At 38.1% G+C, this 124,354-nt stretch overlaps 10 protein-coding genes across 13 annotated transcripts in view; 3 read left to right on the plus strand and 7 right to left on the minus strand.

Moving 5' to 3' along the window:
• The window catches only part of LOC134818289 (uncharacterized), a 12,238-nt gene extending 8,203 nt beyond the window's left edge, over positions 1–4,035 (plus strand). The window contains exons 9-17 of one of the 2 annotated variants that reach the window (XM_063827779.1): positions 1–171; positions 842–866; positions 1,505–1,663; positions 1,850–1,969; positions 2,200–2,328; positions 2,511–2,687; positions 2,950–3,064; positions 3,230–3,335; positions 3,541–4,035. The exon at positions 1–171 is cut by the window's left edge and continues 137 nt beyond it. In XM_063827779.1, the coding sequence (XP_063683849.1) occupies positions 1–171; positions 842–866; positions 1,505–1,663; positions 1,850–1,865 (371 nt within the window). In that variant the 3' untranslated portion in view covers positions 1,866–1,969; positions 2,200–2,328; positions 2,511–2,687; ... (1 more) ...; positions 3,230–3,335; positions 3,541–4,035. Of the gene's footprint in view, positions 172–841; positions 1,260–1,504; positions 1,664–1,849; positions 1,970–2,199; positions 2,329–2,510; positions 2,688–2,949; positions 3,065–3,229; positions 3,336–3,540 lie in introns of those variants that run through there. The other variant, XM_063827780.1, reaches the window with a different exon arrangement.
• A 23,615-nt stretch (positions 4,036–27,650) lies between these two features.
• Positions 27,651–35,891, plus strand: LOC134818666 (propionyl-CoA carboxylase alpha chain, mitochondrial-like). Its single transcript, XM_063828306.1, has 15 exons — positions 27,651–27,735; positions 27,991–28,170; positions 28,409–28,549; positions 30,200–30,321; positions 30,568–30,611; positions 31,406–31,508; positions 31,721–31,829; positions 32,029–32,124; positions 32,293–32,400; positions 32,577–32,655; positions 32,970–33,083; positions 33,325–33,520; positions 34,737–34,887; positions 35,185–35,302; positions 35,806–35,891. Exons 1-15 carry the CDS (start codon positions 27,661–27,663, stop codon positions 35,889–35,891), a joined length of 1,722 nt encoding a protein of 573 aa, XP_063684376.1. The 5' UTR covers positions 27,651–27,660.
• Positions 35,892–35,911: 20 nt separating this feature from the next.
• Positions 35,912–47,624, minus strand: LOC134818667 (exosome complex component RRP4-like). Its single transcript, XM_063828307.1, has 7 exons — positions 47,532–47,624; positions 47,190–47,287; positions 37,388–37,492; positions 37,021–37,161; positions 36,811–36,900; positions 36,239–36,361; positions 35,912–35,950 (listed from the first exon to the last, which is right to left on the minus strand). The coding sequence occupies exons 1-7, from the start codon at positions 47,614–47,616 to the stop codon at positions 35,912–35,914; spliced, it is 681 nt and encodes a 226-aa protein (XP_063684377.1). The 5' UTR covers positions 47,617–47,624.
• Positions 47,625–48,475: 851 nt separating this feature from the next.
• On the minus strand, positions 48,476–60,842 carry LOC134818958 (exosome complex component RRP4-like). The gene is made up of 4 exons (XM_063828695.1): positions 60,750–60,842; positions 60,434–60,531; positions 49,605–49,684; positions 48,476–49,009 (listed from the first exon to the last, which is right to left on the minus strand). Exons 1-4 carry the CDS (start codon positions 60,832–60,834, stop codon positions 48,970–48,972), a joined length of 303 nt encoding a protein of 100 aa, XP_063684765.1. The 5' UTR covers positions 60,835–60,842; the 3' UTR covers positions 48,476–48,969.
• Positions 60,843–61,119: 277 nt separating this feature from the next.
• Positions 61,120–72,713, minus strand: LOC134818668 (DNA repair and recombination protein RAD54-like). The gene is made up of 8 exons (XM_063828308.1): positions 72,636–72,713; positions 71,961–72,093; positions 68,261–68,465; positions 66,504–66,643; positions 65,876–66,042; positions 65,458–65,573; positions 65,159–65,231; positions 61,120–61,656 (listed from the first exon to the last, which is right to left on the minus strand). The coding sequence occupies exons 1-8, from the start codon at positions 72,711–72,713 to the stop codon at positions 61,540–61,542; spliced, it is 1,029 nt and encodes a 342-aa protein (XP_063684378.1). The 3' UTR covers positions 61,120–61,539.
• A 15,104-nt stretch (positions 72,714–87,817) lies between these two features.
• On the minus strand, positions 87,818–89,368 carry LOC134818669 (uncharacterized). Its single transcript, XM_063828309.1, has one exon. It carries the CDS (start codon positions 89,366–89,368, stop codon positions 87,818–87,820), a length of 1,551 nt encoding a protein of 516 aa, XP_063684379.1.
• Positions 89,369–95,357: 5,989 nt separating this feature from the next.
• Positions 95,358–98,217, plus strand: LOC134817995 (uncharacterized). Of its 3 annotated transcripts, XM_063827399.1 has the most exons (6): positions 95,358–95,498; positions 95,700–95,815; positions 95,967–96,128; positions 96,999–97,175; positions 97,409–97,570; positions 97,822–98,217. In XM_063827399.1, the coding sequence occupies exons 3-5, from the start codon at positions 95,987–95,989 to the stop codon at positions 97,564–97,566; spliced, it is 477 nt and encodes a 158-aa protein (XP_063683469.1). In that variant the 5' UTR covers positions 95,358–95,498; positions 95,700–95,815; positions 95,967–95,986; the 3' UTR covers positions 97,567–97,570; positions 97,822–98,217. The 3 variants fall into 3 exon arrangements, with proteins under 3 accessions (XP_063683469.1, XP_063683467.1, XP_063683468.1); XM_063827397.1 differs by having other exon boundaries at positions 95,700–96,128; XM_063827398.1 differs by lacking the exon at positions 95,358–95,498 and having other exon boundaries at positions 95,606–96,128.
• A 3,967-nt stretch (positions 98,218–102,184) lies between these two features.
• LOC134818405 (uncharacterized) lies at positions 102,185–106,100 on the minus strand. Its single transcript, XM_063827927.1, has 2 exons — positions 106,013–106,100; positions 102,185–105,859 (listed from the first exon to the last, which is right to left on the minus strand). The coding sequence occupies exons 1-2, from the start codon at positions 106,098–106,100 to the stop codon at positions 104,880–104,882; spliced, it is 1,068 nt and encodes a 355-aa protein (XP_063683997.1). The 3' UTR covers positions 102,185–104,879.
• On the minus strand, positions 103,078–103,998 carry LOC134818403 (ribokinase-like). The gene has a single exon (XM_063827926.1). The coding sequence runs from the start codon at positions 103,996–103,998 to the stop codon at positions 103,078–103,080; it is 921 nt and encodes a 306-aa protein (XP_063683996.1).
• A 3,735-nt stretch (positions 106,101–109,835) lies between the features above and the next one.
• Positions 109,836–111,491, minus strand: LOC134818551 (uncharacterized). The gene is made up of 2 exons (XM_063828166.1): positions 111,414–111,491; positions 109,836–111,207 (listed from the first exon to the last, which is right to left on the minus strand). Exon 2 carries the CDS (start codon positions 111,038–111,040, stop codon positions 110,099–110,101), a length of 942 nt encoding a protein of 313 aa, XP_063684236.1. The 5' UTR covers positions 111,041–111,207; positions 111,414–111,491; the 3' UTR covers positions 109,836–110,098.
• Positions 111,492–124,354: the final 12,863 nt, after the last annotated feature.

Here is a 124,354-nt window from a genome sequence, read left to right on the forward strand (position 1 = left end):
GCAGAGAGGATGAGGAAAAGGAGATCAGACAGATCATGAAGCCGGCGAAGAGAAATTTTGAGTCGATGTTTCTTCCTCCCCGACCCTTCTCCCGGCCACTCTTGAAGGAGAAGGCTGAAGTTAACCGTTACCGACTTCACCTTTACTTCAACGCTGTTGATATAATTAAAAGTAAGTTAAGTTACACTCTACTAGGACCATCACATATTCAACATGAGTGTAAGATACATTGCGTTCTATGTAAAACTACATTACCTTGGCCTTCATCTACCATATAAACTGTCAGTTTCGAGCTTCGAGAGCTAGAGATAGAAAACTTTGATTAATGTGTGTGAGGCAGTATCTAGATAGCCCGACCACTGTCCGCAGACAACTGCCCACGGCTGGGGTAAAATTTGGCAAAAATAAGTAAATTAGTTGATTTTTGAACTACCCTTTTATACACGATATATATATAATAAAACGTCCTCCAATGATAATAATATACATATATATATTAAGATCTTTACTTAGTATATTCAAACTTCAAGAATGCCAAATCTTTTTCCCTACTATAATTGCCGAGGGAAAAAATATCGTAGGGAATAAGTAATCGGGTTTGGATATATGAAGTGGAAAAAGGGGGCTACGTTGACGACAAAAGTCTGCTTCTTCGCAATAGACCACTCCCCTTTAATTATTTGTTTAGGAAGCGTCAGCTATGCGTTAATTAATTACACCGAAGTTCCTCCTCATTGTACAGGGATGGTTTAACTACGGCCAAATTCTCGTTTTTATGCTCAATATTTCAACAACTTTATTAACTGGTTAAATCAACTATCTGAACCGATATTTTGTGCAGGAAAAAAGAAGAGAAGAAGCCGGAAGTAAGTAACTATAGAAAGTTGGTGGTTTCAATTTAGTAAGCCGGCTTCACTTAATCTCCAGTTTGGGCTGTGGAAAGAAATCAAGACATGTTAACCACATTCCTGACTGCCACAAACAATTTGACTATCGAGGTTATGATCTGGAAACACATGATTGAAGGAAACTGGACGAACGTTCCATCATATGGCTACCGTACTCTTTACTATAGTGTGGCAAATCCAGAGAACGATGTCATGTTTACAAGTCTTGTCGTCCAGCGTGTAAAAGAATCAGATGTAACACAGCACCGTGCAGTGATAGTCATTGATGATAAGCAGCAAACTTCCGACATGATACCAGTGACATTATCTCCAACTGATATTTTTAAATTATTCAGTTTAACTGTGATAAAAGCCTTTTCATTTTCAAACAAAAAAGAATATGAAACACTAATGCAAAGTTACTGAGTATAAATCAGCCGACAGGTGCTGAAAATTAAATATATAATGCCTACTGGTGAGACCAGCAGGCATAATGTCGATCTGAGGGGCTAACCCTCACCAGGTCGTGATTAACTCCAGAAAATCCGCGGCTCAATTCCCCAACTCCATAATTGCGCGGCTTTTATGTTACTTATATATGTAAATATACGTTTCAGCACTGTGTTACGAGGCAGTAGACCCCCCAGCGCATTTTCTGGAGTTGATTGTCGCGCGCATTTTCTGGAGTTGGGTTACATCTTGGTGACAGTACAAATACACTATCAATTCGAGGTTGCCTTCAGAAATTTCAATTACCGGAAAAATCTTTCTAATAGGTAATCAGTTGGTAACTTACTTTTCTGTATTATACATGAGTTTTAATTGCAAATGGGAAATTAATTATCAAACGGTTGTTGGGAGGGGGAGAATTGAACTTGCATGTTGATATGTTTTAACTTTGAGTTTAATAAATTAAAACTATCTATATCTTGGTATTAGCTTACTCGATCTTATCTCAACAGGACAGACATTTGTTGACATCTTACCAAAGTGGGCAATCTCCGGAGCAAGGCTCAAGCTCACTGCTTATTTCACAGCCTCCAGCACAACAAGTGTAACCGTGACCTGGCTGCAGCTAAAGGGTAAGATTAGAACTTTATTTCACGTTAACGTTTTAGCTCTGTTAAATAATTATTTTGTACTTTGCTTTATCACATCAATAATATAATATAATAAAATATTTACCGCAAACCCCGTTTTACCGCGGTTGTTTCCTTCCCCCAAACTCAGGGTTTTACTGCACAGGCACTTTGCTTTATCACATCGACTTCCCAAATGTTATCTATCATCATCAAAAATTCTACACATGTAGGCGTGAACAGCAACTGGAAAGATCTCGGAACAGGAGCCGGCTACCATAACGTCCTCTCAAAGTTAGACGATCGCAGCGTCATGTCTGCAACCCTGGTCATTGATAAGATAAAGAAATTCGATATAACAGGTGAATGATTAAGCACTGAGTAAAGTAACTAAACCTGTTATTTTTTATTTGTAATTTTACTAGCTATCTACTTTTCTAAGAATTATTCGGATCGCATCGTTAACATATATTCAACACGTCCGTCCTCAATAATTTGATATTAGTATTACAATTCACATTATGAATCACTTGTAAAATTTCAGCATACAAGGCTCGAATTAAAATGTCTGGTTTCGAAGTGACAACAGGTCTGATCACTTTGAAAGCTGTCTCAGCTAATGTGCCAGTGGTCGATTCTGACTTTGAGGGCAAATCTGCATTCTTTCATGTAGCGTTGATAATTGGACCCGAACCATTAAGTGTAATGTTAGTTCATGAACGTAAGTTAAGATAATTTAAGTATCTAGAAAAAAGATAAAATAGTTTTAATTCAACTACTTGTGAGAAAGTTCTATCCAAGAAATGGTCTAACTCGACTACATGTACAACTGCAATGTAATCAACACTTTTTTCTTCAATATTTTAGTTTTGGTAGTGGTAATATTTGATGCCAAGATTCGGTGGTTCAGGTCGAAGGAGTAATCCCTTAGCATTTCAAAGGATGAAATGTCCACATTGTATTCTAATAGTTTCAATCTTCAGAGAGTGGTAAAGAAGTGTCGGTGAATTTACCGAGTATGTCCTCACGTACTCCTCTTGAAGTGAACCATGAGATGAAAAAAGCATTTTCCTGTGATGATGGGTCTTACTACTTCAAGTAATAACAAAATTAAAGTTTCGTAAAATATGCCTTGCAAACTTAAAGCTGCTAAGGATCCAATGAAAGGATGTAATTAATTTGTTAGAAATTAGTTTTTATGTATGATTGATCAACTATATAATGAGCACGATTCTTTATGAAATTGAATAACTTTTCTTTTAGATTTACGTTCGAAAATGGCCAACAATACACAACAAGCAAAGTGAAACTTGCGATGAAGAGGAGGTGTAGACCCCTAACTAAGCCACCAAACACAGTACTTACAAAGGTGAATCATTCTACTTTCTAGAATTAATAACTTAATTTATAATTATTTTTTATCAGCAGCAAAGATGTCTTATCTTTCTGTTTTTCCGATCTTATTTATATGGACTGATGTAATAATCTGGGAGCGGAATACAAGAGAAATTAAGTTCGTGTAAATTCAATTAATTCCTTTCTGTCTTCTGTTTAAAATATTTGTTCAATTCTAGGAGAAAGTGGCCGGCTCAAGCGACTACAAGTTCAAAGTTACCTGTGCTGATGATGATCCGACCTATGTGATAATGAACGAGGATAGAACTGAGGCCAGGTGCGATACCACAACGGGAAGATGGGATCACACTGCTCTTACTCCCTGTTGCAGAACCATCGACCCGACGGATGACTAGATCGAAACAAATTGGAAAAAGATTATTCATTTATATTTTAATTATGAGCGATTGTTAAGGTTACAGTATTAAGACTAAAAATATGAATTGTATATCGAGGTTCCTAAAATCATGACTGCTGCTTTAACAATGTTGAAATGTTCTGATTTTTATTATGATAGTGCATTTTCTTTACTATTAATTTCATTTTTTCTGTTTTGTTAACTACTTACTTTGACTACAGTTTTTCTGTTTCCTGTCCATTCTGAATTCTGTTTTTTGTAGATTTAAGTTTCACTGTGTGAAGATGTAAAAATATTATAATTTGCGTAATAAATTTTGTTCTAAACGCAATATATTGTTTAAATTTTTCGTTTCCTATAGACTGCGGGCGGGGCGGGGTGGGGGGGGGGGTAAGGCAAAATTTATATTATTATGTTGGTTCAAGCAAAAACTAAAAATACAATATTATTTATTTTTTTGTTCAATGTAAAGAAAAAAACGCTTTTTTATAAAAAAGATGTTAATGAATGACAATAGATGACAATCTATCTAAAAATTGCACGTTTTATAATTCATTATACGTTCTCAGTTAAATATTTCATTCACGCCGAATCTTATAATCAAACTTTTATTTTGTTGTAGAACTGAAAGCTAATAAAATTGTATAGTTACCTCAATTATCTACGTTTCCAGTATCCAAACATCCTTCCTAGCTTTCCAAATTAAAAAATATTGGAAATAGCTTAAACGACAGCATCATCTTTAAATCCTTTGCCTCCGTAACAATTTCCATTTACTTTAAATTCATATTAAAAGTTAAATAAATTTGAGTTTATTTTACATTCAAATCAAATAATAACCGGGATCCTGCGAATAGTGAATTAATGTGAAATAAAAAGTGTGAACATACTTTAAATAGCTTTCCCCAGGTCCTGTCCATAAAACAGATTCAGTTTAATAATGCCAATGCTATCACTTGATTTTTTCCCTGAATCTCATGATTTGTGACATTTACATCCCAGCAATTTTTTTATTTTTCCTTTGTTACTGACAATCATACTCCTAATCATTCTGGCGCAGTGCCCAAATTTTTACTGCCAATGGACCGTGGGAGACTCTCCTTCAGATTGTTTGAACTCGTTTTCAAGATAGTGACAATGAGTTTGGAAATGTCTAACCTATTGTTGTGTCTTCAACCTGTCTCAATAACTGTAAAATATGTCTCATCTGGTTGGCCACAACAACTCCTTCTCCAGCTACCTGTATCAGTCTGTCTCGTCTATAATACAGGTATATCGGGACTGGTACAAACATGTCCTCCGGGCAGCCTCGTAACTAATACCTGAACACCAGCACGCACACTCAGCAAGGGTTTAGGTTTCATTTCTACAAAGAGGGGTGGTTACCTGGTTCACCCCATAAAGTGAGGGGTTCTCTTGACGCAAGCTTTGTGGTGAGCGGGAGGGGGGCTGTTGTTAATAAAATAGTAGTTATCAGATAACAAATCATCTTCACCACCATCATCCTATCAAGTTCAGCAAGCTGGTTAAACTGTGTCACTCTCCCTCACGAGTTGTGGGAGGCAGGGGGGGGTTGAGGTGCTGGTTTTAGAAACGGATACCCTGGCAGAGTAACTGTGCCGGTAGTTCGAGACAACACGTGAGTGTGGAGCAGCTGGAGGTTGTTATGGCCCCTGGTATTTACATGTCTCAGGGAGGGGGTCCCCTGAGAAACTGACCAGTGTACAGCCGGGGAGGAGAGCGAGGTGGTGGGGGACATACTTGGAGGAGCAGGGCTGCTGAATCTAGCATTAGTTACCCTGAAATAAACAACCAAAATAAAAAAATAAAAACTTTTAGCATCTTATGGATACCTTCAATACAGTGCACACAGAGCTACAAGCAAGAATACGAACCTGAATGAGTTTTTAAAAAGTAGTCAAGAGCCGTTATAGTTATTATAGTACTGGTCAGGTTTGTTTGTGAAGCCAACACCCACTAGCGGCAGCATAAATTGTCCTGCTATATTATATTATGGTTCCTATACTTATATATATTATAAATCACTGTAACACTAGATGACAGCTTAACTTGCTAATTATAACGGCCGCCACCAATACATATTTGGATGATCGAATTTGTTTAGTTTACCAATTAATCCATTCCCCCGACTTATCTATTATATTTAATAACTTGCACAGTTATATAAATCAGAATATGTATAAATCTTCACTTTTGACAATGGCTACGACTGTCATGTAATGATGATGAAATATTATTCGTCTAAATCTATAAGTTAGAATGCGATGTCAATATCATTAATGATAAAATTACCAGTATAATATAATTCGAATTAAACTATAGTATTTTAAAAAATCTGTCGATAAAAGTAAAAGTTGACAATGAAGCATAGCCTCTAACTCAGACTGTAAATCTTATCACAAATTTTACAAAATTTTTTATGGACATTTAATTATCGAATGTTCCCACTAACTGATAATTTTAAAGAAATAGTGTACTACTTAAAGAATCGAGTTTGTGATAATCGAAAGAAACGCCAAGCAAAGCAATTTAAGGAAGTAGATTAAAGAAATATGCGACAAGATGGGCTACAAGAGTAGTTGTGATACTCCAACAAATTAAATACAGGTCTCTCCACGATGAAGCAAGAAAATAAAAATCTAAGAGTGTGAATAGGTGAAACGTTGACGTGGTTACCATTACCAGGGGGACCAGTAAGGTTGACCACTGCTGTTTAAGCCTTATGTTACAGAGGGACTCATTCAAATTCAAACAAGTCATTGTTTAGCAGGATCAAGATTAAAAAGCCCGACTTGCCATTAACATATTATTACTTCAGCTCCCCAGTATATTAAACATCATTTACTGACGACAGACTGAAAATACAGTACTTGAGCATTCACTTTTGTATCGAATATAATGGGATGAATTCATCTAATTATGCTGTAGTGACAGGAACTGCAAAGCAGAGATATTGTATGTAAAAGTTAAAATTCTCTGGTGCAAATTATTGCAGGTAATACTTGAAAAGCATGAGACGAGATATTTCTGCACGCCATATGTGACAGTTTAACGTATTGTAACATTGTAACTGTTAAAGAAAAATAGGAATTCACCTATGATTAGTCTGACTCTAAGTTGCTCCCATTCCATCGCGTCTTAGATTAGTTTGTAGAGATATTTTAAATTAAACTGTTAGTGAGGTTTATTCGGACAAAGGCTCTAGAGCTCTGCACTTTCAAGCAATAATTTCTATGTAGGTGCTTCAAGCAATATTAAGCCCTCTCCCTTATATTGAATGACTAATCCTAAGTTCTAATTTTATCAGGTCAACAAAGTTTCAGTGTCAGAACAACAATTATCATCGTGCATGACTTTAGTGTTGGCCTCTTGATAGGGTTTGAATCGTGGGAATAAGTTTAAATAATGGTTTGCAACGATTACAAACCGTATTTAAAATATGTGATTACAATCCACATATTGTAGTTGATGATTGATCTCCTGAATAGTTGACGGAAGATTCACAGGTTCACGACGGATCCACGTCAAGTGTTCATGTCAAGTATCAACTGTAGGCGAGTGTAGCGTCAGTCGCTCCTCTAAATACACGGCACGATGGACTGATATTTGGTGACGTAGGACTAAATACTTTCAGGCAGAACTTGAGATAAAGAACAATAAGAATTATAGCGTTGTAGAAAGATTCTGCCAGGGAACAAAGAAATCCAACAATATCATTTACACAATTCTGCTTTCTTGAGGTGGAAGAAGGGCTTATGACTGACGTGCTGAGTGCTGGATGACGTTCGACAAGGGAGGAGGCGGCATGTCAGCTCTGCAAACATACCTCACTGAGTCTGCAATGTCAAGGGCATTTCTTACGCAATGTGCGTCGTGGACGTATGATTTATGTCGGGATACCTGAAGAATCTGAAAGCTTTAGAATACTACGACACTCTGGTGTAGCCCTATTGGCCGAAGTAGGGTCTCCTGAATACCATATTGGAAAAACTTTTCTTATTTACAATATCAGTATCACTATCAAACACATGTGTGTTATCAATTTGGGTCTGCGGATGGGTGTTCCGAAGTTAGGGCTCTCGAATAATTTGCCCTCTAAAAAACTGCACTATGGGCCCAAAAAAAAAAACGACCGGCAAACATCAAAGCTTAGATGCACACTCATGGATTCATGGGAAAATCATAAAAAACAATCACAACCGCCTGCTACACGTTGGCAAGCTCTTGGTTACAAACGTGTATCAAACAACCGACCAGCAGAAGTGTCCACCTCAAAAAAAAAGATTTTGCAAAAAATATGCATTTTTGCAGAATCAGAAAATGACCGTTTTTGGCATGTTGCCCGAAAATGTTTTGTGAGTGGCCCTAAAATACGATAATCGTTGAGAAATCCGACAAAACGTACAAGAGTAAACAAATTCATTAACTTAACTTTATGGTTCGAACATAAACTTCAAGAATGTGAGAGCAGGGTGGGAGGGTTATAGCTGACGTTAGTAGAGGGTGGAAGGGCTTGATTCGATTGTTGATGATGACCAGGTGGCAAATAAAATAGAAGCCGCAGGTGATCTTATCTGTTTAGAACGATTTCAAATACCAATAACGATACAGATGCGTTTTTGCGGCTCGACCCTAAACACGCGGAAAAATGAAGTCAAAATTAATAAAGTTGACGTCTTGCAATTCGTTTTAACGCAATAATTATGTTTATAGATTTGTTAATTCCAGTAAGATATTAATATCTCTTCATTTGCAAACAAAGGTCCAAGAGATCTGATTGTTCGATCGGATGATCGTGAGCTTTACAAGAAATTTTGGTGATACCATGAAACACATGATCATGTGGTGAAATTGAAACTGCAATTATGTGGCGACTATGCTCCAATCATAAACTATTTAGAGGGAACTAATATGACTACAAAATGTAGGAAAATGGGACAAAAATCCCATTATGCGACTTAAAATGAACAAAATTGACCGAATGACTGGGCTCAGTCAACCTCGGTCAGCCACAAAGCACAGCTGGTGTTTCGTTAGTTAACACTTTACTCACCCACAATCACTGACGTAACATAAGCCACTAAGGTAGCCCTTGAAACCGGACACGAGGGCCGGAGAACTCCGCAAGCAACCGAGGTTGCCATGATGTGAGGATTAAATTCCAGGATATTTATACCTGGCGTCCGGTAATATCCAACGTACTGTCATAATGGACCATGGTACGGTTGGTCCAGGCGTAATCAACTTACTGATTACGGACCTTCTCATATCCTTACTTTTACAGGTGGGGGCGTCATGAGTATTATACAGGTCTCTCCAGGTGCCAAACTGAAGTCAGTACGCGAGTTTTCACCTCCCTATCGATGTCAGTGCGATTATTCCAATCGCTCAGTGACGGATTACTCATAAAATCGGTGCATGACAAATTTAAAATCTTTTTAAATTTAGAGATCGCCATTAACTAGCGAAAAGGGGACCAAATTTATTAAATCCTTGCTCTATGCTCATAAACTCTTACATGTGTTGAGGTGAGAATTGGAAGCAGAGACGTTTATAGCAATTAATTCAGGCTTGTAAAATTCCCAATTTCTTCGGTAAATGGCGTATTCAATACTCACCTCCCCGTGATAAGATAACAACTAAATCACCCGTTCATTATTATAATCTATAAATTATCTGGAAATAAACTAGAGAATCCATATTATTCTTTAACAATCAACAGGAAACGTATAACAAGATACTTAAAAAAGCAAAACCACATATGATTAATATCTAGCACACTCTAACACGTAAAGGAACATAATCTATCAAAACACATTTAAATACCTAAATCTGGTTCCACAAAGAACTTGGTTAATTGGTAGCGGTATTTCAACATTTTTGGTAGCGTATTTCCAATTTTCTACCAAAATACAGCATATTTTTTAACACTATTTTCATGGCAGGAAACATAATATTATCTCGTACGAGAAATATTTGATGCTAAAAAGCTCAGTATTACACTAGAAATAGTCTAATAGTCGAGATTAGACGGCTCCGGGGCCGGCTCCTGTAAATTTTTAAATTTTGATGTTTTTTGGTTACCAATCGCAATGACAAAGTCTCACACTCAAAAACATGAAATACTACTAAAGATTAATAACTTAGCTACTATACTAATTATCATATCCTATGCACTCTACAATCGGTTCTCAGGTATGAAACAAGTCTAAAGACCGTAGGTACGGCGAGGGTAGATTACTTATATGGAAGTGTACCTTGGCAACAATACATATAAGGTAAAAGTACAATTATGCCTCAGTATCATAGAAACCAGAATCTTCTGATCCCCCTCTACAAACATCTCGACGCTAGCCAAATTCTTCTTAATCTTACCGCTTTTCGGAGCCTGCAAGATTAATAAATCAGCTCTATTCTATCCAATTCTAGGAACACGAATACAGTAAAACCGAGTTGTTATTGTCATTACTTTGGTGCCAGGTTTTGTGCCCAGCAAGTCAATGACTCCTAGTCACGTGACCTTTGAGAGAGATCTGCAGACATTTGTCTTAGTCCTCTTGCAGGAAACGAAATCGCCATGTAGTAAACATTTGGTGGGTTATCTGTGCCGAAAATAATTCGGAAACCAGTAAATAGTAATTACATGATAACCGACAACCGTAAGTTACTGTAATCAATACTGTAATAGTTAATAATTGTATACATACTGGACACGTACTGGAAAATACAGGCAAATAACAGATTCAGAATTGAACAATTCAGAGGATGAATAAATGGGGGTGGGGGGATTTGTAAGTTACTCTATCTAACAATGAGTTATTTAACCTGAGAGAGTTGTTCATTTTCATAGCCACACACTTACAGAACTACCTCAGTCCCACCAGTAACCTCATCACCCCTCCTCTACGCTAATGGAGGAGAGGAGGAGAGACTACCATGATAAAGGAGGTGTGGTTTCTCGAAATCACTATAAAGGTGGGATTATTGTTACGTGCTTCCAAAATCTCCCCACTCTTAGTATGGTACAAAACAGTAAGTGAGGGGAGGGTTTTTTCGCCGTTTATATTTTTAAACTTCTCACAATTTCTTGCATCTTCGTCATTCATCTACTTTGACAGGTTACGAAATAGATGACACATTGTGATTGACCCCCTATAATTGTTACAGAGTAAACAGTATCGACATGGTAACCCAAGGTTACTTACCAGGTTACATGGTTACCTTTCAGAGTATAAACTAGGTTACTTACCAGGTAACCCTGGTTACTTACCAGGTTACCCTGGATATAAAACCAGGGTTACCCTGGTTACTCTACCACGGATTACTCTGCGTTACCTTATCAGGTAACCATGGTTACTTACCAGAGTAACCTGGTTACTTACCAGGCTAACCATGGTTACGTACAGGGAACCCATGGTTAATTACCAGGTAACCTGGTTACTTACCAGTTACCCTGTTACTTACCCGGGTTACCCTGGTTACTTACAGGTTCCTGGTTACTTACCAGGTTACCCGGTCTACTTACCAGGTTACCCTGGTTACTTACCAGGATTACCCTGGTTATTACAAGGTTACCTGGTTTCTTACCTGGTTACCCTGGTTTCTTTCCTGGTAACCCTGGGTTACTTACCAGGTTAACATGGTTACTTACCAGGTAACCCTGGTTACTTACCAGGTTACCTGGTTTACTTTCCAGGTTACCCTGGTTACTTACCCCAGGCATGGGGAGATGCAGGAGGTTGGAAGTGTCCTCCTTTACATTGACAGGCATTGAATCATGAAGCGTTGTTGAGTAGGATGTATTACTGTGATCTGCGGCGCTTAAAACACCGGTATCTTAGTGTGTGTGCTTACTCCTCGTTGGATGTTGTGGTTATTTACGGGCAACATTTTATGATCTAAGAATATCTCAATAGGGCTGATCTAGGGTCTAAGAATGTCTAGATAGGTGATCTAAGGATGAGCATTATGGTAGGTGACCTCAGAATACCGTGAAGCGTCAGGAAGTAACGAGCGTGACTTGAAGGAACCCTAAATCGATGATTACTGACAGTTTAAATATGATTCAAACTCAACAATAATTCCTATAACGATTAACAAATTTATTCATATGGTTCAGCACTTCGGACGTTCCGATCTGTAACAAAAATACTTGGCGTGTCTGGAATTAAAACTATTATATGCGTTGGATGTTTATAATTGCAATGGAAAAACGGATTCAAGGCTCAAAAGCATCAAAACTGGCGGAATTACAGCATAAAAGTAAAAGCAATGTTCAAATCGTTACCAGAAAGTTTATCTTATCAGCAAAGCGGCCAGATAAGGATTTAACGAATATTGTTAAAAAATATTGTTACAAACCGTCATATTGAAGATGTGCAGGGCAACAGTGTTGGCAGAGTTCAGCTTGAATTCTCTGTATAGTGCACCAAATACTCCGCCTAAACGAGGGTTTACGTGATTAGAATCATCAAGATCGGTATTTCCCCCAATCAAACAAACGAATGAGTTTCAAAAATTAAACGACGAGTCTTTATAACATTGTAGAATTATTTAGGAAACTCCGGATTCTAATTATTCAGCTTATCTACACTTTATCGATAAGTTTCTTAATTAGGCTCGGCCTCGCTTGTTACACGGAGAACAATGCTTATGGGTAACCTTGTGTGTATTTTACAAGATGCCCGGGTTCTAGAAGCAACAGAGAAAAGGTTTGTTGGTGGAAATAAGACATCGTTACAAATAATTTGCGTGCTTACTTTTAGTTAATCTGGGAGATTGATTGGTGGATGCAAAATCTGCTGAAATGACTGATTTAGTCAAGTAGTTAACTTGCTAGTTATTTCATAGTGAAGACATAAATAGATTTCCACTGAAAAAGCGATATTCTGAGGATGTAGTGACGATTGAATATCCCCTCACTATGATATGATTGTTGGTAACACTAAAGGAGGGCTAACAGTGGGACGGTTGTGTCATAAAAGGTAACCAGTGTAATCTCCCTTTCTGCTAAATTAACAGGAACAGAAACTGTATCTTCTGTCTACATCTTATTTTTTATGTACTCAAAACCTACCTGATAAAAAGAGAGTGACAGTCAAGAGTTACAACTGGTTAATGAGTTTAATACAAGGTCGATTTTCTCGGTTATTTTTATAGCTTTCCGTCAGGAAAATAATTCCGGGACCTTCAATGGGGGTAAACAAGAAGGATGTGCAAATACCTCTTTCCTCTGCTGGAGCGGGTACTTACCCTATAAAAGTAAAACAAATGTGAATAACCTCTTTCTTTGCTGAGGGGGGTATTACCCCTTAAAGTAAAACAATGTACCTCACCTGCCCACGAGAATCCCCATATTATATTATCTTTCAAAAAAAAGCTCACATTCAGTGACAGCGCGGTTCATCTTCATGTGGTGTAGGACAGAAAGAGAGGGAATCAGTTCACTTCTTTTGCCTCAGTAGTGAGGTCCCTCCACTGTAGGCCCTGGGGGTACTCCTCGTCAGAAAACATGTGGAGGTTGTTGCCTGATTTGAACATTGCGGTAGATGGTATAAGTTTGATACAGTTCTGCGGTGGATAAAGAGATTGTAGTTGGCAATGATATTTAGAAAAGAAAAACGTTAGACTTTTGTTTAAAATTCACTAAAAGAACTTTTAGCTAAGCTGTAGTAAGAAATGGGGAGGTCGGACAGATGGACTGTCTCCGCATTGTTGAAATAGAATTGTGTGGTTCATACACTTTATTGTCATCTAAAATGTAACTAGGGTTAGTAGAAAATAGTGTGTATTTGGGAAAAAAATAGGTATATTATTATCAAGACACAAGGGTAATTATCTTGTGTTAGAACTAAATGCTCCATGAAATGAAAAAGTCTAGGAACTTCCTACAACTAACATCTCATTTCCAGTATCTCCGTTAAAAGTGGAGGTGTTATGATTGTGATGCCGTCACTAAACATACTAAACTTAACCTCTCATTCCCCAGCTCAGTTATCTCCCGTAATTATAAGTGGAATGTTATGAGTGATGCCGTCAATAACAAACTAAACTTAACTCTCTCATTTCCCAGTATCTCCCGTAAAAGTGGATGTAGTATTATGAGTGATGACGTCAATAACAAACTAAATAACCTCATCATTCCAGTATCTCCCGTAAAGTGGAGTATTATGAGTGATGCCGTCAATAAACAAACTAAACTAACCTCTCAATTCCAGTATCTCCCGTTTAAAAAAAGTGGAGTATTATGAGGGAGCCGTCAATAACAAACTAAAAACTAACCCTTCTCATTTTCCCCAGTCTCTCCCGTAAAAGAGGAGTGTTATGAGTGATGCCGTCAATAACAACTAAACCTATTCATCTCATTTCCCAGTATCTCCCGTTTTAAATGTGGAGTGTTATGAGTGATGGCAGGTCAATACACAAACTAACTAACCTCTCATTTCAGTATCTCCCGTAAAGAGGAGGGTTATGAGTGATGCCGTCAATAACAAAACTAAACTAACTCTCATTTCCCAGTATCTACCGAAAAGTGGAGTGTTATGAGTGATGCCGTCAATAACAAACTAAACTAACCTCTCATTTCCCTGTATCTCCCGTAAAAGTGGAGTATATGAGTGTTGCCGTCAATAACAAAAACTTAACTAATCCTCTGATTTCCCTGTATTATCTCCCGTAAAAGTGGAGTGTTATGAGTGATGCCGTCAATAAACAAACTAAACTAACTCTCATTTCCCCAGTATCTCCCGTAAAGTGGAGTGATTATGAGTGATGCGCTCAATAACAAACTAAACTTACCTCTCATTCCCTGTATCTCCGTAAAAGTGGAGTGTTATGACGTGATGCCGTCAATAACATTACTCATCCAGAGCTTTCTCCATGTGATCTATGCCTCCCTAGCCTCTGTTGGAGGCGTATGTTACTAGTTTAGATATCATGGGATGTAGTGGATACTAATGTGCACCTCTACGTATACCAATATCACAATCCGTACTCCTGGAGAATTTAGGGACATCAGGGATTCAATATATCTTTAATTCTTAACAATCATCATCTCTTCGATGTAAAACTAAAACTTGTAGTTGTTGAACAACTGCTAAATTCGCGGAGAACTAGATCTGGAATACACCTAACTAGGTTGGGAGAAACTAGTAACAGTAATACATAAACCTATTAACCTAGTAACCTAGTAACCTGTAATCACTAACCTAGTATCTAGTATCCCAGTTAATACACTAACCTAGGTCTGCAGTGTTGTGTGAGAGACGCCCTGGTTATGGGTATTTGGTTGAGTAGACCTACACTGGGCAGATATCTGGACTGGTCCTCTGAGTACACTCTACACTCCATAGCCCATCCTGAAATTAGCAGTTAGCAGAATACTCTCAAATGCTACTTTAGTAACCAAGTAAACCCTAGTAACCTAGGTATGCTAGTAATCTAGTAAGCTTAGTAACCAGTAATACACTCTACAAGTCATGGCCCCATCCTGAAATTAACAGTTATTCAGGAATACTGTGCAGTTCTTGGGAGCAGGGTCTCCGAGCAGGTCTCGGGGTATTCTTCACGTTTATGGGACGGATTTGGACCGTTTCAGGACTATTTTCGGGGCTTCAGTAGTAAGCTGTTAATGACTGATTTGGAGGCCTAACACAGCAGGGGTGAAAGTCTAAGGAACCGTACCTTTGATTCCAGAATCAGATTGGGTATAGCTGACGAGGGTAGCCGGGCCCGCTACGCGTAACATCTCATCCACTAATCCACCTGAAATAAGATTGTGGTTTGTATCAAGTATTTAGCATATCCCACGATATTCACGTTCCCCTCTGCACACTTTAGGTCTAGAATAAGACAAGGAATGGAGCATGCAATGGCACTAGGTTACTCTAGGTACAGGTTTACTAGGTTTGTAACTTAGTAACCACGTGCTGAAAATCGGTACTTTCACAGATCATACACTCCGTGATCAGGTGCTCAACGGCCGTCTCGTGTTCATCTCCAGGGAAGAAGAAGTTATGTGGGTGTCCACTAGGAACTCTACCGTGCCCGCACACTCTGTATTAAACAGAGTTTAAAAGGAAACACTGAAGAAGAAATTCCAAAATGTGTCCATAAACACGTGGAACAAACATTGAAATCTATCAAAGGTGTATCCTGGAATATACAAATTTGCTGACTGCAGTGGGTCAGGTGTAAACAATTATAAAAGCTTTTGGTTTACTATAATAAAAATAAATGATAATTTTACAGCTTGAGACACACAGCACGCTTGTTCTCCCTAGCCATTCTACTTCAGGAGTGATTGAAGGGACTTGTCGCTTCCTCAACTACCTGAAATAAGATGGTCAGTGAGATACCCGTCTGAGGTCATACACTGCTAAGAGCAGTCGATAAATGTTTGATTGATATATGAATATAATTGTATCTAAGGAACTTAGTAACTATAGTTACTTAATAACTATAGAACTCTAGTAACTATAGTAAACTTATAATAACTATTTAGTAACTATGTTAACCTTCTAAGGAAACAGATAATAAACTTCTATTCCTCATCGGAATATACATTCCCTTTCATTCAAGTTAAATTCAGCTTTCCCTGGCTATCTGCCAAGATTTGTTATCTCTACGTGACGAGGGTTATCGATAAACATGTCGGTAAATAAATTAACAAACTTCAATGAACTTATAAACCTGATACAGTTTTTTTATCAGATGAAAAATATGAAATTTCTGAAAAATCTTTCGGAAAAATTGTTTAAGTTGTAAGAAACTCTTTACCCAGGTTTTAAATAGAAGCCCTGCAAAAGTAAGATAATACATCATTATATTATTTAGTTATATTATTAAGTTATCATAAAATAATGAACACACACCGTCAATGAGAAGTATATCATCTTCCAAAACTAGATGCGGCCCTCCTCTCGAGCTCAGTTTAAATCCCTCCCTCACTTCAGCGTCATTCCACGCTACTCTCATACCTGGTGGTTGAGAAATGTAACTGTTATTTACTGTTGGGGTGTCCAGCATAAAAACCCATTTTAAATTGGAAAATTTCAGGTAAAGTTGGGTTTTTTTGGGGCCTGTATAGGTCAGTGAACTTTACTTGATTAGAAAACATTGAAAAGAATACAGGGGTTTTGTTTCAATGTAGTCGTGAATTAGACAAAAAGTACCAAAAAAAAAAGAAAAAATCCAAAAAAACCCATTTCCAAATGGATAAATTTTAAGGTCTAAAAATGGGTTTTTTGGGGTTGGGACCAACGCCCCCACTCTTACTTGGTAGCCATGAGTGAAATAGTGAAAGGGTTTCGAGTGTAAAGTGTAAATGGACCCGTCTATCATTTTGGTTAATTAGTTCGTACATGAATTGTATAATTTATCAATTTTATGCAGAGTTACTTTAAATTATTATCCACGAAAAAGTAGTAGTGACGGGCCGGTGTCCGACACTAAGGGGCTCGGGACTGTTATAGCAGCTGATTGGGACCGCCCTATGGATCGCCTAATCTTATACGATAATATAGATTATATTTTTTTATTCGGAAATAATTATATAACAGCCCGGAAGCCCCCCAGGGTGGGACGCTCGCGCACTACTTGACTCGCCCACTCTCGTGGGGTGACTCGTGGACTTGCACCGCGAGACTGCGTGAACTGGGTAAAGAGGTTACATTTCCGCCTAAAACCGTTCTTTAAATCGAAAACGGTTTTAAGACTAAAAGTAAGTTTATATACTTCTGAGGGTTTTTTCGGGATATATATACGCTGGTAAACTGTGCTTTACCTTTTCACCACCTCCGGCGATGCCTTATCATTACAGGATATCTGTAATGGTTTATGGTTTTACCTAGGGCATGTCCGAGATATTATCGTGGAATCAAAAGTAGTTCAAAATATGTATTACCATAGATTGTTTTCTGCCAGCATGAGTTTACATACTGCTAGTACTACTACAGTAGTCAGCGCAGTCCAGATAAAAAGAAACTATGGTCAACCACCAGCCGCCAGATAAATGTGAATTAACCAGGTAACTATGGAAACAGCCTCCTCCAATACCAGGAAACTGTAAAAAAAAAATAACCGACTTGATAGCATAGTGACAGCAGAACTTCGGTCCTCACAACACCATCATAACCAGGTATACAGTCACACCTGCAGCCCGCGCTATTATATGGAATCTATCTTATAACCCATAGCCTGACAGAGTGTTTTATCAGAGTAACTCATGGGAGGGGGGGGGCAGGGGGCATTATTCAGGTATATACGCTATCTAACTGCGTATAATGCGCATTACACTTTTTAATTGCACGATGGCGCAGCCGAGTGGAAATTGATACAATAATCGCACGAGGCGAAGCCGAGGTTCGATTTCTTGCAGTTATTTCACGAGGGCAGCCGGTGCAATAACTGGTGTAATCGTATTATACATGCAGTTCGATTCGCGTTTAACTCCACGCCCTCTGAAGTTTAACCAGAGTAATTTGTTTATAATCGCACCTACTTTGTTGATATACAGGGTGGGCTCAAAAGTCTAACCATTTTTATCTCTTAAAATGTAAAGCTCGCTGAGATCTCACTAATTATTTTATTTCAGAATGGATAAAGCGCCATAACTTACGTTCCTGTATTAATATTTTTGATTATAATTTTTTAGAGTTTGTCACATCATAATAGGGACACAACTTTGTGTAAGTTTCTGTGTGCGTCTGAGTTGTCTGACAAAGGTTAGCCTCCTGAGAGTGCTAGCTTTAATTTCCTCACCCAGAACTGTTTACATTGGTTAATAGAAACCACCCAAAAAAAATCATGGGTAAAAAATAAAAAACCAACGATTTATGTATGTTTTACCAATTCTATTCACCATTGATACAGAGCACATTCCATGTAAGAAGAACGATATAAACAAGCAGGAAGGTCTTCTGTGATAGTCTTATCAGTTAAAATATAGAGGAGAATGGAATGTGCGTGGATCCTTGTGAATAGAATTGGTTTAAAACGTGAATAAAATCGCTGGTGTTTGAAAATTTTTGTTACCCGGATTTTTTTGGTGGTTTTATTATCCAATGTAATCAGTTCTGGGTGAGAATTCAAGCTAGCTCGCTAGGGGTAAATTGGTCAAATAAGCTCGTGCCGCTCGCAATCACACAAATCTTGCCACAAGGTTTAGATACTTTGTTTTAAACATTTCTGTGAAATTTAGAGAAGCAAAAATATTAATCAGAACATAAGTTATGCCACTTTTTGTTTTACAAATAACCGTGAGGTAATCTGCCCTGCCTCATTACTGTGTTGTGTTAATGGCAATGTATGGATTGACTTATTCCAAACCACATGGAAAGATGTTGTCCTAACTATAAATTTAAAATTTGTGCACATATATTTATGTCGTCGCGACCATTACACCTAACGGTCGGCAAACTACCTCAGGTCGTTGATTTAGTCAATACTTGAATCAGCACCTCAACAGTAGTTAAATTACTCGGTTTTATTTAGGTCCTATTTTACGGAGGTGCTCCTCTCTAACTCTAAATCATCGCTTGAGCCATGATATTACAGGACATCTTAGGGAATCAGTGTGCAATTAGTTCTAGTAATCGTACCCTAAGAGATTTTCGGTCACTCTCAAAAAACAGTGCTATTAAGTTTGTAATAGCACCACCTGGAACATAAAACGGTTGCAATTATGGGATTAATAAATGGCCGCCACATAGTTCAAAAGTGGAGTTATCATAACAATTTGAGTAGTAGCTATTGTTAGTTAATTATAACAAATTAGAGTAGTACTAGCGTCATTGTTTCTGTTAGGTTATCAGTTAACAAGTAATTTTTCTTTCAATATTAAAACTATTTAGTTAAATGAAAGTATCATAAACTACTTCTTGTACCTGTATTGCCTTTTCTTTAGACCCTATGATGGCGATACCCTCTCCTCAAGGAGTTGAGCGAAACTTACAGTTCTCCTGTGGAACGTACCTGGGTGTTATCGCTTGAGATCCTGATACTTATACTGCCGCGTTAACTATCGCCTGATAGTATACTGTTTGTGTTTAGATAACAGTCGAAACGTCTGTGATATTACGTTCTATAGGGGGAGGGTGGATCATGCGATTCCCCCTTATTTGGTTAGTTAAAATGATATACTAAACGATAAGTTTTGGGAAACTTTATTTTAACGTGATCTTCTTCTGCAAAATAATGGAATTTAAATGACTTTGTTGCAGCTAAATTGATCCCGTTATAATAAATTATGTAGAGCCCTCATCTTACCTCCATGTCCAGGTAAACTTGGTTGATAGGAGCCGCCGTCCACACAGACTAGACTCATCAGCCCATCGCACGTGCAGCGCCGCGGTCGTCCACGTCACTGTGTTAACCGCGACTGTCTTGTTGCCGAGCGTGCGGGCACGGCTTCATTACACGGCATGCTATCTCCCCTCTGTTCGCTAACCAGGTACTGCCAGGAGGACCACTTGTGTTTTAATTTCTTGGTCCAGGGATTAGGTAGGGGGTGATGCTTTATTTGGTTTGAATCGTGGTACTGACGTTATGGAGTTGGGTGGTCCCTGCTGGAAACTGATACTGTGATTATGGTTGTTTCCTTCAGAAAGCTAACCTCCCCCCAGTATCTTTGTCTGGATGAAATACGTCTTCGAGATGTGCTCATTTTCAGTATCTTTTAATACTGGAGCAAGGAATAGAGTTTTAAAATACCTTTCTCACTTTATCAAAAGGTTGGGTGACGGTGGCAGTTTGAAGGTTCTTTTAAACTGTGCGACGGAGGAGACGGAGCGTGACATGGCTGGACTAAAGAGCTAGAGATAGAAGTTTAGTTATTTACTAACGAATTTTGTTAAGTTATTAAGCTGTTTTCTACGATTTGTTTAAACAAAAAGTTCATTTTTAATTTAATTTAATTCTTGTATTAATTCTTGTAACCCTGTTTTGTTAGTGGATTTGTAATTAGTTAGTTCGTGCAATCAATAAATGTACTTCTAACGGCTTAACCCAGGATTTAGTAATGTGTAAGGTAAGCTATTAGCTATGGGCTATATCAGGCTGAAATTAGAGTTCTGAACTCTAGGAAATGAAATTAATTAACTTCTCGATCAAGTAAAATATTTGGACAAATATTAGAAAATTACAAAACTTTATCATTTTATGGGTTGTTGGACAAAGGGGTTTCTGGCAAACTAAAGAACATTAGCAGATTTTATAACATGAATATTAATTTAAAATCTAAAATATAATTAGGTCCTCGCAGTAATTTGAAAATAAAAGTCAAACACACAATATCCAGGCACGGGTAAAATACAACAATCTTCCACCTTTAAACAATCAAATTAACTTAACTATTATAGGAAACAGTAGGGACGGTTCATACATGAACAGGCTCCTACTAATTTAAATAAGTTAATAAGGCAGTTAGTTTTATCTCTTGTTAGCAATACCTTTTTACTTTCAGTATTCCACCTCTGTCTCTCGGCCCCCACATTACTTCAGTATTCTGTCCGGAGAAGTCCTCGTTGGAACAACTGGTATAACTTCTCTCGTAGGGAGGGTTCATGCCTACAACTAAAGGTTTTAAACTAATTACAACACTACAAATCTATTACATGAATTGTGCTACTGTAAGAAAGTAATTGTAAGTCTCGTCCATGACAAGGCATGAAGCCAAAACGTCGACAAACCATTTGTTTTGAAACACGAATGGAGACTCTCACTTTGTCCCAACAACAGCAATTAAAACTAAAGGTTGATAAAAAATTGGTGAAAAATATGGGCGTTGGCTGGAGAGAAGTTCCGGTCTTCAGTTGAAGCTTTAAAATTTGTTATTTAGTGGTTATTTTCTCCTGCCCTCAAGGGGATCCAACCAAAACTACAGTGCTTGTTTGGATTATAAGTTTCACCATTACTTAGGAAAATGTGGTTATAGATTGTGTGATCTCTGGCGGGGGTGGTGATAATTGTTTGTTTACATTACATAGTGTGCACATGTTCAGCAGGATGAGGAGGTGATAATTGTTTGTTTTACTTTTTAGGTCGAGGCACATGTTAAGCAGGCTGAGACGAGGTGTACATTTTTTGTATCTTATAGAAGGTTTGTAAACACTTGGTTACGCTTCTCGTTACCCCCCTCTTTGAGGGACCCCGAATTAATTTCTGAACGAAAGCTCAAAAAATAACCGATGAAATCGACCTTCTTATTAACTCATTTTGATGACTGTTTCGGACCTAAAATTGCACGAAAAATCGATTTAGCTAGGTTTCAGGTACTATTTTAAAACAATTCCTTATCCCTCAAATTGATGTATTTTATTTGTTAATAAGACCACAAGACATTTATTTTGAGGCCTTCGTCTCTACTCATGACCTAGGTCAGTTTTAAGCTGAACCCCGACAGATTGAAGGCAATCCCTAACCTTAAACTGTTCAAAACTGGTACTCTTACCATAACACCAATTTTCAGATATAAATTGTTCTTTGCGATACGTTTATTGCAGCTTTGCAACCTTGAAGTGAAGACCATGAGAGTACGAAAAACAACCAGCCAGGTAAGCAACTCACTTTTGGTGAACTGTTCTCACGAAACATTTGATCCTGTAATCAATGAACAGGGCGATGTTCTCTCTTTAACAAATCCGAACAGGTACTATCAAAATTTCCAGAGCTCTGCATGATAACAAAGTCAAAAGAACACAATGAGGTCGGTTACCAACTCCACAATTAACAATCATACTCGGCAAAACATGAATTAATGTATTCAGGACGACGGGCAGCCCCTGTGTGATCCGTGGTCCTCAACGAGCGACCCACTTGTAATAGAGGTGTTCTTGGTATGTGACACCGATCCGTCACTCACATAAAGGAAAGTGAGCAGACGATTATCGTGTGTTTACTTCCTAATCTTTATTGGACCTCAGTTCACATAGTGATCTCTACCCACTATCTTGACTTCGGCAAGGTCCCGCGTGCAATATTCTGCACCGAGGTAACCTCACCATGATTACGTTCAATGAACTTGAAATAGTGTGATTGTGTACACTTATATAACCGATGCCCATCGCCACGTACAGTTCCACACTGTTGGGGGGGGGGGGGGGGGTCGCGGGACGGCCAATATTTAGTTCTTAAGACTTTTTTAAAGCTCACGGACATAGTAATCTTGTAGCTGGATACAAACCGACAAACAAAGGAGGAGGAGACCTGAGGGAAGGGGGGAGGAGGGGGGGAGGAGGGACTGAGGAGGACTGCGGAGGCGAGGATGAGGAGGAGGAGGACTGAGGTGGGAAAAAACGGAGGGGGGGGAGAGGAGGATGAGGACCCCTCCTGAACAGGAAAAAACGGACTCGAATGTTGTACAGGTACCAGCTAAAATATCTACCACGCTTATTTCAGTAACAGTATATTTCGAATCAGCATCTTAATAGCGTACAGCAAAGTTAACCTATTGATCCGAAATATAAAATGCAGCTGGTAACGACCAAAAGAGGGGTTCACTGAACATTTCAACAGCGCTACTTCTTACCCGTTAATCGATTTTATCAATTACTCTGGAACCTTCCGTTTGTTATCTCACTCAAAATAAACACCCGCACACAAAATGATGCCATTGACTTGAGGGCAAGTTGGCAGCATTTAAAGTTACACAAACTCTTATTACAATTTGAGACGGATCCAAGTTTACATATTTAAAGAACGGCAATGATAAATTTAAAGCACAAATTGAAAATTTTTAGGGTCTAACCTGGCAACAATGAACCTGCCACCCTGTTGATCTATGGGAAGCAAAGGAATAATGCATATATCCCATGAGTGCTCCTTTGCTTAACTTAGACCTTTAGACAGTAAGTGTTTGGAAACAGAATCTAGGACACGACTTCACTGACAAGAACTGTAGGTTCACGTACTCTAGTGCGACATGTACCCTAGTGCGAAACCTCCGAGAACGACACTGTCGCAGTAGAGTACGCTACCTGGATCGTAGTGCGACACGTACCCTAGTGCGACAGAGAATTTTCAAGGCCGACACTGTCGCACTACAGTGCGCTACCTGGACTGTAGTGCGACACGAACTAAAGTGCGACAAAACACTTTACACATTCAATGAAAATTTGCCTTTCCATTTTTAAGTTTTAATGACAAGAGTGTAGTCGTGTATAAGTATTGGGGTTAAATATAAAATCAAAGATTACAATCACAATATTCAATTCAAAATCATTGTTCCAACACACTTCAAATAATCCATTCTGTCATAATCATCGTAGCTATCAATCACAGCGTTCAAGCGTCCGGCCATGACAGCATCCCGTTGATTCCAGATCCAGTGGGTGTAGAGGGGAGGTTTGTGTTCCGACCCAGGTACGTTCGTAGTAGTCAACAATAGTAATCCATCTACGGGGAAGAGTTTCTTTCAGCTGCGTCCAGGTATCCAGTACGTCTCCAAGGTCCACGAAGGCAATAGCACCGATCATCTGAAAGTACTTCCGTACTGCTGAGTTCTCTGCGTTGTATTCCGGGACAAGGTCATGTTGCTGCATGACCTAGTCCCAAGCATATGAACTTGTTATCCCAATCGGAGATATATCTTCATACGATGCGTGTGATAGGAATGAGGATATTATGCTGCTTACGAGTTACTCAGTGGATCACATACGTGGCTTGAACTGACCCTAAAGAATTATGATCAGTGGATCACTTTAAAATACATGATGTGAACCGACGAATCGTGTTCGCAAGATCACTTTGAAATAAGTGACGTGAACCGACCCGACGAATCACTTAATGGTCCATAAGAAGGATAGGATGTGACCTGAACTTGGAAATAAGTCAGGATATTTAGTAGCAGTAGAGTACGCTACCTGGATCGTAGTGCGACACGTACCCTAGTGCGACAGAGGGTGTTTTTGTCGGACTTAGCACTAGAGTACGTGTCGCACTAGAGTACGTGTCGCGCTACAGTACGATTACCAGAACTGTATGTTCCAGGAGGAGGCAGTATACTGGAGGACAAGCATGGTTATACCTGGCAGAGTTGAAGTACTAGTTCAACATGGTGCAGTTCATTTTTGCCAGGTTAGACACTAAAAATTTCAATTTGTGCTTTGTAATTAGTCATTGCCGTTTTAAATATGTAAACTTGGAGTCCTTCTCACAATTGTAATAAGAGTTTGTGTAACTTTAAAATGCTGCACTTGCCCTCAAGTCAATGGCATTCATTTTGTGTGCGGGGTGTTTATTTTAGATGAGATAACACGGAAGTTCAAGTATTGATAAAATCGATAACGGGTAATAGGTGCGCTGTTGAAATGGTTCAGTGAACCCCTCTTTAGTTCGTTTACCAGCTGCATTTTATTTCGGATCATGGGTTAGAACTTTGCTGTACGCTATTAAAATTGCTATTCGAAATATACTTGTACTGAATGTAACTGGTAGATATTTTAGCTGGTACCGTACACATTCGTGTCGTTTTTTCCTGTTCAGTCCTCATCCTCCTCTCCCCCCCCTCCTTTTTTTCTCCACCTCAGTCCTCCTCCTCCTCAGTCCTCCTCCTCCGCAGTCCTCCTCAGTCCTCCTCCCCCTCCTCCTCCCCCTCTCCCTCAGTCCTCCTCCTCCTTTGTTTGTCTGTTTGTATCCATGCTACCATGATTACTATGTCCGTGCTTAAAAAAGTCTTAGAATCTAAATATGCCGTCCCCGACCCCCCCCCCCCCCCCCCCAACAGTTTGTAATGTACGTGGGCGATGGGCACGGTTATATAAGTGTACAACAATCACACTATTTCAAGTTCATGACGTAATCATGGAGTGTTTACCGCGGTGCAGATATTGCACGCGGACCTTGCCGAGTCAAGATGTGGTAGAGATAACAATGTGAACAGAGGGTCAAATAAAGATAAGGAAAGTAAACACACGATATCGATCTGCTCACTTTTCCTGTTTGTGATTGGACGGATCGGTGTCACATGACATAACACCTCTATTACAAGTGGTCGCTCGTTGAGGACCACGGAGCACATCAGGGCTGCCCGTCGTCAGAATACATTTAATTCAGTTGTCAGTATGATTGTTATATTGTGGTGTTGGTAACCTACCTTCATTGTGTTTCTTTTGACTTTGTTATCATGCTGTGCTCTGGAAATTGTGATAGTACCTGTTCGATTTGTTAAGGAGACGATCTCCCTGTTCATATGTTACAGGATCAGAATGTTCGTGAGGAACAGTCACCAAAAGTGAGTTGCTTACCTGCTGTGTGTTTTCGTACTCTCATGGTCTTCACTCAAGTTGCAAAGCTGCAATAAACGTATCGCAAAGAACATTTATATCTGAAAATTGTGTTAGTACCAGTTTGATCAGTTAAGGTGAGGATTGCCTCAATCTGTCGGGTTCAGCTTAACTGTCTAGGTCATGAGTAGAACCGAAGGATCAAAATATATGTTGCTTGTTGGTCGTATTAACTATAAAACATCAATTTTGAGGGATAAGGAAGTGTTTATAGGTTCTGAAACCTAGCTAAATCGATTTTTCGTGCAATTTTAGGTCAGAAACAGTCATCAAAATGAGTTAATAAGAAGGTCGATTTCTCGGTTATTTTTGAGCTTTCGTTCAGAAAATAATTCGGGGTCCTCAAAGGGGGGTAACAAGAAGGCGTTACAAGTGTTACGAACCTTCTATAATACAAAATATGTATCACCTCCTCAGCCTGCTTAACATGTGCTCGACCTAAAATGTAAACAAACAATTATCACCTCCTCAGCCTGCTTAACATGTGCTCACTATTAATGTAAACAAACAATTATCACCTCCCCGCCAGTATCCACATCTATAACCTACATTTTCTAAGTAATGGTAAACTTATAAGGCCAAACAAGCACTGAGTTTTGGTTTGGATCCCCTTGAGGAGCTGGAGAAAATACCACTAAATAACAAATTTTAAAGCTTCAACTGAAACCGGAAACATTCTCTCCAGCCACGCCCATATTTTTCACCAATTTTTATCAACCTTTAGTTTTAATTGCTGTTTTGGGACAAAGTGAGAGTCTCCATTCAGTTTTTCAAACAAATGGTTGTCGACGTTTTGGCTCATGCCCTTGTCATGGACGAGACGTTACAATTACTTCTTACATAGCTCAATTAATGTAATAGATTTGTAGTGTTGTAATTAGTTTAAACCTTTAGTTGTACCATGAACCTCCCTACAGAGAGAAGTTATACCAGTGTTCCTACGAGGACTTCTCCGGACAGAAGACTGAAGTAATGTGGGCCGAGAGACAGAGGTGGAGATACTGGAAAGTAAGAAAGGGTATTGCTAACAAGAGATAAAACTGCAGTATTAACTTAGTTTAATTAGTAGTACCTGTTCATGTATGAACCTCCCTACTGTTCCTATAATATTAAGTTAATTTGATTGTTTAAAGGTGAAGATTGTGTGTATTTTACCCGTGGCCTGGATATTGTGTGTTGACTTTTATTGCAAATTACTGCGAGAGGGACCTATTTATTTTAGATTTAAATTATTATTCATGTTATAAAATCTGCTAATGTTCTTTAGTTTGCCAAGAAACCCCTTTTCCAACAACCCATAAAATGATAAAGTTTTGTAATTTTCTAATATTTTCCAAATATTTTACTTGATCGAGAAGTTAATTTCATTTCCTAGAGTCTGAACTCTAATTTCAGCCTGATATAGCCCATAGCTACCTTTACAAATTACTAAAATCCTGGGTTAACCGTTAGAGTGACATATTATTATTGCAACAACTAACTATTGACAAATCCACTAACTAAACTGGGTTACAAGAATTTAATACAAGAATTTAAATTAAATTAAAAAGACTTTTGTTTAAACAAATCGTAGACAGCTTAATAACTTAACAAATTCGTTAGTAAATAACTAAACTTCTTCTCTAGCTCTTTAGTCAGCCATGTCACGCGCCGGTCTCCTCGCACAGTTTAAAAGAACTCTTCAAACTGCCACCGTCACCAAACCTTTTGATAAAGTGAGATAGTATTTTAAAACTCTATTCCTTGCTCCATTTATTAAAAGAATACTGAAAATAGCACATTCTTCGAAACGTATTTCTCCAGACAAAGATACTGGGGGAGGTGAGCTTTCTGAAGGGAAACAACCATTAATCAGTCAGTTTCCAGCAGGGACCACCCAACTCCATACATCAGTACCACGTGTCAAACCAAATAAAGCTCACCCCAACCAGTATCCTGGTCTACAATTAACACAAGTGGTCTCCTGGCAGGTACTGATAGCGAACAGAGGGGAGATAGCATGCCGTGTAATGAAGACGTGCCGCTCGCTCGGCATCAAGACAGTCGCGGTACACAGTGACGTGGACGACCGCGCGCTGCACGTGCGGATGGCTGATGAGGCTATCTGTGTGGGACCGGCTCCTAGCAACCAGAGTTACCTGGACATGGAGGTAAGATGAGGGCTCAACATAATTTATTTTATCGGGATCTTTTAGCTGCAACAAAGTCATTATAATTCATTATTTTGCAGAAGATAGATCACTTAAAATAAAGTTCTCCAAAACTTATCGTTTAGTATATTCATTTTACTTAACCATATTAAGGGGGAATCATGATCCACCCCTCCCCCTATAACGTATATCACTGAAGTGGCGACTGTTATCTAAACACTAAACAGTATACTATCAGGCGATAGTGAACGCGGCAGTAAGTACAGGATCTCAAGCAGTACACCCAGGGTACGGGTTCCTCAGTGAGAACTGTAAGTTCGCTCAACTCCTTGAGGAGAGGGGTATAGCCTTCATTGGGCCTAAAGAAAAGGCTATACAGGTACAGTAGTTTAGGAGACTTTCATTAACTAAAATAGTTGAATATTGATAGAATATTTAACTGTTAACTGATAACTAACAAGTAACAATGACCTAGTACTACTCAATTTGTTATATTAACTAACAAGAGCTACTACTCAATTTGTTATATAACTCCACTTTTGACCTATTTGGCGGCCATTTATTAATTCCATAATTGCACCGGTTTTTGTTCCAGGGGGTGCGATTACAAAACTAATTGCACTGTTTTGAGAGTGACCGAAATCTTATTAGGTACGATTACTAAACTAATTCCCTGAAAGATGCTGTAAATCATGGCTCAGGCAGATAATTAGAGTTAGAGAGAGCACCTCGTAAAATGAGGACCTAATTAAAACCGAGTATTTTACTACTGTGAGGTGCTGATTCAAGTATTGACTTAAATCAACTACCTGAGGTAGTTTGGCGACCGTTAGTGTAATGGTCGCACGAAATAAATATATGGGCACAAATTTAAATTTATAGTTTAGGACAACATCTTTCCTTGTGTTTGGAATAAGTCAATCCTTACATTGCATTAACACAACACAGTATGAGGCAGGGCAGATTTCTCACGGTTTATTTGTAAAACAAAAAGTGGCATAACTTATGTTCTGATTAATATTTTTGCTTCTAAATTTCACAGAATGTTAATAACAAGTAGCTAAACCTTTGTGGCAAGTTTTGTGTGATTGCGAGCTTCACTGAGCTTATTTGACCAATTTAGCCCCTGAGCGAGCTAGCTTGAATTTCTCACCCAGAACTGTTTACATTGGTTAATAGAAACCACCAAAAAAAATCCTGGGTAACAAAATTAAAAAAACCAGCGATTTATTCACGTTTTACCAATTCTATTCACATGGATCCATCGCACATTCCATTCTCTCTATATTTTAACTGATAAGGACTATCACAGATGATCCTTCCTGCTTGTTTATATCGTTCTTCTCACATGGAATGTGCGATGTATCATGGTGAATAGAATTGGTAAAACATAAATAAATCGGTGGTTTTTTAATTTTTTTACCCAGGATTTTTTTTGGTGGTTTCTATTAACCAATCTAAACAGTTCTGGGTGAGAAATTAAAGCTAGCACACTCAGGAGCTAACTTTGTCAGACAAGCTCAGACTCACACAAAACTTAGCACGAAGTTGTGTCTAATTAAGATTGACATTCTCTAAAAATTTGAATCAAAAATATTAATCAGAACGTAAGTTATGGCGCTTTTCCATTCTGAAATAAAATAATTAGTGAGATCTCAGCGAGCTGTTACAATTTTAAGAGATAAAAATGGGTAGACTTTTGAGGCCCACCCTGTATAACAACAAAGTAGGTGCGATTATAAACTAATTACACTGGTTATAACATCAGAGGCGTGGAGTTATACGCGAATCTAACTGCATGTATAATACGATTACACCAGTTATTGCACTCGGCTGCGCCTCGTGAAATAACTGCAATAATCGAACTCGGCTTCGCCTCGTGCGATTATTGTATCAATTTCCACTCGGCTGCGCCTCGTGCAATTAATAGTGTAATCGCATTATACGCAGTTAGATTAGCGTATATTACCTAATAATGCCCCCCCCCCCCCCCCTCCCATGAGTTACTCTGATAAAACTACTCTGTCAGGCTATGGGTGATAAGATAGAGTCCAAGATAATAGCGCGGGCTGCAGGTGTGAACTGTATACCTGGTTATGATGGTGTTGTGGAGGACGATGTGGCTGCTGTCACTATTGCTAATCAAGTCGGGTTAGTTAGTTTACAGTTTCCTGTTATTGGAGGAGCTAGTTACCATAGTTACCTGTTAATTCACAATTATCTGGCGCTGTGGTTGACCATAGTTTCTTTTTATCTGGACTGCGCTGACTACTGTAGTAGTACTAGCAGTATGTAAACTCTGCTGGGCAGAAAACAATCTAAGGTAATACAGTATTTGAACTACTTTGATCCACGATAATATCACGACATGCCCTAGGTAATACCATAACATTTCAGATATCCTGTAATGATAAAGGCATCGGCCGGAGGTGGTGGAAAAGGTAAGCACAGTTTACAGCGTAATTTATATCCCCAAAAAACCCTCAGAAGTATATAACTTACTTTTAGTCTTATACCGTTTCGATTTAAAGAACGGTTTTAGGCGGGAAAGGGAACCCCTTTACCCAGTTCACGCAGTCTCGCGGGCAAGTCCACGTGTCACCCCACGAGAGTGGGCGAGTCAAGTAGTGCCGGCAGGCGTCCGACCCTGGGGGGCTTCCGGGCTGTTATATAATTATTTCTCGAATAAAACAATATAATCTTATATTATCGGAATAAGATAAGGCGATCCATAGGGCGGTCCCAATCAGCTGCTATAACAGTCCGGGAGCCCCTTAGGGTCGGACACCTGCCGGCACTACTTTACTTTTTCGGGGATATAAATTTAAATATATCTGCATAAATTTGATAAATTATACTATTCATGTACGACTAATTAACCAAATATAGACGGGTCCATTTACACTTTACACTCGACCCTTTCACTATTTCACTCCTTGGCTACCAAGAAAGAGTGGGCGGTGTCCCACCCCAAAAAACCCATTTTACCTTAAATTTCCATTTTGGAAATGGGTTTTTTTGGATTTTTTCCTTTTTTTGTAACTTTTTGTCTAATTCGACTACATTGAAAACAAAACCCCTAGGTATTCTTTTCAATGTTTTCTAATCAAGTAAGAGTTCACTGACCTATACTGGCCCAAAAAAACCCAACTTTACCTGAAATTTCCATTTTGAAAATGGGTTTTTTATGGCTGGACACCCCAACAGTAAATAACAGTTACATTCTCACCACCAGGTATGAGAGTAGCGTGGAATGACGCTGAAGTGAGGGAGGGATTTAAACTGAGCTCAGAGGAGGCCGCAGCTAGTTTTGGAGATGATAGACTTCTCATTGAACGGTGTGTGTTCATTAATTTTATGATAACTTAATAATATAACTTAATAATATAATGATGTATTATCTTACTTGCAGGGCTTCAGATTTAAAACTGGGAATAGTTCTTACAACTTAACAATTTTCAGAAATTTTCAGAAATTTAATAATTTTCATCTGATAAATATACTGTATCAGTTTTATAAGTTCTTAAGTTTGTTAATTGATGACGTACAGGTTTATCGATAACCCTCGTCACGTAGAGATACAAATCTTGGCAGATAGCCAGGGAAACTGTATTTACTTGAATGAAAGGGAGTGTAGTATTCAGAGGAGGAATCAGAAGGTTAGTACGTTCCTTAGAAGTTACTATAGTTACTATAGTTATTATAGTTACTATAGTTACTATAGTTACTATAGTTACTATAGTTACTATAGTTACTATAGTTCCTTAGTTACTATTATATTCATATCAATCAATCAGTTTATCGACTGCTCTTGCAGTTATGACCTCAGTCCGGTATCTCACTGACCATCTTATCCAGGTAGTTGAGGAAGCGCCAAGTCCCTTCATCACTCCTGAAGTGAGAAAGGCTATGGGAGAACAAGCGGTGCTGTTGTCTCAAGCTGTAAATTATCAGGTTAGTTTAGTATTTTAACCAAACTTTTATAATTGTTTACCCTGACCCACTGCAGTCAGCAAATTTGTATATTCAGGATACTCTTTGATAGATTTCAATGTTGTTCACGGTGTTTATGACACATTTTGGGAATTTCTTCATGTTCCTTTAAACACTGTTTATTACCAGAGTGCGGGCACGGTAGAGTTCCTAGTGGACACCCAAATGAACTTCTTCTTCCTGGAGATGAACACGAGACTGCAAGTTGAGCACCCTATCACGGAGTGTATAACTGGGGTAAGTACCTTCAGCACTGGTTACTAATGGTTACTAACCTAGTAACCTGTAACCTAGTAACCTAGTGCCATTGCTTGCTCCATTCCTTTGTCTTAGTTCTAGTCTAATGTGTGCAGTAGGGGAACGTGATAGCGTGGGATATGCTAAATACTTGATACTAACACATCTTATTTCAGGTGGATATAGTGGATGAGATGTTACGCGTAGCGGCCGGCTACCCTCTCAGCTATACCCAATCTGATATCGGAATCAAAGGTACGTGTCTTAGACTTATCACCCCTGCTGTGTTTGGCTCAAATCAGTCATTATCAGCTTACTACTGAAGCCCGAAAATTGTCCTGAAACGTCCAAATCGTCCAATAAACGTGAAAATACGCCGAAGACCTGCTCGAGACCTGCTCCCAAGTACTGCACAGTATGCCTGATAACTGTTAATTTCAGGATGGGCCATGAAGTGTAGAGTGTATTACTGGTTACTAGGCTACTAGCTTACTAGCATACTAGGTTACTAGGGTTACTTGGTTACTAAGTAGCTATTTGAGAGTATTCCTGCTAACTGCTAATTTCAGGATGGGCTATGGAGTGTAGAGTGTACGCAGAGGACCCAGTCAGATATCTGCCCAGTGTAGGTCTACTCACCAAATACACAGAACCAGGCGTCTCTCACAACACTGCAGACCTAGGTTAGTGTATTACTGGTTACTAGATTACTAGGTTAGTGTATTACTGGTTACTAGGTTACTAGGTTACTAGGTTAGTGTATTACTGGTTACTAGGTTACTCCCAACTAGGTTAGTGTATTCCAGATCTAGTTCTCCGCGAATTTAGCAGTTGTTCAACAACTACAAGTGTTAGTTTTACATCGAAGATGATGATGATTGTTAGATTAAAGATAATTGATTCCTGATTCCCTATATTCTCCAGGAGTACGATGTGATAGTGGTATAGTAGAGGGTAGCAGCATTAGTATCCACTACGATCCCATGATATCTAAACTAGTAACATACGCTCCAACAAGGCAGGAGGCTATAGATCACATGGAGAAAGCTCTGGATGAGTATGTTATTGACGGCATCACTCATAACACTCCACTTTTACGGGAGATACTGGGAAATGAGAGGTTAGTTTAGTTTGTTATTGACGGCATCACTCATAACACTCCACTTTTACGGGAGATACTGGGAAATGAGAGGTTAGTTTAGTTTGTTATTGACGGCATCACTCATAACACTCCACTTTTACGGGAGATACTGGGAAATGAGAGGTTAGTTTAGTTTGTTATTGACGGCATCACTCATAATACTCCACTTTTACGGGAGATACTGGGAAATGAGAGGTTAGTTTAGTTTGTTATTGACGGCATCACTCATAACACTCCACTTTTACGGGAGATACTGGGAAATGAGAGGTTAGTTTAGTTTGTTATTGACGGCATCACTCATAACACTCCTCTTTTACGGGAGATACTGGGAAATGAGAGGTTAGTTTAGTTTGTTATTGACGGCATCACTCATAACACTCCACTTTTACGGGAGATACTGGGAAATGAGAGGTTAGTTTAGTTTGTTATTGACGGCATCACTCATAACACTCCTCTTTTACGGGAGATACTGGGAAATGAGAGGTTAGTTTAGTTTGTTATTGACGGCATCACTCATAATACTCCACTTTTACGGGAGATACTGGGAAATGAGAGGTTAGTTTAGTTTGTTATTGACGGCATCACTCATAATACTCCACTTTTACGGGAGATACTGGGAAATGAGAGGTTAGTTTAGTTTGTTATTGACGGCATCACTCATAATACTCCACTTTTACGGGAGATACTGGGAAATGAGAGGTTAGTTTAGTTTGTTATTGACGGCATCACTCATAACACTCCACTTTTACGGGAGATACTGGGAAATGAGAGGTTAGTTTAGTATGTTATTGACGGCATCACTCATAACACTCCACTTTTACGGGAGATACTGGGAAATGAGAGGTTAGTTTAGGAAGTTCTAGACTTTTTCATTTCATGTGCATTTAGTGTCATACACAAGAAAATTCCTTGTGTCTTATAATAATATACCTATGTTTTCCAAATACACTAGGTTCTACTATACCTAGTTACATTTTAATGACAATAATGTGTATGTACCACACAAGATTCTATTTCAACAGGTCGGAGACAGTCCATTCTGTCCGACCTCCACCATTTCTTACTACAGCTTACTAAAAGTTCTTTTAGTGAATTTAAACAAAAGTCTACGTTTTTCTGTTTCTAAATATCTTTGCCAACTACAATCTCTTTATCCCACCGCAGACTGTATCTAACTTATACCATCTACCGCAAGGTTCAAATCAGGCAACATCTCCACCAAGTTTCTGGACGAGGAGTACCCCCAGGGCTACAGTGGAGGGGACCTCACTCCTGAGCAAAAGAGTGAACTGATTCCCTCTCTTTCTGTCCTACACCACATGAAGATGAACCGCGCTGTCACTGATGTGAGTTTATTTTGAAAGATTATATAATATGTGGATTCTCGTGGGCAGGTGAGGTACATTTGTTTACTTTTAAGGGTAAGTACCCGCTCAGCAAAGGAAAGAGGTGATGCACATTTGTTTACTTTTAAGGGTAAGTACCCGCTCAGCAGAGGAAAGAGGTGATGCAATCCTTCTTGTTACCCCCTTTGAAGGTCCCGAATTATTTTCTGAACGAAAGCTTAAAAATAACCGAGAAATCGACCTTGTTATTAACTCATGGTAACCATTGTAACTCTTGACTCACTCTCTTTTTATCAGGGTAGGTTTGAGTACATAATAAGTTGTGACGAAGATAAAGTTTCTGTTACTGTTAATGTACAGAAAGGAGATTACACTGTTACCTTTGAGGACACAACCGTCACTGTTAGCCCCTCCGGTTAGTGTTACCAACAATAATATTCATAGTGAGGGGATATTCAGATCGGCACTACATCCTCAAAATCGGCTTTTCAGTGAAATCTATTTAAGTTCCTTCACTATGAAATAACTAGCAAGTAACTACTTGACTAAATCAGTCATTTCAGCAGTTTTGCTATCCACCAATCAATCTCCCCGATTACTTAAGTAAGACACGCACAATTATTGTACGTGTCTTATTTCCACAAACTAACCTTTTCTCTGTTGCTTCTAGAACCCGGGCAATCTTGTAAAATTACACACAAGGTTACCCAGTAAGCAGTGTTCTCGTGTAACAAGCGAGGCGAGCACTAAATAAGAAACTTATCGAAAAGTGTATAATAAGCTGAATAATTAGAATCCGGAGGTTCTAAATAATTCTACCAATGTTATAAAGACCTCGTTGGAATTTTTGAAACTCATTCGTTGTTTGATTGGGGGAAATACCGATCTTGATGATTCTAATTACTAAACCCTCGTTAGGCGGAGTATTTGGTGCTCTACAAGAATTCAAGCTGAACTCTGCCAACACTGTTGCCCTGCAACATCTTCAATTTGACGGTTTGTAACAATATTTAACAATAATCGTTTAATCCTTATCTGCCGCTTTGCTGATAAGATGAACTTTCTGGTAACGATTTGAACATTGCTTTTACTTTTATGCTGTAATCCGCCATTTGAGGCTTTTTGAGCTTGATTCCGTTTCCATTGCAATTATAAACATCCAACGCATATAATAGTTAATTCAGACACGCCAAGTATTTTTGTTACAGATCGGAACGTCCGGAAGTGCTGAACCATATTAATATATTTGTTAACCCATTTTTTAAACGATAAAAAACAACGCCCTTGCTTGAACTCCCTAATCTGATCGATGAAAAAAAGTGAAAGTGAAAGCGAAAGTAAATTTATTTACCGGCTGATCGGGTGAGAAATGTGGTCCAACCCACACGAACCCATTGTTCCCAAGTATCACAGTAGCGTTACAGGGTAATCTGTGAAAATGGAGCTTGCTTCTTTTTATTAGCACGCTGGGGACCTGGGATTTTGTTAATACAAGAGTTACTTTGTGCAAAAATATCACATAAACGTGTACGTGGAATTTGTTAATTTACCATTTCTGCATCGTGGAAGACATTGGTCGTATATCATTACTGTATACGATGTATATTATATACCGGTAAGAAGATATTATCAAAGAAAGCTTTGATTAACGGAAAATCATCAGAATATAAAAAGATATTTTGAAGATTTTTGAAGGGGAGCTTTTCTGCCGTGCCCTTGACCGAAATTTCGCGGTTTTGACTGAATTTTTTACCAGTGACCAATCAGTGAGGTCGGTGAGAGTGACACAAGTTGCAATCAAGGTACTGGAAGTAGTATATCCGGAGAAAACTTTGATGCAATGAAAATTTTGAATATGTTCTCATACGAATACGAATAAGTCTTAATACGATTAATTTAAAATAGTTTATTCATTTATTTTACCTTGATGAGAACCCCCTCAGGTAGTTTCCCGTACTTGTTGGACCTCATGTGTAACTTTAACATACCGTCTATATTCCCTACATCTGATACCTGTGTGTTACTATGGTTACTAGCAGTCACTATGGTTACTATCGTAGGTAACTATATTATCTACATCACACTAACAGTTACTACGGTTACTACTGTAAGTAACTCTAACATCACACTTACCTCAGCACAGACGAGGTCCCCCTCAGTGAAATACTCCCTCATCATCAGCTCATCATTAAGGGTCTTCCTCCGCAGAACGTTTCCAGGTAAGTACACTGAACTCAGCTGTAGTTGGCAGTCTAATCTGGAACCACAGTCCACCTGAACAAAAATAGGTCACAAAAATACTTGGTCAGAACAAAACTAGGTCAGAACAAAGCTGAGTCACAAGATCAGAAGATAGATGGGTCAAAATAGGTTTGGACTCGTTATTGCAGATCAAAAAAACAAACGCATGGGCCAAAGTCTAAATAAAAATGTAAAAAATGATAATATAACGTGTCCCATATCCATTTCATTTCAAAACGGTAAAATCTATTATAAAAACCTTCCACTTTTTCTGCTGAACTTCAGTTATCCTCCCCACCACCACATCTCCTATCTCTCCTCTGTATCTGTTGTTTACTCCTTTCACACTAACCAACTTATCTACCTGAAGGGTGTTGCTGTGGTTACTAGCAGTTACTATAGTAACTAGCAGTTACTATGGTTACTAGCATTTACTATGGTTACTAGCAGTTACTATGGTTACTAGGCGTTTATAGGATGGATGGGTTTATGAACAGACTGGGTAACACACAGGTTACCATAGTAACTGCTAGTAACCACAGCAACACACAGGTTTCTGTGGGGACTTGTGCGAGAACTGCAGTTTATAGGAACCTTCCTTCAAACAATTGTGAGATTCTAAGAACTTACCCCAACTTATACTCCTAAAATATAAACATGTCGAGCATTCAGCTTTTTCAGGTCAGCTGTCCATCTGGAACTAGATAAATACGTAAACAGCACGACTACTCCCCCCCCCCCCCCGCCCCCAAATTTGTAACTAGATAAATACGTGAACAGAAAGACTACCCGCCCCCGCCCCCACATCTGGAACTAGATAAATACGTGAACAGAAAGACTACCCGCCCCCGCCCCCACATCTGGAACTAGATAAATACGTGAACAGAAAGACTACCCGCCCCCGCCCCCACATCTGGAACTAGATAAATACGTAAACAGCACGACTACTCCCCCCCCCCGCCCCCACATCTGGAACTAGATAAATACGTGAACAGAAAGACTACCCGCCCCCGCCCCCACATCTGGAACTAGATAAATACGTGAACAGAAAGACTACCCGCCCCCGCCCCCACATCTGGAACTAGATAAATACGTGAACAGAAAGACTACCCGCCCCCCGCCCCCACATCTGGAACTAGATAAATACGTAAACAGCACGACTACTCCCCCCCCCCGCCCCCACATCTGGAACTAGATAAATACGTGAACAGAAAGACTACCCGCCCCCGCCCCCACATCTGGAACTAGATAAATACGTGAACAGAAAGACTACCCGCCCCCGCCCCCACATCTGGAACTAGATAAATACGTGAACAGAAAGACTACCCGCCCCCGCCCCCACATCTGGAACTAGATAAATACGTGAACAGAAAGACAACCCGCCCCCGCTACCACTTGAGTCTGAACTATAGTTAATATTTAATAGCACTATGTTTACAGTATGCATTGAAGGGGTATCCTAGGAATTTTCTTGAACTTTTAACAGGTACCCCTCCTCATTTAACCCTCAATTAAGTTTCCTATCATTCGGCTGAGTCGACCGAGGAGATCGCATAGATCCAATGGATCCTTAGCTACTCCCTAGACTAGGTGACACTGGGATTCGAACCCTGAACCTTCTGCGCAGAGGGCGGATGCTCTAACCACTAGGCCACCTAACCCCGTCGACAGACCTATATTGTCGACAGGAAATAATTTGAGGTACTATGGTAACTATGGTAACTATGGCAACAAGGCAGGTAACTATGGTAACTATGGTAACTATGGTAACTATGGTAACTATGGCAACAAGGCAGGTAACTATGGCAACAAGGCAGTACAGACTTACACCTTCAACTGTAAGGGAAGTAGAGGGGACAGTGTGTTGATTAAGGATCTGGATAGAGGGATAGGGGCTGGACTGGGCACTCTATATCAGAGATCAAGATCTTCGGAGAACCTTACTCTAGTGAGTTAGCTGGTAAACAGTAAAGATCACCATAAATTATCAGCTTCTCATAAATTGTAACTCCATTCTGTGCGCGCCACGCAGTTTATATTTTGAACCTATTTTAACGTAGATATTAATGTTTTTTTTCACATAATGTGTGGACTGTAGACTTTAATAGTGGTAAATATTATACTTCTTCTTGGGTATCATCCAACTCCCATGATTTAGTGAAAAGTTACAAAAACTCTCTTAAATTTTATAGACATTGCAGTTCTAAATTATGCTTAATAACCTCGCAGCTGTAATTACGGTCAGCACCACGTCATGCTCAACAACTTAATATTCTTAAGGGGGCATACACCAAATCTGTCCAACCCAAATGACCTCATAGGCAGTTCAGTGACCATCTAGCGCACCGTTTCCACATCAAACAAAATTATTTTGAGAATACCCATTTTTGTAATCGAGCATTTCCTGGTTAGAGTGGAATTTTCGGAAAAACACAATTTGTTTCGTGGAGAGGCTATAAGTTAATCATTTCTTGCGGTATCGAGTTGAAATTTTGCTCGCCGTCTATTCACATCTATTTCAAGGTGTGTGTAAAATCTTGATATCGTATCTAAAAAGGCTGGTGTGTTATAAATTTTCAAAGTTTAAAAAAGTCAAAAAGTTGAAATTGTCCTATTCAGACTTATTTTAACCAAAAAGTCAGTCAGGGAAGATCGGATTGATTTGATGGTTGACAAGAACTTGTTCTCTGAATTCTGGCGCAGTTTTTGATGCCCTCAAAAATGTTTTTACTAATTTATCTTCAGATCTATTGGACTTCAAAGCCAAACAACAAATTTAGGCACATTTTTCGTTTTTCATATTTACCGATTTTTCTAAAATTTTGATAGGCATGTGCTAGTGACTTTTTGAAGAGCGCAAAATAACCGCAACTAGCACATTTATATATTAGTTATGAACAACAAAACACCCTAAAATGCTTCCCTTTGAAGTTATGGGAGAAAATGTGATTTCTTGGCTTTGCAGATAAAAATTAAAAACTCACATTTTCTCCCATAACTTCAAAGGGAAGCATTTTAGGGTGTTTTGTTGTTCATAACTCTTATATAAATGTGCTAGTTGCGGTTATTTTGCGCTCTTCAAAAAGTCACTAGCACATTCCTATCAAAATTTTAGAAAAATCAGTAAATATGAAAAACGAAAAATATGCCCAAGGGGACATCTACTTAAGGACGTCTGCCAAAATCGCAAATGTTCAGACCACCCCCCTCCCGCTGTCCACAGTCCAGGTGAGTCCGAATTTTCAAAACCACCCCCTCCCCCTGTCCGGATTTGTCCGAAATTCCAAAACCACCCCCTCCCTATTTGCCGGACGTCCTAAGTATATGGCACCTAATATGAAGCATCGTCCCATATTTATTAAAGTATTAAACACCTACGGCTGCATATTTTCAAACTTGTTTAACCATTTTTTTAAACGATAAAAACCAACGACCTTGAACTCCTAAATCTCTGTTAAAACGGCAAATTGTTCTATAATGCAGAAAATTCAGAAATATAACGACTTAAATGCGGGAAAGTTATATATTTCATTAGTCGTAAAAGTCACGGTAACTACTGCTACTATACAAATTATACTATGTTAAAAATACAGAATATTGTGTAATACTGTAATAACAGCCTCAAAAAAACTTCTGTTAAAAGCATTGGGCTAATGCTGTGGTCTTAATTCGAAATTACTTTTAAACGGTAGAGAATTGTTCTAAGAAACTGTTTTTTGCTAGCTCAACTATTCAGCAAATTATTTACCCTTGGTGTGCATTTCGATTAAATTATACTGTTTGCAATAAGCGCGCTTTCCAGATCATCTGCTTATCCAAGGTTGGGTTGTAGCCCATTTAAGAGAAGCACCAGAAACAAACGGCCATTCACTCGCATTTCTGGTTTTTTATTTCATTTTTATTATGTAAATACTAATAGCTGTCAACTTGATTGATAATGGCCCAATGCCCATCAGTTTAATTTCGTTAATTCTGCCAAAATTTCCGGACGTCCGGATTTTCAGAAACCACCCCCCCCCCCCCCCCCCCCCCCCTCAGGGACAAAAGGATTTCGCGATTATTTTGGCCAAAAATCGCGATACCGCGATTTTTAACAGACTATACATTAAACTATAACTATACATAAAATTTGTCGCAAATAATGGGAAATTTACGATTCCGTACATGCCGCGATTTCCTTTTGTCCCTGCCCCCCCTCCCCCTGTTCGGATTTGTCCGAAATTCCAAAACCACCTGCACCCTGCCCCCTCCCTATTTGCCGGACGTCCTAAGTAGATGGCCCCTAAATTCGTTGTTTGACTTTGAGGTCCAAAAGATTAACTTTCCAGTTGAATAAACACATTTTTGAGGGCATCAAAAACTGCGCCAGACCTCAGAGAACAATTTCATGTCAAGCATCAAAACAATCCGATGTTCCTTGACGGATATTTTGGTACAACAAGCCTGAAAAGAAAAATTGCCGCTTTTTGACTTTCAAAATTTATAAAAACGCAGCTTTTACCGATACGATATCAAGATTTTACACACATCTTGAACAAGATATGAATAAACTTCGTGCAACATTTCAGCTCGATATCACAAGAAATGATTGACTTATAGCCTCTCAACAAAACAAATTGTGCTTTTCCGAAAAATGCACGTTAACCAGGAAATGTTTGATTACAGAAATTTGGATTTGTTCGCTTTAAACTGTAACCTTAATGCCGAAACTTATTCTACATGTATACTGAATAGGCTATAGCTTATCAACTTAACATTTATTTTTTATTTTTAGCTCACAATAATGGAATAAAACATTTAATTTGTATATTTATATTTTAGAAAAACACAGAAATGTTAGCTTTCCCGATGATGTTAACCCTGGTTTTAGCATTACTTCTCCATTATGGTAAGTTGAACTTAAAGTCTAATGTTACAGTTCAAATATTTACAAATTCTGACCCAAAAATTCTGACCCAAAAGTCCAATATAGGTTATTGCAAACTTTGTATCAAAATTATCCGTAATTATTTATTGTGGACTTGCCTCAGGACCTCTGGCAGTGAGAGCAGAAAACACGCAGATTGATATAAAGAGTTCAGAAGCTAAGAGCCACAATGACATCAGACCGCCCTCTAACGCACATGATGAGGACTACAGTACGTTCTACAGCGTGAAAAATGATGCTGCAGGGATTACAGGGAACTTCCTGAAACTCTATCTGGACGGTCTATACACCATCTCAACAGTGAATGTAACGAATAGACATGATTATGGACCTAGCATTAATAGATTCATAAATACGGTGGTTATGGTTATAACAACAGATGCTGCAAGGTTAGGGGCTGATAACACGAAGACGGACTGCGGCACTGTGACAGGTAGTTTATAAAACTGAGATTTGAGCTGATTAATAGATTTCTGTACTTCATAAACGGTTAACGTGGCGTATGTTTACTGACTAAAAAATAAAATGATCTTTTTACACCCAAAATCTATAACTCCATGTATCCACAGCAAATGATGTGCGGACTGTCATCAGCCAAGAGGAGCAGACTTACCCGTTCGACTGTAAAGGTGGTAAAGGCGACACTATCATGATTACGGATACGGACCCAGGGACAACTGGGCACCAAATTTCAGAAGTGAAGGTTTACGGAACATCTTTTCCGAGTAAGTCAATAATATTAATTCAATTTAACAACATTAACGTAGGAGATAACACGCGCACAGGCCACAGCTCGACCACTTTTATCAAAGCAAAGAGCACCACCTGCTCAGCAGACAGCAGGAATATGTTTACTCTATTCTTAACCAAGATATCTAATGAGAAAGGGGTGAGGATGGGAGAGGGGTGACTATTTTTAAAATTTTATTGAAATCTTTTAAATCAATTATCAAATACATACAAATTATACAATGGAATATGCTACAAAATATACCTTGAGAGAAAGTGTGGATTTGCAAGCTAGTTTACTATGCAAAATACTTAAAATGTATGTTATCAAATGACTTTTGGGTTCCAAAACCACCCTGCCCCCCTCCCTATCTGCCGGACGTCCTAAGTAGATGGCCCCTAAATTCGTTGTTTGATTTTGAGGTCCAAAAGATTAACTTTCCAGTTGAATAAACACATTTTTGAGGGCATCAAAAACTGCGCCAGACCTCAGAGAACAATTTCATGTCAAGCATCAAAACAATCCGATGTTCCTTGACGGATGTTTTGGTCAAAACAAGCCTGAAAAAGGCCGACACAAACCCCAGTTTTGGTGTATACCCCCTTAAGAGAGGGACATGATTAGTTTATATTATAACGGTATGGCTCCCTCATTACCAGTCATTAAACCTCTTAATGGGGCCCTGCGAACCCTCCTTAACATAATATGACCACGTGAAGATCAAATATTAGCAAGTTAAAATATTATACCAGCACGTTAATGTTAGATCACAAGCTCTGTTGTAATTATATTGGTTGCTGTCCACGTTGCAGTGGGAAGATAACAGCTTTTGGACTACATAATCACATAATTGGCAAACGACTCAACGAGCAGGCGCGCCACGTGCGCGTGGGATGGTTCAGGACCCCGCCTATTAGAAATTTGTTAGTACTAGTTTTCAAGACTATGCCATTTATTGCCGTTGAAATTTGGATTTGTTTGCTTTAAACTGTAACCTTTATGCCGAAACTTATTCTACGTGTATACTGTATACAGTATAGGATATAGCTTATCAACTTAACATTTATTTTTTATTTTTAGCTCACAATAATGGAATAAAACATTTAATTTGTATATTTATATTTTAGAAAAACACAGAAATGTCAGCTTTCCCGATGATTTTAACCCTGGTTTTAGCATTACTTCTCCATTATGGTAAGTTGAAATTAAAGTCTAATGTTACAGCTCAAATATTTTAAAAATTCTGACCCAAAAGTCCAATATAGGTTATTGCAAACCTTGTATCAAAATTATTCGTAATTGTGGACTTGCCTCAGGACCTCCGGCAGTAAGAGCAGAAAACACGCAGATTGATATAAAGAGTTCAGAAGCTAAGAGTCACTATAACGGTATGCCACCATCTTACGCACATGACGGGAACTACGTTACCTTCTACAGCGTGCAAGATGGCGATACAGCCGGGAACTTTCTGAAACTCTATCTGGACGGTCTATACACCATCTCATTAGTGAAAGTAACCAATAGACTTGATGGGCATACTAATAGATTCGGAAATACGATGGTTATGGTTATAACAACAGATGCTGCAAGGTTAGATGCTTCGGGAGGGGTGACGGACTGTGGAACTGTGACAGGTAATCATTATTTATCAAACTGAGATTTGGGCTGATTAATAGATTTCTGTACTTCATCAACGGTTAACGTGGCGTATGTTAACTGACTAAAAATATACAATGATCTTTCTACATCCAAAATCTATAACTCCATGTATCCACAGCAAATGATGTGCGGACTGTCATCAGCCAAGAGGAGCAGACTTACCCGTTCGACTGTAAAGGTGGTAAAGGCGACACCATCTGGATTACGGATACGGACACAGGGAGAACTGGGCACGGAATTTCAGAAGTGAAGGTCTACGGAACATCTTTTCCGAGTAAGTCAACAATAATAATTCAATTTAACAACATTTATGTAGGAGTTAACTCTAAATAGATTACGCGCGAACAGAGCAACCACCTCCAATAGGCAAAGAGCACCACCTTCTCAGCAAACTGTACTACAGTAGGAACTCTAATCTTAACCAAGATATCTAATGGGGGAGTGAGATGACTATAGGTACTAAGCAAAGAGCACCACCTTCTCAGCAGACAGTAGGTACTCTAATCTTAACCAAGATATCTAATGGGGGAGTGAGATGAATATAGGTACTAAGCAAAGAGCACCACCTTCTCAGCAGACAGTAGGTACTCTAATCTTAACCAAGATATCTAATGGGGGAGTGAGATGACTATAGGTACTAGGCAAAGAGCACCACCTTCTCAGCAGACAGTAGGAACTCTAATCTTAACCAAGATATCTAATGGGGGAGTGAGATGACTATAGGTAATTCTCGTGTCTGTAAAATTGGACCCTTCTTCCCTAGCACTTAATTAAAAGGGTTAGCTTACTAGCACTAGTGAGTTAACTGGTAAACAGTAAAGATCACCATAAATTATCAGCTTCTCATAAATTGTAACTCCATTCTGTGCGCGCTACGCAGTTTATATTTTGAACCTATTTTAACGTTGATATCAATGTGCTTTTTCACATATTATTATGTAGGTGCAGCATCGGAATGTCCATCCCTAAAAGGTGTGCGACGTTTCTAATCTTAAACAGTATCCGATAAATATCAAATTGTGGAAAAAGTTTATATTTCTTCTTGTAAGGTATCATCCAGCTCCCATGATTTAGTGAAAAGTTACAAAAACTCTCATCTTTTATAGACATTACATTTCTAAATTAGGCTTAATAACCTCGCAGCTGTAATCACGATCAGCACTATCCACATGCTCAACAACTTAATAGCCTCATTATCAGTCATTAAACCTCTTAACGGGGCCCTGCGAACCCTTTCAATAATAATATGACCCCGTGAAGATCGAATATTAGCAATTTAAAATATTATATTATATTTATTATATTATATTATACCAGCACGTTAATGTCAGATCACAAGCTCTGTTGTAATTATATTGGTTGCTGGCCACGTTGCAGTGGGAAGATAACAACCTTTGGACTACATAATGGGCAAAGGACTAAAGTTCAACGGTTCGTGCGCGTGAGATGGCTCAGGACCCCGCCTATCAGAAACATTTTATAAGTATAACTAACAGCCGTTGTTGCTCATTATGTTTTATATTCGGGCTTCTATAAGTATTAGTTTTGCCAACTAAGATATTTACTGTTACCTTATTGTCGAAAATTATTCTACATGTATGGCTATACCTTATCAACTTAACATTTATTTTTGATTTTCACCTCACAATAATGAAATAAAACATTCAATTCGTATACTTCTATTTTAGGAAGACACAGAAATGTCAGCATTTCCAATGATGTTAACCCTGGCTTTAACAGCACTTCTCCATTATGGTAAGTTGAAATTAAAGTCTTATGTTACATCCAAATAATAAAAAGACCCAAAAGTCCATTAAAGGTTATTGCAAACCTTGTATCAAGATTATTCATAAATTGTAGAAACCTGTCTCTCCCTCAGGACCTTTGGCAGTGAGAGCAGAAAACACACTCATTGATATAAAGAGTTCAGAAGCTAAGAGTCACAATCCAATCAGACCGCCCTCTAACGCACATGATGGGGACTACAGTACGTTCTACAGCGTGAAAAATGATGCTGCAGGGATTTCAGGGAACTTTCTGAAACTCTATCTGGACGGTCTATACACCATCTCAACAGTGAATGTAACGAATAGACATGATTATGGACCTAGCATTAATAGATTCATAAATACGATTGTTATGGTTATAACAACAGATGCTGCAAGGTTAGGGGCTGATAACACAGAGACGGACTGCGGCACTGTGACAGGTAGTTTATCAAACTAAGATTTGGGCTGATTAATAGATTTCTGTACTTCATAAACGGTTAACGTGGCGTATGTTAACTGACTAAAAAATAAAATGATCTTTCTATACCCAAAATCTATAACTTTTTACAGAGATACAGAGCAGCAGCAGCCAAGAGAAGCAGACTTACCCGTTCGACTGTAAAGGTGGTAAAGGCGACACCATCTGGATTACGGACACAGACTCCGGGAAAAATGGGCACCAAATTTCAGAAGTGAGGGTTTACGGAACATCTTTTCCGAGTAAGTCAATAATATTAATTCAATTTAACATCATTAACGTAGGAGATAACACGCGCACAGGCCACAGCGCGACCACTTTTATCAAAGCAAAGAGCACCACCTGCTCAGCAGACAGCAGGAATATGTTTACTCCTTAACCAAGATATCTAATGGGAGAGGGGTGACTATGGGAACTTCTTGTGTCACGAAAACTGGACCCTCCTACTCAAGCAATAAATTAAAAGGGTTAGCTTCAGGTAAAAGTAGTTGAACTTACCTTGTATACAGCACCAGCAACTGTAGCACAGATGTGATCGTGACTCAAAGCAGTTCCGTGAGACTTCATAAAATCCAGATTCTGTGTTATGACGTCACCTGGAGGAAGACCAAATTTAAAATCAATAGAAAAAAAAAACGGACGTCTTGAAAAATTTATCTTGAAACGCACAATGCCCATATAAGGACCTAACCAGGAATAACACGTGATGCCCATATAAGGACCCAACCAGGAATTGAATAACACGTGATGCCCATATAAGGACCTAACCAGGAGTTAAACGTGATGCCCATATAAGGACCTAACCAGAAATAACACATGATGCCCATATAAGGACCTAACCAGGAGTAACGATGTGTTGCTCCAACTCTTCTCCCTGTGAAGCTATCACTCTAGTCCTCTTGTAAGGAGCTCGTATTATCTCCATGTTTACTTAAATCTAATGAGGTAGAGGGGATTATACAAGAAACCTTTAGAAGAACAAGCGTTTTATTAAACTAATTTAAGTGTAAATAATTTAGTCAAAGGCAATACTTGTAATGCTACTTGGGGGTAGTAAGCTTGGTTTCAATTTTGATCCTTCTTTGTCTTACAACTTATAATCTCAGTTGACAACATGGCTGATGTTTGACTACAATAAACACGTGATGCCCATATGGATGAGCTTGTGTTTGACTACCGGAGAATCAAACGAGTGAACGTTTTAACAAGAATTGCGCCCGTTGTTTCGTTTTGGCGGACGCTAGATTTCCATTTCACATTTACTATAAATTTAAGTATAAGCTCCAATCAGCTCACTTCAGTCTTCATGATAATAATATTGATAAATTATGCATTAAGTACAGGAAACACTTGAAATTCAGTTCAATTGCCAAAGAACTTAACTTGTAAAGCAAAGAACTTAAATTGTAAGCAAAGGTAACTATACTCGTGTACACATGACACATCAATACACTACGCGTGCCACGTACAAATTGGGCTTATAACCTAATATTATACATTACATCGTATACATTAAAACACAGTTGCGCCGCGCATTCATAGATCACAGGCTATCTATACATCACATCTCCGCAAGCAATCCTTGCGCGCGCAACTTTTTCGTTGCATGGTTACTAACGGAAGTAAGGAAGGACTGACGACATATTTAGACCCACCTACAACCTACGTTACTGCAATTTCCAAAATCCACGTTTTTCTGAAAAAACGTCCATTCGTAACCTTTCACTATTGCCTTTTTTCAAAAGGGTGAAAAGGAAAAAATATGTTCCGTTTTTAATGTTACAAAATACATGATATTACTTCAAATAATTGCCAGGTTATTCAACGAAATTGCATCTGAAATTCAGTCTTCTGAGTTCTGAGGTCAATATTTACAATTAAATAATATCAAATATTTTGGTTTAGAACTCATTAATGATGTCACTCCGGAATAAGTTCATCAAACAATTTGATGCCAACAAAGACATTTAACATTGGTTGATTGGTTCTATTAAGTCAGCGATAATAATTAATATCTTTAGTCAGCAGTATGATCTATGAATTTAATAATTGTTAAAAACAACTTGATAAAATATTTCAAGTCATACTAATAACGTCATACTAATAATAAGTCATACTAATAACGAGGCAAACAACTGAAGGCTCAACAAAATACAATTAATTATCAACAACAATTATAAATTAACGTATAAAATAAAACATCAGTTTTTCTCGTGAGATCGCTGATAAAAGACGAAGGAGACGGCTGTATCCCAGGCTGAGTGTAAAGCAAAGTCCTTTATTTTGTGTTTACTTGTAGTGTGATTCCACTGTGCCACCTGAAATGTACCGTTATTTGTAAGTTAAGTTAAAGCCAATATACCCTGATTATTGGCTTTAATCTGACTGGATAATATGGTATTAACTATTATCCATTCACACAAGCCAGATTATTATTAATTCCCATAATTCTTTTTTTTTTCTGAAGTAAGTGAATAATAATTTAAACAAGAGTAGTACTACAATAAACACGTGATGCCCATATAAGGGTATATAACTAACCGAGCAGTACTACAATAAACACGTGATGCCTATATAAAGGTATATGACTAACCAAGCAGTACTATAATAAATACGTGATGCCCATATAAGGGTATATGGCTAACCGAGCAGTACTATAATAAACACGTGATGCCCATATAAAGATATAAGGGTATATGACTAACCGAGCAGTACTATAATAAACACGCGATGCCCATATAAGGGTATGTGACTAACCGAGCAGTACTACAATAAACACGCGATGCCCATATAAGGGTATATGACTAACCGAGCAGTACTATAATAAACACGTGATGCCCATATAAGGGTATATAACTAACCGAGCAGTACTACAATAAACACGCGATGCCCATATAAGGGTGTGAGACTAACCGAGCAGGTGGTGTCAGCTTCCTCAGGAGGTGCTTTAGTCTGAATATTGTTAATACACCTCTTACATTGCACTTTGCAGTTTGGAGGGAATGGTATTAGAAACATAGAGTGAGTGATATAAAGAGGAATTATTGATACAAATTAAGATGGAAAAGATGGAACACATAGCTAGCAACTGCATAGTGCATACCATTACTGTGTGGCAATGATAAGTGGAAACGAACAGGACACACAGGAAACGATGTAACAGAGTCGATATATTTTAATGTTGCCATGGGGTGGCAAGTCCCCATTCACCAGTCTGTTAGCTCCTGTTAAAATCAGATTTATTTTATTTGTTGTTATTATATAACTGTAGATTAGGCAGTAGTAGGGTTTACTACTTACAGAATTAAATTCTGGCTTGTTTAGTCCTTCACAGCGAAGGTGGTGCCTTACTCTTGATCCCCTATCAAGATTCTAAAAAAAGTGCGATGAGATTGGATTTTGACACTAGAAGTGCGATTTTCACGTGTCACGTGCAGTGGCGAAATGTACTCCCCCCCCCCCCCCCCCCCCTCCAGCCTGCAAGATTTCTTGCCCCACAAATTATTTTCTATTTAAAAAGATTTCGCGAGTTCCTTTGTAAGCGAAAAGTATGTCACTGTTATTGGATCCATAAATAACGAAAAATTTACGTGCGTATTTTTATGAATTATATTATGTTACATATTGTAATTATGGTAAGCCTCACGTAGCCCGATAGTTTAGGGCGCGCTCGTCAAGCAGTCGACTCGGGTTCGAGTCTCGTCAACGGTCATCCTTTTGGCAATTATTAATTATTTTACTAAAATTATCATCAGAGCACCTTGTAATATACGTTATCCGATAGATTATACTGTTCATACTTCATCTAGAGAACTAAGAGAAGACTGGCATTTAAGGATTTGTCCGGGGAAGGCCTCGTTCACACTGGAACATGTCAAATTATTGTAAACGGAGTTATCTGGTAATGTTTGTTTTGTTTATGGCTAGAATTTAGAATGGAACCAATGTGATGAGGATCCAGAGTTAATTACCTGCTAGGATTAATAAGTCAGTTCTCCAGTTGAAGAGACCCTTTCTCAAACTTTTAATGAAGAAATATTCACTATGCCTATGGCAGTATCAAGTATATTCTGTGAAAGATGGAGTAAACTGTAGCCAGGAATAGTACCTCCTTTAATGGTAACCATGGTAACTATAGTAACCACTGTGAATCTTGATCTTATAACAACTAGTATCCTTTAAGACTTAGACAGTACAGTGAATAAACACGCTGAAAAGCGATGAAAATGCAAGCGCGCGACCGAATATGTAGTGCTGAAAGAGGGTGCCGAAATCTCGCGGAGAATCTCGCGATATCGTGAGCCTAGCTATTATTATTATATGAGATTTAAACGAAACTCGCAAAAATCTGGCAAAAATCTCGCGCGCGTTACGTCGAAGTTTTCACGCTATAAACAAGTGATAAAATACACGTTAAGACTTAAGAGTATAAAATACATGTTAATTTCCTAATTCCCTCAACTTTTAAGTTAAACTTTTTCTGTTTCCTCATTTATTTACAAATTTTGTGCGATGAGTCCGGCTCGCAATCTCGCATAAATCTTGAGCTGGGCTCTTGATCAGATTGAGTGACGAGATCAATGATTGAGTGCAGAGATCACTGATTGAGTGCAGAGATCACGTATCCGATGGATTTTGAAATGGTCATATTGTCATAACTCACCAAAATTTAGAACACTTTTCTTATTCCTGTCATCTTTGAAATTGAATTAGAATGTTTTAAACTTAAAGGACCAGTTAACTGAAAAATTTGTAGTCTCCAATTTGGCTAAGATTTAAATCAGCTGTGACAAACTGGTAAAGAATCGTATCGCCGAAAGAACCAACTCTCTATCGTACGTGTAACGCGTGTTATTGCAATAATAAGCTGTGGCCTCGTGACGTCATAAAGTCCCTCAGTGCGCGCTTGCATAGCGTAATTTACATTACAAATGTTTATCATCGTCAATAAAACACATGTAACTCACTCAAATTTTAGAATTATGACTACTACCCTAGTTCTCCAAAATCCTTATAGTTTTGGCTATCATTCTAACTAAAGGAATAGCTGATTGGATGTACAGTGCTCACGTCATGATTTTAAACAGTGATGTAGGTTCTTGAACAGTGGCGGGTGAATGTACGGTTAGAAAGTTTCTGCTATTACAACTTATGTTATATGTGATAATTTTGGATTGCTTTCATTGCTTAATTACACAAGCAGCTAGGGAGACTGTACCGATTATTTTTGTCCATGAAACTCTAACGAATTTAGAAAGGATCTAGATAAGTAGGAGTTTGTTCAATTCCGAGAGCAATTATATTTATAGCATATAGCGAAATTTAAAACTTTAATCCGCATGTGTCAGCCAGAACAGGAGACAAGAAGTCTGGCTACTTTACGGCCGTTCCTCTGGGACCATTAGTAGAAGTAGCTTCTATCAGAACAGTGCCGTGGGAACAGAATTCCCGCCAAAATACCCGGTCTCGGGTCTACCAAACAGTAATACTGTTCGGAGTGTACGGTGTGCAGTGTGTTTTGAATTAGACTTACGGCTTACCTAGTTGTTATCCTAATTGCATTATCATCGGTACATAACATAAATAAACTACTGGTAAGTTTAAATACCAAGTGCAAACGTGTTCAGTCAATCGACCCACTGAACAATTATAGAATTTCCAAGACCCTATTATTCTCTGGCCATATATTACGGCACGATCGATTGTTAGATGGCTAAACGACCAACGTTATAATCTATACAATTCTAAAACTATGAGCTAGCACTTTAATCTAAAAATACACTTTTAATATTACTCCTGATTTTTACATTTCACGTAAAACATTGTCGCCACAGGTTGATCATGGACACTAACAGCTTAATTTGAGATAAATGACTTATGAGTTTCTCTAAAGTTAACTCTTAAGTTGTGTACTCCAGTCATTTATGGACATTTATGGAAATGAACCTGCAAATGTTCAAATACTCACGAAACTTTGCACAGACCTTCCTGAAGGTATGAATAAACGATTTTCGTTTGGAGACATTTTTTTGACCGTGGAGAAAACCCAGGAGGGCCACGCCCCTATTGACCCAATAACGTAACCGACCCCTTGCTTCTGAAGGTCGTAGAGGCTTCAAAATAGGCTTAAACGAAGCCGCATATGCATGTTTATATAGGAGTTATTGAGCAACACATGGCCTAAAATCCTTACTTTTCGAGAAATTCGCCAAAAACCATTTTGGGCGTGGTGCTGAGCCCATTTTCGATAGGATCGTGATAGAGTCTTTAGACAGGGTGCAAAAGAACCGCAATTAGCATATTAATATATGACTTACGAACAAACATATGCCTTAAAGTGCTTACTTTTTCAGTTATTGGCGAAAAACTGATTTTCGGTTCCAGAAATCATACAAAACTATGGGTATCTGGCAACTTGGGCTATGAAGGCCCTAAAGGTTTTTGAATGTGTGCAAATTGTGCAGAATGGCCATGTTTATATACAACTTATGAAGCAACATGTACCCTAAATTACTTACTTTTCGAGTTATCTGGGGGAAAAGATTGTATTATGTCCATTTTCTACCTGTAAAATACAGTCTCACGAGCTCTTCTGCGCGCGGGAGGGACTTTATGACGTCATCGCCAAAATAATACAAACGTTATTTACACGCGTTAGAGAGCAGTTAGAGATTTAGGAATTTCGACTCGTTGCTTAGTTTGCTATTTGTCACAATCTGTCAAAATATGAGGATAACTTTTTTTTCAGTTAACTGGTCCTTTAACATGAGACTCCATGTTGACAGTTTAGTCTTAGAGCTTATGTATTAAGCAACGTAATACCGTGAATTATTGAAGTGGTAGAATTGTTGGTTGCAGCCTGCTCGACGCAGATTACTGAACTAAACCCTTGACTGGAGGATAATGATGTTCTTTAAAACTAAAAACTGTGCCGAGAATTACAGGTCAATATAATACACTTTATGGTGACAATAGTGGAAAAGAGTTGTATCACGTCGTGACCCCCACGGTCGTTTCACTATGGTGAAACTCTACCCCTGTAGAGTTTCTACGATACAGGGGGAGCCGGGCACTCGTGCGCGGCGGGTCATACAACGTATGACAAGAAAAGAGGGATGGGCGTGCAACACCCACTGTAATTAATTAAATTTGCCGAAACTTTCAGGAAATCTAAGTTTGACCCATATCTATAATCTCTGAAATTTCTGTGCAATTCTAAGAAGAATTACGTGAGTTATTAAAGGGTTGCGTGTGGGTAGTAACTTTTGGGCCACCCTGTATAACTATAACACACATAACGCAGACACGCACAAGAATTACATTTTTATTTCCCGCGACGAGTGCGAAGCACGAGGGATTGTTTATATGAAAATAACGCTGACTTGCTTTAGCACGAGGGGTTATTTCAATATAACTTTAAGCGTGCAGGCGTTTTGTGTCATAAACTCCTCCGGGATGTTGCTAAGTGCTTGGGCTAATTCGTTTTAACATTTACCTTACATTCTAGCTAAATAAGATCAGTATGGAAAGTAAAAAATGGAATTGAAACGTATATTACAGTGCTGGCAAGCACGATCGTAGCCCTTATACTCACATTACTATTTACCCTCTATACAGATACTATTATACCCCTTTTACTGTTTTCAGGCATTAAGACTCACCGAAAGTAGTTCAGCAGGCATATCTTAAAGGACCAGTTAACTGAAAAAAAAGTTATCCTCATATTTTGACAGATTGTGACAAATAGCAAACTAAGCAACGAGTCGAAATTCCTAAATCTCTAACTGCTCTCTAACGCGTGTAAATAACGTTTGTATTATTTTGGCGATGACGTCATAAAGTCCCTCCCGCGCGCAGAAGAGCTCGTGAGACTGTATTTTACAGGTAGAAAATGGACATAATACAATCTTTTCCCCCAGATAACTCGAAAAGTAAGTAATTTAGGGTACATGTTGCTTCATAAGTTGTATATAAACATGGCCATTCTGCACAATTTGCACACATTCAAAAACCTTTAGGGCCTTCATAGCCCAAGTTGCCAGATACCCATAGTTTTGTATGATTTCTGGAACCGAAAATCAGTTTTTCGCCAATAACTGAAAAAGTAAGCACTTTAAGGCATATGTTTGTTCGTAAGTCATATATTAATATGCTAATTGCGGTTCTTTTGCACCCTGTCTAAAGACTCTATCACGATCCTATCGAAAATGGGCTCAGCACCACGCCCAAAATGGTTTTTGGCGAATTTCTCGAAAAGTAAGGATTTTAGGCCATGTGTTGCTCAATAACTCCTATATAAACATGCATATGCGGCTTCGTTTAAGCCTATTTTGAAGCCTCTACGACCTTCAGAAGCAAGGGGTCGGTTACGTTATTGGGTCAATAGGGGCGTGGCCCTCCTGGGTTTTCTCCACGGTCAAAAAAATGTCTCCAAACGAAAATCGTTTATTCATACCTTCAGGAAGGTCTGTGCAAAGTTTCGTGAGTATTTGAACATTTGCAGGTTCATTTCCATAAATGTCCATAAATGACTGGAGTACACAACTTAAGAGTTAACTTTAGAGAAACTCATAAGTCATTTATCTCAAATTAAGCTGTTAGTGTCCATGATCAACCTGTGGCGACAATGTTTTACGTGAAATGTAAAAATCAGGAGTAATATTAAAAGTGTATTTTTAGATTAAAGTGCTAGCTCATAGTTTTAGAATTGTATAGATTATAACGTTGGTCGTTTAGCCATCTAACAATCGATCGTGCCGTAATATATGGCCAGAGAATAATAGGGTCTTGGAAATTCTATAATTGTTCAGTGGGTCGATTGACTGAACACGTTTGCACTTGGTATTTAAACTTACCAGTAGTTTATTTATGTTATGTACCGATGATAATGCAATTAGGATAACAACTAGGTAAGCCGTAAGTCTAATTCAAAACACACTGCACACCGTACACTCCGAACAGTATTACTGTTTGGTAGACCCGAGACCGGGTATTTTGGCGGGAATTCTGTTCCCACGGCACTGTTCTGATAGAAGCTACTTCTACTAATGGTCCCAGAGGAACGGCCGTAAAGTAGCCAGACTTCTTGTCTCCTGTTCTGGCTGACACATGCGGATTAAAGTTTTAAATTTCGCTATATGCTATAAATATAATTGCTCTCGGAATTGAACAAACTCCTACTTATCTAGATCCTTTCTAAATTCGTTAGAGTTTCATGGACAAAAATAATCGGTACAGTCTCCCTAGCTGCTTGTGTAATTAAGCAATGAAAGCAATCCAAAATTATCACATATAACATAAGTTGTAATAGCAGAAACTTTCTAACCGTACATTCACCCGCCACTGTTCAAGAACCTACATCACTGTTTAAAATCATGACGTGAGCACTGTACATCCAATCAGCTATTCCTTTAGTTAGAATGATAGCCAAAACTATAAGGATTTTGGAGAACTAGGGTAATAGTCATAATTCTAAAATTTGAGTGAGTTACATGTGTTTTATTGACGATGATAAACATTTGTAATGTAAATTACGCTATGCAAGCGCGCACTGAGGGACTTTATGACGTCACGAGGCCACAGCTTATTATTGCAATAACACGCGTTACACGTACGATAGAGAGTTGGTTCTTTCGGCGATACGATTCTTTACCAGTTTGTCACAGCTGATTTAAATCTTAGCCAAATTGGAGACTACAAATTTTTCAGTTAACTGGTCCTTTAATAAACAGAGTTTATCCTGATTTAATTGGCAGTACTTACCATTACATTCATTTTAGCATATACAGATTTTCTCATGACGTCTCTCAACTTATGTTATGCCAGGACCCAGAACTAACCGGAGTTATTTTAGATTTGTGCCTCACCTTTGGCTTTAACTCCTGATTTCTGAAAATCTAGATTTACTGCGGACGTTTTTCCCGTTTAAAATTGCTAAAAACTTATTTTTGGTCTAATAATTGTGTTTTCGAGCCACACGCAAAAATTCTCTGCTACTCTCTGTAATTACATAAGTCTTCATAAATCTTAAAGTTAAACATTAGCATTGGGCAACAAGGAAATGACACTATCTGTAATTACATAAGTCTTCATAAATCTTAAAGTTAAACATTAGCATTGGGCTACAAGGAAATGACACTATCTGTAATTACATAAGTCTTAATAAATCTTAAAGTTAAACAGTAGCATTGCGCTAAAAGGAAATGACACTATCTGTAATTACATAATTCTTCATAAACTTAAAGTTAAAGTTAAACATTCGCATTGGGCTACAAGGAAATGACACAAAATGAGTACCTATAAGTATAATAACATATAATAATTCGACGAATCTTGCAAGCTTGCCTCTCCCATTGCACACCTTTCCTATCTTTACTAACTGGCTCGTTTATATAATCTTAATGTTCAGATTATTTTCTTTTACTTTAAAAGAGAAATTAAGATTTTGTGACAATAAGCACGTAGAATTGTAGGTATATTATCATTTTTTCATTATCTTTTCTTACGATAATAAGATCAAGAAAAGATAATGAATAAATAATATTAGGTGTGTAGGATTTCAGAAATTTCACAACTCAGATAATCATTGTGCATTAAATTTCTATTCCGTTAACATTGGTTAGCACTTTTTGGCCAGTCCCAATCAACAATCAAAATAACCTTCATAACTGCCAACTGGACCATAGTTAGATAAATACCGTTTGGACTGTGGTCTCTGCATATCATAGAGTGACCTGCAATTCTACATGATCACCCGAACTCTTAAAGGACACAATTATCTTCCATATCAAGGATTTAGTACAATAAGCTGCGTCTTGTAGACTGGGTCGGCAATTCCACCACTTCAATAATTCAAGGTAACAAGTTTCTTAGTAAAGCAGCTCTTAAAGTTAACCGTCCGTCAGCCAAGGAGTCTTATGTGGATGAGCATAGTTTATCCTAATTTAATGGGTGCTTACCATTAGTTTAGCATATTAGGATTTGTCCCGCTCTGCTCTCCCAATGCCTTGTATCACGTCGTGACCCCCAATGTCGTTTCACTATAGATCCTGTACTTGTAGAGTTTCTACGATACAGGGGGAGCCGCGCACTCAAAATTCAGGGCGAGCTGCGCACTCGTGCGCGGCGGGTCATACAACGTATGACAACCAATGCCCCAGCCCGAAACCAACCACTTTCGGAAAAATCTCCAAGTTGGCAATGCAAATCAGCTCTAAACGGTCAACGTTTGGACAAGGAATCCCATGTGGATGAGCATCAGGGACAAAAGGATTTCGCGATTATTTTTGCCAAAAATCGCGGTACCGCGAAATTTAACAGGCTATACATTAAACTATACATAAAATTTGTCGCGGAGAATGGGAAATTTCGCGATTTCGTACATGCCGCGAAATCCTTTTGTCCCTGATGAGCATAGTTTATCCTATTTTAATGGGTGCTTACCATTAGTTTAGCATATTAAAATTTGTCCCTCTCCCAATGTCCGGACACAAACCTGGCCAGAGTTCTCTTGGAGAGTTAGAGTTGTGCCTGACGTTTGGTTTTAACTCCCGCTCTCTGGAAATCTAAATTTATCGCGGACGTTTTCTCTCGGGTAAAATCGATAACAGCTGATTTTGGTAACGAACACTGCAAAGACGCAGCGAGCAGGATGATGCCATTAGGCCCACTGGTCGGCGCCCCTCCTAAAATTGAACAAATTAGGTGATTTTAGAGGATACGCCGGTAGAAAATTTCTAAAAAGTGTGTTTCTAGAGCAAAACGCGCAGTTTTGCTAGTACTTCAGTTAAGTTTTTCAAAATTATCCCACATTCAAACGACAATTTGGCCAAGGATGTTAAGTACGTAGCGTTTCTTATAAACGTACGGCATACGAGCGTATTCGGACAAAATTTAACATCAAACTTTTTTTCTAAAGTTCTAAAGCTGCAAAATGTGCCGTATTTCACGTATGTCTTAGAATTTAGACAAACAGCGTATTTTCGACTGGTTTTTCGGCGTACTTAACATCAATGATTTTTGAGCCCCCCTAAGATGCAAGATGAAATTTGTGATAGAGCCGAACCATTTTTTCTTTTGAATGCACCTTTTTGTTGCCTCTATATCTTACTTATAATTCAGAGAATTATCTTTGTTTGTCGTTTGTACGACCGCCCACGTGAAAATCAGACGAGAAATAGGTAGTTGCGTAGTTACCATGGTAACGAGGATTATTGATCAGTTTTATTGATATTACGCTGTGTTTAGTACGAGAAACATTTTAATTGGCTGTATCTTCAGTTCATGTGTAGGCTATTTTTTGACGCCACTTAAACTTACCAACAAAGAATACTATTAGCTTCATCCCTGTGACCACGGGTTTTCTAGTCATATAATCCATCACAGTGCTGGCAAGCACGACCGTTGCCTTTATTCTTAAGTATAAGTATAACTAACAGCCGTTGTTGCTCATATGTTCTATATTCGGGTTTCTATAAGTATAACTACCAGCCGTTGTTGCTCATTATATTTTATATTCGGGTTTCTGTAAGTATTAATTTTTCTAACTAAGATATTTACTGTTACCTTAATGTTGAAACTTATTCTTCATGTATGGCTATACCTTATCAACTTAGCATTTATTTTTGATTTTCACCTCACAATAATGAAATAAAACATTCAATTTGTATACTTCTATTTTAGGAAGACACAGATATGTCAGCATTTCCAATGATGCTAACCCTGGCTTTAGCATCACTTCTCCACTATAGTAAGTTGAAATTAAAGTCTTATGTTACATTTCAAATAATAAAAAGACCCAAACGTCCAACATAGGTAATTGCAAACCTTGTATCAAGATTATTCGTAAATTGTAGACATAAAACCTGTCTCTCCCTCAGGACCTCTGGCAGTGGGAGCAGAAAACACGCAGATCGATATAAAGAGTTCAGAAGCTAAGAGCCACAATAACAACAGACCGCCCTCTAACGCACATGATGGGAACTACAGTACGTTCTACAGCGTGAAAAATGGTGATACAGCCGGGAACTTTCTGAAACTCTATCTGGACGGTCTATACACCATCTCAACAGTGAACGTAACGACTAGACATACTAATAGATTCATAAATACGATTGTTATGGTTATAACAACAGATGCTGCAAGGTTAGGGGCTGATAACACGAAGACGGACTGCGGCACTGTGACAGGTAGTTTATCAAACTGAGATTTGGGCTATTAATAGATTTCTGTACTTCATAAACGCTTAACGTGGCGACTGGCGTATGTTAACTGACTAAAAATATACAATGATCTTTCTACATCCAAAATCTATAACTCCATGTATCCACAGCAAATGATTTGCGGACTGGCAACAGCCAAGAGGAGCAGACTTACCCGTTCGACTGTAAAGGTGGTAAAGGCGACACTATCATGATTACGGACACGGACTCCGGGACAACTGGGCACGGAATTTCAGAAGTGAAGGTCTACGGAACATCTTTTCCGAGTAAGTTAATAATATTAATACAATTTAACAACATTAACGTAGGAGATAACACGCGCACAGGCCACAGCGCGACCACTTTTATCAAAGTAAAGAGCACCACGTGCTCAGCAGACAGTAGGAATATGTTTACTCCTTAACCAAGATATCTAATGGGAGAGGGGTGACTATGGGAACTTCTTGTGTCACGAATACTGGACCCTCCTACTCAAGCACTAAATTAAAAGGGTTAGCTTCAGGTAAAAGTAGTTGAACTTACCTTGTATACAGCACCAGCAACTGTAGCACAGATGTGATCGTGACTCGGAGCAGTTCCGTGAGACTTCATAAAATCCAGATTCTGTGTTATGACGTCACCTGGAGGAAACAAATATTAAAGACCAAATTTTAAATCAATAGAAAAAAAAAAACGGACGTCTTGAAACATTTATCTTGAAACGCACAATGCCCATATAAGGACCTAACCAGGAATAATACGTGATGCCCATAAATAAGGACCTAACCAGGAATAACACGTGATGCCCATATAAGGACGTAACCAGAAATAACACGTGATGCCCATATAAGGACCTAACCAGGAGTAACGATGTGTTGCTCCAACTCTTCTCCCTGTGAAGCTATCACTCTAGTCCTCTTGTAAGGAGCTCGTATTATCTCCATGTTTACTTAAATCTAGTGAAGTAGTGGGGATTATACAAGAAAACTTTAGAAGAATAAGCGTTTTATTAAACTAATTTAAGTGTAAATAATTTAGTCAAAGGCAATACTTGTAATGCTACTTGGGGGTAGTAAGCTCGGTTTCAATTTTGGTCCTTCTTTGTCTTACAACTTATAATCTCAGTTGACAACATGGCTGATGTTTGACTACAATAAACACGTGATGCCCATGGCCATATGGATGAGCTTGTGTTTGACTACCGGAGAATCAAACGAGTGAACGTTTTAAAAATATGTTCCGTTTTTAATGTTACAAAATACATGATTTTACTTCAAATAATTGCCAGGTTATTCAACGAAATTTCATCTGAAATTCAGTCTTCTGAGTTCTGAGGTCAATATTTACAATTAAATAATATCAAATGTTTTGGTTTAGAACTCATTAATGGTGTAACTCCGGAATAAGTTCATCAAACAATTTGATGCCAACAAATAAAAGACATTTAACATTGGTTGATTGGTTCTATTAAGTCAGTGATAATAATTAATATCTTTAGTCAGCAGTATGAACTATGAATTTAATAATTGTTAAAAACAACTTGATAAAATATTTTAAGTCATACTAATAACGAGGCAAACAACTGAAGGCTCAACAAAATACAATTAATTATCAACAACAATTTATAAATTAACGTATAAAATAAAACATCAGTTTTTCTCGTGAGATCGCTGGTAGAAGACGAAGGAGACGGCTGTATCCCAGGCTGAGTGTAAAGCAAAGTCCTTTATTTTGTGTTTACTTGTAGTGTGATTCCACTGTGCCACCTGAAATGTACCGTTATTTGTAAGTTAAGTTAAAGCCAATATACCCTGAATATTGGCTTTAATCTGACTGGATAATATGGTATAATCCATTCACACAAGCCATGTTGTTGTAAAGACCCGTATAGAGCCACCTCTAAGGGCTTTGAGACAGTTTATTAAATATAATATAATAATCAATAATATCGAAAGTCGTTTCAAAATATTTTCAAACTCAAAGTTGAAATCACACTCACACTAAAAAGATCAATTATTTTGTCAAATAGTAAAAATTAAAAAAAAAAAAAAAAAAAACTCTCGACACATTACAGTACGTGAGCATGATTAGCATCAGCATGCCTTTCATTTTATTTGTACCACTTAAGTCCCAGAACCTTTTATCTTTTAATTCTGCTTGCTATAGTTTGTTATAATATACGGCTATTCTAATTTCTAGAAATTTTCAAGCGTGACGATGAAAATTTTATCGCGAGAATTATCTTTAAGATTTTGTGCATTAAAAAGCCGCGCGGAGTGGGGTAAGGCTTGCTGTTATCAGCGCTTTGGCAGTGAAAAATATGCTGAAATATGTCAGTCCATTAACTTTAAGCGAACGTTGTTTATTACTGCTCGTTTATTGTGTGTTTGCTGTCGTCCTATGTTATGTTATGTTATGATATGATGTCATGATTTAGCGATTATTGGTCGCTGTATTACTCAATCATCCCTCATCTATTGGACTTCCTCAAACCAGGTACGTTGTGTAGCAGAAATGCTGGCCAGCTGTCCTCTGAGTTAGCTAGTGTTGACTGTTGCTCAAGAAGCACGCGTTTTGCGTTCGATTTGTAAATATTTATTGAAAATAAGCTAGGTAGGGACGTGATGTTCTTGTTGGTGTCTGTTAGAGCTAGTAAAGGTCCTTTAAAAAAGATGGATGCTTTGAAACATCGGTTATTGTACGTATCTAGCCATTCGCTACTGTTCTCATGATTTGAACCATGCGTGGGTATGTTATCTGGAAACAAATTTCTAATTGATACAGGTACTGTGTTAGGAAAGTGCTTCATGCGGTGCATTAATGTAAGCGCATTCTTTACGATGATGCCGTGTATTGTCAAAATCTCAAATTTGCAGAATGTTTCTCTGGTGTGAGCTGGCAATTTGCCGTCTTTGTAAAAGTAATTTACATATCCTGGCATAACCATCCGCATTCCTTGCTTTTGTTTACGGAATAATTTCTCAATGTGACATTTTGCCGCGAATCCCCAGGCTAACGAGCAGTAGTTAACATGTGCCTCAATAAAACTATGGTAGAGTTGTAGTCGCACTTTTAGGGGCAGATATCGTTTTAATTTGAACATGATGCCTATGTACCTACTCATTTTTAATCTTACCGCTGTGATATGTTTACACCATGTTAGTTTCTCATCAATTATAACACCCAGAAACCGTGCCTCAGTAACCCGTTCAATGTTTGTTCCAGATATGTTGAGACTTATTTTGGAATAATCTACTTTACGGTTACTGAAGACCATATAGTGGGTCTTCTTCAGGTTTAAAGAAAGCCCGTTGCTACTTACCCAATTCACTAGAAGTGTTGCAATCATAGAGAGCTTACTTTGAATTTCTTCCTCGTTATGGCCCGTGACTATAATATTTGCATCATCGGCGTAAAGTATGAACTTGGCCAGGTCTGAGATTCCGGGGAGGTCGTTTATATAGATGACGAAGAGTAGGGGGCCCAGAATAGAGCCTTGAGGAATACCATAATTGATCGTCTTGGGACTGGAATCAACCCCGTTGACTGTGACGAACTGATGACGATCGTGAAGATAGGAGTCGAACCAGCTTAGTGCTATACCTCTAATTCCGTAGTGTTCCAGTTTTTTAAGCAAAATTTTATGTTCAAGTAGGTCGAAAGCTTTGGAGTAGTCTAACAGTAGGAGCACCGCAATTTGTTTCCTGCCAAGGTAATGAAGGATAGAGTTCTGTGCATTAAGAAGAGCATGCTCGCATGACATCCCCGGTCTAAAGCCGTATTGGCTTTCGAACAGAGAGCCGTTTTTATCAAGAAATTCAAGGACTCTAGTGTGCATTAACTTTTCGTAAATTTTTGAGAATGAGCTAAGAAGAGATATGGGTCTATAGTTAGTGACATCTGTCTTACTACCTCCCTTGTGGATAGGGATTACGCGTGCAGTTTTAAGAGCAGTTGGAAATATGCCCTGTGTAAATGATGAGTTTATGATAGTAGAAATCACACCGGTGAACTTGCTATCATGGTTTGCGACTTTCATCGGCCCAATTTTGGTATCCAGTGTTGACTTATTCTTAAATTTTAGAATCACCTCACTCACCTCAGTTGGTGTTACCGGCCTAAGATACATCGAATTCGATGTTGGGTTCCTAAGATATCTACTAAAACCCCCAGGATCAAAAGTTTGTCTAGCACTGATCTGTGCTTTAATGTTTGAGGCTATATTTGAGAAGTAGTTGTTAAATTTTGCTGCAACATCGGTGCCATTGCTGATAATAGATCCGTCGTCGCCTTTCAGTTTTATAGAATTTTTTTCTTTCAACTTCCTGTTCAACAGCGTGTTAATCATTTGCCATTGCTTTTTAGAGTTCTCACAATGCTCGTCAAAAAATTTCTTATAATATTTTGCTTTAGCTAAGTCAATGTGCTTGTTGCAGAATTTATCAATTTTTTCATACGCTTCATCATTGGCCTTGGTTGAAGTTGTGATTTTTAGGTGGTGGAGCTTATGCCTTCGCGCACACGCATCCTCTAGCCAGGGAAGAATCCAAGGTTTTGGATCTCTTCGTTCATTTTTACGCCGCGGCCTGGATTTGTTCAAGGGGTATGCCTCATCATAATGTTTGGTGTAAATTTCACAAAATTTTTCGTACTGTACTTCACAATTTTCGTGTAAACTCACTTCACTCCAGTCCTCACTTTCGATCAAGCTTTGAAATTTAGCATTGTTAGCTTCGCCAAATCTCCGTGCCTGTTTGATACTTGGTTTTTTACTTGTAACCCTCCCGCATGGCCCCTCTCTGTCCCCAAGTAGAAGCGTAGTAAGGGTGGCTAGGTGGTCTGATACGTGTAGAGTAAGCACCTGACAACTTGCCAGATTATTGCTAATTCCCATAATTCTTTATTTTCTGACGTAAGTGAATAATAATTTAAACAAGAGCAGTACTACAATAAACACGTGATGCCTATATAAGGGTATATGACTAACCGAGCAGGACTACAATAAACACGTGATGCCCATATAAACTATAAAGGCGGGGTGCAACACCTAACCACGCCAATCCCGCCAATCCCGCGTAATCCCGCCAAATCCCGCGTAATCCCGCGTAATTCCGCGTTATCCCGCGTAATCCCGCCTAATTCCGCAAGTGCGGGGTTAGACGGAAATTGGCGGGGTTATGTGCTGCACCCCGCCTATATAAGGGAATATGAATAACCGAGCAGTAGTACAATAAACACGTGATGCCCATATAAGGGTATATGACTAACCGAGCAGGTGGTGTCAGCTTCCTCAGGAGGTGCTTTAGTCTGGATATTGTTAATACACCTCTTACATTGCAGTCTGGAGGGAATGGTATTAGAAACATAGAGAGAGAGTGATATAAAGATGAATTGATACAAATTAAGACGGAAAAGAACACATAGCCAGTAACAGTGTAGTAGCTGCATACCATTACTGTGTAGCAATGATGAGTGAATAATCAATTGTGTTTTAACATTAACAATTTAGATAAAGGATGTTATCATTGATTCTACTGTTGAACTTTTGCGGAGATATAACAACTAACTTATCGTGAGTATCGCTGAGAGTATCTGTCTTGAGGTTGAACAGTTCCCTAAGTTCCGAGAGAGAAAAGTGTCGCTCCACATTCTCTTCACAGTCCACCACCGCACTGCTCAAACTCTGTAACACAAGGTCAGCATTCAGCAGCGTGAATTTTCCCCGTTTTTATTTTGTAGTTGACAATTAACATTTATATTATTTGGTATTTTATTCAATTGTTCACATGTATGATGTGGTGTTCACGTAAAAAGTGTCGTAATTGAGTTTTGAGGTCGAAGTCAGATGCCAATCAAAAGAATCCAAAATACAATCGAAAAGCTGAGATTGCCCTTCAGTTGCGCTGTAAATCCAGGAACAATACTGATCGTTAAGTAACGATTAAAGTAACCATAGTAATTAGTAACCATAGTAACGACCCTAACCTTCTTATGAGTCTGTCTCTGAAATATCTTCTCCTCAATAGTTCCAGTAGTCAGCAGTCTGTATATAAATACAGGTTTCTTCTGTCCGTCCCTCCAGACCCGTGCCATAGCCTGCTCATCATTGGCTGGGTTCCAGTCAGGGTCAAACATCACCAGTCTGTTAGCTCCTGTTAGTTATATAATTAGTCAAACATCACCAGTCTGTTAGCTCCTGAGTTTTGGTTAAAATTAGATTTATTTTATTTGTTGTTATCATATAACTGTAGATTAGCCCCCCCCCCCCCCCCCCCCCCCCCCCAGATTAGGCAGTAGTAGGGTTTACTTCTTACAGAATTAAATTCTGGCTTGTTTAGTCCTTCACAGCGAAGGTGGTTCAATCAATTATTTGTTAGGTTTCAATTGTGTTTTGCCACAATATGTAGAATTCTATTCTATACCTATCAGGTTCAACCCACACGTAACCTAGTAACCTAGTAACCTAGTAACCTAGTAACCTAGTAACCTAGTTACCTGGTAACATAGTAACCTAGTAACCTAGAAACCTAGTAACCTAGTAACCTAGTAACCTAGTAACCTAGTAAACCAGTAACCTAGTAGCCTAGTAACCATAGTAACTTAGTAACCATACCTATCAGGTTGAGACCACACCCTCCTGCTTTGCTGCTCAACATGAACAGGAAGTCCTTACTGTCAGGGTCATTGAACTTGTCTACTATCTTCATACGCTTCTTAGCTGTCATTGAACCGTCCAGACGTACAAACTGGTACCTGTAGGAGTGTGTGGATGATAGGGATGTTATTGCAGATCTCAAAATATTAGACTACTACTATGTCGGAGCTAAGTCCGATCTACGCCAGAAAACCCCCTCCATATATCCCTGTCCCGCATCAGGGTTCGCAGTTCCTCTTTAGAGTTTGTCCCAACTTCCTTCAGTAGCATAGACAAGTAGCTTTGTCTTGGTCGGCCTTGCTGTGCTCTACCGTGCGTAGGTTCCCATAAGACTAAATCACTGGCAAGTAGCTCAGGATGTCGGATGCAGTGTCCCGCCATTTTTAATCTCCTGCTTCGTAACTTGTTTGACAGCCTTGGGAGGCTACCATACAAAGTTATATTGCTGACCTTGTCCTTCCATGAGATACCCAGCACCATACGCAACATCTTTGTGTATGTCCCGTCCAAACTTTTCTCTTGAGCCTTTGTCAGTGTCCAGGTTTCTGATCCGTAGAGCAGTACTGATTCACAAGCCGCTATGAACAATCTAATCTTTAGGCTCTTTGAGAGTTTGGATTTCCAGATATCCTTCAGTCTATGTAGGGCACCCCACGCTTTTCCCTTTCTAACCCTTATCTCCCTATCTGTGCTCTCAATCCAGGAGCCTAAGTAGATGAAATCATCTACATTTCCTATGGCTTCCCCGGATCGACTTTGTAGGTCGCTAGATCGATCCTCCATATTCAGTGTCATGACCTTGGTCTTGCCTTCGTTTATGTGTAGTCCCACGCTTGCTGCCGCCGATTCTACTCTGAGCAGGAACTCGTTAGCCTTGTCCATGTCCTCAGATATAAGTGCTATATCATCTGCAAAGTCCACATCGGTGATGATCTTGGGCCCCACTCTTCTGCTTTTTCTACGTTCGAGGGTGAGTCCAAGTCGCTCCGCATCATCGCCTATGGCTTGCCTCATACAGTAGTCGATGACTATTGCAAAGAGGTAAGGTGCTAAGGTATCACCCTGTAACACACCTGCAAGTATCTCGAACAATTCAGTTTCTCCGTCTGGAGTTAGGACTTTGGCCATTGTCTTCTCGTACATGAGCCGTATAAGCTGCACGATTTTGACTGGAATGCCGTAAGCTTCTAGAATCTTTAGCATTTTCCCACGATGTACACTGTCGAAAGCCTTCTTAAAGTCTATAAATGTCAGAACAGCTGGCAGTTTCCGACTCTTGACACCCTCTATAAGACGTCTCAGTACCAATATCTGTTGAGTTGTTGACCTTCCTGGTCTGAATCCATTCTGGTTTCTACGCAGAATTGTCTCGATTTCTGGCTTCAACCGGTTTAGAACCATCTTGTTTAGAGACTTGGCAACTAGGGATGACAAGCTTATTCCCCGATAGTTCATTGGTTCGCTAAGGTCGCCCTTCTTTGGAATTGGTATGATGTTGGCAGTTGACCATTGGTCTGGTTTCTCACCTTTCAAAATATTAGAGATATATCAATAAAGTGTTATATAGCGTTGGAACAGAGTCAATATATTTAATGTTGCCATAGGATGAAAAGTCCCCATTCATCGCAGCCCGCTAGTTTCACTGCCTTCTAATACTAAAGAGCCATAATATTAAACGTGTAGTGAGAGATAACTTAGTAAACATAGTAACGTACCCTCGGAGTCTTGCCAGATGTTCGAACACGTCTAGAGTTTGGGTATAGTTGGATACCAGGACAAACCTATCATCAGTCCGGGACTTGGTGGACGCTAAAATACAGTCTAGCACTGCCAGCTTACCTGAAATAAGGACGTTAAAATAGAGTCCAGCACAGTTTTGAGTTGCTCCCGTTGTTTTACTCACCGTACAGTCGCTCAATCCTCCAAAGACCAAGAGCCGCGGTAGTGATATTATAAAACAGTATAAACAATATAAACAACATGTCATGTTCACATCTCAGTAATACTGAACAAAAACTTAATGTCATTTGTTGCATAGTGGTGTGAGGTGGGGGGGTACCAATGGCATAAAATGGCATAAATGGCATACGTTTTATGGCATAAATGGAAATTTTTATTGGCCAATTCTCCATTTATGCCATGAATTTAGGTTCATATTTGACTATAAAATTGGCAAATTATTATTAGATACTTGAATAAGAGACATTGTTTTCATGCTTTATAACGCTTGGAATGATCGTTAAAGAGTCATATGACAAAATAAAGAAAATAGAAATGTATTAATCAAAAAATGGCATAAATGGCATACGCGTTTTATGGCATAATGGAAATTTTTGTTGGGCCAATTGTCTCCATTATTGCCATTTATTCCATTGCGGTACCCCCCCTTTGAGGTTCAATCTCTTAATACAAATAAGAAACTAAAACGCAGATAATTGGATGATCTAGAAATAACTCATCGGTCTATTCACCTTCTCTAAATATTTAAAATGATAAAATATTAAAGTTCTGTTCAACTCTTCAAAGGAGTGTTCTCTATCACTGGAGACAGCAACAGTGACTCCTACAACAGGTGCCCCGTTAACTGTTACTTCAAAGACATGACAGAGGAACACAATGGGAAGCTAGTCCAGAAACTGGGGTCACGTTGAAGAATGACAGAGCTAGTAAATAGAAACCAGCTGCTTAGTGCTTACAAACAATCCACCCCATACGATAAAGTAAGACGTCTCTAAGTAACACTCCACTGTAACCTCTATTTATCTATATTACTGCGATCAGAAACCTCTCATTTCGTGATATAAGTTGCATTCAGTAACCTTTCATTTCTATATACTGCATTAATGGTTGCTGCTCAGTGTGCTGTCGTTACTAATACCCAATTGTGTAAGGGATTCCAGATCTACCAGTGTGGCCTAAACAGTTCAGATGGTCTACTCTGGTTGTCCCTGCTGGTTACAGTTGTGTTAAGATAACAGACCTCCGATCCGGATATGGTGAGGACAATTACTTAGCTGGGAGAAAACACTGTGCCAAACCCATGTAGAGTCCAAGGAACCTAGTAAACCTAGTACCTAAGTCACCTAGTAACCTAGTTACATAGTTAACCTAGTAAACAACTACTTCTGCTGGGAGATAACCACTGTGCTAACCCAGGTAGAGTACAAGTAAACCTTGTAACCTAGTAACCTAGTAAACCTAGTAAATAGTAACCTAAGTAACCTAGTAACCTGTACTAGTAACCAACTACTTCTTGCTGGGAGAACACTGTGCCCAAACCGGGGAAGAGTCCAAATACTGATTAAACTACGGAGTTTAGGAGAGAAAGGAAACAGCTGTATTACCAAAATATTCACTTATGATTTCTGTCTTTCATCTTTATCTACCTTACCCTTGGAAGTTATTTTTGCCTGCTTTAGTTTCTGTAATACTCAAATAAACCTCCATTTTTGAAATGAATATTTCTCTCACTTTATCTGCCTTACCTTGTATTGGAGTTTCATGTATTGGAAGTTCCAGTCAATTTCCTTAATTTGAACCCTTAATTTTTACACCAGGTTTCCAGGGAGGTACGCCGGGAGATTAAGTGGAATGCGCTGACCAAAATAGTGAACCTCAGATCCCCACGCGTGGGCGGAACAAAATACCTGTGTGTACCTAGCAACACTAACTATCACTTCACTGGCTCACAGTGGGGGTATGATGCAGAGTGGGAGCAGTTGTGTGCGTGGTGGAACTAGTGAAAAGCATACTTGGCAGGACTAACTACCTGTGTGGTAATACAGGGGCTGGACCGAGTTATGATGATCATAATTCGAGTAATGACGGGCTACTTAGTAACCATAGTTAAAACGACCCTAATTACTGTCCTACTTAGTTACTTATTAGACTTGCTTAGTTAACAAATTAGGATTTTTGCTGGAAATGGTTCATTCTTTCACTTGGTTTCTATGATCGATATTACGGTAATCTCATACGTTCATTGGACAATAACGCAGTAACACTTTTTGATTTTTAAGAAAATAATATCGAAATCTAATGAAAATGCCAAAACTACATAAGTCTTTATCGTCGATTACGACCAACCCCGTACAGAATGTGATCGTGAAGTAGGTCTAGTGGTCTGAAAATGATAACGAGAGGAAATGAACGATGAAAAATAAATACCTCAACAAACAAACAAACATACAAAAAGGGACAAAACCAGAATAGTATAGGCTGGAGTTTTCTGATTGGTGCGTTTCCAGGTGATCGAGAGCAATCTTCCACCCGGGGAAGCCCGTTCTTCGGCCTTCTCTCTGATAGCGCTGGGTCTGGGGTTATTATAGAAGTAGAGTAAGAGTCAAACTATGTGAAATTATTCATTGCAGTTAGTCGAATAAAATCGGTTAGTAGGCTAATCTATAACGAACTGAACTGACTTGGTAAGAATGGTACACTTTTCAAACTTTAGATGTGAAAAGTTTTTAACATCTACATTCTCATACCAATGGACCAACAAAACTATAGTACAAGTGCTAACTCACAGTGTACGTGCTAAGTGCTAAGTGTAAAGTGCTAAAGTACTAAGTGCTAAGTGCTAAGTGCTAAGTGCTAAAGTGATAAGTGCTAAGTACTAAGTGCTATGTGATCTAAGTGCTAATGTAAGTACTAAGAACTAAGTCTAAGTGCAAAGTGCTAGTAATAAAGTATAAGTACTAAGTGCTAAAGTGCTAAGTACTACGTGCTAAGTACTTAGTACTAAGTACTAAGTGCTAACTACTAAGTGCTAAGTGCTAAGTGCTAAGTGCTAAGTGCTAAGTGCTAACTCCCACTGTGGCTAAACTGCAAGTGCTAAGTGCTTAAGTGCTAAGTGCTAAGTGCTAAGTTGCAAGTTTTTTTTTCTTAAGTGCTAAGTTCTTAAAGTGCTAAGTGCTAACTCACAGTTACAAAGCTTCTAAGATTAGTGTTAGAAGAGAGAGCCCCAACTGCGCATTCTTTTATCAGCCGAGCTAATCGAGTAGTTTTAGAGTTAACAAAGGGAAAAGATGTGTGATGCAGATTGTAGGATGAGAGGGCCGACCAGCATTACTACTTGTTCTATTTTTTTTGGGAGGTACTTGATAGGATAGCTGTGTTCTTCTGATGATACACCTGTGTGGATATATGATATTGTGATATTATCGGTAAATTAACATGAATCTCTTCTCTATTATTTCTGTGAAATTAGGGTCCCATTCATTTTTTTCTGACTTAATTTTTCCTGACTAAAAATAACGAAGTTGAAGACGTTTTCGTTTAAAAAAGACGATCATAATATCTCAGAATAATAACCTGTTTACTAGAGCGAGCAGCTCTTTCAGCATCGCCTCCCCCCTAACTTTTCCTGTCAGACGGCAAACGAGTCACGTGGACTTTAAGATGGGGTTCACGAACTTCCTCTGAAGTCTGCTATCGACCCCAACATCCTCGTTTTGACAAAGTGATAGACTGAAGTATCAAGCAGGTCGTTCTGTATAGGGGTGCCGGAGAGGAAGGCTCTACGTTTGCAGTTCAGCTTGTTCAGGAGCTACGTAGGTTTGGGAGTCACAGTTCTTTAGACGGTGCATTCGTCACATGATTATCTGACCGATTGACTGGAAGTTGGAGAAAGTAAATAATTAAGTTGGTTCGGACAACTTAAAATACATGTATGGTCTAGGAAGTTGTACAATTTACAGTACGTAAAAAAAGTGCGTTTACCTTGAGAGGCAAGTGATGTGAAGTCTAGAGAGTCTATAGACAGGGATCAGAATCGGATACACAACTCTCCGAGGAGGTGACAAAGTTAGACCAAGTAATATCTATCTTCTGTTTGGAAACCGGAGTCAATGGCGAGGGGGGGTGATGCGCCTTTCAGCCATTTGTAGTACTCGTTATTACCAATTCTGTAATTATATCAGATATTAACAACTCAAATGTAAGTATTGGAAGTTTGAACTTAAAATTCGTGGAAGGTATGCTATGATTGATATGCTATGATATTATTAACAATTGATTTTACAACGAATAACGTCATTTTACAAGAGAGAAGGACACACAAGTAACAACCCTATCAATAAACTGGTTTACATTCCGGTCCTGTTTCAAGAGAGGTCCACGAGGGGCGACACACTTCAGTGTCTTAACCAGTCCCATATCATCAGCCATATACAACCGTAATTATAGGTGCTGTAATACGGTCCACACAGCGGTTACATACACCGTACTCCTGGGTTAAACGTTTCATGGACTAAAAGCCTACCCGGTGAGCAAGTCTGAAAAATATCTATCTGAGAAACAAAATTAAAAATAAGCCAGAGTGGTTTATAACCTACCTCCCGTTGATTGAATGGTCTCAGATGTCTCCAAATCGGATCTACAACAACAATGGACCTCGTCTTTCGCATCTTCTGGAGGTTTGTAGAGGGCTAGAGCATTTGGGCATCAGGGTCGATGCAAAGAGCCTTCACGCAGCCTGACGGAGCACTAGAGAATTTGCGGTACCCGCCTAAAAAAGCAAGCATGTGAATTAATGTTCAAAATCTTCAAATGAAGGTATAAAATGGTTGGCGCGCTTTTGACATTGACTAGCGTCATGCAACTTTGTCTTGAGCGTTACAAAAACAACAAATATCATGGGCAAAACTTTCACGTGTCGCACACGTTACACAAAATAAGCAAGTCTTGTTCTCGACTTACTAGCAACGTAGTTTGGTATTGGATTTGAAATGGCTTGCAAAGCCGAATCTTGATAAGGTCCTCCGAAGATGTTTAAAAGTAGGAGGTTATCGTTCAGGGATATTGAGAACACTTAACTATACAATCAAGACGGCAAGCGGCAGTGTTAATTCAGTAACGCAACAGAATAATATGTGAATACAAAATATGTGATTATAGAATACACAACTTACCTGAGCAGAGTAAGATTCATTTTCTCTTTGTCCTCAGAAACTTCCTTTAACACCTCTGGAGACAATAATGGAGTTGAAATTGTGAAACCTCCAGCTACAATTATTAGGATAATCTGTAACTAATTATTAGGATACTGGAATGACTTACCACGCGGAGGCTACTAAGTAAAGAAAGTATTTAATTCCTAGTTGTAAAACTTGTTAGACTTGAGATGAACATATTGTGTTCGCTGATTATTCCTCTTTACGATTGGCTCGGCGCCAGAATCGCGCGCTAGTGAAAAGTAACATGTTAACAAACTCAAATACAAAACAAGATTCCAGAGCAAAGACTGCAAGTGTTTCTATTGAAATTAAAAGATTCCCAAATCTCATGTTTAACAAACTTAACTAACCCAAAAAACGATTAAAGTGAGTAGATAATTTCCTCTATATTAATTAAAATACGGGATCTAAATATCTGAAGGAATAGGAAGAAGAAGTTAGAAAAGACCACGTAAACAAACTTACCATAGGGGGGGAGCCAAGTGGATATTTGTAGATATTTGTAGATTAATGTTAGAATGGATAATCCACGGAAAAAAGTGGATGACATTCTACAAATTTATTAACATTTATCTCCAAAAATTCAGTAAGAATTTCTGGGCACATATTTGAGGATTTCATTTTTTTGTAGATAAATGTAGTTATTCGTGTTATTGTCAATTATGGATAATTTACGAAAATTCTACAAATTCTACAAATTTATACATTTATTTCAAAAATTCAGTAGAATTTCTGGGCACATATTTGAGATATACATTTTTTGTTAGATAAAGTAGATATTTGTAGTTATTGTCAATGGATAATTCTCGAAAAAAGTGCGATGACATTATCCAATATCTACAAATATCCAGCTTGGCTCCCCCCTACATAGCTTAAAGAAGATAAAGCTGGTATACATGGACTGGATCTCTTTCAGCTCCACTTCAGTTATATTAGACTTGTTAGATTTACATCTGTTCATGGGGTCTATTCTGTGGAGGATAACTTTGTTAATCTGAACACTGAGTAGGGGAAATCATGGAGGACATAATAATACTTGAAACCGTGATTGTTTGAATTGAATATAATAGGGTTTTGTGTTCTAAGTAATAACAGAGTTTCGACATAAGGTAATTTCTGCTTCTTTACAGTCTGAACGGAGAAATCAAACAAGTCGGATTTAAAAATTCAATTGTCAATCTATAAAACATTCTCAAATAAGTATAAACTGAAATCAAGGACCATAAAAACATTAATAAGTTATCTATTTGCGTTTTAAATTCATAATCATAAAGATATATGTAATTCATTTTATAATGAAGCTTTGAAAAATCAAACCCTCTGAACAAAGTAGCCATTTACAAAACCCAATCACTTACTAACGTCAAGACATTAAGCACAATCTCCACTCTAAAAACATAGGTCACTATCTCGGAGGTATCTAACGATACACTCAATCAAGATCCATAATTTTAACTTACCGTCATCATCCCATGAACAACATTCACAGGCTAGGACCCAGGGGAGGAACCCGTCCACAACTCAGTGAAAGTGTCGGTCAGATGTATGGGGGCAGTTACATAAACACTACCGCTACTGCTACATATTCTGGGGTTCCTCCTAGCGTCCTTGTGGTACCTGCAGAGTGGGTATAGTTACCAGGCACGTTACCATGGCAACAGGGGGGTTTGCATGGGCAACACGGGGGTTACGATGTAACAAATACGGGGGTTACCATGGCAACACGGGGGTTTACAATGGTAACCGGGGTTAGCATGGTAAAGGGGGGTTAGCATGGTAATCGGGGGGTTTAGCATGGGTACAGGGGGGTTAGGCATGGTATACAGGGGGGTTAGCATGGTAACAGGGGGGTTAGCATAGGTCACAGGGGGTAAGCATGGTAACAGGGGGGTTACATGGTAACACGGGGGTTAGCGGATCATTGAATCATTGTCTCACGTGACATGTCACACATTTTGAATGTAAGATAATTTGTTATCTGATAAGAAACAGCCAGATGTTACAATTTTCTATTATTTCACCTGGTTTCTAGCCTCTTTAAACATCTTGGGACCGAAAGGACGTAGTATGAACTGCGGTATCAGAGTATTAACCCCGGGTATCACAATATTTACAACTGATCCCATATCGCCTGATTGAAATGGTGGGAAGAGTTTTTAAGTTGAGGAGGAACCAGAAATAAGAAATTTTACCGTTCAGGGAAAGAAAACGATGAAAATATCACACGAAGACAGATCATCAGTTGAAACAGAAATTTCTAAATCTCCAACCGCCTGAACTAGCGACTACTACACCCCAACAAACCCCCATTCAACAGCAAGTGTTTTAGCTAGAGCCTCTAACTCCAGATCTTGAGAAAACACTATGAGCAAACCCCGGCCAGCCCCCGTGTAGTCCATCAGGATGTTAACAATAGATCATCCGTTCTCTTTCATACACTGTTTATATACGGACTGAGTGAGGAAGAAAGGTACCCGGAGTTCGTGTTTACAACTGAAATTAAAATGAGTTAGCTCCAAAATAATAACAACCCTAGTAACACCCTAGTAACACCCTAGTACACCCTAGGAACACCATAGTAACACCCTAGTAACACCTAGAAATACGGATGAGAGAGGAAGAAGGTACCCCGGTGGTTCGTGTTTACAATGAAATTAAGAGGAGTTTGCTCAACATAATAAACACCCTAGTAACACCCTAGTAACACCATAGTAACACCCTGCAACACCATAGTAACACCCTAGTAAACACCCTAGTAATACGGACTGGGGTGAGGAAGAAGGGACCCCGGAGGTTCGTGTTTACAACTGAAATTAGAAGGAGTTAAGTCACTATCACAATAGAGTTGTCTTTACAGATGAACAATGGAAGGTAAACAACAAACATTAAATCAGGCAAGGTATCTAAAACCCTATCGCGAGGAATACAACCAATCACAATATAAAAAACTGGATTCACACTAAGACAATAACGCTGTTTTCAGTTAAACCGAACACCATTCCCTCTCACCTGCATCCCGCCGTTAAGGAGTGGATCATCTCGCAGGTTTACAAACTGTCCTCCTCCGTTATTAACCAGGTAGTCCCCATTACCGTGAAGAAGTGATAAAGGAGTTTACAATTGCTCTATCTGCTCATTCTTCCTAATTCACATTGGTATGGGATCACTCTTCCTTCACTCTCCTGTTGTGAGTGATAAAATGAGTTTTCTATGCTGATATACAGAAATGTCTGAGGGTACACTATTTTTGACTTTATAATCACATAATCACCAAATGATCAGTTAAATCGTTTAATTAACTTTAAACAATTGAACATATAAATTCTAAAGTCAGGGTATTTAAACCTTCTTACTTGTACTTTTCGTTATAAATTCCTGTGCAGTGTTCTACTTTTTTGAAGTGACCGGGAGGCTATAGCAACTTCTACAGGCCTTTCTGTATAACAGTTCCTTGATACCTTTACAATACCTTTAACAGAAAATATAATACGGCTGCTTAAGAAAATAAATATGTTCACTAAAACCGACGTCATTCATACTGAATAGTAGAAATAAAGAACTCTTAGTGTCAACCATAACTGACACCGCACTCCAAAATTGACTTAATTCCTGTACACCTTCAGTTACATAGCAGTTTTTACCAACTAATGAAGAGTACACGCGTATCATGTATACTCCTCTCGCTTCACGCAATACTCGTTTCACCTTCACTTAAAATGTCTAGCTGCACAGAACAGGAGTTCTATTAGCATTTGGCACGTCATGTTATTATGATATTAAGAGTTAAGTATTCGTTATCATGATGTGTGTTTATGTTATGAACTGGTGAGTAAAGTGATAGTAATTATAGTAAAGATTTGGAGTCAATAGTTTTTGATAATTTTTAGACATATTTAGTTTTGTGATGTTATAATTTTTCAAAAGTACGCACTGAAAATCGACGATTGTAAATCTGAGCATAATTTAGTAAACCAAAAACTCAAATAGTAAAAAACTGCATAATCAATTAAATTAAACTCATATGTCCGGACTAGAACGTTAGGGAAAGTCTCAACTAGAGAACTAGACCTCTAACTCAGGCCTGTGAGACGGGGCCCCCATTAGAGACAGTAACTCGTTATCAAGTACACAGCTGCTGGCTACATCGGCACTTGTCTGGCTTGTCATTGTGTGTCCCACTCTACCTCGGCCCATCTGACAGGAGATATAATTGTGTGAGGAGGAGAGAGGGTGAGAGGGGCTGATTGTTTTGTGATTGATAAACTGATGAATATGAAGGTTTAAATCAGTGATGAAAAGTTGAAGAGATTGTAAAAGTGAACCAACTTAAGATGTTAAATAATCCACTTCAAAAAAAACAGTGAAATATAACTCACGATCCATCTGATAATCGCTCTCCAGATATGACAAGCACATAGGCTCCTCTGCACCATGAGTCCCGTCCAACATAGCCATAGAAAAGGACCAGGCTCTTAGAGGAAGTAGTAGAGTGGTTGTAAGCAGGCAGGGTCCAGGGGGCGGGTGTGTTTTAAGGAAGGTGGGGAGCGGATAGTGGAGATAGTCTGTCAGGTTGTGGGGTCAGATGATATCTGTTGTTAGCGCTAGGTTGCACGTGGTAGTGCTCTGAGAACCGTCTGTTAGAGGGTTCCATCTGGGGCAAATAGTGTGTTAGGGTTTTGTATCTGGGCAAATAGTTTATTAGGTGGGTTCATCTGGGGTAAATAGTTTTGTTAGGGGGTTCCATCCTGGGGTAAAATAGTTGTTAGGGGGTTCCATCTGGTGTTAAAATAGTCGTGTTAGGGGGTTCCATCTGGGTAAAGGTTTACTTTAAGAGGCAATTGAACATTGAACGACAGAGAATCATTGCACTAGTTAGGATTGCACAGTTAATAGAGCTCTTTTTAGTAATAGAATTCATTTTTAATGATTACAGAAAAATACTATACAGTTTCCCGATATATAGGAGACGAGATAATATAAGGTTGTTTCAAGAGTACCGTAATAGTACGCTATAATATATAAGGTTCGTCTCTAACATAGTACGTATATATAAGTTGTATCTGATTAAGTACCTGCTTTTCTCCAGACTGTGAAGGTTGCCGTCCTCCTTAGGTCCAGCCCTGTAACACATGTATCAGTTCTCAGGAACTCTGAATGTGCTTCACTAAAGCCGCTCCTTTCATGGGGGCGTATCTGTTGCTTTCAACATAGTGTTGTCAGGGGCATCAGGACTAAGATAAGTTGCTATCTCTCTGCAAGTCCCATTCAACTGCTTACAGCGGTAGCTAGTGGTCTCCGTGGGGAGGATAACAGGTTCCAGAGATGCGTTTAAACGTTGGACTGTTGTCTAGGGTACTGGTAACCTGCATTCTGTTTGTTATGACAATCCACTTCTTTGTAGAATTTGTTGTGTCTTTGGAGAAGGTGGAAGGGAAGCGGAAGGAGGGGAGAGCAGTTGCGGATTATCTTGATAGTAGCATTCTGCTTAACAAATTCTAAGTCATACTCTGATGGGATTTTAGTTAAGACTACAATATACTCGTATTCTCACATTGTTTGAAATATTCATGGATTTGTTCTATTATTTACATTGAATTATGAGTCAACACACTTTCGTGACTTCATAAGTTTTTACGGTAAGGTGCACTTGGCTATTCGAGAAACAGTGAAATACATTTTAAAAATACAAATCATACAATATAATCTTCTTAATACAAAATTATGTCGAAAATAATAAATTCCAGAAATATAACATCGCATAATTATACAAGTATACAATTTTAAAGCAAACAAAAGTGAAATTAATTATCAATGAATAAAAATTCAGTTAAAAATATACTTAAGTCAAAATTTAAAGGGTGCATACAATCACAACCAAAGGTGGCAAAAAGCCAGAATTTTCGGAACTTCAGAAGAAATATACAGCATTCCTCCAGTTTTTTAGCAAGATGTAAAAGTACATTTTGCATTCTTTGTTTAAGTTTGTTTGATAACGTTTCCGTTTTTAGATGTTTCCATGTATATACCAATTACAGCTACCACACATAGGGCCAGGAAGGAGAATATCATGATTTTATCAATTTTATCTATTAGGTAAAACAAGCTTCTAAAAAATCCCTTGATAAGCAAAACTAAGTTCCTGAAAAATCTCTTAATAGCATCTTCACCAAGGGTTTCAAAGTTTCGTCTTTGAGCCTCTTTTGTAGCTTCACTTCCAGAACATTTTAGTTTTTGGTGCACCAAAGCTGTCTCACGTGGCCCAGTAATAATAGTGTCCGGTGGAACAGGGGAGGTGGAGAGAGGTTTGTTTGAAGTCTCAATCTTCCTGCGACGAGAACGTCCGTAGTAGTCAGTTAAGATGGACTGCTGTGCTGGAATGATATGTTCAGCCAACATGTCAAGGCATGTTTGCCTAGTCTCCTTTTGATGGTAGGGTTTTTCAATAACCGATCTCCAAGTTACGTCACTTGAACTTTCAGAGAGACCATCAAGATTGTAATCCGAGTCTCTCAAACTACGGTGTCTTTCTTCATCTAATCCAAGAAAAACATCTAGCGAGGCAGCTCCATCTGCTGCAGCGTAAGTCTTCATTTCCTGGGAGAGCTGAAATATCTCCCAATCAACTTGTAATTCAGATTGCTTAACCAGGCGCCGATGCAGAATATCTTCAACCAGCTGTTGAAGGCTTAACTTTGGCATAAACCCACTGCGTTTAACTTTTAACTCAGGGTCAGAGAGAGCCGCTTCCTCCAAACAATACTCAAAGTATTGTAGTTGTTGGATTAGTAATGGGGAGAAGGATTCTTTGCCAACAGCAAGGCACCTCAGATCCAACCAGCTTTTAACAGATATTTGAAACTGACGACGTATTCTCACTATCACCTCCTCAATATCAACACCAACCTTTACAACACCTTCATTCAGGAGAATGGAAGACAACTGATCAGGAAGCCAATATTCAGTTTCAAATCTGCGCACTTGGAACAGGATGACATGTTCTGCTGTTGCTATTTGGATTACGGCTACATCGTAGACACCTTTGGTCTCCCATTTACAATCTAGTCCTATCACAGAGTGCTCTCCATCGATGACGTACCATTGTAGGGCGAGATTAGCCTCTTTGTCGTTTCTGGGGATTATTATAGTCCGAGTCTCTTCAACGTGGTACTCCTCTAATGTCATTCCTGGAAAGAGGAGATTTGTTCATCGTATTTTATTTACTGAATTTAATATTATATATACATTGAACATAATATTATAATAGCTATTGGTTCCCGTGGTTAGACTGGCACTAGAAAGTGACCAATTAGTGACCAATTAGTGACCAATTAGTGACCAATTAGCTTGAGCTACAACCAATTACATAAATCTCTATTTTTTCTGACAAAGAGTAATTTGAAATTTTACCACAATTTTGTACTTGAAAATCTATTCTAGATACTTTAAAATTTTAAAGCACGAAAATATAATTAATATCATTTTATCAACTCAGCTGATGGCAAATTTAAAACAGAACCGTAGCTTAATAAATCAATCATACTATCATGAGTAATTACAAAATCAAATTAATAATCGACTGAAACTATTTAAAACATAAAATTAAAAAAAGATTAATTATCAAAATTGATTAGAAATTCATCAACGAATAAAAAAATTTGAATTATAATTCGCATTCAGTCCTAGTCATTCACTAATCACTATACAATATGTTTGAAATAAAAATCGGTATAAAAATCATTGGTATACAAAATTTATGATCATTATTTACGATAAAACCCATCATCTAAACAATCATTATTCAAGGGAAATTTAACATTATTCCAAAAATCAAAGGCTTCTGCAGCTAATATGCAAACATCCCAGAATAATCATTGATATGCATTATTCTTATTGCTTTATTGGTTGTTTCATAATTGTTAAAAAACGCCCTATTTCTTCTTCAGATCCAAGCACATACCAATCACAGTAATAACTAGAATTGCCAGAAACGTAAACAAAAAGATATTCTTGATAAGGTTGAACAGGCTTCTGAAAAACCCCTTTATAGCTTCAACGAAAGATTCGTCCTCTCTTCTTTGACCAGCGTATCTTCTCTCACCGGGCTGCTTTGCGTCTCTTGGTCCAGTAGATTGTTGCCTTAAGTTTAGCAAAGCACTCTCACGTACAGAGCTGTAGCTGGTAACATCTGGCAAATCGTCTTTTGGTTGTTGCTGTCGGTTTGCGGAAGGACTCTTGTGTACGGAGATGCAGTTGCGAGATTCGTTGGAATGTACAACCTGATGACCTCGGCGTCCATAGTAGTCGGTCAATAACCACTTGTGCTGAGGATCTATATTTTCAGCTATCATATCAAGGCATGAAAGCCTAATCTCTTTTGGAATATATGACTTTTCGATAACTAATCTCCAAGTGAACATATTTGAAGTAATTTTGAGCCATTCAAGATTGTAATCCGAATTTCTCAAATTACAATGTCTTGCTTCATCTAGTCCAAGAAAAACATCTAATGAGGCAGCAGCATCTGCTGCAGCGTAAATCTGCAATTTCCGGGGCAGATACAATTCTTCCCATTCACCGAATATTTGTAAGTGCTTAGCCTCTTTATCTGATGACTTTTGCAGGCTTCGATTCAGAATATGTTCGACCAACTTTTCGAGACTTAACTTTGGCATGAAACCACTGCGCTTAACTTTTAAATCTGCATCAGAGAGGGAAGACCAGTCGGATTCGCATTTTTTCAGTTGTTGGATCAGGTATCAAGTGAAAAAATCGTTGCTGACAGCAAGGCATCGCAAATCCAACCAGCCTCTAACAGATATTTGAAACTGAAGAAGAATTCTTCTGACATCTTCCTCGATACCAACTCCAGCCTTAACAATTCTTTCATTCAGAAGAATTGAAGATAATAGTTTGGGAAGCTGATGTTTGTTTTGGAATGTGCATACTTGAAACAATATTACGTAATCTTCTGTTGCAACTTGGATCAGTGCTACGTGATAATCAGCACGCTTCCGATTAGAGCTAGGGTGGTCAGTCTTCCATTCACAATCTAGCCCTATAACATTGGTATCTTCATCAATGATGTACTTTTGTACCGCTAAGTTAGCTCTCTTGTCGTTTCTAGGTATTATTATCGTTCGAGTTTCCTCAACGTCATACAGCTTTAACTTCATTCCTAGAAAGAGAAATGTTACATTGATTATTTTATCATACGGGTCCATGATTATAATTATCTTAATTTTAGCTACATTTATGCTTGTTTCAGTTTTTAATTGTCTTACTGCATGTTTCTGTTCATTGCCACCTCAGACAAAAAACTTGTAATACATCCAGAGAGTTTACAATTTCTTCGCAGTTCAATAACCTGGGGCTTTTTTTTGAGACACCCTACCCTGTACATGGCCATTAAAAACGTTAAGGTTCTCTGGTGGTTCGTAGCTGTGAACAATTCGTTTTATTTGATTATTAAAGATACAAACACCAAAAAGCATATTATATATATATAAGCATACTATATTATATAGTATAAAACAATCTCAGCAAAGACTATAATATTATAATGTTGCATACTATTATGGTTTAATCTTTCATGAAAAGTTATTATCAAAGGAAGTAATATCAAATGTTCGGTTCAATGTCCAATGACCATAAGTGGTTTCAAAGTCGACTGTGAAACACTTCAAGCTTTTGTTCTAAATGTCTTAACAATACTTCTAATTTATCTATATGGAGATTGAAAGTGAAATCTTCATTATACATTATTCTTTTAAGAAACTCTTCTAATGTTTTAACAGAACGATGAAGAATGAAATCTTTGTCCGTTATCGCTCTCAGAAATAATACGAGTTTTTCTATACAAAAACCAAAAGTGAAATCTTTATGCTTTATAATAGCAATAAAATTGTATAGTCCTATCCCTAAAAGACCAAATACGAAAATACCCATCAAGGTTTCATAGATAACTAGACATATGTTTTGCCCAATTTTTTCTGGGGGTGCAGGAGGTCTGACATTGTTCACATCCTTTGAACATTCGGTCGTGACTTGAACCTTTTTTGTACATTTACACGTAGTTTGAACGTTTTCCACAACCTTACTGTGATTAGAGTTTCCATAGTAGTCAGGTAGGATTTGCCACATCTCAGGGGCCAACTTAGCAACACGATCGAGGCAATCTAACCTAATCTGTCTGTGATAATAATATCTTTCAGTTAATAAAATGTCCCAACAAGCCCTCAAATTTTGCTGTATTTCATTTTCAATTATTTTCAAAATAACATCAAGAGAGGCAGCAGCGTCTGCAGCAGCATAAAGTGTCTGTTCACGGGATAAGTTAGATGCTTCCCAATCACCCCAAACTTGCAAAGATTTTGATTTTGGAAGAGTCAACTGAAGAAAATGTTCAACTAGCGCTTCTAGACCAAGTTTTGGCATGAAACTGCGACGCTTTACCGCTACATCGGGGGCATTACTGGCATTAACAAGTTTAAGTCCGGCTTCGAAGTCCTTAAATTGCCGCAGAATAAGTCCAGTTAGAGGACTGTTGGAAATCTGCATATCAGCAAGGCAGCGCAAATCTAACCAGTAATTCACAGTTACCCGAAATTGTCGATAAATTCGTCTGACGTCTTCTTCAATATTGACACCAACTTTAGTTTGCTTTCGAGACCTTAGAATGCAAGCCAACACTCTAGGGAGAACGTTCTCGCTTTCAAACCTGCAGGTCTGGAACAAGATAACGTGTCCTTTTGTAGCAATCTGGATAACTGCTACACTATAATCGGCCGATCTATTTGAGACCCATTCACAATCAAGCCCTAGATATTGCTCATCTTCAGATTTATCGATTATGTAATGTTGCGCAGCAAAGTTTGCTTCTGAGCTATTCCTCGGAATAATTATCTGCCGTCCATCCTCGACATCATACAAACCCATACCTGAAAGAATAAGTTATACATAATACAATATACATATTTACATAGTGAATAGTCATGAACAAAAAAATAAAAGTCAAAAATAGGATGCAGAATTCATAAATATTTCTTGTTCTTAGATTATATTATATAATTTTAACACTTCTAAAGCTTGGCGACATGTACACTCACCATGCGAGGTGGTGTTTAGACAGGATTTAGGCAAAGTATTCATATTATAAAAACGTTGATGCATTTCATGATTCAAAATTCGTACAAATTATAATTTTGATACTTATGTCTGTTTTAACTTAAGTACATCGAAGTAACACGCTACTTAGTTTGCATGTGCATGAATAATCAATATTCAATAAAACATAAACAGAAATAAGTTTGATTAAACCCTGAAACAAATAAACCGAACTTAAACAGAATTAACCCAAATAGGCACTCAATTATAGCCTAATTAAAAGTGTAAAACATTCCCACCATAATAAGCCAGCATTATGAAATTTACATTCGTAAAATTAGAATTAAATATAAAAATAATGGTAGGCACAATTGATAAGTAAACAAAAAAGTTTAAAAAGCAGTTAAAAGTAAATTATCAACAAATTGAAATTTTAAAAAAGTGACTGCAGTATCAACAACATAAATAACAAAAGAAAACTTTAAAATTACAACTGAAAAACAACTTTAAAACTATCATCTTATTTCTCGCAGTTTCTTACATGATCAAAACATTAATTTGAGAGTAATTGTACCGATAACAATCAGAATAAAAATATAAGCAAGCACCATGATATGACAGGTTCTAATAACGAATTCAAACAATTCAATCAATTGTCTGATTATACATAACAACATTCCCTCCTCAACAAAAGTGTCATCGTCTCCACTAGTTGCACTTGATACTTCAACAACAAGATTTTCTTCTTGCTTTAGAGTGCATTTCAAGGCGATATTAGATCTTTTGCTGTATGAACGTCCATAGTAGTCAGGTAAAATAGGTTGAATCCAACTTGGAGCTATCTCATGTATCATGTCAAGGCAACATAATCTGATTTGTTTATGATTATAGGGCTTTTCAAGAACTGATAACCAAGACTTAGAGTCCTTTGTAGTTTTAGGAGTGTGACCTATCTTGACATCTAGTGCATAAAATATGTCTAGTGACGACGCAGCATCTGCTGCAGCATACAACTTTAGTTCTTGAGTTAGTTCACAGGCCTCCCATTCGCCCAACACTTGTGAAGCGAAGGATTTTGGCAGGGCTTTACCCAAACAACTTCCAACTAGTGTTTCAAGCCCTAGTTTTGGCATGAAATTTACACGCTTGGCCTTGACATCAACAGAAGATGTAAGGTTTTTAGTCTGTTTTAATTCGTATTCCTCCAGTTGCAGAAGCAGATTTTCACTTAGCAGCATATTTTCAATTGCAAAACATCTCAAATCTACCCAGCTTAGGACAGACTCTCCAAATTTGAGACGGATCCGTCTGATATCTTCTTGAATGTTCACTCCAACTTTCACAATACTTTTGTCTCGCAGTATTTTAGCCAATTGTAGAGGAAGGACACGTTCGTTTTCAAACCTACATACTTGAAACAAAAGTACGTGTTTTTCAGTCGCAATTTGGATCAATGCTACAAGACACCTAGCACGCCCGGTCTTCCATTCACAATCCAGTCCTAACACGTTGCTATCTTTATCAATGATGTATCTTTGCACAGCAGCATTTGCTTCGTCGTTATTTCTGGGGATTATAATAGATCGACTATCTTCAACATCATACAGATTCATTCCTGAAAAGTATGCAATAGATTAAAAAACCAAATGTTTCGGCACCCTGAATATTACAGCTGACAGAGGGCGAAAGAACTCTTTTAGCTAATTTGTTAGCTGTCGAAATGATCTAAATCAAAATAGGGATTGAAATTGGTACGTATTGGATACAATTTTCAGTGAAGCATGCAAGAAGTTTTTACAAGAACTTGAATAAATAGACTCGGATGGTCACAAACCGTAACAATATAATTTTGTAATGCTATGTACAATTTCAAAACAATAATTAAAATCTTTTTATACCAGAGTAAGTCCCTCAAGTAACGTCAGATAATAGGACCTTTGACCTTTTGACTGAAAAACAAAACTAGAAATGACAGAAAATCATAAAAATCATACATCAGAAATCAAAAAACGAATGGTAATAGTGCATCACTGCGAATAAATAAAATTTTGCAAACTATGTTTATATACACTATACATTATACATTATACATTATACATTATACCTTATCTATATTATATTTTAAACTTGACGAAATTTCCCCGGCAACGGGGACATAGAAGAAAAAACACCGAAAATCGACCTCAAAATGACCCTCTGGTGATGCCAAACCCAGCTCGCAAATGGAGTTGAAACCTCGCCATTTTTAGCAGGGTTGTAGAAAAAGGATAGGAATAGGCTATAGCATTCTTAGAATTTTGATTTAGGCTTTAGATTTTTTATAATTAACGTCGGAAGTGAGGTTAAATAATCGTTAGAATAATGGCGTTATTTAAGCAAAGGTTTACTGCGCTGTTGCGTAGCAACGATAAAAATGCACGTGCGCGAGCAACCACAGATTAACAACGCGCGTTGTTATGCTGTATGATATATACGTCATAATTTCAAAACTAGCTCACATTTACGCTCACGCTATGACTTCTTATAACTTTGTTTGTGATTGCAATATTTTGATGCAGTAAAAAGTATCGATACTTTTTTTTCGATACTAAATTCGCTAGAGCTACACACAATGCTGACATGACACTGCGCACACACAATCAACAAAAATATTGTTGTTTTCTAATTACGCAAATAACTTTGCGCAGTTAAACATTTTAATTGCCTGGCAATAATTCAATTGACTGTCATTCTCGATTGAAACATCAGAATTTCACAACTAGCTCACATTTACCCTCATGACGCTATATACCTATATATATTTATAACTTTGGTTGTGATTGAAATTTTTTGATGCAGTAAAAAATATCGTTTTGGGGCTATATGATGAAGAGAAATTAAAACATAACTGATGCTTAAAATTTCCTCGAACAAAGCTTTCGACTAGCGGCGGGTTTCTAGTACATTATACATTATACAGTACATACAGTTAAAAAACAAAGTTCTATCATAAATTTGACACAGAATGAAATGACCAAAAATCCCTTTTACCCGGTGACAGAAAACGAAAGTAATGATTGGTCCTCAGAATGAGATAAAATTGAGACGAACTTAGAGTTGTAGAATTTCGGTGAGAACAATCAATGTGAGGATTCCTTGGTATTTTCTTCCTGAACCATAGAAAGTATACCCAATCTGGTGCACTTTCCTGCACCTGGTCCATGAACTAGTGTTTTAAGTGTATGAATGAGGAGTGAAGGTAATCTCTGGCGGCATCTGAACTAGAAATCGAGGTTGAGGGAGTCCTGGCAATCCGAACTGGGGATGGAACATGACATTGTCTCGGTGGTATTGGCTCATAGGAATGCCTGGTGGTGGAGGTGGTAGTCCAAATGTAGGGTACGGTTGCTGGTAACTGTGGGGAACAAAGCTTACATCTTGGTATAAATTTGGCTGCATAATCTCGACTGGCCCTCTCAATTGTAAGTGAGGGTCTGACGAACCAGGGTGAGAACCATTAGCTTCCTTGTGAAGGTGTGCATCATGTGAATCGATATAAATCGTTCTAGTCAGAGCAACGTTACGTGATCGGGCTGTGCTAAGTTTGTGAGACATTTTAACCTTTTTGTGACAAGGAGGTCTGTAGTTTAGGTTAATTATAACACTTGATGGTGGCGGTTGTAAATATCTGGGGGAATCTTGCTGGTAGTTGTGGGGAACAAAGCTAACGTCTTGGAGGAACCCTGGCTGCATGGTCTTTGCGAGCTGTAAATGATGGTCTGGTGGACCTGAGTGAGTACTATAATTAGCTTCCTTGTGAAGTTGTGAATCTTGTGAATAATTTGGAATTTGGTTATTCAAAGCTTTTTCAAGGGGACTAGGTGAAATGCGGTCGTGAGATTTGTTGGACCTTTTAACCTTCTTACTAGGAGAACGTCTGTAATGATCAGTTAAAATTGGTCTCCACTGAGGCAGAACATTCTGGGAGATAATGTCAAGACATGATTGCCGGACATCTCCGTCAATATAAGGCATTTCAATAACCAATCTCCAAGTAAGGTCGTTTGAAGGAACTGAAAGCCATCTGAGATTGTAATTGGTATGCACCAAAGTACAATGTCTGGCTTCATCTAGCCCAAGGAATATGTCTAATGAAGCAGCAGCATCTGCTGCAGCATAAATCTTCATATCCTGGGATAGTTCAAATGCTTCCCAATTACCTAACACTTGTATGTTAAATAGCTTAGGCAGGCTTCGATGCAAAATATCTGCAACCAACTTTTCAAGGCCTAACTTCGGCATGAAACTGCTTCGTCTACCCTTAACAATTGAGTCGGTAAGAGGAGCATCCTGTGACAATTTTAATTCGAAGTTTTGAAATTGTTGAACCAAAAATAACGAGAAGAAGTCTTTTCGAACAGCAAGGCATCTCAAATCTAACCAGCCCCTAACAGTAATTTGAAACTGAAGTAGAATTCTTCTAACATCTTCCTTAATACCAACTCCAACCTTAGCAATTCTTTCATCCAGAAGGATTGAAGATAACAGTTTGGGGAGCCTATGTTTGCTTTCAAACCTACATATTTGAAACAAGATTGATTGTTCTTCCGTAGCAATTTGGATCAATGCTACAGGACAACTAGCAAATCTGCTCTTCCATTCACAATCTAGTCCTATTACAGGTGCTTCTTTGTCAATGATGTACTTTTTTACAGCGGAATTGGCTTCTGTTACGTCTCTGGGAATTATTATGGCTCGACTTTCTTCAACGTCATATAGATTCATCACTGAAAAATTTTTGATGCAGCAAAAGACATAATATCATTAAATCATATATTATTATATAATTTATATATATGGCAGATACCGTGACGACATATACATCACCTGGACTGAGTCACTGGAGAAGCTAGACCAGTTCCTACTTTGGCTCAATCAATACCATCCAAACCTCAAGTTTACAATGTCGACACCTTCTACAGAGGGGACTGAATTTCTAGACCTGTTTATTTACTCGAAAAATTGCAAGCTAGAAACTAGGACGTACTGCAAACCTAGTGATGCCCATAGCTATTTACTCCCACAATCCTGCCACCCTACACACATAGCAGAGAATATTCCATATGGAGTAGCACATCGAGTGTTCAAAAACTGTTCAGAGGAAGAAGAGTATTTGAAATGTAAAATTGAATTTAGTGAATATCTAGAAGATAGGAATTACAATAAAGATCTTATCCATAAATCCTTTGAGAAAGTTGAGTTACTTAAACGGGATGATCTGATTTCAAAAAACCTTACAAGCTCTAATAGTAAGAAGAGTGAAAGATGTTTTCCTTTAGTTTGTGATTTTGACCCTAACTTACCTCCAATTGGTAAAATAGTTAACAAGAATAAATTTATCCTTGGCCTAGACCCCCTTTTAAAGTCTGTGATCCAGCCTAGTAAAGTATTTGTTTCATATCGTGGTAATAAAACTATCAAAGAAACTTTAGTTCCGAGTAAACTTTCAGAAGATCGTAAGTATCATGAAGATAGTAATGTTATAGCTTTAAACTCTAACACTGAAAATGTGGCTCTGCCTACTAGTATAGAAGAGGGGGGATGTTATCATTGTAACTCCAGATGTAAAGCCTGTAGAATGTATATTTGTGAATCAAAAACAGCTCAGAGCTACCACTCGGGGTACACTGTTAACATCATTGGACAACTAGACTGCAACACAGTAGGGGTGTGCTATCTAGTAAGGGATAAAGTCTGCAGACGTGCTTCAGTAGGAAGCACAGTTAACAATTTTAAGACCAGATGGCAGAACCACAAATCACATATTAGGAAAGCGGTTAGGAGTTGTGAAATTTCTTGTCATTTTAACGATAACCAGTTCCATAATCTTACCAAAGAGCCCTTAAAAACGTTTGACAATGAGTTATCCGATCAGATAGAGGTTATTATTTTTGATTACCCATATCCAAAAAAATTTCAATTTCCTACATTCTCAATTTTTTCGTTTTCTGTGGCCCGCTCGCTTCGCTCGCATGCAGCCCCCCCCTAGCCCCCCTGGCTACGTGCCTGATGGCGTAACGTTATCATTTGGCGCCCAGCTGAAGCTCCCACAATAATTCTTCAATTTTCTTGGCGCCCCTAAAAAATTGAAGCATTTTTCACCTTAAATATTTGTTTGTACCCCGATTTAACAAACAAAGTACAGCGAGCGAAGCGCGCAAGCTGTGGCAGGGGTCTGGGGGCGCAGCCCCCAGCGGGGTCCAGAGGCGGAGCCCCATTGGCGGGGGCTAGGGGGGCGCAGCCCCCCGAAAAATTTTTGCGAAACAGGGTGTTTTAGACGACATTTGGCATTAAAGAAATTTGTAGGACAGCAATAAACTGGGATTGAAAAGAATCAAGTACTCACGTAAATTTGGTAACTTCACAACAGCAATCTGCATTCTCCAATCAGAATTTACGACTTACTCAGGCCTCATCGTCTTAAGATTTTTACATTTCCTACGGTCTAGGGGACACTATTGACTATTTATAGAAGTCTTCTAGAATGTTTGCTTGGATTTAATGACATATATTTACTAATCCACAGTTCAAATCTTTGACTGACTGCAGTCATAAACACAGCCCAGTTACCAGGCGACCATGGGGACTAGGGGCTTATCTTTTTTCTGGGGTTCGATTTTTTCCGGGGGGGGGGGCTGCCGCCCCCCTAGCCCCCCCCCCCTGTCTACGTGCCTGGCCCGGAATGCTTTTTAATAGATAATCCTAGGTTACTTTTGGGGGCGAAGCTCCCGAAAATTTTGGAAATTTTAACTAGATTTGGCCTCCTGGAACAAATCTGACAATGGAGAACGATTTTAGCATACTATTTTCTGATTTCAATTTTTATTGGGATAAATTGTCTGGATTCTAGAATCCCTAAACACTTGGCTTAACTAAAGCACGAAATAGGAGACAGCATGAAGTATCAAGAGTTTATAATTTTGGCAAAAATGTTTTCTCATCTACTACTATCACTTTCTGCTTTCAAGCCCGTTTCATAGACTAGATAGTAGATAGTAAAATGTTAATAAAGTAATAATGACAACTATTTATGTCGTGTACGCGAAAATGCCCCAATAATTAGCATCTGGTTAGTGGTTACTTGATGCACAGATTTTGTAGCTAATAGGAACAAAAGAACAAACTTTGGTCTGTGAAACGAAATTTGATAGACTGGATCAGTGGATCCCTGACTGAGGACATCTTACTATATATAAAGCGAGACGATATATATATGTGTATATATCCGTGCCATTTTACTGACACCACGGCATCAACTTTAACGCGACTTTCCGCAAAAACTGGCCAAAAAAAAAAAAATTGGCCAAGGAATAATAATTTTAGTGCCCAAAATTTGGACTCTCAAGTGGTGTCAAAAACGCGAATTAAATAGGTAATAATTATTTTAGTCTCTCGAGTCTTGACACCACTTTAGGGTTAGACGGGTTCCTGCTAGTTACAATAACGGTCCAGCAACTTTTAGTCTGCTCTTTCACTTAAATTCCTACTGAAATATTATCGAAAATTCTCAGAGTTGGCTCTCGAATTTCCTACTTTTTGTCAAAAATTTCCTACTTTTAAAAATTTCCTACATTCTTAGAATGCGAGAATGCGGGTTTTTGGATATGGGTTTTTGAAAAGCTAGATTTTATAAAATGTTTAACCTTAGAAGATAGAAGTAGGGTTGCTAAAGAAAGAGAATCATTTTGGCAAAACCAGCTTATGACCCTCAGTGATTTTGGAGGACTTAATAAACGTAGTGCTCTTAATGAAATAAAAAATTGACCTTTATATGATATGCTTTAATATTAATCTTTCCACAGACACTTGCATTTTGTTGTTTACTTTCACCTCTGCATCTTTTGTTTATATCTTATGATTGAATGAGACTTACTCACAAATTTCCCATCTCAGTATTGATCTATTTTTGTCATGTTTTTAATTTACTTCATAGAACAGTTATTTTAATAAACTTGCTTTCAGAATGAGACATGTAAAGATTACACAATCGATAGCTTAATGTGAATTTCGTGTTTTACTGTTTCACTGAATGTCTCAAATATATATATATAATAATAATAATATATAATTATCGCTGCTCGATTGGTAACAGAGTACTGAGAAACAGTGCTATCTGCAGAACACCGGCAGAAAATAATTCAGAGTGGACTCAGAAATGCAATGCACCAAGATGCCGAACATGCAGGCATATGTGTAGGGCAGGGGAAGAATTTGTAGTTAATGGACAGAAGCTAGTAGTTCCTATCAGATTTAATTGTAAATCTAAAAATGTTAATTATGTGGCCCAATGTAAGCTTTGTAATCTTATAAAGGAAGAAGGTTATGAGATAGTTGTAGAAGACACTTATTTCGGGCAAACAATGCAAAACTTTCATAAACGTGTCAATGGACACAGAGCCTGTTTTAAAGTAGAGGATCGTAATAAATCAGCCCTTTCGATTCATGCCTATGAACATCACAGTGACATTTTTACTATTGACAACTATAAATTTGCCATTTTGAAAGAATGTAACCCCAGGGGATTAAATAGGGAGGAATTTAGGTATATTGAGAAGTATAGAACTAATTGCTTGGGTTTAAATAGATGCAAAGTTGAAAGATAAGGTTCTTAGTTTTTAATTCTTTTTTTTTTGTAGCTTCATTTTTGAAGCTATATTTTTGTGTAGTTCATTTCCATTTACCTTGTGTATTTTATTTAGGTTATTTGATTCTCGATTGTTTGAGGCATTTTAGATCTTCGTATATTTAGTACTAATTAAACTAACCAACTTAATTCCTTTGTAGCTAATGATGTAATTTAACGAAGTATACACTACATTTGCGTGTTTCACTGTCTAGCCCACCAACCATAATATAATATAATAATTAGTGTCGTTCAGCTACAATACAACCTTGAAAAATCGTGTATGAAAGTATGAATAACTGAAATCTGAGAGCGGGAAAGTGGTGATTTTGAGCATACTGTAAAATGGACTTCATACAAAAATGAGAGGTTCAACTAAGTGGAATTGAACTGTGAGAGAGCGCGAGATTAAGGGCTGTGGGACAATAAAAACCCTGCACGATAGAAACGAAAAGCGTCTGTATTACATTCTCCCAAGATTTTACTAAAATTTGCATAATATTATAAAATACATATAATATATAGTTTAATTAAACACCCTACGCGCGTGGGGTGGACTCCTGGGGTGGACTTTTATTCAGCGCGTATTTTGTAGCCTGTTCAACTTGACGTTTTGATTCGTTACTATCTCAATGTCACAGATACACAGAATGTGAGGTGATCATCTTAAAGAGAAACGTCTCAGCTTTCACCTGGTGTAAAGTTTATCTTTGTACTCAAAATATAGCTCGCTCAGTGTGCAATAGAAGTTGACAATACAATAACCACGTCTGCGACCGGTCGTCAGATACCGGAGTGTTGCACAAAATTGGGTCCCTAAATTAAAATTCTATGACACAGTTACCATGCAGAAATGTCTAGGGAAACATTTGGTGAAAGTTTCAACTCTCTACTATAAAAATAGCGATAGTTATTGAAGATAAACCGTGAGAAACTCCCTCTTGTCGAGATCAACGCTCTAGGAACCTCCCTTCTGTACCACGTGACAACGATTTGAGCGTCACGTGGCCGTCACGTGACAAAAGTGCGCGCATCGGATCGAACAGTCTCGTGGGAAATCCTGATTGCCTGATCGATCTCGTGGGAAATCCTGATTGCTACGGAAAGGGCTGACAACCACAGTTATTTCCCTTCCTCAATTTTCCAGTTCACTTGCTCAGTGCTGTCAGTTGTTTTTTGTTTGCCCTGCTATATAAACTTCACTCCGTCATAATCCCCTACTCCCCTATCCAATGAACTGTTTCTGTTACAGCTGCCATTCTGTTGACTGGACCCTAACTTAGTCTTATCATTTTCACTTGATAACTTTATCCGTGTGCACTTTCTCGAAACTCAACTTATCTTTGTCAAGACTCAGCTAATCTCAGAACTAAATGTTGCCTTAACAGACTTACTTGTCACTGCACTGGGCCCTCCTTTAAATGCAAATATCATATGAGCAGCTGATCGATTTATTGCTTGAACTGTGCATCCTTTTTAAAAATATATAAGGTCAATTTTACTATCGTGAAACTTAGTCACTGAAGACAACGCAATCTGGCTGTGCCGGTTCCCCTCTGCCTAGATCACTTAGAATATCCATAGTTAGCAATACTTTTATCGTTTAATGCAGCGATATAGCCAGTTATCAATGCTACATAGTAGATTTTAGCCTGTTCCAATCATGGACTTATATCGCGTTAATGGAATTTATGAAATTGCCTACCGTTCAAATCGCTCTCTGTTGTTAGCACCACACTGATTAACTACGATGTTCCAATTTTTTAGAATTATGTCCGACATAATTCTAATTTTTGCTGTTACAGCAGATAGTTATGGTGTAATGGCACGCAGGAATAAGTCATCCCTGTCCTCCAAAAAGCACATGAAAAGGTATTTGGTAAGCTATGTCTTTTCCAATATCAAATCCAATGTATCACAATCTGTGGACTTTCTACTCAAAAACTAGATTGATTAATTGATAATTCATTGCTGATTGTTCACGCGCCCTGTATGGAAGTATATAAATGGTAATCCGCATACTCCAGGAAGAATTGAAGCAATCTCAAAAGAAAAGAAGGGAATCTGGATCCTTCGTAGGATCGTCAAAGAGCTTAGAGGGGAGCTCTACGCTTCACTGGCCATGCAAAGCAGGGAGAGTGACGGAGGCGGAGGCACTGCTGGCTGCTGGAACGGACATTAACAAGCTGGACAGAACGCAGTTTAACCCTTTCATGGACGCGATCAACTCAGGTAAATCATTTGACCGCCTTAACAATATGGGTTTATCTAACATTGGTAATAGTAGCAAGAGGTTTTAGTCATGCATTTGATTACAGCACAGTGTGAAACCCTGAAGCATACGTCGAGCTCTAAACTCTGTTTTGTCTGATAATCAATTATTTGAATATTGAAGGATTAAATTTGGTAACTTGATGATCACACAATTAACAGGACAGGTCGACTGTGCTAGATGGCTGCTGAGGCAAGACGGTTTAAAGCTTCAGCCCGAGATATGGTCGTTTTGTAGGGAGAGGGTGCTAGAGTCATTGCTAACAGCTTAACAGAAGGTAAAATCCTGAACTTTTGTTCATTGATTAAAAATCACCATTCAGACATACAATCGTTCAGATGTAAAAATTATTTATTCACTATTTTGGATTACATTTAGTTACAGGACTAACATGCGACATCCGTCGTTGACCTTTGTCTTTATTTCAGCAAGGTACGGAGAGCGATCCATGGCTGTCCCGATAGACCCACTCAGACTCCTGCCGGAAGATACTCCTCCGGTTGATCCAGATGAGACAGTTCTAGCAGATGATCAGTTACAGACTGAAGAACATATCCCACAGATCAATGCGTCAACATCTGCAAATGAAGGTACTTCAATCTGCTCTTCTTGTATATGTCTTTGTGCCTGCGTCTGTGATTGTACTGAAGTGTACTCTGTGTGTTTGTGTCTGTGTCTGTCTTTGTATCGTGTGTGTGTCTCTGATTGTACTGCGTGTGTCTGTAATTGTAATGTAGTGCACTGAAGTGAACTATGTGTGTTTATGTGTGTGTGTCTGTGTGTGTCTGTGTGTACTGTGTCTGTCTGTGTGTCCGTCTGTGTCTGTGTGTGTCTGTGTTTATGCCTGTGTCTGTGTGTCTATGTCTGTATGTGTTTGTGGGCGTGTGTCTGTGTGTCCTTGTCTGTGTGTAACTGTGTCTGTCTGTCTGTGTGTCCGTCTGTGTCTGTGTTTATGCCTGTATGCCTGTATGTCTGTGTCTCTGTGTGTGTGTGTCTATGTCTGTATGTGTTTGTGGGTGTGTGTGTGTGTGTGTGTGTGTGTGTGTGTGTGTGTGTGTGTGTGTGTGTGTGTGTGTGTGTGTGTGTGTGTGTGTGTGTGTGTGTGTGTGTGTGTGTGTGTGTGTGTGTGTGTGTGTGTGTGTGTGTGTGTGTGTGTGTGTGTGTGTGTGTGTGTGTGTGTGTGTGTGTGTGTGTGTGTGTGTGTGTGTGTGTGTGTGTGTGTGTGTGTGTGTGTGTGTGTGTGTGTGTGTGTGTGTGTGTGTGTGTGTGTGTGTGTGTGTGTGTGTGTGTGTGTGTGTGTGTGTGTGTGTGTGTGTGTGTGTGTGTGTGTGTGTGTGTGTGTGTGTGTGTGTGTGTGTGTGTGTGTGTGTGTGTGTGTGTGTGTGTTCTTTCATAGAAGTTGTTATTTCCAAGATACGAAGTTCGAAAAGCTAGCATTTAGTAATAGACGAATTTTGCAGCTGATATCAGAATCGACATGATGATGGTACTACACGAGATGCTCATGGAAAAGGTCTCCGTTTGCTTTCCTCCTCCCACGAGCAGTACAAAGTGTGGGTTCAACTTTAATCTGATAGAAGATATCGTATGCGGAACCCAAGCCCGGCCATGTCTGTACATAATAACGAAAGAAACCGGTAAGTTTCTAATCATGTAAATGTTCGGCCGAACGTTTGCATTCATTTTAGACTAGTGACGAAAATCAACAATCGTTTGCCAGTTTGCCAGTTTGGTTTGCAAAATCGACAAAAATAGTCCATTCCCCATGGCCATTCCCCATGGCCATGATATTAGAATTCTGCCCGTTGAAATCGGCCACTCTGATTTTTATCATTGAACTTCACATTGATGACATGTTCATTCTCTACAGGTTATGCTGCGAGGGCGTTTACCTCGATAGATGTTGAAAATGCCCACAGCATTATAAATCATTTGGACCGCCGAGGGGTCCAAAACTCCTCAATCGAAGAGCTTAGTAGACATGCCAGCAACCTACAGAGACTTCAAATTCTCAGGAAACCTCTCTAGGACGGTAATACATTAACTTGTTTAGATAATAAATTTAATAAGTAGATTTTGAGTGATGATTACTGAATACAGATATCGAGCCTCGAGGTACCATAAAAAGGGTATATAAACTTATCACTTATGCTTATATGCTTATACTATCAATGAATATCAAATCGCCTTCTCTAGTTATCAAACCCAACATAAGTTAAATCTCTGCCTACAAGGACTATTTGATATTTACAACAGACCGAGTGAATGTCTCAATCTTTTCAGGAAGCTTTATACTCCGACATCCACAATTTACCACGCCCCTGAGATCGACAAAGGTCTTTCTGATAGATTGACTTCCAGCCAATTCGATCTATCGAAGCCGAGTGGGAAGAACAAAGAACTGAAACCCCATGGTCGCAACGATGCTCCTCGCGGACAAGGGAGAGTTAGGGCCATCGGTGGTCACAAGACTGGATAATATTTATTTTTTAAGCGTTGAGGTTGTCACGAAAGCGTACTGTAACGGGACTATCAGATTTGAGTGATTTGATTTTGTGATTTGCAGTTCACGTGATTTTATTGTGATTTTAGACTGTAAAAACTATAAAGGTTCAAGTTGAACTATCGTCGCCATGATTATGTATTTTGGAACTGTTCACGTTGAAATTGCTTCGTTAATCAGCAGTCTTCCTTGGTTACTTTCTACTGTGTAATGCAGCTACGATCAACGATACTTAGCTAATACATTCATAGTAACACTAACTGCACTGAGAAGAGTAAAAAATTTGAGCTTTGACGGAATAACATTTCCTTGTTTTTAGATACGGTTACTACTCTAGTGAGGGGTTCATAGCTGATCATTAAGGTCTTACTCACAATAATTTGTGCTCTGATATTGGCCGTACTGACTGCTGTTGAAAAAGCCACTCCATCAGATGCGCGCCGCAAGAGTCCACCCCTGTAGACCCCACTACGTACAAAATTTGAAATTTTCCCAAAAACTTCTGATTAAGCCAGTTTGTTTTCAATAACTTTTGCAATATTTACAGTAGACCCTTAAAATTTTCACCAAATGTTACTCCAGACATTTCTGCATGGTAACTGTGTCATAGAATTTTAATTTAGGGACCCAATTTTGTGCAACACTCCGGTATCTAGCGACCGGTCGCAGACGTGGTTATTGTATTGTCAACTTCTATTGCACACTGGGCGAGCTATATTTTGAGTACAAAGATAAACTTTACACCAGGTGAAAGCTGAGACGTTTCTCTTTAAGATGATCACCTCACATTCCGTGTATCTGTGACATTGAGATAGTAACGAATCAAAACGTCAAGTTGAACAGGCTACAAAATACGCGCGGAATAAAAGTCCACCCCAGGAGTCCACCCCACGCGCGTAGGGTGTTAAACCAAAGATCGGCTATTAAATTGCACGATCAAAAGTTTGTAACAAAACATTAAATCAATGAAAACTGAAATTTATTCAACACTCAATTTATTCATCAATTTATTCATCAATCGTTCATGATTTTCAACATATAATACCAGTATGAAAATAAGAATAATTGATAGGAGGACAGTAACAACAAATTTCGAAATAGTTATCATAGCATCATGCAGTGACGAAAAATAAGGTATCAACTGACTGAAAATGAAGAAAGATAGAGCCTCTTTAACTCGTAAAAAATAACTTTTTTTGCAAGGGATCATATCGAGGACTTTCTCAAATTCACCATCGGCAAGTCGAGTAATATTATCACAGAATACCACTCTACCATTAAAGTAACGACCAAAGCATGCACTTAAATCGACCGAAGGGTCCCATAAGCTGATTATGTCCAAGCAAAATATTCTTATCCGTGTATGATCATACTTGACTTCAACAGCAGACTCCCAATTTGTATTCGGATAAAGGAAATGCTTGGGTAATTCCTTATGAATTATAAAAATCTTTTGGAACACATTTTTAGTATGCCATCTGTCATTTAACATATTTAAAGCATAGAATACTTCAAGTGAAGCAGATGCATCAGCAGCAGCATATAACTTTTGATTTTCAGATAAAATATTTAGCTCCCAGTTGCTATTAAAACGAATGGACTGAGGTTTCTCCAATTTTTTTCTCAAGCAGTTCATAGCTAGTGTTTCTAATCCTAACTTTGGCATAAAGCCAGTACGCTTTTCATCGCCTTTCTTTGGCGAACCTCTCCAATAATTTTCATAGCATGGTTCCAACAGAAACTGTCCATAAAACATTTTCGTAACCAATAGGCAGCGAAGATCCAACCATCCACGAAAATATATTGCATTTCTACCAATAAAGATGGCACTGTCATAAAACTGACTCGTCAATCGCTCTATGTCCTTCTCAATATCGACTCCAACCTTGATGATATCTCTGTTAAGTAATACATCACGTAAACTATATGGTAAAGAGTTCGGACACTCAAATGTATTAGTCAGGAACAAGATAACACATTCATCGGTTGAAATTTGTATCACAGCTACATCAAAATGTTGCTCAAACATGTTACTAGAATTCCATTCACAGTCAAACCCGACCACAGTGACATTCTCTTTCTGGATGTATTTCTTAACAGCATTGTTAGCTTCATGTTCATTTGCAGGTACAACAATAAGTCTTCTTTCTTCAACGTCATACTTCTTCATTATCCTATGGTATAAAGTAATCATTAATCACTGGATTAATCAAATATTTGAATTATCAGGTGAAATCACAGTTTTATCATTCAATTACAACAATTAATTGAGAATCGTTTTAAATCCTCCCTTTTACTATTCTAGTTATGACTATATGAAATACCATAAAGGAAATAAGGATCGCAATAATAAAATCAAATCAACATGAATAGTTACATAAAATTTAACATAGAAATTGAGGCATATTATATATATATAAACGTGTAAAAACATTATGTTCTGAAAATTAATTATCAATTTATCAAAATGAATCAATTCATATATCGTACACCAATTACATCATAGGTCATTAATTTGAATGTGCACCTGGAATCAAAACGTTATAAATCATTACAAATTATAGTCTTGTAGTCTTGCCACGAGCCACTCCTTTTTTGATAATTGGTAGTTTAAAATATCCAAGATATGAGACCACCAACAATAAACAAAAAACCACAGCAAAAAAGCTCAAAACCTTTAAAAAAGTATCTATCAACCATTCAAAAACTCGTGCAAGGGTACTTTTCTTATGAGGAATCATATCAAGAACTCGCTCAAATTCATCGTTTGAAATTGTTCTAAAACCGCTAGGCAACAGCGGTGTATTGAGCATCATACCCCCTAACCGTAGGAATACCCTATTTTTGAAGTAGCGTCCAAAGTATTTACGTAAATTGAGCGAAGGATCCCGTATGTCGATTATATTGAGGCAAAACATTCTTATCCGTGTATGATCATACTTTACTTCGATAACAGGATCCCAACTTTCAAATTGACGAAGACGATGTTCAGGAAATTCTGCATGAGTTATAAAAACCCCTGGTAGTAAATTCGGACAACAATACCAGCTGTCATTTAACATATTTAAAGCATGGAATACTTCGAGTGAAGCAGATGCATCAGCAGCAGCATATAACTTTTGATCTTCAGATAAAGATTTTAGCTCCCAGTTGCTATTAAAACGAATGGACTGAGGTTTCTCTAATTTCTTTCTTAAGCAGTTCATAACCAGGGTCTCTAATCCTAACTTTGGCATAAAACTAGCACGCTTTTCATCCGCTTCTTCGAGCATCATGTGTTTTATTTTGAATTTATTTTTGTGATACTCATACAGCAGAAACTCTCCATAAAATATTCTCGTTACTAAAAGGCATCGAAGATCCAGCCATTCCCTACAACATGACGTATTTCTACCATCATTGCTGATGCTGTTATAAAATTGACTCCCCAAGCGTTCTATGTCCTTCTCAATTCCAACTCCAACTTTGACGATATCTCTGTCAAGTAATACATCACGTAAGCTCTTTGGTAAAGTGTTCGGACATTCAAATGTAGTAGTCAGGAACAAGATAACATATTCATCGGTTGAAATTTGTATCACAGCTACATCAAAATTTTGCTCAAGCATGTTACTAGAATTCCATTCACAGTCAAACCCGACCACAGTGATATTCGCTTTCTGGATGTATTTCTTAACTGCATTGTTAGCTTCATGTTCATTTGCAGGTACAACAATAAGTCTTCTTTCCTCAACGTCATACGTCTTCATTATCCTATGGTATAAAGTAATCATTAAAATCATTGCAGTGATCAAATATTGGATTTAATAAATGTATTACGTAATGGAATTAAATAAAATCGATATTTTACATCTGATTGAAATAAAATCTCTAAAATGTTCCTGCTGTTGAGATAACGGGTAACCTTGCGATACCAATGTCACACTGTCAAAGCACGATACCAAACTCTCTTAAAAGTTTAAACGTGATTATAATGCATTTACAATTTTCATATTGCATTTTCAATGCTTGATTAAATCAATGGCATGTGAATTTACTTATAGCTAATACGATCGCCGCTTATTATGTTATTATTATATTCACACATGTCAGGATAATGGTATTATATACATAATATCGGGAGAGAGTAATACTCAAACACATCAACATCACAAGCATTATCAATAAATCACAATAAAACATGCTTTAAATAGTAATAAGTAAAACCCCTCACAGTAACAATAACATTGCACCGTAAACAATAAAATTCTGTAAGTAGATTTATGCCCCTGCAGAACTTAATCGCAATTTAAAGAGCGATAGTATGAATAAAACATTTAAAAATAAAAATCTTCATGCATTGCAGAACTGTTAAGTAATCCAGTCATAACTTCATTGAGTTATAATATTAATTGTTTAGCTGCTGCTAAATCAAAATATCAAATTTATTCCCAAAATTATCGTAAATTGCTACACAAATTTCAAAGCTTGAAGCACTGTTAGTATGAAGTAGGATAAGCTTGAAGCACTGTTAGTATGAAGTAGGATAAGCTTGAAGCACTGTTAGTATGAAGTAGGATAAGCTTGAAGCAATGTTAGTATGAAGTAGGATAAGCTTGAAGCTATGTTAGTATGAAGTAGGATAAGCTTGAAGTACTGTTAGTATGAAGTAGGATAAGCTTGAAGTACTGTTAGTATGAAGTAGGATAAGCTTAGAGCACTGAACTTAGTATGAAGTAGGATAAGCTTAAAGTACTGTTAGTATGAAGTAGGATAAGCTTGAAGCACTGTTAGTATGAAGTAGGATAAGCTTAGAGCACTGTTAGTATGAAGTAGGATAAGCTTAAAGCACTGTTAGTAAGTTAGTATGAAGTAGGATAAGCTTAGAGCACTGTTAGTATGAAGTAGGATAAGCTTGAAGCACTGTTAGTAAGTTAGTATGAAGTAGGATAAGCTTGAAGCACTGTTAGTATGAAGTAGGATAAGCTTGAAGCACTGTTAGTATGAAGTAGGATAAGCTTGAAGCACTGTTAGTATGAAGTAGGATAAGCTTGAAGTTAGTATGAAGTAGGATAAGAACTCTGAGTACCTAGCTTAGTGACACTCTGAGAAGCAACACTACAAGCAAAATCAACCTTCCTTTGAAATGACCTTCCTTTTAACGACTCGTCAGCCAACAGACAAGCAAGTGATCCGATAAAAGCATCCCCAGCACCAGTGGTATCAACAGCTTTAACCTTCGGACAGGGAACATGGACATTTTCACCAGAGCCGTCTTGATAAATCACACCATTGGCTCCAAGAGTTACCATTCCCATCTTGCAACCTTTCTTTCTTAACAGACCCGCTGCATTAGAAGCCTCTTCCACTGAGTTAACAGAATCTAATCCAAGGAGCTTCTCTGCCTCAGATTCGTTAACACAGAAGATATCAACTAGCTTGTACAGTTCGTCAGGGAGGCTATCAGTTGCCGGGGCAGCGTTGTAGATAGTGGTAATGTCCTTGTTTAAACTCTTGATAAGCTTCAGAGCAGTCAAGTTGGTGGATAAAGGTATTTCCTGTTGGAACACCACAACTTTGCTGCTTGCCAGAAGACTCTTGGCTTGATTAACAGCCTCGTCATCAAGCTCGTTGTTTGCTCCTCCGACTATAACAATACAGTTCTCAGCCTGATTGTCCACTGTAATGGTAGCCACACCAGAAGCTGCATACTCCACCCTCCCAACGTGGGTGATGTCTACTCCGACATTCTTCAAATTCTCTATGTAATTATCTCCGAATGTGTCTGTACCCAACTTGGCTACAAGAGCCGTCTTTGCACCTAGTTTTGCAGCCATTACAGCTTGGTTGGCTCCTTTCCCGCCAAAACCCACCATGAACTTAGTTCCATGGACAGTTTCTCCGCCCTTTGGTAGAACTGGGACGTAACTGATCAGATCAGTCATACAAGATCCCACAACAACAACAGTTGCAGTCATTCTCAGCTCTGGTCTGCAGAACACCTTTTAAATAAATTATTTCAGTTTAATTTTGACTATAACTTTCATGCATTATATTATAGTCGAAGTTTAGATAAAATCAGGGAACATGGTGGCTTATTAATTCCCAAATTCAATGTACTTTACATAAATAAGCAAATTACAATTTATGGCTTACATAGTTTGGAGAACTATAATTCAACAATTCAAATGACTACACATAGTTGCCTTCTTTAACAAAAAATAATAGCTTAATTGATAAATCAAAATGTTTCATATATAATAATTTAAAATCTGATACTCATCTCATAACGACTGTTCAGTGATGCAGCTTGTATTTTTTTTAAATTTTATGAAAAATTTATTAAAAATAAAGAATAGTTATAGGCTTTAAAATGAATGTATCACAACTTAATCCTCCATTGACAAAAAATCTTTAACTTATTGAAACTAGAAGACATAATACTGTTAAATCTAATCAAAAACTTTTTATGAACGGTTTTTTTCATATGCAACATTACTGCTTCATTGGCCAAAGTTACAATTTATGTTTTGATGCGATGCGGAAGTTGTTTAGTTAAAAAAATGTTAAATTATCAGAGAGATCAATTAATGACAATAGTCTCTAGAACTTATCAATTAATAATTTTGTAATCTTAATAATCTTGCATGGCTGAAATGTAACGCTTGATTTATGTACTATGTAATAATTAACTGAATTTTCAAATAAGAAATTAAAAAATATGAAAAATAACGTAAATCGAATCAACAAAATAATAAAGCATTTAATCAAACTATCTAATCTAAGGGTAGCTTCAAGGGGAGCTAAAAATATAAATATTTGCATTAAGGTCTGTCTTCTGAATATAATAACAAAACAATCAAGTAGAAGATGAGTTCCCCACAATAGCCACTCTATCCTGGAACTGAGGAAGACCTCCGTCTCTAGTTACTGAGTCTGTCATGGTGGTAGTGCCACTGACGATATCAGTGAACGATTTAGGCTCCACAACTCTAGCTGGCTCTGAATAACTCGGCTGAGCATCAGAATCTTCACCACAGCAGCAATCTGAGCAACCTTCCCGGAAAATATCACATTTGTACATCAGGAACCCGTAGATTATAGGATTAGTAACGATAGAAAGGTAGAAGAATATGTACACAAGTGCTTTGGGTCCAGAGGGAGTGTATCTTAAGATACCGTAGATGATCCCATAAGGTAACCAGGTTACCAGAGCAGTAGTTACAACCAGTGCTCCAGAAAGACGCTTACCACGTGACATACGAGGTTCCTTACAGCAGAGAGAGATCCAGATACCAGAGTGGATGAAGAGAGGCAGGATGCTGAAGATGACCATGTTGAAGTAATCAACCAGTCCTTCCCAGTTAAAAGAGGTTTCTGCAGCATTGTGGATAGAACACTTACGGTACGTGTCAGTGTATCTAGAGTCGAGGTAGTGCTCCTCTATCCCTACAATAAGAAGTATTGCCTCTATGATAGGGAGGACCCAGCAGATAGCAATGATCACTCTCAACACTCTGTTAGTAGGGAGGAAGACACAGATGCAGGATATAGGTATGATAGCCAACATGTTCAGATCACTGAGGAGCCAGGAGGAGATGATACTGAGGACTTTGCACCTTACAGTACCCACATCAGACGAAGTAGCCTCACCGTAGATAACACTTGGCCAGATGAAGCCAGGTCCTCTGATAGTAGCAGCAGCTAGGGAGAGGAGGATGTCAACAACACTCATGTTAACTAGAACTGTCTTGAACCTCTTACGGTGGGCCTCTCCTCTGTGGTTGTATTTGAGGAAGAAGGCTAGAGTGTTTGAGTTCAGGAACAACCCAACCACACCTGAAATCAAAATCTTCTATATATTTCCAGTAAGAAGTAAACCTTACAGTTTCAACTAAAGATTAAGTTCTTAGTTAATACGGTCCATTTTGAGTTAACAATTTCCATAAAATGTTCATTTTAGTATCTAGTTTGACTAGCAACTGAACTCACCAAGAAAGATGACACAAATCCCTGTGACAAGAGTATACAAGTCATGTTCTGCATCATTATCTGGCTCTCCTACTACCACCACTACCATCGCTGGTAAGAGAACGTGATTTTACAGTTGTTAACTGTATAAATATTATATTATATTTTTTAGCTGTATAAATATAATATACCTATATAAATAAGTATAGTACTACCCCATATTATGGTATAAACAATAAACATAATATGATATGAGTGTAGTACAATGTATTCGATAAAACTCAGTAAATCAAAGAAAAAATACACAATAAGTATTATATATATAACAGAGAAAACATTCAAGATAAATAAACTAACATACAATACTGGATACTGGGGGGGGGGGCCAATGGCATAAAATGGCATAAAATGACATAAAATGGCATAAAATGGAGACTTTTTCTATGGAGAAAATGGAAAAACCCATGAGTAATTCTCCATTTTCTCCATTTTATGCCATGAATTTTGTCTTCGAAATTTCATCTTTAACACCATTTAACACCTAAATTGGACATCCTAACATGTTTATTTACGATTACTAGGGGCGTAACAAGCTTATGAAAGCTCATAGTAGGCTACTTGATGCTTATACTAGGTTAGTAGAGGCACACTTCAGGCAAACTCCTAATTACTCAAGCCTAGTGTAAAGTTATTTCTACAGGCTTCAGCAGGAGTGAGTAATAGGGGAGAGTAATAGGCACTGAGAAGTGAGACCTACATCCTCGACAGTCGAAACAAGCTCGCACTGCAAAGGGGAGGCCTGCCTTCCGAGATCGCATTACCAGGGGGAAGCCTCGAGTCCAAATTTGTGTATCGAGGGGTAGGTGCAGACTTCGATAAACCGAAAAACCAAAAAAAAATATTTTCGGCTAATAATGAAGAGGGTAGCATGAAACGTGGAGAAAAGTGGTTTTTAGAAAAACTTTGAAAAATTTTGACTTGGAAAATTTTCGGCCCGAGTCATTCTCGATACGTACCTCTCGTATCGAGAGCTCCCGATTCCGAGCTCGTGTTGCAAAGGGGAGGCCTGCCTACCGAGATCGCATTACCAGGGGGAAGCCTCGAGTCCAAAATTGTGTACCGAGGGGTAATTTTCTAAGTCAAAATTTTTCAAAGTTTTTCTGAAAAACACTTTTCTCCACGTTTCATGCTATCTTGTTCATTATAAGCCGAAAATATTTTTTCGGTCAAAATTTTTCAAATTTTGTCTGAAAACCGCTTTTCTCCACGTTTCATGCTACTCTGTTCATTATTTGCCGAAAATATTTGTTCGGTTTTTCGAAGTCCACACCTTCCCCTCGATACACAATTTTGGACTCGAAGTAATGCGATCTCGGAAGGCAGGCCTCCCCTTTGCAACACGAGCTCGGAATCGGGAGCTCTCGATACGGGAGGTACGTATCGATTGATTGATTGATTGGGAACTGGGTTTTACTACCCCAGTTAATGTTTACTAAAATAGATATTGAACAGCAATTTAATAAGATAAAAATCGTACCAGCGTACTTTAAAATCTGTATGATTCATGAAATTAAAAGTAGCTATGACCATTAAGAGTTAAATATATTGTTTATATTCCCCATCATGGACTAGTGGCTCAACAAAACTGCGTCGGAAATTAAAGCTCAGCTAAAGCCTGAAGACTATTCAGTCTTGTATAGAAAATAACTACAGCTACCAATATGTCCCTCACAAACATGGTCCAAAACATATCAAAACAGCACACGAAACACACACTCAAAAAAAGTTGTCAACCGTTGCTCTCATCGGCACAATAAATTTGCCCGTCCTTTATGTAAAACTTTTTGGTCGGTTCTGCAAGTGCCCGCTTCTTCATGTCCTGTACCAGATCTTTCCTGAGCTTCCTCTGTTCGACAGACCGATCAGGGCTCAAGAAAACTGTCTTAAACTTCTCACTCTGCCGCAGGTTCCTGGCATTCCTCAGAATCTGATCAACGATGAGCGAGTTTGAGGTGATAACTTTAACTGGTCGCGTTGAGTCAACCGTTTTCTTTTTTCCTATTCTCTGAGCCTCTACTTTTGGCTTTATGCCAATAGTTTCCAGAACTTCACTGACTTGAGATTCGAGCTTCTCTTCTTTTTCCTCAGGCAGACCGAAGATAAGAAGGTTCCTGCTGCGGTCCTCCTCTGCAACAATAGTCTCGACTACAGACGTCAATGCTTCCGGGCTGATTACTGGAGACTGTGCTGGCCAACTTTGAACGACAGAGCTGTAAGATTGGAACTCCGCTTTCACTGAATCAGCAACTGAACTTGACACAGTTTTCTTCATCGCTTCAAGTTGCTTAGTCTTGCAGCTGATAGCTCGGCCTGAACACTGATAACCTGCTCTTGCTTCACAATTAACTGACCCTGAAGTCTGGTCAACACATTCTTATACGTTTCAACGGTCTCCATAAGATAGTTCGTATACTCAAAAGATCGACCACACACATTGACAATCTCCGGCTTATTCAGTCTGTTGAAGTTCTTAGCGTCCGCAATGTCCTTTAACTTTCCGTACGGCTTGCCAAATTTCTTCAGAGTCTCTTTGCTCCAGGTGAACATCTCATTCCACATGTAATTGATACTTTCCAAGTCCAAATCTGCCATCGTAAAGATCAGCACAACAAGCTAGCAGCGCAGTAGCGGTGCAATTATCAAGAGATAAGCAGTGCGATAACGAGAGCTAACAATTTTAAAACGGCAGTGAGAGTGTATTTCGACTGAGTGAGAGTGTATTTCGAAAATGACTCGGACCGAACATTTTCTAAGTCAACATTTTTCAAAGTTTTTCTGAAAACCACTTTTCTCCATGTTTCATGATACTCTGTTCATTATTGGCCGAAAATATTTTTTCGGTTTTTCGAAGTCCACACCTTCCCCTCGATACACAATTTTGGACTCGAAGTAATGCGATCTCGGAAGGCAGGCCTCCCCTTTGCAACACGAGCTCGGAATCGGGAGCTCTCGATACGGGAGGTACGTATCGAAAATGACTCGGACCGAACATTTTTCTAAGTCAGCATTTTTCAAATTTTTTCTGAATCCGCTTTTCTCCACGTTTCATGCTACCCTGTTCATTATTTGCCGAAAATATTTTTTCGGTTTTTCGAAGTTCACACCTTCCCCTCGATACACAATTTTGGACTCGAGGTAATGCGATCTCGGAAGGCAGGCCTCCCCTTTGCAACACGAGCTCGGAATCGGGAGCTCTCGATACGGGAGGTACGTATCGAAAATGACTCGGACCGAACATTTTTTAAGTCAGCATTTTTCAAATTTTTTCTGAAAACCGCTTTTCTCCACGTTTCATGCTACCCTGTTCATTATTTGCCGAAAATATTTTTTCGGTTTTTCGAAGTCCACACCTTCCCCTCGATACACAATTTTGGACTCGAGGTAATGCGATCTCGGAAGGCAGGCCTGAGGCCTGCCTTCCGAGATCGCAATGGCCTCCCCTTTGCCTCCCCTTTTCTAAGTCAACATTTTTCAAAGTTTTTCTGAAAACCACTTTTCTCCATGTATCATAATGTTTCATGATACTCTGTTCATTATTGGCCGAAAATATCTTTTTTTTAGATAATTTTTCTCGAAATTCTAAATTGTTCAGGTTTTCAATGGCATAAAATGGCATAAAATGGAGACTATTTCTATGGAGAAAATGGAAAAACCTATGAGTAATTCTCCATTTTCTCCATTTAGGCCATTGCCCCCCCCCCCCCCCCCCCCCCCCCCTGGATACTTTTTAAACCCCAACAAATTATCACTTAAAAGTTAGAATAGTAAGTAAAATGCAAACATTCAGTAATTAGAATAGATTACAAATAAAATATGAACAAATTAATCACAGGAAATAAATGAAATTAAAATGTCTAAAATACGATAATATCCCCAAACTTGTAAAATATCTAGCTAATTAAGAACTTATTAACAGTTTAAAATTAGATAAAACTAAGTACAAGATTTATTTCATGCTAAAAAAGAGTTAATTATTTTAAATGTAAATTTAACAACTGGACCTTTTTATCTTCAGTTTTTCTTGCACATGGTTTATTTAATCTTTTGCTAAACATTTAGCTTATCAGGTTTCACCTTGGTGGTTGTTGCACTAGCTGTATTCGGAGGGGAGGAATTGTCAGCAACAACAGCAGAAGATGAGGATCCCATAATAGCAACTCTGCCCTGACACAGAGGGCTAGTAACAGTGTCCGTCATGGAGTGAGTCGCACTGACGATATCAGTGAATGATTTAGGCTCCACAACTCTAGCTGGCTCTGAATAACTCGGCTGAGCCTCAGAATCTTCACCACAGCAGCAATCTGAGCAACCTTCCCGGAAAATATCACATTTGTACATCAGGAACCCGTAAATAATAGGATTAGTAACGATAGAAAGGTAGAAGAATATGTACACAAGTGACTTTTCTTCAGAAGTATCGTAGCGTAAGATACCATGGACTATCCCATAAGGTAACCAGGTTACCAGAGCAGTAGTCACAACCAGCGCTCCAGAAAGACGCTTACCACGTGTCATGCGAGGTTCCTTAAAACACAGCGCACTCCAGATACCAACATGTATAAGTAGAGGCAAGATATTGAAGATGATCATGTTGAAGTAGTCCACCAAGTTCTCCCAGTTGAACATCTTCCCATCAGCCAGATGAATAGAACACTTGTGGTAACTGGTGGTGTAGTGAGAGTTCAAGTACCCTCCCTCTATTCCTACGATGAGGAGGATAAGCTCAATCAGAGGAAGACACCAGACAGCTGCTATAATCCCTCTCATCTGCTTTTCAGAAGGGAGGAAGACACAGATGCAGGATATAGGGATGATAGCCAAGGTGTTGAGATCACTAAGGAGCCAGGAGGAGATGACACTGAAGAAAGTGCATCTGACAGTGCCTGTACCTAGGGTAGTAGCCTCCCCGTAGATAACACTGGGCCAGATGAAGCCAGGTCCTCTGATAGTAGCAGCAGCTAGGGAGAGGAGGATGTCAACTACACTCATGTTAACTAGAACGGTTTCTGAACCTCTTCCGGTGCTTCTCTCCTCGGTGGTTGTATTTGAGGAAGAAGAGGAGAGTACTGAGGTTGAGGACTAGTCCAGTGATACCCGGGAGGATATTGGTATTAAGAAGAGGAGAGTACTGAGGTTGAGGACTATTCCAGTGATACCTGGGAGGTTATTGGCATTAATAGTTGATATAACTTACATGGTGTTCACGAAACATTGGTACGGCTTTAGTTAATTCATAAAGGAGCAACCAGGTCCCTTTGCGCTTATAATTTTTTTCGTAAATCGGTCCAGATTTTAAAACGTTGACATAGTTCTATAAATTTTGTATATTTTACTCTGGTGGTTAGGTCGTAAATGGTCTTACCGAGGAAGATAACACACAGGCCTGTAACTAGAGCAAACTTTTCTGGATCTGTTGAATGCCATGTCATTCCTGACAAATAAAGCAACATAATTTGTGTGATTAGTATTTATAGTATTTAGTATTTATAGTATTTAGTATTAGTATTTATAAATAAATTATTGCATCCTAAAAGTTATAAATTTAAACACAAAAATCACGTTTATCAAAAATTGTAAAAATTAATTAATTAATCGTGAGGATCTAAAAACGAATACTTAGGGGAATTGAAAGAAATTTAATCAACATTAATAATAATAATATAATATGATTGATGAATATGAAACAAAGTTTTGAAAGTGTAAATTACTCTATTTAAACCAGGATAGTGACCGGATCTGGTCACCAGATCCTACAACTTGGAGAAACTTTGGAGCAACTTCTTCGTAAAAAAGTGGATAATCTCTGGAACATGAGCAGTTTCGGTCATTCTTTTTGCAGGAGTTTCTGTGTAAAGAAAACAGTCCGTCCACAAACAACTTAATTGAGTATTCCCCTTTGTTAAGACCTTGACACTTTTCTAAAGCTTCCTCGATGAAATTGTGGAAGGAGTTGTTGAGTTCTTTACTGTCAGGAGATAAGGTGATATCACCGGCTAGAGTTGATATTCTCAGTTCTTTGAAGTTGGGACTGGTGTTCTTCATAAACAGCACAATATCGTCTGCAGGGAGAACGTTTCTTTTATCTGTCATGGACAGATACGCTAGTTTATCAAGGAGTGGCAACACTTGAGCAGCTATTATTTTGAAACAGCTAACTATATCGTAGTCATGGTTCATTCTTACGCACCCTGTACAGTCATTATTGTCAAGAATGAGCTTCTTGAGGTTGGTAAGCTTATTTAGCTTGATGAGGTGCTCTGAAGAAATCCTACATTCGGATAAATTCAGCTCTTCTAAGAAAAGGCAGTGAAGTGATAAAACATCAACGAACACGTCATCGTTCGTTTGAAAATTAAGTTGTCGGGAAAGATCTAGTTTTACAACATTAGGAGACAGCTTCAAAATAGAAATTAGCTGTTTGATACATTTGAAAGGAAAGGGAGGATGATCCTCAGGATCATTCTTCCGAGCAACTAAAAATGTATTCATGTTCTCAAAAGGGGTTAATGAGTTCGTATTGATGTTGAGAACATCAAGGTTTGCTTCAGAAACATTCAGATGTTGCAATGTGGAAGAAAAATTCCTCAAAATGTATTCGGTACAACAAGGTTGCAGGCTGGCGAATTCATGGCATGTAAATGAAGACAGCGGATTGATGGAGGAAAGAGATTCCCCGATGCATAAAGAAGGACCCCTGTTCGCATAATTAGCAGTAGCTGTGATAACAAACGATTTCAGCTTCCTGGTAAAACTTAGCATGTATTGAACCTCTTTGCTCGTAAAATATTTGTTGGTAGCATCCCATGAGAGGCTTTCCAAGTTGGGACAAAATTTTTCTCCAATAACTTTAGCCAAACGTGGAGTAAGAGCAAAGGTCTTTCCAATGTATAACTTAGTCAAGTTAGGCATCAAATCTGCCATAACAGAAAAGAGTGAAGCTGTCAAGTTTTTAATTCCGAACAGTGATAAAGAAGTCAAAGCTCCGTTGTTTAGGGATAACACTGACAGCATCCTCTCCACACTGACTACTCTAATATTTTTTAAATATAACGGACTGTCACATAAGGCTGTGGTACGCAGCCGTTTAGTTCTTGATATTCTCGATAAGCAAAGATTGTACCATCTTTTACAGGTAATGCTCATCCGAAAATATTCACGAATCCCGAAAAAGGAGAGAATGATATCCAAACATTCGTCATTCAAAGCAAGGATAGTGGGTAATGTATCATCTGCAGCGGAAGAATCTGAAGTGTCGTAGTATGCTGAGTTATGAACAGGTAAACATCTTCGCTTGGCGGGGTGTTCTTCTTCAAGTGGAACATCCATCCTGCAAAATAATGTTACTTGAGATGATTGTATCAAAAGGAATATGCTCGTTAATCAACGATTTTGTATAATTTGAATTGTTGATTGTTTTTAATTTATTTAATTTAATCAGGCTGCATTTCACTGGATCTGGATAGTATATGAAAAAGAGAAATATCGGATTAAAATTCATTACTGAATAGTTATTATACAAGGATTTAAATAATGTGTTATCCGATGTCACATAAGGTCAGCACGCGAAGTAATGGGGGGAATGCAACGTCAATTAATGTCAATTAATGTCAATTAATGTCAATTAATGTCAATTAATGTCAATGTCAGTTTTGCAAAATTTTGGAATACTGACATTAATTGACACGATATTTTTCGACCAGAGATTATGTAGTTCTACCATATTTTTAGCACTTTAGAACGTTTATATCATCAATTTATTCACTGTACTATCACATATGGAAATGTGAAATGTGAAAGAAATTCAGATCATTAAACAATAAAACTAAAATAATACGGTTTTCCGAAATTTAATTTTCTTAAATGGGCGTGGCCATCCAAGGGCGTGGTTCTCAACATCATCAGAACTTAAAACCCACATTAAACGAAATGCCTTCATGACATTTATATTTGAATAACGAATCTTAAACAGCTAACATTACTCCTTCATACTAAAAAAGCCGATTCTAGATATTTTAACTGTATAAGAAACCAATAAAATATGGGTGTGGCCGGTGGGGACCGAAGATGGAAGAGTTGGAAGCTGAAATTTTTTTGGTACTCTTTAAACCTAAGGATCAACAGATAAGAACATACTCATAATTATTCAAGGACATTTTGTTTTTTTGAACCGGTCTAACTTACATAGCCGTGAATATCTTGAATATTTATCGAATAATGATAATCTCAAATTTCAAGACAAATTAATGTCAATTAATGTCAATTAATGTCAATTAATGTCAATTAATGTCAATTAATGTCAATTAATGTCAATTAATGTCAATTAATGTCAATTAATGTCAATTAATGTCAATTAATGTCAATTAATGTCAATTAATGTCAATGTCAGTTTGGGGTTTTCATGGAATACTGACATTAATTGACGTTGCATTCCCCCCGAAGTAATGGGCAATTTGGATCTAGTCAGAAAAGTATATAAGTTGCAGAAATTAAATAGAAACTACAAATTTAAATCTGAACTGAAGCTGAATTTAGATATTCCAGAACTTGAAATCATTGAACTTCAGGTATTGAAAGTTTATACTGATAATTAATTCCAGATCATCAGCAACTTCACACTCAATAAATAAGAAGATGGGCATACCATACGCAGCAAAATGATAGAATATTGAAATTCAGTGAATTTAATGCCACTCGGGCTTCGATATAACATTATCTCTGATGGTGGTGGAGTATTTAAACACATCATAACATTCTTATGTTCTTTGTATAAGAGGATCAAATAAATTTTAAGTTTTAAACACTACATTGTTTATAAGTACATAAGATCTTTGTCAATACGCACTTACCAGATGTGGGGGGTGTCCCATCACATTTGCCCATCCTTTCAAAAACGGAAGAATATAGCTAGAACGTCGCTATTCTTCGCCATGGCAAAATTGAAGAATTGTACATCTAGATTCTAGATGGTGAAAATAGCGAGAATTATCGAAATTTACAAACTTTTTGAAATGAAGGGCGAATAGGTATTACGCCCCCATCTACACAGTTTGGACATTGGAATTGGCGCCATTGCATGAATGCAGGAACACGGGGGATCAGTGAGTCTGTGTCCACAGAAGTGTTACAATAACAAAAACCTTATTACTGTATTAGACAGTGAAACAATGACGTAACTAGCTGTGATTATTTGAAAATCTAAATAAACATTTATCAGAGGGTGAAGATGAGTTTTACTTATCATAAGTTAAATTTCAACCATTCAGAAGTACAATCTTTCATTAATACAGATATGAGCATGCTCTGTGCCCAAACTAGGTCGGCACAGCTCTTGCCAGCTTTGTAGGCAGCTTGGAACGGTCCGGTGAAGTTGTCCACAGCTCTCTCTATTCTGTTTAGCACTATCAGTGACAGGATCTTGCTAGAAACATTCAGCAGGGTCAATGGTCGTATCGACTTAACTGGGCCGCGAGTTTTACCAGGCTTAGCCAGTGGTGTAAGAATGCCTGCTCTTATTGCTTCAATGTGAATGTTTTTCTCGAAAGACTCGTTGAACACTTTAGCTAGCTCTTCATGAAGGAGGGGGTTGTTCAGGGCTTTCATGACATCGCACGTTTACATGGTGATTGTTAATTTTATCAATTAACCTTTGTGTTAACGTGTTAACTTGTTAAATATTCACTTTATCTATCTACTTTTGTTATTTAGTTTATTTTACTTACCGTGGAAGAAGCATCCCATCAATAACACTTGAGACAAGGTCTCTCATCTCACGTTTATTTTCAGGATCAACACTGAAAAAATTATGAGTTAATATACAGATAGTCGCAAATTTTGTTGTGTCACGGTATTGTTCATCAGGTTTGTGATTCGCACACTAGTAATGATTTGCAAGCCGCTTTGAACAATATTATTTCAAGGGGGGGGGGGGGGGGGGGGTTCACCCTCATTTTTTTGTGAAACTTGGTTTCGAGATGGCAGTTGACCAACAAACTAGGACTGGTGACCGAACTTTTGAGGGGGTCCCGGACCCCAACCGCCAAACGGTGCCCGCGGGGCAGCCACGCCCATATTTGGTCCAAATTAGACCCAATCTAGCCAAATACCCTGAAAATGCCCAAAACCCAGATTTCAGGTGCTTTACTTGTAGCTAGTGGTCCCCTGAACTCGTATATGAATTTTCATCAAGATTGGACAAAAAATGACTGAGTTATGAGCCAAAAACCATATGCCCATATTTGGGCATATGCACCAAATTTGGTCGATTTTGGCCCATAAATTGGTCAAATGTCAATATTTTTGAATGAATGAAGTTTTAATATGGAATTTTGAGTTAGGCCTTTAAAAAAATTTGGCGGCCAAATTCTGAAATTTGCCGGGCATTTTTCAGAATTTGGCTGCCAAATTTTTTTAAAGGCCTAACTCAAAATTCCATATTAAAACTTAAGGTTGAAATGCGATTCTACGTTGATTCTGAAAATTTCATGTAAAAATATTGAAACCCTATTGAGTTCTATTTTTTTGAACGAAATCAGTTTCGCAAATATCGCGAACTGAGATATGGGTGATTTTGTTCATTTTTTGCGATTAATTGAACACAGAATCCACAGTTAGGTAGATACTGAGCTGATAATCATAGAGAATGTGTTATATAGTAGTATAAGCTTATCTTCCATATAAAGTTGGTTTCATTCAAAAATATTGATATTTGACCAATTTATGGGCCAAAATCGACCAAATTTGGTGCATATGCCCAAATATGGGCATATGGTTTTTGGCTCATAACTCAGTCATTTTTGTCCAATCTTGATGAAAATTCATATACGAGTTCAGGGGACCACTAGCTACAAGTAAAGCACCTGAAATCTGGGTTTTGGGCATTTTCAGGGTATTTGGCTAGATTGGGCCTAATTTGGACCAAATATGGGCGTGGCTGCCCCGCGGGCACCGTTTGGCGGTTGGGGTCCGGGACCCCCTCAAAAGTTCGGTCACCGGTCCTAGTTTGTTGGTCAACTGCCATCTCGAAACCAAGTTTCACAAAAAAATGAGGGTGAACCCCCCCCCCCCTTAAGGTTTCTTGAAAGTTTGGATTTCCAGATGTTATTCTAGGTCACCCAATACTTCTACCTTTTACCCTATCTACCTATCTGTCCTTTCAATTTAGGAGCCTAACCATCGACATTTTTTATAACACTCGAATAACACCTTTTCAACTTAATACAAGATATCTAAATTCTAAACTATAGCGTAATAAAAACGAACTTATAGATCATGCTCCTAAGATCTGCAAGCTTTCCGAATGTTGTATTTAGGTCTCCCTCAGTGTTTTTATCTGTTTTCTTCGGGCTCTCGTCTTGTGGAAGACTATCGTGTACTGTTAGTGGAAGACTAACTTCTTGAGTCGAACAGCTAGCACCAGGATCCGTGCATAGGTGAGGATTGTGCCTGCGATACAGTGTCAATGAAATTATTTGTTATAGAATCCGTATCAAAATAGGCATAGCGTTCTTATCAGATACAAGAGGATGTAATGATCAAACAACTAGTTTTACGCTGAAATAGGTTATTCATAATTACTTAAATGGAGCAAGATCCGTTTCTTACCTGAATGAAAGCGGAAGATCGGTCCATTCAACGTTCGACTCACGAATAACCGCCAAATGTTTGCACGGTAATTCTGGGTAAGACCTGAAGTTCAGGCAATCACAATGGACACTCGGACTGACGGTGACCTGGAAATGTGGGTAATTAGTTATTGATTAATCTGATTGTTATTTAATACTCAATTAATTGATAGTAAAGTAAATGTCCAAAATACAAGTACAGGGAGCGTCGACGAGTGTTGTTAAGTAGGGGCGATTGTGCTCGTTATGGGACTACCAGTTATGTGCTAGTACTGAGAGTAAGGAACGCTGGTATGGCTAGGACCCTGGTATGGCTAGAACAGAGAAGGTACATAGACTGGGTGGTGTAGCCGGTGACTGAAACGGTTTAAGAAAACATGAGAAGAATGTTTAGGGCACCCTGGCTCTGATAAGCAATGCTGAGTAGTGTAGGTTTATTTGATGGCCTGGAAGTGCTAGGAATTGTTATTATATCATAATAGCCGTAAGGAATTAAAACACAGAAGGCACAAACAAGTTTACTTTGTCGCATAATCTTGATGATATCTGAACATGTGTGAAATTGAACAAATAATGATATACCAGCTTAAACCCCTTATATTATGTACTATTAGAAAACCCGTGGGTACAGTGAGCAAGCTAATATTGATAGATGGATCAAACAACACTGCTAGTACCACGCACCAGTCACATAAATCATTATCGGGTGGTAATATGTTAACAGTGTCACAATTAAACTACCGCAGCATGGTCAAAAATAGGGTTATTTCGTCACAAAAAATTATTATAACTCTGTTAGCTCCTTGCTATTCTAATAGAGTTATAGATCTTCAAAATAGAGGCAACTGGCAAGACATGTTTACTTTGCCACATCAGTTATTATAAGAGTTAGGTAATCGTCATCAGATTAACAGATCTTTTTTTCGTAGTTTGGATCGATTAATATAGGCAATTAAGCATCATATGTCAATTTTAACACACTATCTTGATATTGTTGGGGCAGGGAAAGTTAATTTTGTCACATTTTTAGTGACTTTGACAAATTTAACCTAAAATTGTTAAACTTGAGCTCTGATGTTCTAGACAATATTCTACCAATCGTTTCTGAAAGAATGCTGAATTCTAATAGAGTTATAGATCTTCAAAATAGGGCAAAACATGTTTACTTTGTCACATCAGTTATTATTAGACTTAGGTAATCGTCATCAGATTAACAGATCTTTTTCGTAGTTTGGATTGATTTATATAGGCAATAAAGCAGCCTATGCTAATTTTTACACACTATCTTGAAATTGTTGGGGCAGGAAAAGTTAATTTTGTCACATTTTTAGTGACTTTGACAAATTTAACCTAAAATTGTTAAACTTGAGCTCTGATGTTCTGGACAATATTCTACCGATTTTTTCTGGAAGAATGTTGAATTCTAATAGAGTCATAGAATATATAGATCTTCAAAATAGGGGCAAGACATGTTTACTTTGTCACATCGCATCAGTTATTATAAGAGTTATTATAAGAGACTATTTCATTTTATAATCATTGTTTTTAACCTATTTACGATTTTGTATCATTTTTTGTGACAATGTAAACATCAATTGATCTTAACTTGCATCAACTACATTGTCATCATATGATAAAGTTTTCCCGCCTTTCAAACCAAAATCAGATATAAATAATTCGCCAAAAATTTAAAATTCCATATATTGTGACAGAATTAACCTCATTTCCCAATAACCAAGTGCCTGTATTAGCTAACTATTCGAAACAAAATATTTTAGGGCTATGATTGGTAGATCAACCATCAACTAATGAGTTAAAAGGTTTTTGAGGACACCTCACAGTAGAATAGAGGTATGGTATTCTGAGTGTGACAAAGTTACCCAAATATTGCCTTGTAACCGTTCGATGTAAATGAGCTTTTGTCATCATTAAAGTCTTATATGAGAGCGAATAAGTTACATATAAACATGTCCAAGTGCTGCTACATACACTTCAAACCCACCATGGCAGGTTCTAAGTTAGAGACTTTATCACACCCTGAAGTTGTATTAACTATAGACAACTTTCCAATCAAAAAGGTTTCATCCGCAAAATTTCTGGGTGTTATAATTGACGAGAACCTATCATGGGAAGATCACATTAAAGCTCTTAAGCGAACTCTAAATCATTCCACATCCACTTTATGTAGACTTCGCTGCTCCCTTCCAGAATTTCTACACCAACAATTATATTATACCCTGTTCGAATCACATCTTTCCTACTGTATATCTGTATGGGGTGGGGCAGCGAAACAACGTATAAGTTCATTATTTACTGCTCAGAAGTACTGTCTCAGAGTACTATTTGGTGACAGGCTGGCATACCTTGATAAGTTTAAGACTTGTGCACGTACTAGGCCTATAGGACACCAGAAACTTGACCAAAAAGTTTTCATAAAAGAGCACACCAAACCGATATTTAAGCATAATAATATTCTAGCTATACAAAATCTCTATACATACCACAGGGCACAGTTACCTCGAGCTCTATAAGATAATGAAATTCCGGGCTCCAATATCCTTACATGAGTTTTAATACTTTCAACACTACTATATAACAAATAATTTGAGATCATGAATACGATGTAGTTACATTGAAACGTCGAGTAATCTCCTTTCCCTAATAAGAGCATTTTTACTTGTCGCAACAACCGGGATAAAGATAATTTTACCCAGAATACATGAGGGTTACACATGTTCCTCGAGGAAACCCTGCCTTCTAATCTGTCAGGCAGACCCACCTGACAATCACAATACTAGATCAACCAAAATTTTTAACATTTAACCCCAAAATTCAGAATGACTGACTTTACTACTAATGTAATGTGCTTGCGAGGTAAGCTAAAACGTGCGCTATTAACGAATCAACATAATCACGCCCTGCTTGATTGGACTGTCAAAGATTTTGACTGCGCAAATCTTATTTCCCAAACATTATAACTGGCTGGTCACACACATCTCAATTAAAATTACCCTAGGCTACTGTTTTCCAAGTCTTGTCCTGTGAGTAAAGTATGTGTGAGGTGTGAGAAAGTTTTAATAAAATTATTGTATATTTACTTTTGAATTTTTAAAATCTAATTTGAGAATGAAGTTTAAAGAAATCTTAATTAGCACTGTATGGTTTAAGATATTTATGGACACCTTTTTTTTTAAGTGTGGTGAAAATGACTTTGAGTGCCATGACACTTTTGACAGTGAAAGTGAAATGACTAGTAACTAAAAAGTGTAGCACAGAAATGCCTTAAATCTTAACTGCCCCTGTAAGGAAAATCCTTCGGTTAGTTAATGTGTCATAATATAGTACCAAGGCCGTGCCAGTTTTCAGCATTTTTTGACTATAATGTTTGAAACTACCATAAAAACCTGAATTTTGCGACTTTTCTGTTCAAAATTCAGATTATGTCTCAGAATTATTCAAAGAATATTTGGATTTTGGTAGGAATACTTGAACTGTGCTCAAAATAAGCAAAAAGTCATTTGTTTGGTAAAATTTCTAGTTTGGTTGAAGGGGTTGTACAAGGCCCATACTTTTGATCAGCTTGTGAATGAACTGTAACAACTTTCAAGAAAAGTTGGTCTGTAATAATGTAAACTAAGAAAAACCTATTGTGTGCCTGTATTCAGTAAAAATTCTCTTACAAAATTACAATCGAGTTTTTTTACATTGCAGTAGCTAGACAGCAACAAATTAGAACGTTTTTCATTCATACTGTCGAAATTAAGTCTGCTCAACAGCATTCTGTTCGAAAATCAAATTAAGAGTGTGTCAGTTTTCAGTAAAAAGTCATTTTTAGGTCAAATTCATTACGATTAAAAATTCAAAAGAAATGACTCTTTGCTGAATATTGGCACTATACAATTGATGTCTGACAGCATAAGCAAGATGATTCTTTACAAAATCTAACGATATTGTGTGTTCTAATTCAGCAAAAAGTCACTTTATAAATAATATTTTTAGCTTAAAATCTTCATAGAAATGACTTTTTGCTGATTATTGGCACGATAAAGTAGATTTCTGACAACAATATCATGTTCATCATGGAAATTTGGTACATACTATTGATGTTTGAAGTTCATTGTGCCAGTTTTAAGTCAGTTATAGCAGGTTATCACAACACTGCTTACAAAGCACAAATTTTATGTGATTTACCATTGGTATATGCCTAGAAAAAGAAGTCATTTTAAGCTGAATAATGGCACACAGTGCAACAAAATTGTACCACATTAAACAAAAAAGGCACACCGCTCCCTCAAACAATATTCTGAACTAAAAAGAGTGCCATTTAGCAGTAAGAATGACTATTTCTGTCAAATAAGTCACTTTTTACTGATTTTCAGGACACATATGCTGTTTCAATTTTCAGGATATAACTACACTAAGATTCGTATCTGCACCATAAATAATTCGGTGCTTTAAGGTGATTGATAATGCTGATATTGACTTACAATAGTTGGTAATTCCCACGTTGGTTGCAACAGTCACTACAGCTGATTAGTGGCACTCTAATATTTTAATCTGTTTTTGACCCCTTTATGAACACATTACTGTTCGAAATAAATGCTTAAACTAACAGTAACACTAGTGCACCCATGGATCAAGAAATAGCCAATTTTTGTCTTTTTACATCATTTATCTATATGACTGATATGCTGAATTTGGGCACTCGGGACATAATTGAGTGTAAGCAGTACAGAGTTCAAGCCTTCTTTTAACTGATTAATGGCACCTTCAATCTAAAAGTCAATAAGGTGACTGAAAAAGAGAACTGAAATTTCGATACTTATTTCATCAATTAAAAAAAGATAAATTTCAAGCTGATACATGTGTGACTTTTTGCTGATGGCTCGCACATAGACATGTAAGAATAAGTTTAAAGACACAACCAAACATTATCTTATCCAGAAAATAGCACAGTCACGCCTTGATCTTTTTAATATTTTGACAAGAACCATCAATAGAGCAGTCGTATTCAGATATAAAAATGACTTTTTGATGGATTCTGTCACTTACTGGAATTGCTAATAATGACTAAAATGCTGAAAACAGTTACTCACTCCAATCTACTAGTGTTATGTGAACAATATTTGAGCAAAATATGGCGAAATCAATGGAATTAGTCAATTGGAGGTTAAAATGGTTTGCTGATTTTTGGCACTCAGTTTAATTGCTCATAAGTCATATTCTGCTTGAGCCTGGCACTTCGTTTTTTCAAATCACAACTGCTGAATATTTTCACTTCATCCTATGTACAAATGTATGGTTGCACTTTAAAAAGCATTGCGACTTTTTCCTCATTTTGTGCACTCTACTTTGAAAAAGGTGAAATCAGCAACTCACCACACTTAAAAAAAAACGTGTCCTTATAGCTTATTATAACCATTGATACAAAGGCCATAATCTTTCGCCAGCTCTCCAATATCCACCTTGAAAGCTTGAAGCTGCATTTTATATCCTTGAACTACACAATATAAACTAAAGAATGTTTTAGTGTAGACTTTTTGTCACAACAAGACTGTAACCTATAATAACAACTATAAAAGTATAAACAGAACCCCTAATGTCTGCTTACAATTTTTCTTCTAGTCCTAATCTGAGCCTTGTCTCTATAAACTTAACTGAACTAGCGTTTCGGTGTGTGCAAAAGCTTCCAGGCACGCGCATTCCTTGCCCCGTTAGTTACCTGTCCTTCCAAAACCAAACTAGCAGTCAAGGACAAAAAGTCATACACCAATTATGAATTGTTTTACATCTTTTTATTCTGTAAAAATGTGCTAAAATTAAATTTCTTGTTTCATTGAATTTCTTGTTTCATTGATCCGTGCCCTTTAACCAATGTTGTATCATAATTGTTAGATTGATCTAATCTACTATATTTCAGACCAAGGAATGATAGTTAGACAACTGCAGTTAACTAAGTCACACAAAATGTGACATTTGAACCATTATAGTGCCTAACAACAATAGATTTTCTATCTGAGCAGTGCATATGGGAGTATGGGTTACGTGGCTATAATGTTCAGAACTTCTGAACGTGCTAGGTTAATATATGTCAAAATTAAGCCACTATCGTCGAAAACGCTATCATTTTTGTTTACCAATATCCTCAAACTCAAATGAACGTGTCCATATACATTGTTTGTAGTATATTATTTGTAATTGTAGCGAGTTATCGGATGTTTTATCTTTGAGCGAGGCTATCTTTATAGGAGTAGTCAAGAAGCTTGAGTTTTGGTGCTATGACGTGCTCCAGATTTTAGAAGATCTAAATATAAAATCTTTTAATATAATGGGAATTGAGCAGTGAGATTGGTTTCCTTTCTACATGATAACTCATATTGCTGGTGCAGTGATGTTAGGCATCTGAGTTTGGGTATTTTAAGGAGCACTCTCTTTGGGAGACCACTGTCCAATTATGCTTTCAAATGATATTATGTTAAAACAAGCTGCGGGGAAGGTTTTGATAGTCAGCTTAAATAAATTGCGACTACATAAAATCACTGAGACAAGAACAACCATAAATAAGGAATGACAACAAATAATTTGAGTGTTCACTAACATTTACATTATTTATATTGCTGTCAATCGATATTATTACGTAAGCCACCTAATTTTACATACCAGCAAATTCATGGAAAAAACG

The sequence above is a fragment of the Bolinopsis microptera genome, chromosome 7 (assembly GCF_026151205.1).
Source record: "Bolinopsis microptera isolate Bmic1 chromosome 7, MBARI_Bmic_1.0, whole genome shotgun sequence".
Lineage (NCBI taxonomy): Eukaryota > Metazoa > Ctenophora > Tentaculata > Lobata > Bolinopsidae > Bolinopsis > Bolinopsis microptera.

Coding starts and splice junctions, on each gene's coding strand:
- LOC134818405 (XM_063827927.1), bottom strand. CDS start 106,100: ATGGTAGTGGTGGTAGTAGGAGAGCCAGATAATGATGCAGAACATGAC. Junction 105,860..106,012: donor GATTTGTGTCATCTTTCTTG/GTGAGTTCAGTT, acceptor TTTTGATTTCAG/GTGTGGTTGGGTTGTTCCTG.
- LOC134818666 (XM_063828306.1), top strand. CDS start 27,661: ATGTCACGCGCCGGTCTCCTCGCACAGTTTAAAAGAACTCTTCAAACT. Junction 31,509..31,720: donor GATAGACTTCTCATTGAACG/GTGTGTGTTCAT, acceptor GATGACGTACAG/GTTTATCGATAACCCTCGTC. Junction 32,656..32,969: donor ATCTGATATCGGAATCAAAG/GTACGTGTCTTA, acceptor TGCTAATTTCAG/GATGGGCTATGGAGTGTAGA.
- LOC134817995 (XM_063827397.1), top strand. CDS start 95,930: ATGCGACATCCGTCGTTGACCTTTGTCTTTATTTCAGCAAGGTACGGA. Junction 96,129..96,998: donor GTCAACATCTGCAAATGAAG/GTACTTCAATCT, acceptor CGAATTTTGCAG/CTGATATCAGAATCGACATG. Junction 97,176..97,408: donor CATAATAACGAAAGAAACCG/GTAAGTTTCTAA, acceptor CATTCTCTACAG/GTTATGCTGCGAGGGCGTTT.
- LOC134818669 (XM_063828309.1), bottom strand. CDS start 89,368: ATGAATCTATATGACGTTGAAGAAAGTCGAGCCATAATAATTCCCAGA.
- LOC134818667 (XM_063828307.1), bottom strand. CDS start 47,616: ATGGAGATAATACGAGCTCCTTACAAGAGGACTAGAGTGATAGCTTCA. Junction 37,493..47,189: donor TTGCTGGTGCTGTATACAAG/GTAAGTTCAACT, acceptor AACACCCTTCAG/GTAGATAAGTTGGTTAGTGT. Junction 36,362..36,810: donor CTGAGGGGGTTCTCATCAAG/GTAAAATAAATG, acceptor ACAAAATCCCAG/GTCCCCAGCGTGCTAATAAA.
- LOC134818668 (XM_063828308.1), bottom strand. CDS start 72,713: ATGGCTGATGATATGGGACTGGTTAAGACACTGAAGTGTGTCGCCCCT. Junction 65,574..65,875: donor AGAGACAGACTCATAAGAAG/GTTAGGGTCGTT, acceptor CTTGTGTTACAG/AGTTTGAGCAGTGCGGTGGT. Junction 65,232..65,457: donor CTCAGCGATACTCACGATAA/GTTAGTTGTTAT, acceptor CATTCCCTCCAG/ACTGCAATGTAAGAGGTGTA.
- LOC134818958 (XM_063828695.1), bottom strand. CDS start 60,834: ATGGAGATAATACGAGCTCCTTACAAGAGGACTAGAGTGATAGCTTCA. Junction 60,532..60,749: donor GCAACACATCGTTACTCCTG/GTTAGGTCCTTA, acceptor TGTTTCCTCCAG/GTGACGTCATAACACAGAAT. Junction 49,010..49,604: donor AAGCTGACACCACCTGCTCG/GTTAGTCTCACA, acceptor GGTACATTTCAG/GTGGCACAGTGGAATCACAC.
- LOC134818551 (XM_063828166.1), bottom strand. CDS start 111,040: ATGAGTGTAGTTGACATCCTCCTCTCCCTAGCTGCTGCTACTATCAGA.
- LOC134818403 (XM_063827926.1), bottom strand. CDS start 103,998: ATGACTGCAACTGTTGTTGTTGTGGGATCTTGTATGACTGATCTGATC.